The sequence below is a fragment of the Dasypus novemcinctus genome, chromosome 12, assembly GCF_030445035.2.
Source record: "Dasypus novemcinctus isolate mDasNov1 chromosome 12, mDasNov1.1.hap2, whole genome shotgun sequence".
In the NCBI taxonomy this organism is placed as follows: Eukaryota; Metazoa; Chordata; class Mammalia; order Cingulata; family Dasypodidae; genus Dasypus; species Dasypus novemcinctus.
This window is the reverse complement of record NC_080684.1, coordinates 45,687,169-45,795,700: the sequence shown is the minus strand read 5'-3', so window position 1 is coordinate 45,795,700 and position 108,532 is coordinate 45,687,169. Positions and strand designations below refer to the sequence as shown.

Below are 108,532 nucleotides of genomic sequence, written 5' to 3'. Positions count from 1 at the left end.
TTTTTTTTTTAAGATTTATTTTATTTATTTATTTCTCCCCACCTCCTTGTTGTTTGTGCTCACTGTCTGTTCATCTTTCTTTTAGGAAGCACCAGAAACTGAACCTGGGACCTCACTGATGGCTTGAGTCACCTCTGCTCCCTGCTTTGTTGTCTCTCATTGTTTTCCTCCTTGTGTCTCTTGTTGCATCAGCTCACTGTCTTGCTTGTCTTCTTTAGGAGGCACTGGGTACTGAACCCAGGACCTCCCATGTGATAGGTGGTACCTCAAGTGCTTGAGCCACATTCACTTCCCTTGTAATCTTCTTTTTATCTCCTACTCCCAAATTTTACTCTACTGAAATTCTTACAAATTATCCAATCTTGTAACCATTTTCATTCATTTATTTATTTCCTTCAGCTACTCTGTTAACTATTTCCTTCCTCCTTGAAATCTCCTTTCTTGGTACCTGATCTTCTATTATCCTCAAGATGCTTTTATTTTTTTGACCACTCCTTTGTCTTTTTTACCATACTCCCACTTTTGCTCTCAACAACATATCTTCCCCAAGGCTGTGTTCTTAATCATCTTGTTTTCTCTCTCTACACTCTTTCCCTCAGTAATATCCATTTCTATAGTTTCAATTCTCAATTCTATGAAGATGACTTCCGGTTCTCTACCTCTGGTTTTAATATTCTTTACTCCCAATTTGTATTCCTACCCACTTATATGTCTCACCAGTACTTCAAATCTAATATGTTGAAACCAGAAGTCATGATACTTCCCTTTTGATGTGGCTGTTTTTGCCAATGCATTGAACCACTCCACTCAGTGCCCTCATGGTCATCTTTCTCTCCTTCATATTCAATGACTTAGTTACATTTAGCATAGTGTTGTCTATCACATTTATACTTCCTGGTTCATTCCTTCCTTCCTCTACCTTAGATTATACCTTCAAAACTTCTTTCCTGGACTTAAGTAACTTCATGCAAGGCAATAAACATATCTAGTACTTGCAATGGTTATTGCTAGGTAGAGAGATTTTGGGTGATTTTTTGTTTTATTCCTTGTACCATTTTGATTTTTTAAATATTCTCTACAATAGCTATGCAGTACTTTCATAATCAGAAAATAACTTAAAAAAAAAAGCAAACAACAGACTATATTAAAAGGCAAACAGTTTCATTAATTCTTTGAGTATTTACTGAATACTAGGTATATCATGAATCCCAGATTTTCCAGTCTTGTTTGTTACTTTGATGTTGCTTGTTTTTCTTTAACTTTTCATATGCCATTAGTATGTTTTCGTTTTGTATTAAATTTGTGTGATTGTCTTACTCATCTGCTAGCCAGTTCTTGAAGGCTTACCCTGATTCTGTTTATGTATAGTAATTTCTTATTAAATATATGTGAAATGTATTGAATTGAACCAAAAATAATACAATATTGAGCTACAAAAAGAAAAACCCCACACCTCTTAGCAGTCACTTCTCAATCCCCCTATCCTTCCCCAGCCTTATATAACCACTGATCTAATTCCATCTTTATAAATTGATTTATATTTACCCTTTATATAAATGGGATCACATAATATATAGCACTTTGTGTCTGGTTTCTTTCACTTAGCATAATGGTTTTTTGGTCTGATATTAGCATCTTGTAATACTACCATATATTTGTTCAGTTTCGAAGAAAGATGGTCTTATATATGCAATTTTATCCATATTCATATATCACATGCTATTTTACTAGGCTATACAGTCCTATGTTTTGAGCTGATAACCACTGAGTCTTGAGTTAAATTCTCATGTAATTTATCTAAGTGTTCTTTAAGCATGCTGCATAATCATGCAAAGCTCATTCACGATGGGCTTCTTGGCATAGAGAAGAAAACAGGTCAGATAATGCTTTTTTAGTTTGAAGCCAGTCATTTCTCTTAGAGGAAGTGAGTATGAAGCTAGAAGACTGAGACACAATAGAGCATTGAAACATCATTCAATATCAGAAAGCTTTTTTTTAATCCAAAGTATTTGCATGGTTCCTTAGACTTCATTATAATATACCTCTGCTTTGTTTGTCAGTTGATTGTTAATTGTTATCAATATTTAAATAGACTGTATCCTTTTATACTAAGTGGAAGCACTAAGAAAAAGTTTTCTTAAATCAGATGCCTTTAAAATCTCAATTTCTACTCACCTATCACAGATTTCAAGTATCTTTCTCTGCATAGTCTGTTTTTAGTTTCATGCTGGGGGATGAAAACACTTGGGATTCCTAGATGCATTAAGGAGGTACTTCTGTTTTAAAACTTCTAGTCTCAAATCTCTGGAGAGTTCCCATGACCAAAGGCTCACTGATCACTTCTCCATCAAAAATGCTACTAAAAAAAAAAAAAAGGTAAAAATGCTATTCCTGTGTGTCTGTGTGTGCGTGTGGGTTAGATTCTTGCTTTAAGTTTAAATTATAGTTAAAAATACCACACTATGGGAAATGGTTGTGGCTCAAGCTGTTGGGCTCCCATTTACCATACAGGAGGTCCAGGGTTCAATTCCCAAGGCCTGGTGAAGGCAAGCTGGCCTGTGCAGTGAGCTGGCCCACATGGAGTGCCAGCCCACATGGAAATGCCACCATGCGCAGGAATGCCACCCCGCACAGGAGTCCCAGCCGACAAGGAGAGATGGCTCAGCAAGATAATGCAACAAGAGACAGAGGAGAGACAGTAAGAGACGTAGCAGAAAAGGGAGCTGAGGTGGTACCATAGAATGATTGCCTCTCTACCACTCCAGAAGTTACAGGATCGGTTCCCAGAGCCACCTAGTGAGAATACAAGCAGACACAGAAGAATAGACAGCGAATGGACACAGAGAGCAGACCGGGGCGGGGGGAGAAAGAAAGAAAAAAAAATGTATATATATCACAGTAGTATCCAAGGAAGAATTTGATGCTACTTTGAAGGTGGGGAGCCAAATGACCATATACATAATGAAAAAACACTTACTTGTAGAGCTTACTTTTTAAGCATTTATATAGTGTTTATTCTGTTCTAGGCACCTAAGTGTTTTAGAAAAACTATTAACTCTCATAATGACCTAAATGAAGTATGAATTGTTATGCTCATTTTGTAGGTAGGAAACTGAGGCACAGAGCCTTTAAGAAACTTGCCCCAAATCATTCAGCTACTAAGTGGGAGAGCTGCAATTTGTACCCAGGCAGTCTGGCTCTATAGTCTCTGCTCATAAACACCATCCTAAACTGCCTTTCAAGCTAATTGAATTGACCATCCCTGGGCCTAAAACAACTGTTCTCCTAGTGAAAGTCTAGGAGAGTGACTTTAGGGATTAGTGCCAGGTAAATAATGTTCTATTCCTTTTTAAAGTGTTATCAAGAAACATCTATTAAGTGTTTCATTGCACAGGATAGTGTACCTAATGCTTCTTGAGTTTGGTTGGATTTAGAAGATAAGGGAATAAGTGCCTATCATGGGTATATTTGTTTTAACTATTCACATAAAGCTTACCAAAAGATAAGGGAATGTGAATACTTAGCATTCATAATTTTATTGCCTTTGATCGTCAGACCAGCTCTTTGCAAGAGACAAGGCAAATATTAGTTTCATTTTACAGGTGATAAAACTGAGGCTCAGAAAGTTTATGACTTTCCTTGTCTCACAGATAGTGAGCAATAGAATTAGAGCACTAATCTAATTCTGGTTCCAAATCCAGTGCTTCTTCCCCTTTATCCAATCCCTTCCCTTCAGTCTGAACTTCACTGTTACCTTGGCAACAGTGTAGAACACTGAGTGCCTGGAAACCTTGACACTGCCTTCTGTGTGCCAAAAAGTTGAAAAGTTTAACTGAGGTCACCTCAACCACCAATTCTTTCGTTGCTTCTGTGTACAGTTGGTTAAGCTGCTTTCTCACCAAAATTTTATTCATGATGGTCCTAGTCTAGTCATTCTGTTTTTCTTAGTCTCAGTTACCTGAGAGGAGGTGGGGATGAAAAAGGAAGCCCCAGAGGTGAGGCCTTTTTGCCTGCTTGGGCCTCACATTTCACCTCTGATACTGCCGTTTGACTCATCAGCTCTTGTGAGGTATAGTTATTCATCAAAGGTGAAGGGCCCTTGACTTTCTAGTTGTTTGAGGCCACAAACCCTATTAAGAGTAGTTTTAGATAGGAAAGAGATTTTATTTCAGCGTAAATATCCATGCACCTGTGGCTCATTTTTCATCCATTTATGAAGTTATCAAGAGTCCAATAATTCGTAGATGTGTGATTTCCTAAGAAAACTTTTAAGTGCTAGGTTATTTAATATTTTTGCCAGCAGGTGGCTCTTCTCTTCTCACTCATCAAATAGCATCTAAGAAACACTTCTATTTTTTGCTATTGACATCCTCAGAATCATCTTATGCTTCAGTTTAGCCAGACCCAAACATTTCTCCTCAGTTTCCTTTTATAGTAGTTTATGCTACAATATCTATTTATACCCTCTTTCCACAAAGTATTTGAGATGGCGGCTTACAAACTACAGTATAAATAGTAAATATAAGGAATAGGAGGATATAAATTGCAATAAAGAATATCAAATGTGATTCAAGGCCACAGGTATCTGGAGAAAAAAGAAAATGTATTATTTGGCTTTTACTACCAGGTCTTTAGGTGAATATGGAGGGGAGAGAATGACTTTTCCAGCATTGAAATAAAAATGAAAAATTTTACCTAGGGTTATTGGAGGTAAGTGTCTGTTGTGCCTGTCTCCTGTCCCTTACCCAATTTATAATAAATTAGGCCAGGCTTGTAGAAACTATGGAGTATTTTTATTGTTCTGCAGTCTCAGGGCTAGGCAGGCAGCAGTTATCCACTTATAAACTCAAATTTCCAAGATGTCAGCCTCACTCACTCATTAATCCTGCTCAATCAGGCCCCGACTGTCTGCATTAGACATTAGATAGGCTCGGGTGTGCCCAAATCAATTTATAACAACATCCCTTTTCTCAGATCACTTTTAAATGGTTACAGAAAGAAGATCTATGTTTATAAACATGAAAAAAATAATGAGCTATACCAGACATTGTTATAAACAAATGCCAAAACTGTGACTGGTCTTATTAGGGTTCTAAGATTGTTCTGCCTATTTGGAAATAAATCCATGTCGTTCAAGATCTAGGAAATCTGTTTCTTTCACTGGAAGTCGTATGAAAAACTCCAGCTTCCTGTATCAATAAAGTTGGGAAGGGATAGCGTGGTTCCCAGTACCTGGGGTAGGTGGATGTGGGAGTTGCCGAAAGGGAAGGGTAGGAAGAATCCCTTAAGGGTGGCCCCATAGCCAGGATTCTTGGCGGAAATTACCCCGACGTCCGCGTCCAGCCCGAGCGGCTGGAACAGCGTTTTGCCCCGCCCTCTGCTGTCCGTGCCGGGAGGACTGGGAGGCGGAGCGTGGATTCCCGGGAAATCCAGCCCCGAAGTTGTAGGTTCTGCGCCCCGCATCCTGGTGCGGGACTGAGCGCTTTGTGGCGCGCGCGGGTTCCAGTGCGGGGGCGCGGAGGCGGGGCGGGGCTCAGGCGCCCACCGCCGCCGCTCTCGTCCCGGCGCGGTGCAGGGCCAGCCTGGCGCCGCCCGGGTACCCAGCGCGCACGAACAGCCGCCTCGACGCGTTCTTGCGGAGGCACCTGCCGCCCGAGGTCTACGACGCCATCCGCGCCTATGAACCGTGCGTGGTGGTGTCCGACTCAGAAAACTACACCTTCAAGTTCGTGGTCCTCAGCGACCGGCTCATCTACTTGACCGAGAACCCGCCCAAGTCCATCCGGCGGGTTGTGGCGCTGCGGGACGTGGTGGCCATTGACCTGGTGAGGAGGGCGGGCGGGTAGGGGCACGGAAAAGCAGCGCGAACCCGTTTCTCGTGCATCCCAAACCCAGCCCTCCTGCGCGCGGGAAGGAGAAGGAATAAACTTCCCCATTCCGCCCTCGACTCCCCTACTCTACTCTCCTTAACTAAGTTCGGTACAAGAGACCACATAAAGAAGCTGTGGATTGCTGTATGCACTCCAAATAAAGATGCCTTTCCCATTGTTATCGTGTCTACTCGCCCCCCCTCCCCACACTCCACAGAGCTAAGGGTTTGAAAACATAGCCTCCCATAATAAAAAATATTCTTTAAAGTCATTCTTTGGTTCATTAAGCACCTAGTGTATGTCAGGCACTGCGCTAGACCCTGAGAATGGAAAAAGGAATTAAGGCTTCTTACAAGCAGGAGAGACAGGAAGCCAACACCGTTACAAACAAATGCCATCTAATAAGTGCTATTATGCCTTATTTATTTTTTTGTCCTCTCTCTTTGAGCACATTAGTGCTCAGTACGAAGAGGTAAATGAATAAATGTGTTAATGAGATATACAGCCTGGGCTCAGGGAATGATGGGGAAATTTCCTGGAAGGAGTGTCATCAGAGCTGAGACTTGAAGGTTGTACAATCTGGCACCAGCCACACCTGTTCAGTTTTTGTTTGTTCCTAGTTACTTTCCTCCAGGAATAGATTTACCTTATAAACTAGCAACAGATTGGAAGCACAGCCTCCTCTCTCCAATTACTATTTTTCCCCTTTGGCGCCCATTGTCTGAGCTGCTCTCCAGGTGTGTTTTTCCTCTTTCCATTGGGGACAGGTGTCTAGCCTAGTTTTTCTTTCCCTTGCCTGAGTCTGTTTCCCCCAAGGGAGAGGATGGCTCCACTCTTGGAGCTGTTTTACCCAGAGAATGATAGCTTGTTTTGAACATATCCATAAGAAAAAGGACTAAAATTAAGTGAAAAAAGTAAATGACGCTTCTACTCAAACATCTGTGGCTAATATCAATGTGAAAATTCATCTTGCTTTTTTTTGTGTAAAAATTCAAAGAAAAACTTTGCCTTTTCCCTCATGACCACTATTTCCATTCTCTTGAACTAAAATTTAAAACTTACTAATAAAATTTCCTTCAGTGAATATTTTTAAAAACATTAAATGTTCAGCTTTTTCTAGTGTCTCCAATGTAAACATTCATTGTTTTGATAAAAAGTAATGATTTTAGGATGTTGTTGCTGTCCTCCTAAAGAGACAGTATATGAAGTTAAGTTGTTTATATCTTTTTTTTTTTAAAAGATTTATTTATTTATTTAATTCCCCCCCCCTCCCCGGGTTGTCTGTTCTCTGTGTCTATTTCCTGCGTCTTGTTTCTTTGTCCGCTTCTGTTGTGGTCAGCGGCAGGGGAAGTGTGGGCGGCGCCATTCCTCGGCAGGCTGCTCTTTCTTTTCACGCTGGGCGGCTTTCCTCACGGGCGCACTCCTTGTGCGTGGGGCTCCCCTACGCGGGGACACCCCTGTGTAGCACGGCACTCCTTGCGCGCATCAGCACTGCGCATGGCCAGCTCCACACATGTCAAGGAGGCCCGGGGTTTGAACCGCGGACCTCCCATGTGGTAGACGGACGCCCTAACCACTGGGCCAAGTCCATTTTCCTGTTTATATCTTTTTACCACATTAGAGTCTGAAAAGTACTGTAGAGCTCCCTTAGGCCATCCCCCAAGCCAAGAATCCAGCAAGGAGGCATAACAATTTATTTGGTCATGTTTTATGTAAACAATTTGCCATTCAGGCATATAGAAGAATGTGCTGAAAAAATAAAAGGCTTCAGAATTTGTTGATAGCATTAAATGTCCATCTTGTACATTATAGTTTAACATATGGAAGTTGTGTAGGCAGAATAATAGGCCCCCTAACAATATCCATATCATAAATTCCTGGAAGCTCTGAATATATTACATGGCAAAGGGGAATTAACGTTGCAGATGGAGCTGAGTGCTCATCAGCTGACCTTAAAATAGGAGATTATCCTTATTCTGGGTTATCTGGATGGGCTCAGTGTAATCAGAGGGTCATTAAAAGTGGAAGGAGGAGGCAGAAGAAGAGTCAGTGGTAGAGTGATGCCATGTGAGAGAGAGTTGATTGGCCACTGAAGGGAAAGAGGGCCAGGAGCCAAGAAATACAGGCAGCCTCTAGAAGCTGAAAAGGTAAGGAAATGGTTTCTCTCCTAGCACCTCCAGATGGAACACAGGCCTGCTCACACCCTGACCATTCAGTGAGAACCATTTCAAACCTTTGATTTCTAAGGAGGATAAATCTTTGTTTTAAGCCACCGGGTTTGTGGCATTTCATTAAAACAGCAATAGGAAACATATATAGAAGAGTTCTCTAATATGGTGTTTTAAAATAGGTGATCTTTTTAAAAATTATTGTTTTATGGAGAAATAAATATAATCAAACCAAGCACAAATAAGACCTTGTGCATGGGAAGTAGGCACTCAAGCACTGAGCTACATCTGCTCCCCAGTGAGAGTTGGTTTCTTTGTTTTGTTTTTAGGAGGTACCAGAGATTGAACCTGGAACCTCATTCATGGGAAGCAGGTGCTTAACCACTTGAGCTATATCCACTACTGCTAAGTTTTTATCAACTAGTTTTAGGGCTACTATAGTTTCACAGTGAGTGTGAAAAATGGGTGTCACTGAATTGTTTCACGTATTACCAGTTAATAACCACAGATGCAGTTGATTAGCCATCCCTCTGTGAACACGAGGTCCGTACTCAATATCACAATGTGTACAATTTTCTTGTTTTCTCTTTGACACTATGCATAATTGTCCTTTTATCCCTGCTAGCTCAGTCACTTCAATTATTTCAGTATCAGGCAGTTGTTTTTTTATTTTTGTTTTGTTTTAGATACCGGGGATTGAACCCAGGACCTCACATGTGGGAAGCTGGCACTCAACCATGGAGCCTTGCTGGCTTCCCTGAGCTGGTTCCCTCTTTTGTTTTGCTAGCTGTTTTGCTTTTTTTTTTTTGTCTTTCGGAGGCATTGGTAACCAAACCTGGGACCTGGCAGGTGCTCTACCACATGAGCCACATCTGCTCCCAGTTTTGTTTTTTTAGAACCAGTTCCTCCTTCCTTGAAAGAAAAACTGTTTAATCTCCTTTTCTACTAGGATACTGTCCTCTTTCTAAGACCTTCTCTTTAGAAATCCTTTTCCATCTCATTTTGCTATACAAGTTTGTTGTCTTGTTATTTAACCTTCAGTTGGCTCAGGTTTCAGATGTTATTGCTCCTGCTTGTTTGCTGTATTTCAGTAAAGCTTTTCAGCAAACCATTCCTTTATGCCTCTGGCTCCACCCTCCCTATTCATTGTTGGCATTATTCCTTTATTTCGGTTCATGCCACATGTCACACTTCAGGAAAAAATCTGCAAATACACAGATCAAATTCCATCCTCCCTCCTAAGGAAAAAAAATGAAAGCAACAGCAACAAAAAGTTAGACCAGAAGTCTGTTTGTGTTCTGGAGAGAGTACAATAAGATTTCCTTTCCAGCAAATGAAGAGCCTTAAAATGTTGCTTGGAGATCTCACGTCTTTGATATGGTTCGCCTCAAAGAACAAGTTTCCAGTGATGCATGGGCAGAGCCTTTATGAAAGGCTATTTTTCTTTATAAAAGTTACTTTTGAAAGAATTCTCTGGATTTCTGCTCTCATGTGTACATCAAAACGCTATTCTTTAAGCCCTTCTAAGATCAGACATATATATACACACACACACACACACACATACTTTTTAAGATTTATTCCACACCACCCCCATAGTTTTGTGCTCTCTATCTGTCCTCTGTGTGCATTCGTTGTGTGTTCTGTGTCTGCTTCTCTGTAGGCAGCAATGGAAACTGATCCTGGGACCTTCCAGAGCAGGAGAGAGACACTCAATCTCTTGTGCCACCTCAGCTCTCTGGTCTTCTGTGTCTCTTATTGTTTCTCCTTTGTGTCTCTTTTTGTTCCATCATCTTGGTGTGCCATCTCTCCGCATAGGCCAGCTTACTTTCACCAGGAGGCCCTGGGAATCGAACCCTGGATCTCCTATATGCGAGATGGGAGCCCAATTGCTTGAACCACATCCACTTTCCCAGACATATTTTTTAAAATGTAAGAATCAAATACCCAGCACAGTTTAAGAATTTCCTATTATTCATTCTCCATCACCTACAGATGAAAAAATATAACTCTCCATTCCAGCTGCCCCTGCTTCTAGCTCCCTTGTCTCTTTCTCCTTGTCCTTTCATCCCTAGCACCCCCACCTACTTCCTACCCTCAGTGACCATCTGTTCTTCAGCCGCCTCAGCCTCTGTGTGGCTTCTTGAACAGGCAATGAATGTACCTTTTACAGAATGGCCTGTTTACTTGTGGTGAGCATTTCCTCCAACTTCAAGGTTGTTCAGATCGTCACATCACCTTTACAATCAGCGTTTTCATCCTTAGTGATCTTATACAGCATTCATTTTTTCACTTATACATATTTACTGAATACTTAATCTTTTTTAAACAAACCAACTTTGGGAAACGGACTTTGGCCCAGTGGTTAGGGCATCCATCTACCACATGGGAGGTCCGCGGTTCAAGCCCCGGGCCTCCTTGACCCGTGTGGAGCTGGCCCATGCACAGTGCTGATGCGCGCAAGGAGTGCCGTGCCACACAGGGGTGTCCCCCGCGTAGGGGAGCCCCACGCGCAAGGAGTGCACCCATAAGGAGAGCCGCCCAGCGCGAAGGAGGGAGCAGCCTGCCGAGGAATGGCGCCGCCCACACTTCCCGTGCCGCTGACGACAACAGAAGCGGACAAAGAAACAAGACGCAGCAAAAAGACACAGAAAACAGACAACCGGGGGAGGGGAGGGGAATTAAATAAATAAAAATAAATCTTTAAAAACAAAACAAAACAAAACAAAAAAAAAAACAAACCAACTTTATTGATACATATTAATAAAGCATGTAGTTCATCCAAAGCGTACAACCAATGGTATTTGGTATAATCACATAGTTGTGCATTCATCACTTCAATCATTAGAGCATTTTCATTATTTCAATAATAATAATAGACAAAAAATTAAACAAGAAAATTCTTTACCTCTTAACACTTCCCCTGCTGTACATAGCTGCTATTTCTGGCTATTCTTACACATTTTAAATTTTATTTATTTATTTATTTAAAAGATTTATTTTTTAATTTATCTATTCCCCTCCCTCATTGTTTTGCACTCACTGTCTGCTTTCTGTGTCCATTCACTGTGTGCTCTCTGTTTCTGCTTGTCTTCTTTAGGAGGCACTGGGAACCGAACCTGGGACCTCCCTTGTGGGAGAGAGGCATCCAATCGCTTGAACTACCTCAGGTCCCTCCTTTTTTGTGTCTCTCATTGTCTTTCCTCTTTGTGTCTCCTTGTTGCATCATCTTGTTGCGTCAGCTCGCTGCACCTGCCTATCATGCCAACTTGTTGTCTTCCTTGTCTTCTCCAGGAGGCACTGAGAACCAAACCCAGAACCTCCCATGTGGTAGGTGGGAGCTCAATCACTTGAGCCACATCCTCCTACCACATTTACTTATTTTTAAGCAGTTTCATTGAGATATATTTACATACCATATGATCTATCCAAATGTATAATAAATGGCTTTTATTATAATCACAGTGTTGTGCATTTATCACCACAAAAGATTTTAGAACAGTTTCATTACTACAAAAGAAAAACCCCACACACCTCTTAGCAGTCACCTCTCAATCGTCTGTCCTTCCCCAGCCTTACATAACCACTAATCTAATTCCATCTTTATAAATTGATTTATATTTACATTTTATATAAATAGGATCATACACTATGTAGTACTTTGTGTCTGGTTTCTTTCACTTAGTATAATGGGTTTTTTGGTCTGATGTTAACATCTTGTAGTATAAACATTTGTTCAGTTTCAAAGAAAGACAATTTACCCATATTCATATATCACACGCGGTTTTACTATGCTATACAGTCCCATGTTATATTGTTTAGCTTTTCTTTTAGTAACATACATGACTTTAGACTTCCCTTTAAACCACTTTCATAATCGTATGATAGCACTGTTAGTTACAAACATTATATTGGGCTTTCACCTTTTCCATTCATTTCCAAAGATTAACGCACATCTTTTTTACCAATCCTGTATAAGCTAACCTTGAGCTTTCCATTCTCTAAACTCATTCTATTTTCTGGTGACCCGTATTCAAGTTCTTAACTCTGTGAGATACAATATATTTAGTTCCTAGTAACACAATCATACAGTATTTGTCCTTTTGTGTCTGGCTTGCTTCACTCAACATAATGTCCTCCAGGTTCATCCATGTTGTCATATGCTTTACAACTTCATTTTTCTTACAGCTGCATAATATTCCATTGTGTGAATACACCACAGTTTGTTTATCCATTCGTCAGTTGATGGGCACCGGGGTTTGTCTCCAACTTTTGGCAATCGTGAATAATGCTGCTATGAACATCAGTGTGCAGATGTCTGTTAGTGTCACTGTTCTCAGTTCTTCTGGATAGATACCCATTAGTGAACACTTACTTTTTGTTAGGTAAAGTCCATTAAGAATAATACCATACCTCTTCTAAAGAAGGAAACAGACATGTAAGCATGTCTGATGTTCCAAACAGTAGCATGGCCAGTAGAGGTATTCTTAGTCAGAGGAGGAGCCTTTGACGGGAGGAGGGAAAGGTAAAGAGAGAGATTAGGGAGGGGCTAGTGTAAGAGGACAGGCTCTGGAGTCCCACTGCTTGGCTTCAAATCCTGGTTCTGCCACCACCTTGAAAAAATTACTTAATCTCTCTATGTGCCAGTTTCTCCACAAGTAAAATGAAAAAAAGAAAAAACCAAACTACTTCTTAGGGTTTTGTGAAGACTGAATGAGATAATACAGGTGATGAATTTAGCACATTGTATAGCTCGGAGCAGGCAGTCAATGATAGTTATTACTTTCCAGAAGCAAATAGATACTGAAGGATGAATAATATTTTTCCAGGTGTGAACTTATGTTCATTATAGCATTTAACTCACTGCCTTATAATAAGCAGGGCCCATTTCTGTCTCCGCCCAATATCTTGGTCATATTTGTAACCAGGTGGGGCTCAACATGTGTTCATTAAATGGGTAAATGCCTAATGAATGAAAATGCTCATATTTGGTTGTTTTACAGTTTGGGGCTTTTTTAGAAAGTTAAATTATTTTTCCACATTTTATCAACAGATTTGTGTTGGCTAAGACATGGAGAGTTGGGAAGTCTTATACATTGTTGCTTGGAGTATGAATTGCTACAGCCATTTTGGAAAGCCATTTGGTAGTATCTAATAAAGCTGTGTACTGTACCTGTACCTTTTAGCATTTATCAATTCCAGTTCAAGTATGTGCCCCAAATGTGCAGAAGGAGACATATTCAAGAATACTTATAACAGCAATATTTGTAATAGAAAAAAACCTAAATGCCCATCAACAGTAGAATGGCTGTGGAGCAGTGAAATGAATGAATTATCTGTTTGTAACAATATAGATATATTGCAATAACAAAATGCTAAGTGGATAAAATATTGCAGAAGGCTCTCAGTCTGATGCCACTGATATAAAAATATGCAAAAATGCTTTATGGTTTAGGGATATGTACATATTTAATAGCTGTCTAAAAGTATTAACAGGAAACGGAAAACACCAAAGAGAATGGTTACCTCTGGGCAGACAAGGTGAGTTCAGAAAGAGAAGCATCAGGGACTTTCTTTTAAAAATCTGGAGCAAATAGGGAAAAATATTTGCTGGATAGAGGTACAGAAGTGTTCATTATATTCTCTACTATTTTTTCATTTAAAAAGAAAAAGTAATGTTCTCTGTTTGCCCTTGAGAAATTTCCATTTTGAATTCACTTAAAAATTAGGTCTTGGAATGACTAGCCATCATGTTTTGATTATCAATGATAATGGAGATTAGAGTGAACATAATTAAAATCCCCGGAGGACAGGTGGAATTTGATAAATTCTGTTTCTTTAGCCACCCACTTCCATGAGATTTACCTAAAATAGATTGATTAGGTTCATTCCCTCATTCTCCCTAAAATCTCAGATCAAGCTTTTAAGATACTGATGAGCAAAGAAATGGCCAAACAGGATAGGGGAGATCAAAAGGAAAGAAAGGGCAAAGAGAAATTAATAAATACTAAAGGAATGAGCAATATTTAGAGCTGAATATGGCATTTACAGTTAAAGAATGGAAGCAGGGTAGAGTTGCTGAGGAAATCACATGAAGTTCCTATTTAACCCTTCAGTGAGTTGTCCTCATGATTAAAATGCAGACATCTTCACTAGTGCCCAAGGTTCTCCATGACACAGTCCCTGCTCACATTGTTTCATCCAGCCCCCTCTGCATTTCAGACACATGAAAGAACATTCACAGATATCTGGCCATGCCAGGCTCTGTCCTTCCTCTGGGTCTTGGCAGAGGCTGTTCCCTGTTTCCTCTCCTCTTCCTATTCCTTAACGACACTGGCCCTTCCAGACACACCCACCCCCATCTCCATTCTCCCAAGGTGTCATGTGCTTGCAGCACTGTTAGCACTAGTTATACTTAATCTCTCTTCTGTAAGTCTGGGAGTTTATCCCTTTTCCCTCTAGCTTGTGGACCTGAGAATTTGGACTGTTTCTCTAGCTTGCAGCACAGTACCCAACACATAATAGGCACTTCATAAAACAAATTAACTAATTATAACAATCATGGGACACTTACTATGTGTCAGGCACTGTTTTAAGCACTTTATATATATTCTTTCAATCTTTTTTTTTTAAAGATTTATTTATTTATTTAATTCTCCCCTCTCCCCCGGTTGTCTGTTCTCTGTGTCTATTTGCTGTGTCTTGTTTCTTTGTCCGCTTCTGTTGTCCTCAGCGGCATGGGAAGTGTGGGCAGCGCCATTCCTGGGCAGGCTGTACTTTCTTTTGCGCTGGACGGCTCTCCTTACGGGGTGCACTCCTTGTGCGTGGGGCTCCCCTACGCGGGGGACACCCCTGCATGGCAGGGCACTCCTTGCGCGCATCAGCACTGTGCATGGGCCAGCTTCACACGGGTCAAGGAGGCCCAGGGTTTGAACCGCGGACCTCCCATGTGTCAGATGGACGCCCTAACCACTGGGCCAAGTCCGTTTCCCTATTCTTTCAATCTTAACCTGAACACAATTTCTTTTGTTCTTAATAGAAGTTTGGTCAAGCTACTATTGCTGTGTATGCTTATAACAAAGCACATAGTCACATAGGTGGCACTCAGTCAGTATATGATGGAGAGATGGAATAATGAAACTCAAAATGCCCATTTTTGCTTTTTATACAAGTTAGGTGGTTTCAGCGCCTATTTGACATTATATGCCCTCTTGAGAGCACCTAGTTTGTATGGGTGTGTCTACCCAGTCTTTTTCCTACCCTGAAGCTCATCTTTTTTTTTTTTTTAATTTGCTTTTCATTCTCACTTCACCAACTTATTTTTTTCTCTTCCTGAAATGCCTTATTCCAGAAGTCAGCAAGCTCTTTCTTTAAAGGGCCACATAACAAATACCTCAGGTTTTATGGCGCTCATAAGATCTCTGTCCTATCTATTTTTTTTTTAAAGAAACTACCATTTTAAAAAAAAAATCTTAGCTTGGACAAAAACAGGTGATGGAGCATGCTGTAGGGACAGTTTTAGTTTGCTGACTGACGGCTCCTTACTCTGTTTTTCAAATCCTACACATTTTCCAGGTTAAGCCCAAGTCATTCTCCAAACAGCTCTTTCTTGACTGATCCCCTGAGGGCAAGCACTTTGAACTATTTTATTCATTGCTAAATCTCTAGTTCCTAGAACTTTGCCTGGCACAGTTGAAATGTTCAATAATATTTGTTGAGCATTCAACATAATCTCTCCTTGTCTCTTAAAGTATCTGAAATATACATTTTAGCATTTAATAATACATTTTTATACTGTTTTACTGACTACCTATGTTGACTTGGTCAAGTTATTGAAACACCTCTGTGCCTCAATTTCCTCATCTGTAAAATGGAAATAATCTCACTTCCATCTAGAGTTGTTGGGAGGATTAGATTAATGAATAAACATAGCATACTTCAAATAGTCCTTGGCACATCGTGAGAGATACATATATGTTGGTTATTAATCTTTATTCCCATGTATTAAGTCAATCAAGGCTCGCCTTGGGTCTGTAAAATCCGAATTATTATCATACCCTCTTTTCAAATTAGGGCACTTGCGTAGTTGGAAGATGCTGGATTCCACTACGTTCTTGGCTATGTTGGATAAAAAGAATTTAAGAACATGCCAGTTTAATTAGGCCAGTAAAAAGTTTATTGAGAAACAAGAAAAGTACGTACCTGAGACATGGATGCCGGCTACTTCCAGGCAAAGAGAGCACCTGGGGTGGGGTGGGGGGCTACCTTTATTAAAGCTGTCCTCTCCTCTGCTTTCCTAATGTTGGGGAGCCACCCCAGCTGTTTGCTGTTCTGATTTGTTGCTTTTTGATCCCTGCCTGTTAGCTCTCAGGGGACCAATGAGGAGCCTTGCGTTTGGTGTTATCTGGGACCAACAAGGGGTCCTGTTTGGAGTTATCTGGGCTTGACCCCTGGGACTTCCAAATGGGACCTCGTGGCCAGGGTCTCAGCAGGGTCTTGTTCTTGGTAGCGGCCTTCCCTTAAGGGGTTTCCGGGTGGGGTCTCATGGCCATTTTCTCTGCCGGGTTCCTGCTGTGACACTTCTTCCCTCTTTCCCTACACTACCCTGCCTCACTTGGCTTTAGGAGATTTGGTAAGCTGGGGGAAAATTTTTGTTGAGTACCATATGGCAAATGAATTTGGTCTCCAAAAAGAGGTTTGGCCTTTATCCTGACCCCTGGCCAATAATCTCTAAACCTTTGGTATTTCTCATGATAAGAGTGGCTTTGTTATTCATGGTGGACCTCAGACCACACCTGTAAATCTTAAGGTGGGGGGCTGGCTACACAGAAAGACCAACCATGTGATGAGGGGCTTAGAACTTTCAGCCATTTCATATCTGCCCAACTGGGAGGCCAGAGGGCTAGAGATCGTGTTCCCCACATGGGCATTGAATCCACCAGCCATGCCTAAGTAATGAAACACCAATGAAAGCTCTGGATGCTGAAGCTTGAGGGAGCTTTCCTGATTGAGGATTCTTATCTATGTGCTGGGAGGGTGACACTTTCTGACTCTATGTGGAGAGAATACAAAAGCTTTGTGTTTGAGGCTTTCCCAGACCTGGTCCTTACTGTTCTTTTGGCTTCTGATTTGTATCATTTTTTTGTTATAATAAACTATAATCTAAGTGCTTTTCTGTATTCAATGAGTCATTCTAGTGAATTATTGGACCTGAAGGAGTGGTGGGAATCCCTGGATACATAGCCAGTTGGTCAAAAGTGAGGGCGGCCCTGGGAACCTTTGATCTTGCAACTGGTGTCTGAAGGGCAATCTTGTAGAGGATGAAAGTCAGGTGAGAGTCAGAATGTAGTTGCTGACTGAAGTCATTTGCAAGCACTGATTATGTTTTAAAAGACATTATTTGCTCTTCCTGAAAATTCTACCTAGTAGATATCTCAACTTTAAAATGTTCAAAACAGAATTTCTGATTTCTACCCCCTAACATATTCCTCTCTTAGGTTTCCCTTTTTCAGGAAATGGCATTATCTCCCATCATCCTTGATAGTATTTCTCGTACTACATCGAACTCATTAGTATATCCTCTTGACTCGTCCTCTAAAATATATCCAACTATGACCATTTTTTGTTGCTCCCTGTCTAATCCCTTTTCTAGACTATTGACATTGCCCTCAAGGGACTCCCTTCCCAGTAACAGCCAGAGTGATCTTTTAAAACATAAATCAAATTATATCACTCCTTTGATTCAAAATCTCCAGTAGCTTCCAAACTCCTCCTCCTCCCTTTTTTTTTTGTAGGATATGCATACTTAAACATTGTCCTGAATAGTCATAACACTAAAATCAAGTTTTCTACAACAAAATGTAATAGTCGTGGGGGTACAAAGTGCCAGACAGACAGTGGTCAATGTGTGAAAAAATAGTGTGGAAAAGGGGCTGGAAACAAAACGTTCATTTCTATCAGAGTTTCATTCCTCAGGGTCTTGTTTCAAAGGGTCCTTGCCCCTGCTTTTAGAAGTCTCTGTATGGTTCAAGAAAGGTATATCTTCGTTGTCTTCATTTGAATTTGGCTAGGTTAGGGTCCTGAGATCTAAATTCAGATTGGGGGAATTTGCTGCGATGGAATGTGGTTTGTAGGGTAGTATGTAGGGAAAGTAATTTAAAAGCTCAGCCAGTTGAAAATAATCCCATCCAGAATTTCCCACAGGCGTGTCCACATTGTTCACTGTAAGGTGTCTCCTGGCTGCCCAACATTAGAGTTCTGGCTCTCTGTGCTGATGCAGCAGCCAAAGAGGCAGTGGCTAATGCCCGTTTTTAGGAAGCTATCAAATTTGTTTGCTCCTCTTTTTTTAAGATTCTTTTCTGCTTTACATCAGGGTTTCTTAACCTCAGCTTTATTGACATTTTGGCTTTATGTGTCTTTGGTGGGCAGGGGAATGAAGGTGTCCTGTCATTGTAGAATGCTGAACAAAATCCTTGAGCTTTGTTCACTGGATGCCAGTAGCATACCACCCCGAGTTATGCCAACTAAAATTGTCTCTAGACATTGCTAAATGTCTCCTGGGGGAAGGGTGGGCAAAATCAACCCCAGTTGAGTCTCACTGCTCTAGATGCAGTTGAAAGCTGAGGTCATAGCTATCCATGCAGGATAGAAAGTAGAAGCTTCTGAAATCTGGCGATGACATAATACCTCATTTCATGAAGGTGAGAGGTACTTCCCTAAACTATAAAATCACCTGAGAGATAAAACAGCATTTGTTTCGAAAAAGAAGGTGCTTGAGTTATTTAGAAAATTAGTGTAAGCCAACTACTTTTTTTACATGAAAATTATGATCGTTTTTCACATTTTTTTGGCATTTGTTAGGTGGAAGGAAGACATTTTTGGAAATATATAAAGTGAATCATTTGAACCAAAAAATGCAACCACCCCTGAACTGTGAAGTGGCAGGAGATTAGCAGCTTCTTAAGGGATTATCTGCAGTTTAATTTGTGGAATGTAAGGTATGTTTATACTTCAATGGAAACTTTTCTAGGAACTTCCGAAAAGCAACATGACAACACATATAACTAAGGATTCAGTGAAAAGGGAGATGCAGTATCCTATCCTCTCACTCCCCAGAGTGTATATTAAGGGGAGGTCCCTAAGGTATGGGGACACATTTGTCTTCAATATGCTTCGTACATAGCACTCAATGCATTTTTATAGTTCAGATGAACTATTTTCCCAAATTTTAATATATGTCTTTGAAGATAGATATACCTTGTTCATATCGGAGTCATCTGTAGAGTCTTTTGGCTTCTTTTACCATCTTGATCTTGTTTGTTCACTCCCTACTTCTAGAAAAAACCCTATTTTCCCCAAAAATACAAAACTAAGTCATATTTTATGGGGAAATAGTTCTGTAGATACCTAGGATTCTGTCATACCAATGACACTGCATGTTTATGTGTGGGCATGGCACATTAATTTAGTATCAGGTAAGGGGAGCGAGACAGGAGTATCCAGCTGACAGCAGAGAAAGAAGAGATACACTAAAACCTTTGAGTTTAGCAGCTGTGACTCCATCTTTTGACCAGAGTCTGTCCCTTTGATATCCCCTGTGGCTCTGACAGTGTTGTTCTCAGTCATACAGGAATATGTGTTGTTGATTTGTTACAGTGTAGAACATGAACACTACCTTCCTTATCACATTCTCAGAGTTAAGCTCAAAGCCGATATTGGAGACTTCTGAGAAGTTGGTTCCCTCGTCAACTTGGGATGCCCAGATCACTGTGGAAGGGGGGGAACCATTGGGGAGCATTATACTGTAAGATCTCTGAATGGGCATTATAGTCCACATTCACTTTGGGATGCAGAAAGGACCAATTTTATATTCCAAGATAGCATTCCCCTTGCCCTTAGAGATGATGATGTAATGTTTGTAGGTGCCAGCATCTGTGACTGTTTCAGCTTCAGAGAGGCATTGCCAACTATCACTTCATGAGTAAACACTGCTCTCTGGCCCCTGAACATTTCATCCTGGTCTGACAGGTTATCTTTGCCTTCTTTGAACTCATGGACCAAGCCCTAACACTTTCAGTATTAGTCAGCCAAAGGGGTACTGATGCCAAGTGCCACAAAACTGTTGGCTTTTATAAGGGGTATTTATTTGGGGTAAAAGCTTGCAGTTACAGGGCCCTGAAGAGTCCAACTCAGGGTTGCTTTCTCACCAAAGTCAATTGCCACATACTAAAGCAAGATGGTCTCTGATCTCTGCCTGGTCTCTCCTTCCTGGGCTTCTTCTCCCTCTTGGTATAAGGCTTGTGTTTTTCTGGGCTTTCTGTATTGGCTGCAGACTATCAGGTGAAAGGCTCATCTCTCCCGGATCCCAGGATCAAAGGCAGAGCTCTCTCTCTTCCTGTATCTTCTTGAGTGAGTGTCCATTTATATCAGCCCACCAAAGGGGTGGGGACTCAACCTGAGTCATTCCCTACAGATGTGGTCAAATCAAAAGCCCTAAATTGATTTCATCAAGTAAACTTAAATCCTTTGAATTTAATACAATCAAAGGGTATCAGACCTTTTGATTAGTTTGCAAACATAATCTTTCTCTTTTTGGAATTCATAAATAATCTCAAACTGCCACACCTTCCTTCAACCACTGTATCACGATATCAGAAAGTTTGATGTCAGGCTCAAAAGTGCAGCTCAGTATTCCTTCTCTCTGATGTTTCCAGTTGAAGTGAGAATAGTCACTGCAATGGAGTGTCTCCTTGAAATACCAAAGCCATGATGAGTGCAGTGACTCCAGCCAGAGTAATTATGATGCTAATGATGGGTTTTGAGGTTGGGAAAATGTCCAAATCAAGGCATCATCATCATCAAGACCATGTTTTCTTCCTGAAGACCAGCTGCTGGCAACCCTTGGCTCTTCTGTCACATGGCAAGGCATCTGTTGGCATCTGCTGATCTCTCCTTTCTCTTTCTGGTTTCATTGATTTCAGCTTCTTGCTTCTGTAACTTCCTCTCACAAACTCCTTCTTGTCTACAAGAGTCTCCATGATTTGATCCCTCTATCTCTCTGACTCATCTCCTACCACTCATTCCTGAGCTTTTTATGCTCTTCTATATCTCAGGGCATGTATACTTGCCACATCTATTTGGAACACTCTTCCTCCAGATCCTCATGGGGTTGGTTCCTTCTTATCAGTCATATTTCAGACCAAATGACACCTCCTCAGGGATGCCTTCTCTGACCACCCAGCTAAAGTACTATCCCATCATACTCATCATATTTGTTTTTTTTCAAAGCACTTATCATTATCTGCATTCTTTGAAATTAAGTCATTTACTGATTTGTTATTCCCATTAGTAAATTTGTAAGCTCCACTAGAGCAGGACCTTGTCCATCTTGTTCATCTTCGTGTCACTATGCATACACTTCTGGCACATTGTAGATGTGCCAAATAACTATTTGTCTATTGGATGAATGAATGCATGCTCAGACCCATCACACAGTTTTAACTCTGTGTTGAAGTCTCCCAGACTGACAACTCCTCACATTCGCCAGGTTACAAAGCCAGTTAGTGGCAGAGCCAGAATAAACCCCCCAGGTCTCCTGATGTTCGTGTTTGGCTCTCTTCATAATTCTTTTGTGCTTGTATGAGACGGTTACTGTATTGCTTAGCTGCATTATACATTTTGAGAGGTAGTAAGGGTTATGTAAGATGAAAGAATACTATGAATGCTTCTTCTCTTTACTACCTTTTCCCTCTCTTTTGACTCCTTTGTGGCATTTCAAAGCTCTCATTGTGGGAGGGAGAGAGGATAAACTCAAACCAGTGAGTCTGGTTTCTTAATAGTTTGTTTTCTACTTGCATTATTACATTCATGTCTTGATAAACTCTATAAGGGTAGGCATTTTGTCAGTTTGATTCACTACTATATCCCCAGTGACTGTAATGATAGCATGGTCAGAATTGCCTAGGTTAAGCTACAGTAATAAACAACCCTAAAATTTCATGGTGTAAAACAATATAAAGTTTCTTTTTCATTCAAGCTACCTGGTCCATCATGGATTAGCAAGAGGCTCTGCTCATCGTAGGCACAAGATGAGTGATACTTAGTCACACATCTTTGTATTAGAAGCTCCACTGCAGTATGTGCTTGCTTAATCACCATGGCAGGGCAAAATTAACCTGGGAGATTATGTATTGGTTTTTAAGTTCCACAAGTGTCACATGTCACTTCTCACATTTCATGGGCCAGAGTCTGACACATAGCTATGCCTAACTTAAAAGGGGGTGTGAAAGTACAGTCATACCTGTGTGTATCTCCAGAGAGAACAGGAATATCTGTAAACAGACCTAATGTGAATCTCAGGTTGCTGACATTTATTGAATACTTACTAAGTGCAACTCAGCCACTGTTCTAAGGGCTTAGCTTGGACCTTCTTTTTCCTCATAACAACCACAGATAATAATATTACCTCCCTCTTACAGATAAGGAACCTCAGTTACAGAGTTTAAGCAGTTTTCCCAAGGACATCCACTAGTAAGTGACAGAACCAGACTTTGAACCTAGATAGTGTGGCTTCAGAGTCTGTGCTCTTAAATTCTAGGCTATGGCTGCCTCAGTACATAGTAGTCCTTTAAAAAAAAGTTTTGATTGACTGAATCCTAGAAAACTTCAAGCTCTTTGAAAACAGAAACCCCATCTTACATTCTGTCTGTTTCAGTTTTGGGCTTTGCAGTAGGAGCTCAAAAATATCTGTGTTGAGTTCAGAAATTTACTGAGGCAATGTCTGCACAATTCTGTGATGAAAGTGAGAGCCACTCAGTGTACACTTTGGATCGATTGTACAAGGCATGGGACTATATAACATAGTGAACCATGTGGTGGAAGATGGACTGTGGTTAACAGAACAAATAGAAGAGTGTTCTGTCATGAACTATAACAAATGTGCAATACTAATACATGGCCATTTACTGATTTGTTAATAATGGGAGTTAATAATAGGGGGTGTATGGAAAAAATATACCAAATTAAGCTATGGACCATATTTAGTAGTAACAGTCTGATGATGTTCTTTCATAATCTATAACCAAATGTTCCACAACAATGTAAGGTGTTGGTGGAGGGGTGATGAATGGGAATTTCTACACACTATGCATGATTGTTTTGTAAGCTCACAACTTCTCTAATAAAAATATATATTACAAAATATATAACCATTTTGAATTGAACTGAATATATTAGAAACTGGATGATCAGCTGCTGAAAACTTAGAGCTCATTGTCTCTGAAATTAAAAGTTGATAGAAGAAATCTGAACAAGACTATGAAATCAAGGGATAAGGAAAATATGGGTTTGTTCACACAATTGTGGAATACAAAAAATAGGGGTACTTGCATTTTGAAAGTAGTATTTTACTATGAGTAAGAGAAATTAGTATCAGTTGCAAATATAAATATGGTAAAAATGATGTGGATACATTTATGAATGATTTTTTTTAAAGATTTATTTTTTATTTCTCTCCCCTTATGAATGATGTATTAATCCTAGAAATTTAGTCAAAGAAGTTAGGGATACTTACAGATCACAGTCTTACTCATTTGATATGATAAAAAGAAAGTACTCTCTTCTCACCAAAATGACCCTTGTGGCTACTGTCTGAGACAAACATTAGGCCTAGAGAACCATGAATATGTGTCTGTATTGCATTACTTAGATTCTTATAACTAAAGGTCATTAATAATAACAAACATCTTTTGGCCATGTACTACCTGCCAATCTTGTGCCAAATGCTTTAAATGGATTACCTCATTTAATCTATTTACTCTATAGGAAGGTGATATTAACCCCTCTATGATGAGGAAACTAAGGCAGAGAAGGGGTGAATTCTTGTAAAAGGTCACAGGTTCAGAAAGCATCTGAACTGAGATGCCAGCTCAGGTCTTTTGACCTCAGAGCTGGCATTCTTTAACCACTGTGTATATAGTAACACCTGGCCTTCTGCAAAATTTAAAGTAGTTCTTTAAAAGTCTTTAAATCTTGTAAAACCTAGAACATAGTTACCTCAGTATGCAAATTACATGGTTCCTAGGGGTTGGCTATCAAAAGGAGATGTGGATGAAGTTATAAACAAAGCACCTTTTTCATTTTTCCCACACCACCTCTTTGTTGTCAAGATTTTGTCCTTTCAAGCTGAGACTGCTGTCATTGCTGTTGTTAATTAGGTTCATGGACAGGATTAGCTGAAAAGACCCATATGGGCTATAGCATCCTTTTCACAGTGCCAAGATTTGAAGCTTTTTTCTTTTAGTCTTTCTTAGCTGTGGTTCTTGACCCTGAGGTGGTGATTTTTCAAGCCTGAGTATGAAATAGCCTATGGAGTCTCCAGTATTATGATGGGGCACTGTTCAATTCACAAAAGAGGTAATTCCTTTTGGAACATGTGAGTGGATCATTCATGGCAACAATAATCATAGATTCCGAAAGAGTTCATCTACTCAGACTTTCTTGGGAATGGGTTTGCTAAAGATCAGATATGAGTATAATGGGAAAAAAAGGACAAAAAAGCACTAATTTTAAAAGGAATAAAAATGATAGGTAAATTTGGATTTTTGAATTTTATTTGCTTCCTTCTCTTTAATGGAGATTAGAGAGTAGAGCTTGCTGTGCAGGAGGAAATTAGGCCCTGAAAAGACCATGGAAATTGAAAGACACAGAGGATTAATTTTGCCTTAAAATTTAGCTCTTGAGAAGCCCAACTTCTACTGTCTTATGCCCCATTAAGTACAGTGATATCCATACTGCAGCCCAGTAAATGGCATGTGCCTTCAATTTTTTTCCTTTTCCTTTTCTCAATAACTTATATTTTTCTTCTCTCTATATTGTACATGTCTATCAAATATTTCATAGTTTTTGGATGACCATTTCAATCTCTTGTTAATAGGTCTACTAAGATTTTCTATTTCTCTTGATTAGTTTTGATGGTTTGTGTCTTTCTAGAAATTTGCCTATTTCATCTGGATAATTAAATTTGTTGGCATATAATTGTTCATAGTATTCTTTTATAGTCCTTTTTAATTTGGATATGGTCATAGTAGTGTCTCCACTTTCATTTCTGATTTTAAGAATTTGAGTCCTCTCTTTCTCTTGGTCAGTGTCACTAAAGGTTTGTCAATTTTGTTGATCTTTTCAAAGAACCAACTTTTGGTTTTGTTGATTTTCCCTATTGTTTTTCTATTCTCTATTCCTACCCCACACTCTCCCAATTTTCCAATCTTTACTACAGCCTTCCTTAGTTTGCCTTGGGATGAGTTTCCTCTTCTTTTTCAAGTTTCTTAAGGTGAAAGGTTAGGTTATTGTTTTGAGATCTGTATTCTTTTTTAATATAGGCACGTGTAGCTATAAATTTCCTGCTAATACTGCTTTCATGGAATCCCATTAATTTTGTTATACTGTTTTTATTCATTTCAAAGTATTTGCTCATTTCTCTTGTAATTTCTTCTTTGACCCATTGGTTTTTTAGGACCACGTTCCATATATACATTTGAATTTTCCAAATGTTCTTTTTTATTGTTTTGTAATTTCATTCAATTGTGGTAGGAGAACATAGCTGGTATGAATTCAGTCTTTTTAAGTTTACTGAGACTTGATTTATGACTAACATATGATCTGTTCTGGAGAATGTTTCATATGTGCATTACAAGAATATATATTCTGTTATTATTGGGTGAATTGTTTCATATTGTCTCTTAGCTGTAGTTGGTTTATAGTGTTCTTCAAGTCTTCTCTTTACTTATGAATCTTCTAATTGTTCTATCCATTATTGAAAGTGGAGTATTGAAGTCTCCAACTCTTATTGTATAAATGTCTATACTGTCCTTCAATGGAGTTGTTTGCTTTATGTATTTTTTGGTACTGTTGTTAGGTGCATATATGTTTATAATTTCTTGATGAATAGACACTTTATCCTTATAAAATGTCCTTCTTTGTCTCTAGTAACAATTTTTGTCTTAAAGTTTGTTTTGCCTCATAGTAGTGTATTCACTTCAGCTCTCTTTCGGTTACTGTTTGCAAAGCATATCTTGTTCCGTACTTTTTCTCTCAACCTATTTGTGTCTCTTGTACATAGCATTCAATTAAATCATTTTTTAAAAATCTATTCTTTCAATCTCTGAATTTTAGTTGGAGTGTTTAATCCATTTACAATTAATTATTGATAAAGTAGGGTACATCTGCCTTTTTTTTTTTTATTTAAAGATTTATTTATTTATTTAATTCCCCTCCCTCCCCGGGTTGTCTGCTCTCTGCATCCACTCGCTGCGTCTTGTTTCTTTGTCCACTTCTGTTGTCATCAGTGGCACGGAAAGTGTGGGCAGCGCCATTCCTAGGCGGGCCGCACCCTCCCTCGCGCTTGGCGGCTCTCCCCATGGGGCGCACTCCCCGCCCCACGCTGGGACACCCCTGCGTGGCAGGGCACCCCTGGTGCGCACCAGCACTGCGCATGGGCCAGCTCCACACGGGTCAAGGAGGCCCGGGGTCCGAACCGCGGAGCTCCCATGTGGCAGACGGACGCCCCAACCACTGGGCCAAGTCCGTTTCCCTACATCTGCCATTTTATTTTCTATTTATGTCTTTTTCATTTGTCTAGTCTTCTTGCCTTTTGTGTTAAGTAGATATTTTCTAGTGTATGATTTTAATTTCTTATAATTTTTTACTATATATATTTGAGTTATTTTACTAATGGTTGCCCAGGGGATTATTAACATTTGGATTTATTTAAAAAATCTATTTTAGATTATTACCAACTTAATTTCAATAGTATGAAAAAACTTTGTTCCTGTATAGCTTGAATTCCCCTAAACCTTGTCTTTTACGCTGTTATTGCCACACAAGGTATATCTTTATACACTGTGTGCCCATAAACACAGATTTATAAGTATTGCTTTAAGCAGTTGTATTTTAAATCAGATAGAAGAAAAATGGAAAACAAAAAATACATTTATACTGTCTTTTATTTTTTCCTGTGTAGTTATCTTTACCAGTGTTCTTTATTCCTCCAAGTTAATCTGAATTACTGTCTAGTGTTCTTTTCATTTCATTCTTAAAGATTTCCTTTAGTATTTCTTTTAGGTCTCTAGTTCCAATACTTTCTTAAACGTATATATTCTTTGGAATACAAATATTGAATTGTTCATATGGAACATCTCTAAAGAAATACATGGGTAAGTTACATATTTGTATCAATACACCCCCTCTCGCAAACAGACCTCTGCAGATCCTCTTTGCCTTTTCTGCAAAGAAGTCCATTTGGTTCTTCCTAACCATATAAATATATGTCCTGAAATAAAATCATTAGCACAAATAAGTTTTAATATCATAAAATATAATATAGTTATATTAGGAAAACATTGTTAGAAAGAGACTATAAACCTATTTCATATTTTTCATTTTACAGATGAAGAAATCAAAACCAAAAGAAATTAAGTAACATGACCGAAGTTAAACAACTAGTAACTAGTGGAGACCACACTAGAAATCACATTTCCTGACTGCTAGTCCATCAGTTTCCCCACCATCTCAAATTTCTGTCAAGATGTCAAGTGTGATTATCTATTTTGACAACAATGTACTTAATAATGTAGGGAACGGAACAATGGATTGAGCCATAAGAATTTAATTAGAATAATTTGTACTAGTTAATTAGATTGCTGTTTGCATCATGGCTTTCCTTTAGGATATTTTAGTACCTTCCACTCAGAAATCTGATTTCCAAGTGATTTTAACCCTGATCTTTGTACATTATGTTAAGTTCATTTCTTAGGCTTTTGTTTGAACTCTGAATTTTTCTTTCATGTTCCAATCCTTTTTTTTTTTTTTTTTTTACATCAAAGCCTTTGATAGGAACTCATTGTGTGGACAATATGAGAATACATAAGAAATGAGAGCCACCTGAGCTAGCTGGGTCAGTTCAGTAATTTAGTTCTTGAGGATTGTGTGGCATACTAATCATACTAATCATGTTTGTATAATAGTTTCTGCCCTTAAGCATTTTCTCACAGTGAGAATACAAAAATCCACCTCATTTTAACTCTGTCTTATCTTATAATAGAATCAATTTTAATTTTAGAACCACAGTTATCTTAGTGTCTTGGTCCGTATGTTCTATACTATATGTAACTTTGCATGAGTTAAAGACAAAGGCTGTATTTGCTGTTGCTTATTAGCAGTGGATACTTGGTCAAATCACTTAACTCTTAAGCCATGTATTCCCTTGTGAAATGGGGACCGTTTTACCAACACATAGGGTTGTATGAGGATTCAGTGAAATAATACCTATAAAGCACTTAAAAGAGCATGTAATAAGTGCACAATAAATCTCAGCTCTTACAACATTCTAGTAAGTGATACTTTCTTAACATTTATTTTCCTCCCTTCCCACTTATTCATGCTAAGGAGAACTGGGCCAGAGCGTCAGAATCCTTCTGAGTCCCTTGATGAGAAAGGATAGGAAGGTGGGCTGTCCCTAGTCTGGCTTATAGCCTAGGACAGGGCAAGGCCAAGCAATGTCCCCAGGAGTCAGAGCTAGTGGTCTCGGCAGCTGATGGTCTTATTTCTGGATATGATTGTCCCACCTCCCCATTCTACTTCACAGATTGAGAGAAGGTGTACTGGCTAGTGGCCCTGCACAGTTTCCCTTTTTCTTCACCCAGGTAACACGGTTGCATTCAATTTTTCTCAAGGCTGAAATTTCACATAATAGCAGTGGATACAAGGGCTGGCCTCAAACCACAGGGGTTTTCTCTGAGGCAAAGAAAGTCAGGACAAATATTAGAAAGAGTCCCACCATATGAAGGGTCTTAGAGAATTTTTACAATTTTAATTGGTAAGTGAGAATTTAGGAGTCCATTTGCAAATTACTCCAGCTTCCCGTCTTAGTTTCTGAGAAAGAGAAGACAGTTAAAACTACCATTTATATTAGTGAGGCAGTGCAAGGACAGCACCAGGTTGATAATTTCATGCAATTGTATTTTAGAAGAGTTGATTTATTAAGTATCTGTAATTAGTATGATTTAATTGACATTAAGAATTTTCATGTTAGCAAGGTGAAGAAAAAAAATCTATCGTGCTCTGATTTAGAATCTAAAATTAGGTTCATATAGGTATGATTCAGATATTTATTACCTGTGCTAGAAGGTGTCTGGATAAAAGCATTCTTTCAATTTTGATACTGTCTTAAAAACATAAATTCAATGCTATATGAAACAATGAATATCTTATTTTCAGCCTAAATAGCAGCAGAGTAGTATTTTAAAAATAAAATTTCACTCCCAATACTTTATTTTTTATTTTTTTGGCTCTACCATTTGCATTTCTTTTTTTTTTTTTTTCCCCATTCAACCCCCCCCCCCCACCTCTCCCCCCCCCCAGCAACACTCATTCCCATCATCATGACACATCCATTGGATTTGGTAAGTACATCTTTGGGCACCTCTGCACCTCATAGTCAATGGTCCACATCATGGCCCATACTCTCCTCCATTCCATCCAGTGGGCCCTGTGAGGATTTACAATGTCCGGTGATTGCCTCTGAAGCACCATCCAGGGCAGCTCCATGTCCCAAAGACGCCTCCACCTCTCATCTCTTCCTGCCTTTCCCCATACCCATCAGCCACCATGTCCACTTTTCCCAATCCAATGCCACCTCTTCTATGTGGACATTGGATTGGTTGTATCCATTGCACCTCTATGTCAAGAGGAGGGTCAGATTCCACATGGATGCTGGATGCAATCCTCCCACTTTCAGTTGTAATCACTCTAGGCTCCATGGTGTGGTGGTTGTCCTTCTTCAACTCCATCTTAGCTGAGTGTGGTAAGTCCAATAAATCAGATTGTAGGTGCTGGAGTCTGTTGAGGCTCAGGACCTGGCTATCACATTGTCAGTCCAGAGATTCAAATCCCCTAAATATATCTTAAACCCCAACATTAACTGCACCTCCAGCACATTAGCATGAAAGTCTTATGAAGGAAGATCCCATCTGAGTCCAGATTCATCACACATAAACATCATTTCCAAAGAGGGGCCATCTGACCTGGTAGTTAACCCCGTCTGCCATGACCATAACTCCCATGGGTCTCTTTAGCCCTCAAAGGAACCAATATCTGGGGGTTGTATCTGCTTTATCTGTCTCTCTGACTCTGCTCAGTTGTGCATGAGGGCAATCCTTCTGCCAGCCTCCAGACTCTTTTTTAGAAACTCGTAGCCATATAAACTCATTTCTCCTTTCCATTTCCCCCTTACTTTAGGTCAAACAGCATTTTAAAGTCATGTTATTTTATGTAGACAGGGATATTCTGCTGATCCACATTGAACCTTCCGTATAAGGTCATTTTCCAGTTGCATCATCAGTTGGTAGTTGATAGTGGTCCCTCGGTGCCAGGGAGGCTCATCCCCGGGTGTCATGTCCCACGCTGGGGGGAAGGCATTGCATTTACATGCTGAGTTTGGCTTCGAGACTGGCCACATTTGTGGCTTCGAGACTGGCCACATTTGTCACTCCCAATACTTTAAACAAATTAGTTCTATAAGACCATTATAATATTCTTTCTCTCTGTCCATCTATACATCTATTTCTCTGCCTATTCATGCTTTGGGGTTGTGAACATTTTGGCTTTTGAATTTCATAAAAATGCCTCTGTCATAAATGCAAAAATAAATTCTCTTTTCAAGTAAAAGCATGTCTAAATAAAATGTTGGAGTACATTTACTAGTTAGGGATTGAGTTCAGCTTTCTTTTCTTCCTTCTGGCCCAGACAGGTCTTTTTTGGACTAAGTCATTTTGCTCAGCTCAGGGCGACCTTTGAGTAGTTTTCTAGCCTGAAAACTTTTTTACTCCCTATGGGTGTGCAAATTAACCTTGCTTAGTTCGGTTAATATGAGTTGGTAGATTCATGCGTTTACAAACATGCTGTGGTCTTTACAAAGAGAGTTTGATTTTTAAAAAAATTTTTTAGAGTTTTTATTTTTTTTTTTTATTTTTTTATTTTTTTTTTTTAAAGATTTATTTATTATTTAATTCCTTCCCCCTCCCCCCCCCCCCCGTTTGTCTGTTCTTGGTGTCTGTTTGCTGCGTCTTGTTTCTTTGTCCGCTTCTGTTGTCGTCAGCGGCACGGGAAGTGTGGGCGGCGCCATTCCTGGGCAGGCTGCTCTTTCTTTTCACGCTGGGCGGCTTTTCCTCACGGGCGCACTCCTTGCGCGTGGGGCTCCCTCACGCGGGGGACACCCTTGCGTGGCACGGCACTCCTTGCGCGCATCAGCACTGCGCATGGCCAGCTCCACACGGGTCAAGGAGGCCGGGGTTTGAACCGCCGACCTCCCATATGGTAGACGGACGCCCTAACCACTGGGCCAAAGTCCGTTTTCCCTAGAGTTTTTATTTTTAAAAGCAATTTTAAAAAGGAGATAAAGAAAGAAACCACCTCCCTTAACACTTTGTCCTCATAATTCAGGTCCATGTTGAATGAAATGGTTTTTTTTGGTCAGTGTTTTTTTCTATCTACTGTTTTGTAGCCATAGGCTTTGCATCTGTGATTACAATTGCCTGTTAAATGAACCAATAAGAGAGAACTGAGGAAAGTGAAAAGTGAAAGACCATTTTGGCACTACCTCTATTCAAAGTTCTTTATCATCACCGCTGTCACCATACCCCTTTTACAGGCATAGATGAATCTCCTGGGCTGTGTAACAGCCATCATGTAATCATCTATCATGTCCCTTACAGTGATGGAGGCCTTGCATGGTACACAGAAAAATTTTTTTTTAATGTTACATTGCTATAAATATAAACTTCTTCATGAGACATGTTAGATGTTGTCCTACCTTACTCTTCCTTACTGTCCTTTGGTGACAGATTTTCAGAAAGAAAATTACTAGTTAAAAATTTATACATGTGTGTTTTATGACTATGAGAATCTTAAATATTAAAAACACACAAAAAATCAACCAAATAACTGCCTTTATCATATTATGCAGGTGATTCTTAGAATTAAAAATTTAGTACAGTCCACTTATAATCTCACCATTCAGCGATAACCACAGTTAACCACATACACAAGAAAAGTTGGAGTATAACATTCTCAACTCTTTTCTATGCATGAAGACACATACATACATACAAACATAAACAGAACTATATTCCAGATTACTGTTTTGTAATCTGCTATTTTCACTTTACAGCATATGATGGACATATTTCTATGGCAGTGCATATAGAAAAATTTTAGATGATTGATTTAAATGAATACCACCATAGTGTGGTTTTATCCTTTTTTAAAATTTTATTTTAAAATAATATCAGGGAAGTGGAAGTGGCTCAAGTGGTAGAGTTTCCGCCTACCATATGGGAGGACCTGGGTTCAATCCCTAGGGCCTCCTGGTGAAAAAGAAGAGAAAGCGTGCCCATGCAGCAGGCCAATGCTCGCGTGAGTGCCCGCATGGTGAGCCAGTGCCCCACACAAGTGACTCATGCAGCAAGATGATGATGCATCAGAAGAGAGACAAGGGGAGAGTCAAGGTGAAGCACAGCAGAAACCAGGAACTGAGGTGGTACAATTGACAGGGAACCTCTCTCCACATCAGAGGTCTCCAGGATGAATCCCCATAAATCCTAGAGGAGAGAAAATGGGAAGAAAAGACAACCCAGACAACTAAAACACAGCAGGATGGGAGGAGGGGAAGGGGGAAAATAAATAAATAAATAAATACATCTTAAAATAATATCAAATTTACAGAAAAATTGCAAGAATAGTTACAGACAACTCCCATATAGTCTTTACCTAGATTTATCAACTTTTCCATTTTGACAATTTTGCTTTGTATTTCTCTCTCTAAATATGTGTATGTATATATGTCTGTATTGTACTCATTTTTTTCCTGAAACATTTGCAAATTGGTTGCATTCATTATGCCTCTGTCTCAATATTCTAATGTGTATTTCTTAAGAGCAAGAATTTTTTTGTTAATTTTGCTATTTTGTTAAATAACCATGGTTAATTAACAAATTCAGGAAACTTAACATTGCCACAATACTTTAAAGTCCATATTCCAAAATTGTCAATTGTCCTCAAATGTTTTTTGTTGTTGTTGTTGTTGTTTGTTTGTTTTAGGAGGTACCAGGGATTGAATCCAGGACCTTGTACATGGGAAGCAGGTGCTCAATCACTGAGCTACATCCACTCCCCAATGAGAGTTGTTTTTTCAATTATTTGTTTGTTTGTTTTTAGGAGGTACTGGAGAGTGCCCAGGACCTTGTACATGGGAAGCAGGCACTTAACCGCTGAGCTACATTTGTTCCCCAACCTAAATATTCTTTTTTTTTTTTTTTTTTTAATTTTTTTATTTTTTATTGACTTTGTAATAATATTACATTAAAAATATATATGTGAGGTCCCATTCAACCCCACCCCCCCACCCCCCCTCTCCCCCCCCCCAACAACACTCGTTCCCATCATCATGACACATCCATTGGATTTGGTAAGTACATCTTTGGGCACCTCTGCACCTCATATACATTGGTTCACATCATGGCCCATACTCTCCTCTATTCCATCAAGTGGGCCCTGTGAGGATTTACAATGTCCGGTGATTACCTCTGAAGCACCATCCAGGGCAGCTCCATGTCCCAAAGACGCCTCCACCTCTCATCTCTTCCTGCCTTTCCCCATACCCTTTGTCCATTATGTCCACTTTTCCCAATCCAATGCCACCTCTTCTATGTGGACATTGGATTGGTTGTGTCCATTGCACCTCTATGTCAAGAGGAGGGTCAGATTCCACCTGGATGCTGGATGCAATCCTCCCATTTTCAGTTGTAATCACTCTAGGCTCCATGGTGTGGTGGTTGTCCTTCTTCAACTCCATCTTAGCTGAGTGTGGTAAGTCCAATAAATCAGATTGTAGGTGCTGGAGTCTGTTGAGGCTCAGGATCTGGCTATCACATTGTCAGTCCAGAGATTCAAATCCCCTAAATATATCTTAAACCCCAACATTAACTGCACCTCCAGCACATTAGCATGAAAGTCTTATGAAGGGAGATCCCATCTGAGTCCAGATTCATCACACATAAACACCATTTCCAAAGAGGGGCCATCTGCCCTGGTAGTTAACCCCATCGGCCATGACCATAACTCCCATGGGTCTCTTTAGCCCTCAAAGGAACCAATATCTGGGGGTTGTATCTGCTTTATCTGTCTCTCTGACTCTGCTCAGTTGTGCATGAGGGCAAACCTTCTGCCAGCCTCCAGACTCTTTTTTAGAAACTCGTAGCCATATAAACTCATTTCTTCTTTCCATTTCCCCCTTACTTTAGGTCAAACAGCATTTTAAAGTCATGGTATTTTATGTAGACATGGATATTCTGCTGATCCGCATTGAACCTTCCGTATAAGGTCATTTTCCAGTTGCATCATCAGTTGGTAGTTGATAGTGGTCCCTCGTTGCCAGGGAGGCTCATCCCCGGGTGTCATGTCCCGCGCTGGGGGGAAGGCATTGCATTTACATGCTGAGTTTGGCTTCGAGACTGGCCACATTTGAGTAACATGAAGGCTGACAGAAGGAAATTCCCAGGCACAAAGTTGCTCTAGGCCTTGTTCTTATTTTGGGTTTATCAGCTCACAAGCATAGTCATTAGCATCTGGGGCTCACTGTTGAACCCTCACTCCCTCCCGGTCCCCACCACTGTACCTGGGAGACTGTCGCTACTCCCCTAGGGACCACGACAGAGCACCACTGGCCAGGAACCCAGTACCCCCCCTACTGTGGTTTTTAATTGTTGCCACTATGAGTATATCCAAACATTACCATGCACCCTGGACATATGTTCTGTACAGCTCCCTGTCAGTCATATATCACCTGTCATTGGTATCCCATACCAGTATCCCTCCATTGCCATTGTTGAAACACTCTGTGATCCAGAACTCCCCGAAATTTGAAGCCCAATATAATGTCATCAACCTAAATATTCTTTAAGATGTTTTACCCCTTCAGTATAAGACCTAGTCCAGGATCATGTATTGCTTTTTTTTTTTTTCCAAACAAATCAATTTTATTGATAAATATTAATAAAGCTTCAATCCATCCAAAGTGTGTAATCAGTGGTATATGGTATAATCACAGTTATGTATTCATTACTTCAATCATTATTACATCATTTTCATTATTCCAATAATAATAAAAAACAAAAAAACAGACAAACTCATCATCTCTCATGTACTGCATTGTATTGTCATGTCTTTTTGTCTCTTTTAATCTGAAATTGTTTCTCAGTCTTTATCAGACATTGACAATTTTTAAAAATACAGGCTAGTTATTTAATAGAGTGCTCATCAGTTTATGTTTTTCCTGTGTTCCCTAATGACTGGAGGCAAGTTATACAGTCTGCGCTGGACTATGACATAAGTGATTTGCATCTTTTCAGGGAAGCATATCCAAAGGCCCACACTGTTCATCGGCTACTTATTGGTGGTGTTAATTTTGATCACTTGGTCAAGACATTGTCTGGTTTCTCCCCTGTACGGTTATAGTTTTCCTTTTTGTAACTAATAAACAATCTGTAAGGAGACATTTTGAGATTGTGCAAATATCCTACTCCTCTTCATACCTTCTCTACCCAGATTTAGGATCCACTCATGGATGGTTGCAAAGTTGTGATTTTTTAACTCTCTCCACTTTTTTTTTTAATTGTAACATAGATAAAAAAAAAATATGGAATGCTTTATGAATTTGCATGTCATTCTTGCACAGGGGCTATGCTAATCTTCTTTGCATGGCTCCATTTTTAGCGCACGTGCTGCCAAAGTGAGCACCCACCATAGCGTATTTAAGGAAGGTATATGTTCTTCAGTGACAAAGCTAACCAAATTAAACGATGCCAGAAACTTCAAAAAAGAAGTCTGGTAATAATTCCTGCAAAATAAAGGAATTCTCATAATTTGGCAGAAACTTTGATGTAGTAATGAATCCTAGACACTGATATTGTTTATAGCTTCTGATCTATAGCTTTGACCAAAGGCTAACATTAAACACAGAAACACAAAAACTCACTGGTCCAGATATCAAAGAGTGGTCTCATTGCTGGAGACCAATAAGTGCATTCCATCAGATACAATTTGTGTCAGACGGACAAGAATCATTTGCCTTATTTATCAGTTTTCTGCAATTTAGAGTTGTAAAAGAGCTCAAAGACAAGAGAAGTTGAAGAAGTTGAAGTTGAAAACCATTTTTGCCCACTTCAAAGTCTTTCATGTCTTTCCCTCATAAAGACAAGAAAAAATAACCGTAATAAGTTATATTAAGATAAAATTTTAAAAAACCTTCGATAAATATAACTCCAATTTTATAACCATACATTTGCCAAGAAAAAGTAACAAAATTATAGAAAACAAAAAGGTTAGAAATAACTTAAAAGCATCTAAAGTATCTGTCATGGAGAAAAAAATTCCTTTACTAACCACAACACAGTATTATTAAACTAAAACACATCCTTTGAAGACCTATACTGGGCTATGTTTCCTTAGCCTGGTTTGAATTACTCTATATATTTGAAAGTAATTTTTAGAAATTGAATTTGTGGGGAGCGGATGTGGCTCAAGTGGTTGAGCACTGGTTTCCTACTTATGAGATCCTGGGCTCAATCCCCGGCTCCAGTACCTTAAAAAATTTTTTTTTTAGTTTATGTGGATACTGATAGCTTTTCATTTTCCATCTTCTTATCTTCAATTATTCTCAATTAGATTTTAAAATTTATTATTTGATATTTCCTTCTTTATAAAAAGAAAAATATAAAGCTGAATGATCATAAGAAATATTTTTACCCAAATTCTAAGTACTGGTCAGCTGTTTACAGGGGAATTTCTTCTGATTCTTGAATTAATGGTTTTAAGTATTTGCCTCTGGTGAAACTCAGATTTTACTTTTAATTTTTCAGGAAGATGGTATTTTAGTTTACCAAAGGGGTGCCAATGCAAAGTATCAAAAATGTGTTGGCTTTCATGAAGGGTATTTGTTTGGGATAAAATCTTACAGTTCCAAGGCCATGAAAAGACCAGCTCAAGGCACCATAAGGGGTGCTTTCTCACCCATGTCTGCTGCCATGTATTGAAGCAAGATGGCGGGTGATTTCTGACTCATCTCTGCCTTCACCTCCAGGCTGCACCATCTCCTGGAGCTCAGCTGAGGGCAACCAGGCATAGGGCATAGGGCTTTTCTCTTACCAGACCTCTTCTCTCAGGGTAGGCTGCTTTGCTTTCTACTGGATTTCAGCTGCAAGCTATCAAGCAAATGGCTCATCTCTCCCCTGGGCCTCAGTTGTTTGAGCTTCTCATTTCTGTCACATGGCAGGAGCAAAAAAATGGCAGAGGTCTCTTTTCCTCTGTTTGTCTGAGTCTTTCTCTGTGTTTCCATTTATATCAGACCCAACAAGGGGACAGAGACTCAAGTCATGCCTCAGTAACGTAGTCCAATCAAAACACTAAAGTGATCTTATCAAGTAATCTAATCAAAGACCCCTCAACTGAATTTAATGCAGTCAAAGTGTATCACACTCAGAGGTATAGTTTACAAACCTAATATTTCTCTTTTTAGATTCATAAAATAATTTCAAACTGCCACTAAGATGCTAGTGCTACTTATGTGTCATAAAAAGGGAAGTAGGTTATTAAAGAGAAATCTAAGCCTTTAACTGAGACCTTTTAAAATCAAGAATAAAATGTGGGGGAAGCGGACTTGGCCCAGTGGTTAGGGTGTCCGTCTACCACATGGGAGGTCAGTGGTTCAAACCCCAGACCTCCCTGACCCGTGTGGAACTGGCCCATGCACAGTGCTGATGTGTGCAAGGAGTGCCGTGCCACGCAGGGGTGTCCCCCGCGTAGCAGAGTCCCACGTGCAAGGAGTGAGCCTGTAAGGAGAGCCGCCCAGTGCGAAAGAAAGTGCAGCCTGCCCAGTAATGGTGCCGCACATGGAGAGCTGACACAACAAGAGGATGCAACAAAAAGAAACACAGATTCCCGTGCCACTGACAACAACAGAAGCGGACAAAGAAGACGACGCAGCAAGTAGACACAGAGAACAGACACCCGGGGTGGCGGGGGGTGAGGGGTGGGGAAGGGGAGAGAAATAAATAAATAAATCTTAAAAAAAAAAAAAAAGAAAGAATAAAATATGGAGCACTTTGGAAAGGAGAGTAGGGAGAAAACTGTTCAGAAGCAGGATGTTTCCAATTGTCCAAACCTACATGTTTGTATTCACAGAATTTCTGTAGACCATTCCCTAGAAATGAATATGGTTTTCTGCATTAAAAAGTCCTAGTTTAAGCCCAATTAATTATGTATTTGAGGCCTTTTAAAAAGTTTATACTCAAAATGGAAGTGGGGAAGGATATATTTTAACAAAGAAATACACTTGCTATTTATTTAGAAATTCTATAGTGTAAATAGTTTCTTGGGTTTTGTTGCTGAGCACATTTTTAGTAAGGACTTAAAAACAAATCGAAGAAGAACTGGGAAACCTAACAAGGAGAAAAGGTAAGATGTCCCAGTGGAGAAAATAAAAAGAAAGAATACAGTTTATACTCATTCCAAGCTGTGGGGATTTATTATCCTAGAGTAGGTAAGCAGTGTGCTTGTTTTCAATAAGCTCAATTAGTTTTCTTTCTCTCTCTGTCTCTCTGTCTCTCTGTCTCTCTCTGTCTCTCCCTCTCTTTCTTTCTCAGATTGACGATTACCCAGAATTTCTGAGTGGACCAAATAGAGAAATTAACCAACATATTCGTATCATCTATTCCTCAACTGCCTTGAAAAAAGAGTGTGAAAAATCAAAAGGAGTAAGGAAATTCCTATTTCCATTTCATCATGCCAATGCTAAAAACAAAAATGGTATGTAATATATTTTCTATAAATGACACAAAAAGGTAATGTTCTTTATGAGACAAAAAGAATGTTGTTTATATTGATAATGAATTGATCAATTATGTTTTGGGCACAAAGCCCAGCACATAGTTTGCCATGAATAAGTGAAAGAAGGAAAGATAAAGAGGTGGGAGGCAGAAAGTAAGGGAGGCAGAAAAGAAGGAAGAAAAGGAGGAAGAGAGGGAGGAAGGAAATTAGTACACTAAATATGGGTTTTTAAAAAAAAGAATGAATTAGAATCTGGATTCCATCTGGTCTGTTCTTGTCTGGATTTAATAATTCTGTTAACAACACATATGCAAAGAAAAAGGAAAGACTGTGAATTGCACTTTAGGACTTAACCTTTGATTTTCATCTCTTTAAGCTTTGGGCCTCCCACCATCAAAGGAAACCACAAGCTCTTGCCCTGTTAATTGCAGTTTATTATGGTTATTAACAGCCTTAAATCATTCATCCAAAATATTTGCTGAGACTCTGTATACCCAAGAACTAGGATACATACCTAGATAAAAAGATAAAAAGTCACCTTTCGATATTGTCCTTAGGGAGCTTAGGGTCTGATGCAGCTTTTTCTTTAAGATCCACAGTGAGGTGGGGAGAGAAGGCGAGGATGTCTGCCAAGGCTCCTGACACTTACCCCACCTCAACCAGGGCAGCACTGCTTTTATGTTTCACATTTTGGGCTCTATCTAAGCTTTTCCTTTGGGGAAGTTTTAAAAATCCAAGGGCAACTGGATGAAAATACAATAAGTGTATAAGTTCAGGTATATACAGTTTATTTTCATGATATATATATGTGTGTATTTATGTATATATATGCATGTGTGTGCATATTATTTTTCAAGGAGCACTTTAAAGTATCTCTATAATTGGGAATTGGTGAAAGGAGAGAAAAGAGCATGGACTTTGGATTCAGCTAAGCCCAGGCCTGAATCTTGGTTTTCACATTTCCTGGCTGTGTGACCTTTGTAAGTCACTTAAACTTTGTGAACCTGTTTCCTCATTCCCATTACTAGCTTCACAGGATTCTTGTAATAAGTGAAACAATGTGGACAGTGCTGGACACAGCTCGAAACCAGTCAGCCTTTATGATTGCATTCTTAGCATGATGGAAAAGGGAGAAATGAAGGTACGGGGTGGATCATTCATGGATAGACCCTTCTACTTTTCTTATCCAGCCAGTGTAGCTAGACAGCCTGTACCATCCCATTGAATTCACTCCAAGTCACAGTCAGGGGCTTTTGGAATTATATAGGTAGAGTGTGGGAAGACTGTACAGTTTGTGCTCATGGATGGGCACCCTTCCACACCGACACGTAAGGCATGGTAACTCTAGGCTTTGTTGTAATTAGCAAACTTACTAAATCCCTGGTTGCTCACCAGGTCTCTTGTCACCCTAATTAGGATATCTAACGGGTGTTGGTTGCCTTAAAAGCATATTTATCCTTGTCCACAGCATAATTATTCTTGGTTTCTTTTATTCAGCATGAGTAAGAAGATGAAAACAGACATTAAAGAAGTTAATTACAGGTGAAAGTTTTTGAAATGCAAATGCTTAGAAATTTTGCAGATGATATGAAAGTGTTAAAAAAAAAAAAGAACTTATCATGTGTTCATGTGTATGGCTATTCATGGAATGGACACCCCCACCCGACCTTTTCTTTTAAAGCCAACCCAAAGATACCATCTAATACTTTTGCATGAGGGCTTTTTGAAAAAAATAAAATTGCCACTGTCAGGAGTAATAGTCATAGTATATATTAGAAGATAAAAAATATTCCAGCTCTCCAGCATGGCAGCCATGATGCACCCCATGTTTCCAGTTCTCCAGGCTGTTTTACAGGTTAGATTCTACTGTATACTCAGCCCCTGTGGTCCACCTCACAGATATTAGGAAATATCTGGCCCCGACATGAGAGATGGGATCAAACCTGTCTGACCATCTATTTGACAACAGTCATTTACTAAAAACCCTTATATTTGTAAGGATGATATCATGCCTAGAAAAGCAGCAAACATTAACTGCTGAGCAGTTAATAAATAAAGATAATTATTAGGACTGACTCCAAACCTCTTGGGTGAAAGCCTGGGGAATATTTATGTCATGTAGCAAAGGTGTTCACACTCCAATCAACTGGATCACTTAAACAAAGGACACTCAAAATCGTAAATCATTTTGGTAAAAATCCTTCAAGTTTAAATTATACTTTTAAGAGGATTCCTAATTAGGTCCAATGTTTTTGTAGTGCAGATGTGGTCTTATACAGGCCACAGTTAGCACCTTGAATTGTACTTTTTATGTTTATGTGAAAGAGGAAGGTTATTAAACTCTAAATGAACACTGCTGATAGGAGCAGAGTGACATTGGTGAACTGTATTAGCAGCTGAAGCTCTTGAATGGATTGGGTTATTACACTCTTAGTTTCAGATATATATATATATTTTTTTCTTTTAAATATTTATGTATTTACCTCCCCCACCCCCCCCAGTTGTCTGCTCTCTGTGTGATTCGCTGTGTGTTCTTCTGTGACCGCTTCTATCTTTATCAGCAGCACCGGGAATCTGTTTCTTTTTGTTGTGTCATCTTGTTGTGTCCTCCCTGTGTGCGGCACCATTCCTGGGCAGGCTGCACTTTCTTTTGCACTGGGCGGCTCTCCTTATGGGGTGCACTCCTTGTGCGTGGGGCTCCCTTATGCGGGGGACACCCCTGTGTGGCAGGGCACTCCTTGCATGCACCAGCACTGTGCATGGGCCAGCTCCACACAGGTCAAGGAGGCCCAGGGTTTGAACCACGGACCTCCCATGTGGTAGGTGAATGCCCTAACCACTGGGCCAAGTCCGCTTCCCTCAGGTATATTCTTTAACAGCTACTATCCAATAGAATTTTCTGCAATGATGGAAATATTCTATATCTGAACTAATGCTGTAGCCACCAGCTTCCAATGACTGCTGAGCACTTGAATGTGGCTAGTATTACTGAGGAACTGAATTTTAATTAATTTATTTTAAAGCAGTTTTACTGATTTATTCACATACTATACAGTCCATACAAAATGGAAAATCAATGGCTTTTAGTACAGCCAGTGTTATGCATTCATCACCATAAAAAATTTTAGAACAATTTTATTACTCCAAAACAAAAAACTCCACACCCCTTAGCAGTAACTTTTCAAACCCTCTATTCTTCCCCAGCCCTATGTAACCTATAATCTAATTCCATCTTTATAAATTGATTTATATTTACATTTTATATAATCGGAATCATACAATATATAGTACTTTGTGTCTGGTTTTTAATATATTCAGTATTCCCATATTTGTATTTCACATGAGGTTTCACTATGCTACACGTTACATTTTTAAGCTTTCTTTCTAATATGCATGACCTCAGACTTTCCCTTTCAACTACTGTCATACCCACATAATAGCACTGCTAGGTACAAACATTATGTTTGTGCTTTCATTTTTATATTCATTTCTAAAGATTAACAACCTTTTTACCAATTCTGCACAGCTTAACTCTTAGCTTTCCATTTTGGAACTTCATTCTATTTTATTGTGACCTGTATTCTAGCAATACAATACAATACAATAGCAATATTATACAATATATTTAGTTCATAATAGCACAAACCTACAGTATTTTTCCTTTTGCATCTGGCTTGCTTCACTCAACATAATGTTCTCCAGGTACATCCATGTTGTCATATGCTTCAGGACTTCATTTCTTCCAATAGCTGCATAATATTGTAGTGTATACACCACAAATTGTTTATCCATTCATTGGTTCATGGGTACCTGGTTTGTTTCCATCTTTTGACAATTGTGAATAATGCCACTATGAACATCATTGTGAAGATGTCTGTTCATGTCACTGCTCTCAGTTTTTGAGAATATACCTAGTAGTGGTATTGCCAAGTCATGTGGCAAATCTCTATCTACTTCTTTAGGAACTGCCAAACAGTCCTCCACAGTGTCTGTACCATGCTATATTCCCACCAATAGTGTTCCTATCTCGCCACATTCTAACACTTGTAGTTTTCTGTCTTTTTAATTGTATCCCTTGTAATAGGTGTGAAATGATATCTCATTGTAGCTTTGATTAGCATTTCCCTCATCACTAAGTGATGTTGAACATTTTTTCCTGTCTTTTTTTCACCATTTATATTTCTTCTTTGGACAAATGTCTTTTCAAGTCTTTTGCCCAGTTTTTTTTTTTTTTTCACACTTTTTTTTTTATTGACTTTGTAATAATATTACATTAAAAATATATATGTGAGGTCCCATTCAACCCCATCCCCCCACCCCCCCTCTCCCCCCCCCAACAACACTCGTTCCCATCATCATGACACATCCATTGGATTTTGTAAGTACATCTTTGGGCACCTCTGCACCTCATATACATTGGTTCACATCATAGCCCATACTCTCCTCCATTCCTTTTGCCCAGTTTTTAATTGGGTTGTTTGTCTTTTTATTTTTGAGTTGTAGCATCTCTATATATATCATAGATATTAAATGCTTATTGGGTATGTGATTTCCAAATATTTTCTCCCATTGAATAGGCTGCCTTTTCACCTATTTGACAAAGTCCTGTGAGGTTGAAAGAGTTTAATTTTGAGAAGGTACCATTTATCTATTTTTTTCTTTTATTGCTTATGCTTTGAGTGTAAGATCCAAGAAACCACCACCTACCACAAGATCTTGAAGATTTTTCCCTAAATTTTCTTCTTCTAGTTTTGTGGTCCTGGCTTTTATATTTAGGGCTTTGATCCATTTTGAGTTGATCCTTGTATAGAGAGTGAGATAAAAGCCCTCTTTCATTATTTTGGTTATGGATATCCAGTTCTCCCAGCACCATTTGTTGAAGAGACTGCTTTGTCCCATTAACATGGACTTGGTAGGTTTGTCAAAAACCAGTTGGCCATAGAGGGTCAGGGTTTATTTATGGACTCTCAGTTCTATTCCACTGGTCAATGTGTCTATCTTTATGTCAATACCATCCTTTGACCACTATAGCTTTGTAGTATATTTCATGGTCAGGCAGTGAAAGTCCTTCCTCATTGCTCTTCTTTTTTTAGGAAAGTTTTTGGCTGTTTGGGTGCACTTTCCCTTCCAAATTTCCTTTTCTATTTCTGTAAATAGGCTGTGGAATTTTTATTGTTATTGCATTGAATCTGTAATCAGTTTATGTAGGATTGACATCTTCACGATATTTATTTTTCCAATCCATTAAATTGGATTGTCTTTTCATTTGTTTAGGTCTTCTTTGATTTCTTTTGGCATTGTTTTATAATTTTCTGAATATAGGTTGTGTCCATCTTTGGTTAAATTGATTCTTAGGTATCTGAGTATTTTTGTTGCTATTTTAAATGGATTTTTCCCCCTGATTTCCTCTTCAGATTGTTTGATACTAGTGTAGAGAAACTTTACTGATTTTGCATGTTGATCTTGTATCTGCCTCTTTGGTGAACTCATTTATTAGCTCAAATTGCTATGTCATTTCAGAATTTTCTAAATATAGAATCAAGTTATCTACAAACAGAGTTTTACTTCCTCTTTTCTTTTTGAATGCCTTTTATTTTATTTTCCTGTCTAATTGCTCTAGCTAGAACTTCTGGTACAATATTGAATAACAGTGGTGACAGTGGATAATTTTGTCTTGTTCCCAATCTTGGAGGGAAAGCTTTAAATGTTTCCCCCATTGAGTACGATACTGGCTGTGAGTTTTTCATATATGCCCTTTATCATATTGAGGAATTTTCCTTTTATTCCTATCTTTCAAAGTGTTTTCATCAAGAAAGGATGCTGGATTTTATCAAAAGCCTTTACTGCATCGATTGAGATGATCATGTCTTTTTCCCCCTTCAATTTGTTTTTGATTTTTTTTAAGATTTATTTTTATTTATTTCTCCCCTCCCCCTCACCCCCACCCCAGTTGTCTGTTCTCTGTGTCCATTCACTGTGTGTTCTTCTGTGTTTGCTTCTATTCTTGTCAGTGGCACCGGCAATCTGTGTCTCTCTTTGTTGCATCATCTTGCTGCGTCAGCTCACCGTGTGTGCGGCCACCACTCCTGGGCAGGCTGAACTTTCTTTTGTGCTGGGCGGCTCTCCTTATTACAGGGTGCACGCCTTGCACGTGGGGCTCCCCTACCCGGGGGATACCCCTGCATGGCACAACGCTCCTTGGGCGCATCAGCACTGCATGTGGCCCAGCTCCACACAGGTGAAGGAGGCCCTGGGTTTGAACCGTGGACCTCCTATGTTGTAGGTGGATGCTCTATCCATTGAGCCAAGTCCGCTTTCTCCCTTCAATTTGTTAATGTGGTGTATTATGTTAATTGATTTTCTTATGTTGAACCACCCTTGCATTCAAATCCCACTTGGTCATGGTTTGTAATTCTTTTGATATGCTCTTGGATTCTATTTGCAAGCATGTTGTTGAGAATTTTTGCTTCTATGTTCATTAGAGTATTTGGTCTATAATTTTCTTTTCTTGTAGTATATTTACCTGGCTTTGGTATTAGGGTGATTTTGGCTATATACAATATGTTTGGAAATTTTCCCTGTTCTTCAATTTTTCAGAAGAGTTGGAGCAGGATTAGTATTAGTTCTTCAGTTTTGCCAGAATTTACCTGGGTAGGTGTGTAGATATTTGTGACTGTTATTTCTTCCTGGTATTTGACCCTTCTATTAATATATAATGGCCTTCCATAGCTCTTACAACTTTTTTTGGATTTAAAGTCTGTTTTATCTGATATTAATATAGTCACCCCTGCTCTTTTTTGCTTACTCTTTGTTTGGAGTATCTTTTTTCACCCTGTCACTTTCAGCTGATTTGCATCCCTGGGTCTAAGGTAAGTCTCTTAGAAGTAGTGTATGAATGGCTCATGTTTTTTTATCCATTGTCAGCCTTTATTTTTTTATTGGGGAATTTAATCCAGCACATTCAATGATATTACCATAAAAGCAGTATTTACTTCCACATTTTATTCTTTAGTTTTCATATGACATATTTTATTTCATCTGTCTTTTTACTTTTTGGTTATCCTTTCTGATATTCTTGCCTTCTACACTCTCCTCCAAGCCTCTCTCTCCTGTTTTTCTTTCAGGCTATAAGGCTCCCTTTAATATTTCCCACAAATGTGGATTCTTTTTTAAAAATCTCTCAGTTTCTGTTTACTTGTGAATATTTTAAATTTACCTTCATATTTGAAGGACAGTTTTTTCCAGTTAAAGAATTCTTGTTGGCAATTTTTCTCAGTATCCTAATTATGTCATACCACTGTCTTCTCGCCTCCTTGGGTTCTGCCCTAAGTCTTACTGGGTGTCCCTTGTATGTGATGGTTTGCTTCTCTCTTGCTGTTGTCAGAATTTTGTCTTTATATCTTTGGCTTATGACATTTTGAGTAGTGTATGTCTTAGAGTAGGTCTTTAAGGATTTATTCTGATTGGGGTATGCTGTACTTCTTGAACATGCAAATTTATTTCTTTCATGAGAATTGGGAAGCTTTCAGCCATTATATATAATCTTTCTGCCCATTCTTCCCTTCTCTTCTCCTTCTGGAACTCCCATTATATGTATGTTTTGCACTTCATGTTATCATTCAACTCCCTGAGCCCCTGCTCATTTTTTTCTATTCTCTCCTCTCTCTGTTCTTTTCTCTTCAATTTCAGCTGTTCTATCTTCTGAATCAGCTATTCTTTCTTCTGTCATTTCAAGTCTGCTCTTGTATGCCTCCAATGTGTTTTTGATCTCACCTATCATTAGCTGCAGCTTCTACCTACAGTCTTTCCATCACGATTTTTTTTCCTGTGCCCTCTCTCCTTAGGGTGGTATCTAGCCTTCCCATGGTGTCCTAAAACATAGAACTTTTTTTTTTCAAGCCGTTTCTGCCCGTCCTCTAGCTATTTTCCTGGGAGAGAAGAGAGTCCCATATCTAATGTGCCATCTTCCCAGAAGTCTGATTTTTAATTTTATTTAATTTTAATTTAAGTAGATGGCTACCAAATAGTCTTTAGTGGTATATTTTGAAGCACTGGTATGAAGTGAAATAGAGTAATCCCCAAAGAAAAGATAACATGATAATTTAATGATACAAAAGCTGAACTAAAGATTTTTTAATATACAAAACCTATGTATATTCTAAAAGCAATGAATGATGTGGGATAAACTAAAATAGAAAGGTATACTCCCAAGTGCACTGACTTGTCTCAGGTTTAGTGGATATTTGTTACATGTGAAAGCTTTTCCACAGGAACAGAATTTTTAAAAAATATATTTTACTTAGATCTTTAAATTATTAGAACTTTTAAACTTTTCATTTTGAAGTACTTTCAAACTTACAAGATATTTACAAAAATAAAACAAACCCCATACTCAGAAATATAACCCCCCACCCCACTGCTGATACCAAGATCCACCATTTTTTAACATTTTGTCTCATTTGATGTATCTTTCTATTGATCCATTCATCTATCTGTCTAGCATCCATTTTCTGAACACCTGAGTATAGGTTGTATACATCATACTTCTATAACACTTAAACTGCCATATACATTTCCTAAGAACAAGAATATTCATTTATGTAACCACCTTAAGTGCAGTTAAGAAATTTAAATTTCAAGTTCAAGAAATTTAACACTGATATATAGCTTGTCTGTATTTCCCTTTTTTCTCTTCTCAGTAATATTCCTTTGAGCCTGTTCTCTTCCCTTGCTAAAAGCTATCCAGAATCATGTACTACATTTAATTGTCTTTTTAGTTCCTTTTTTTTTTTTTTTTTGTAGGGCATATATACAGCATAAACTTTCCTATCACATTCATTCCCAGTCATACCACTGAATGGGATTAATCATATTCACAATATTGCAGTACTCTCCCTATCTTTCATTACTAAATTTTCTTATCTCCCCAAACAGAAACCCTATAACCATTATGCATTAAATCCCCATTTCATCCACCCCTGCCTCTGGCAATCTGTAGTCTAATTTCTGTCTCTGTGAGTTTGTAGATATTTTTGGATTTTCTTTGTAGTTACCATAGGGCTTATATTTAACACCCCAAATCTAAAATGATCTCATTTGCTTTGACACCAACTTAAATTCGATAGTTTTCACAAACTATGTTCCTATACCCATGCATTCCCCAACGTTACGTAGTTCTTGTCAAACATTACATATTTCTACATTATGAGTCCAAAACTATTGATTTTTCATTACTTTTTATGCATTTGCCTTTTAGGTCCTATAGGAAGTAAAAATCAAAGTCCAAGCCAAAAATACAATAGTTCAGGCATTTATATTTACCCTGTCATTATGCACCAGAGATCTTTATTTCTTCATGTGGCTTCAATTTATTGTCCATTGTCCTTTCCTTTCAACCTGCAGAACTCCCTTTAGCATTTCTTGTAAGGTCAGTCTATCAGTAATGAGGTCTTAGCATTTGTTTATCTGGGAATGTCTTAATCCCCTTTCATTTTTTAAACAAAGTTTTGCTGGATATAGAATTTTGGGTTGGCAATTTTTTGCTGTTGGCACTTGAAATATGTCATCTGACTGCCTTCCTGACTCTATGGTTTCTGATAAGAAATAGGCACTTAATCTTATTGAAGCTGCCTTGTATGTGACATACTGATTCACTCTTGTGGCTTTCAGAATTCTCTATCCTTGGCATTTAACAGTTTAATTATAACATGGCACTGTGTGGGTCTATTTGGGTTTATCCTGTTTGGAGTTTGTTTAGCTCTTAGATGTGTACAGTTTTGTCTTTCATGAAATTTGATAAGTTTTCAGCCATTATTTCTTTGTGTATTCTCTTTGCCCCTTTCTTTCTTCTCCTTGTGGGACTCCCACAATGGGCATATGATCTCTCACAAGATCCTCAAGCTCTGTTCAATTCCTTTCTCCAGGCAGCCACTTACTTGACTGCTCTCCGATGAGTGTTCTGTGGGATAACTCAGTGAGCTGTCTTCTACACACAGGGCAAATTTTGGGATGAGTCCTTCAGATCACCACCAGACATACTGGGCCAGACACACATGCTCCCAGTATGGGCTCAAGGGTTACTCTGCTTCCTCCAGAGCCATGACCAAGATTCTGCAGGGTACACAGGCTGGCTTCACACTGAGCCTGTGAGAGGTGGGGGAGGGGCCAGTCAGGGTGCTATCAGATCCTATTGCTTTCAAATAGACTTTTTCTTGATTTGGTAGTTGCCCTGGTGCTGCAGTTCTTTAACAGCCTTCTGGAGCTTTGAGAAAGATATTTCTGCCTTCCCTTGCTGGTTCTTCAAAGCTTCTGTGGGAGTATGGATTCCTGAAGCATCTCACTCTGCCATCTTGATTGTGACAGGCAAAAACAGGATTTTGACAAATATAATTGGCCCTTTTGCTGTAGAGAAAGCAGAAGCATTATTTTTGTAATGTCCTTCCGAAATATTCTTCCGTTTATCAGCACCACAGAACATGTCATCAGATATGCACTGGCTAAATGGCTAAAGGACTTCATATCTAAGCTACTAAAGAAGAATATAGAGTGCAGCATGCACAAAAGAGAATACAGTGGTGTATAACTCTGTATTCAGGTTCTCTTGTCATTATTACCTTATACCTACTAGACTCTGGTCACTGACATCCAGGATTTCCCACCAAGTATAGAAAGAGAGATCAAACAATACTTCATTTCTAAGTGGAAGAGTACAGATGATCCTAAGATTCTTCACACCGCTGTTACAAATTAAAATCTAAAGCTAACATAAAAAGAGACAGGGACATTGACACTTAAAGTTGTTTTAAAGGTAAAAACATTTAAAAAATTTTTTTATTTGTATTTTTTTAAAAGATACATAAATCACAAAAAATGTTACACTAAAATAAACGAGGTTCCCATATATCCCACACCCCACCCCACCCCACTCCTCCCACATCAACAACCTCTTTCATCATTGTGGCCCATTCATTGCGTTTGGTGAATACATTTGGAGCACTGCTACACTGCATGGTTATAATTTACATTGTACTTTACACTCTTCCCCCAGTCCATTCAGTGGGTTATGGCAAGATATATAATGTCCTGCATCTGTCCCTTCAGTATCATTCAGGACAACTCCAAGTCCCAAAAATGCCCCGACATCACACCTCTTCTTCCCTCTCCCTGCTCTCAGCAACTTCCCTGTCCACTGTCTCCACATCAGTGATACTATTTCTTCCACTGCTAGAGTCACAATAGTTCTATAGTAGAATACCAGTAAGTCCTCTCTAATCCATATTTTATTCCTCCATCCTGTGGGCCCTGGGAGGGTGATGTCCTCTCCACCTCTAAATTGAGAGGGGGCTTAGATCCCACATGGCTGATGTATGCGATTCTCCTGCTTGCTGTTGTAGACACTCTCAGTTCCCTGGTGTGGTGGTTGACCATCTTCACCTCCCTGTTAGCTGACCTGGGTAAGTCCAACGAACCAGAGAGTAGGAGTTGCAACTCTGCTGAGGCTCAGGGCTTAGCTGGCACATGACCAATCCAGAGATTCAAATCTCCTCCTGTGTACACACCAACCCCAGCGCCAACCACAGGTTCAGTAAAAGTGACAGAAGAGACATGTGTAGAAAGGTCATATCTGAGTCCAACTGTCACAACCTTTTAATGACCTCACATAAAAAAGAGGAAGTTCAGGGTAGGTTAGTAAACTTGGATGAAATCAGATTTAAAGGACAACTTAGACCTATGTACAGGTTGATTCTCTAGGTAATACCAACTTCCTAATAGGTAAGTGTCATTGCTAATGAAAGTGCTAATATGTTCCACTTAATTCCAGCAATAATCGAAAGCATTATTTGTATCATATTTAGTACCATTATTTGTGAAATGCCTACTATAAGAAATGTCTTTGATAATTTGGGTCTTAAACACTTATGTATTAGTAAAAATTCTTAGTTTGCAAATAATGCAAAAGGGAATTTATTGGAAGGATATTGGAGTCTCTTAGGTAACCAAAGGGGGAACAGAAGAGCCAAAGAGTAAAAGACCAGAAACACAGGGACCTCTTCCAGGGCTTAAGCGTCTATGGGGAATCTTCTCCTGGGGTCCTGCTATTGACATTTCTCAGCTCTGAAGGCTTCTAACTCTATCTTTTGGGTCCCAATGTCGAAAGTCCAGGGGAAGACTGATGGGCCCAGCTTGGCTGAGGCGCTCACTTCTAGGCCAATCATCTATGGCTAGGGCAGGGGCAGATACAGTTTTGTGGGTCCTGATACTCATACAATTTGGAGAGCCCTCTTTAAAAAAAAAAAAAAAGAAAATGAAAATGAATGAAAACACCATGTATAAAATACTTGCAGTACTCCAAAGCAATCTGGATAGAAGAAATCACAAATACAAAGTAAAGTGCCTATAATTACTCTCAAGGGGGAATTTAAACAAAGGAAAATTGAAGTGGTAGGAGTCTGTGGTCTTAAATATTGAGGTTAAAATCCCTTTTCTATTTTATGAAAACATTTGACCACATGAACTTTGTTAGAGCCTTTCCTAGGACTGTGGAAGGAATCCATGCAAGTTACGGGTACTGAAGCTTAAGCTGTATTGGCTTCATGGAGGGGGAAAAGTTGTCTTCTTTTTTTTTTTTTTAAGATGGAGACATCTGTGGTAACTGTAGGAAGAGGGCAGGTCCTCAGAGAAGGAAATGCTGGGAAGACAAAACAAGAGGTGGCCAGTACACTTTGACTCCAACAGTCACCTTCTGAAACTGCAGGTTCTCAAAGAACGCTTTGTCCTCAAGTTTTTTTTTTTACCTCAAATTACCAGGTGATCTCCAATTCTGAGGAGCTATGCTAGACTTTAAGAGGGCTGTGTTGACCTCTTTTGCATAGAATAGAGCAACCATAATTGCCTGCACCCTCCATCTTTCTATAGATCCCATCCTGCATCTTCTGTGGCCTTCCAAAATGAGAGTTCTTTCTCCCAAGCATGTTGGTGCCTTGGGCTGTTCTCAGACACACAGAAGAGAGGGACAGAAGAGATACGCTGAGGAATTCTGAAGGAAAGGGGACCAAACTCAGTGAATATAACATATGTTACATTTCATTTTATGTAAATTTTACCTCAAAAGAAAACTTAAAAAGGGAGCGGTGCAGGAAAGGGAAGCACGCAGGCCAAGGAAAGGAAACAGCCAAGACAGCCAGGGAAATCCCTAAAAAGAATTCTTTGTGGGAGCAAGGGCTTTATCTCTTACCCTCCCTTGCTATATGGACTCAATCTGCATCCTTAACTCAGAACTTTTCTTTACCAGGGAAGGTGGTGATTAGACAGGGAACTGAGTTTTGATTGGAGGTTAGAATATGTAGCTAATACTGACCTTCTACAGTAGCTTATGGAAATGAAAATTTGGTTCTTGTTGAACATATTTAATAGATACTATTATTATTTACCACCCAAAATAAACTAATAAAATGCACGACATAATGGGAAGGATAAGCCAGTTTTCTTCATGTAAGTTGTAATTGTTGTTTGGCTTTTTTTTTTAGTTTGAATTAAGCCAATATTTACTGTATACTTACTCTGCCAGGCATATGTGTCATTTTTATATATATTTTCTTATTTTCAGTCAAGAAATATTTATCCTCACTTTTACAGATTAGTATACTGAAACTTGAGTGATAATTTGCAAAGTAATTTACAATGTTCACACAGTTACTGGAAGAGTCTGAACTGGAGTGCATTTCAGTGCCAAAGTCAAATTTCTTTCTATTCCATCATGCTGCCCAGTTTATAATTTTGAACCTGCAAGTTTTCATGAGGATTCATAAAAAGTTATCAAATCAGTACATGTGCTAAGTCTTCTTTATGTACTCAATGAAACTAATTAATGACCAATTGTTTTAGTCTACTAGACTGCCACAATGTAATATACCAGAAATGGATTGGTTTTTACAATGAGGATTTATTAGTTTATATGCTTACAGTTCTGAAGCTGTGAAAATGTCCAAATCAAGGCACCATCAGGTGATGCTCTCTCCCCCATAACCAGCTGCTAGTGATCCTGGGCTCCTCTCTCATAAGGCAAGCACTTAGCAGCGCCTGCTATTCTCTTCTTTTTTGTCTTGGTTTTGTTGCTTTCAGCTTCTGTCTTTCTCTGGTTTTTCTCTCTCTTCTGTGGCTTTTCTCTCTGCTTCTGTGTCCTTCTCTCTCTTGTGGCTTTTTTTCTGTGTCTTTCTCTGTATTTACCTTGTTTCTAAAGGACTCTGGTAAGAGAATTAAGACTCACCCTGGGTCATACCTCACTGAAGCAGTCTAATTAAAAGGTCCCACTTACAACAGGTTCACACCTACAGGAATGGATTAGATCTAAGGTATGATTTTCTGGGATCCATAAAAAACCTCAAGCTACCACACCAATTAACTTTTTTTTTCTTTTTTCTCTTTTTTTTAGTCAAGGAAGAGAATAATGGCCATATCTTTTGGAGACATAAAGAATCTAGAAATCTAAATGAATCCTCTCTCAGGTGAGACTTATTTAGGTTATGTTTTTAGCTTAATAACCAACTTACTTTACATTTCATTTTGATTTTCTTACTGCTTCATCTCTACTAATAGCTTTGGATTGAGTTGTTTATTATATATATATTATATTTGGATTGAGTTGTATATTATTATATAGATAATAATGAAGAAGGCATTTTGATTTCCGTGAGAGAACTTTCTCCTAATTCAAACGCAGTTAAATATTAAAGTATGATTTTTCTCACTCAATATATAAGAAGTCACAATTTAATAAATAACTGATTAAAATTAAATAAAAATTATTGAGTTCTGATTCTTTGTAGGGCATTATGTCAGGCCCTATAATAGATAAAAAGATGAGCAAGGCATAGTTTCCCAAGTTCCAAGATGTTGGGTCCAATATATGATATTTATATAAATAAGAATAATACAAAGTACACATGCCAAATGTCATAAAGGCGTATGAGCAAGTTGTCAATGAGATTTAAAGAGGTGAAAGGTCATATTCAGTTGTGTGTGGGGATAAAAACTCTGATGACAGTTGGTAAAGGAATAGTAGACTTTGCACATGGGTTGAGGATATTGCATTAAAAGATAAAATATAGGTAGGAAAAATGGAATAATGATTATGAACAGTAAGCAGTCCATTGTGATCTGAAAAGAGAACATGAATACAGATACAAGGTTGGAATTAAATTGGACCCATACTTCAGAGAGTTTAAAGTTCACTTGAACACTTTACATTGCAGCTCACAGGATATGAGAAGTTACTGAAAGCTGGAGAATGATACAATAAAACCATTATTACGGAAAAATAATCTGACTGTTGTGCTTAGAGTGGATTGAAGTGGGGAGAGATCAAAGATTGGTGGAAAGTAATAAGTTGTAGTGGGTTGTAGTGGTTGTAGTGGGAAGGGTGTAGAAAGGATGATAGAAAAGGCATTTTAGGGTGACCCAGTGGTTAGGGCGTCCGTCTACTACATGGGAGGTCCTCGGTTCAAACCCCGGGCCTCCTTGACCAGTGTGGAGCTGGCCCACACGCAGTTCTCATGTGCACAAGGAGTGCCCTGCCACGCAGGGGTGTCCCCCGTATAGGGGTGCCCCACGTGCAAGGAGTGCACCCTATAAGGAGAGCTGCCCAGCATAAAAGAAAGTGCAGCCTCCCCAGGAATGGTGCCACTGACGCAACAAAAAGAAACACAGATTCCCGTGCTGCTGACAACAACAGAAGCGGACAAAGAAAGAAGACGCAGCAAATAGACACAGAGAACAGACAACTGAGTTGGGGGGGGGAGGGGAGAGAAATTAAAAAAAATAAATCTTTAAAAAAAAAAAGAAAAGAAAAGGCATTTTAGAGGCAAAATATTACAAAACTTGAAATTAATTGAAAATAGAGGTGATGGAACAAGAAACCACTGTGGTTTCAAGCAGGGGTACTGGTGATACCCTTCAAAGAAATAAGAATGTCAGGAAGATCAAGCTTAAGTGCTCCTTTAGACCAGTTCAGCTTGAGGTCCCAGTGGGCCTCATCTGGTGGAAAAGTTCATCTGGCAATTGAAATTTCAGTCTGGAAGTTAGGAGAGGAGTTTAGGAGTAAATTTAAAAAGGAATCTCCCAAGTTGCATAACTTGAAACGTGACTCTATCTTTAAGTATCTAGATAGTAAAGGAGGGGAGCATAGGAGTCTTAAGAGCTGGATTCATGGGATATATGGGCATGGGGAAAATTAATGTGGGGTAAAGCCCTGAAAAGCAAGTCATGACCTGGGGGAAGTATTCCAGTTAGGAAAGCATTGCAAAGTACTGTAAAGGAAGAGTGAAATCCTAGTCAGGGACTATTCACAAATGACAGGCACTGCTCAATAACTTAGGTAACTGGATTACCTTTTCTCATTGCCTGGGAGGTTTGAACAAAATAACCTACAATCTCTCTTCAAAACCTTAATTTCATTATAGTTTTCTTTCTCAACAACAACAACAAAAATCTTCGTTTTGGAAGATTTTTTTTTCCCTACAGGGAATGCATCACCAATTTGCTTTACATAATTTTAACTTCACAACCAACTATTCTGGGCAAGAAAATTGGTGGAAAATTGGCTACAGCAAAGGTAATTTTCTTAAAGGTGTTAAAATAGAGTTTATGGAGTTAGCTTAAAAAATGGTCTCTGTGTTTCTGCCAGGGTTCTGGAGGCTTTGGAAGTTCTGATAGTATTTACTTGCTGTAACAGGATTGACTAGTAAATGCTTTATTAACATTGTAAACCACAGCTTAAAATGCCCAGAGGGACCCTTTATTTTATTTTATTTTAAAGATTTATTTATTTATTTATCTCTCTTCCCCCACCCCGCCCCAGTTGTCTGTTCTCTGTGTCTATTTGCTGTGTGTTCTTCTTTGTCCGCTTCTGTTGTTGTCAGCGGCATGGGAATCTGTTTCTTTTTGTTGCGTCATCTTGCTGTGTCAGCTCTCCATGTGTGTGGTGCCATTCCTGGGCAGGCTATACTTGCTTTCGCACTGGGCGGCTCTCCTTATGGGGCGCACTCCTTGTGTTTGGGGCTCCCCTATGCGGGGACACCCCTGCGTGGCAGGGCACTCCTTGTGCGCATCAGCACCGCATGTGGGCCAGCTCCACACGGGTCAAGGAGGCCCTGGGTTTGAACTGCGGACCTCCCATGTGGTAGACGGATGCCCTAACCACTGGGCCAAGTCTGCTTCCCCAGAGGGACCCTTTATAATGCTGGAATTGGAGGAAGGACCAACTTCCCCTGTAGAAGTGTAGCTTGGAGGTCCTCCTACCAGGGTTTCATGATGAGGTGCTGCTGGCATTTTGTGTGGGACCTTTAATTGATGTGTGGAACGATTTGGTAGGTATGAGATCCTTCCTGGAGCCAATGATGATTCAGAGCTTTCATTAAAGAGGGCTTTAGGGGCAGCAGAAGGGAGAGGGGGTATGTCAAGAGGACTCATTCACTTAAACTGTATGTTAACTTGGGGTGACTTGAAGCTCTTCCGCCTGGCATGCACCAATGCACTATAGCACACGTTGATTTGTGGTGGCTTGGGAAGGGCTATTGGAGTTCATAGGGAGGTTCACTAAGGCCTCCCTTCCTCTTGGCCTCCACCTTGGGAACCTGCTATTTCAGGCCAATTCAACTTCAGATTCAGACTATAATAATGAAAGATAATCCTGAAACTCCAAAGCTCCCCAATTCAAAAATTCACGTGTGCCTGCTACTCTGCCCTTTACGAAAAAACAAACTGTGGCAGTTTGAGATTATTTATAAACCCTAAAAAAGATAAGGATTATGTTTTTAAACTGGTCTGATCCTCTGGGCATGAGACCCTTTGATTGTATTAGATTCAGCTGAGATGTCTTTGATTAAGTTATGTTAAGATTAGGGTGTAACTCAGGCTAAGTCCCCACTTCCTTGGTGGGCTGATGTAAATGGGCACTCAGTCAAGAAGACATAGAAGAAGATAACTAGGAAGAGAGAGAGAACTCTAAAGACCCAGCAGAGGAGAGAACTTTGATTTTGCAGCCCCGGGAAGAGAGATGAGCCATTCACTTGATAGTTTGCACTTGAGCCCAGAAAGAAACAAGCCCTATGCCAGCCTGTAGCTGAGAGAGAGGAAGGCTGAACCCTCATGGAGAACACCCATCGTCTTGCTTCAACGTGCCAAGTGACTTGGGTGAGGAAGTACCTCTTATGGTACCTTGAGTTGGACTCTTTAGGGCCTTGTAACTGTAAGCTTTTCCCTCAAATAAGTACCCTTTATAAAAGCCAACAGATTTCTGGTACTTTGCATCAACACCCCTTTGTCTGACTGATAAAAAACCCACAGAGTTTTAGAAATCTTTCTAACAAAAGTTAAGAATGCAAAACATTGTTAATTAGAGAAGTCAGTTGAATAGGAAAGCGCGTTTCTTGAGCACTCTCACTGTCTGAGGGTACACCGGCTACAGGGGCCTGAATTTGCTTGTCAGTAAAGCCAGAATCAGGGGCACGCTGACTGGGCCATGTGAGGAACAAGTCCAGATCCACTGGAGCATAGGAATAAAGCTGACCTGGAAGAATTCTTAAAATCCGTGGTTTTCAAGCCTGGCCGTGCATCACAATCTTTCAGGGGCACGTGGAAAGCACAGATTCTCTAACTCCTTTGCCAGCACCCTAGCACAAAACACCATCATCTGGACTATTGCCACATCCTAACTAACATCCTAACTTTAGTCTCTTCCTGCTCCCACCTGAATCATTACCTACCTTAAAGCCAAAGTGATCATTTCAAAATGTCCCTTTCTTGCTTAAAACCTTTCAAGTATACAGAACATAAAACTTTTTACCAGGTCTAAACATCCCAGCAAGATCTGGCCTTTGCTTACCTGTCCAACTTCATCCCAACTTCGCCCTATGCTCACCATACTCTAGTGGCACTGGCTAGAGCATTTCAAGCCCTTTCCTGCTCAGAGCCTTTGCACTTCCTTTCCCCTTTTAACATTACTTTTCACATGGCTAACTTTTTCTCATCCTTTAGGCCTCAGTTTAATTTCCCTGTCACAGAGAGCTCTTGTTTGATCCCCTGTCAAAAGCATAACACCATCCAACAGATCCACACAGATTTTCTTTACCAGGGCACTCTATTTTGTAGCACTTTCATAAGCTATGATTACATGTTTATTATATATTGTCTGCTTTCCCTCCAGAATATAAGCTCCATGAAGGCAGGGACCTAGAGATTCTCGTATATTTATATGTTTCTGTTGCTCAACCCAGTGCATAGCAGGTGCTTAATATTTGTTGACTGAATAATCATTTTCTTTACAACCTAGTCTGGCTTGCTATGTATAGGTTGGGGAATTGTAATTTGATCTAAATCCATGTAGTAATAAACCACATTCAGAAGGAGTTTATATGCGTTCCGCTATGTTTCTAAGTGCTATGATTTATGAGCTTCTGGGAAGAAGGCTGTGCCTTGTTGAGGCAGGGCACTCAGTGAAATTCCTAACATGGCCTTTGTAACTGCAAGGATTGAGAGAAAACAGGCAGTTCCAGTGAAAGCTTTCCACATGCTCCCAAAATTCTTCATTTCACATTTAGGCACATAATATCCCAGGTTTTTCCAGAACACTCTGAAAGCCTCATTGTTTTCTTCAAATCTAGAAAAATGAGAGAAGTTTCATTAATGCTTGCAGTAGTTGTTTTAGGTTATTATAGACGTTAGAGCCCTGTTAGAAGTGGCAGAAATCCAGCTTAGGTTAAAAGGGGAATTTAATGGAATTTTTAGGGCAGTTCATGCCATTCAAAATTAATTCAACAGATACTTATCTTTCTGTCTATCTATCTATCTAAGACCTGGATTCTGTATTCAATTTTAGACGTAGATTAATGAGGAAAATCAGCAAAGGCTAGAAACCAAACCATAGGAATGTAAGAATGGTAAGAATGAAGCTGGCATTTAGGCACAGCTGGAACTGGAAGCTTGAGGCCCATGGAATTCTGTCTCCTTCTCTGATGGTTGTGTCAGCATTATGCTCTCTCAATGAATACCCTATTGGGGCAGTAAACAAAGTTACCAACTGTTTTAAATTCACATTATAGCTCTTACAACCAAACAAAGGCTGATTCATACATGTCCATGTATCAGATTTAAAATCCTGGGGAAGGTGTCTTGACTCCCCAGCTTGAATCAATGACTCTCCCTGAAAAAAATCCATCTTAGCCAACAGGTCATGGTCTTTAAAACCTTGCAGCTTCCGTTTTCTCCATGAGTGAAGGAGGGGGATAGTTTCCAAATAAAGTGGAGAGGGAGGGAGCTTGGTCCACTATCTCATAGTTTTCTAGCACTATCATCTCTATAATTAAACATTTGAATCACAAGTCTAAACAAAAGGCAGGCTAGGATAGAAAACACTAATTAAAGGATTAAAGGATGTCATCATGTACAGTGCTTTGAAACACCTCCTAGGTGTAAAGTTTTGGGCCTAATTATGAGAAGGTGCAGGTCATAAGGATGCAGCTATCTTGGGACATCAGACTTACATAAGTATGATTACTTTTTCAGCTAATCATAAACAACAGGCTCTTTAACATTTAAGGGATAGAAAACAAACTAATGATCCCAGACAATGAGATTCAGTATTTAAGTTTCTCTACCTTTGGTAGCTCTTAGTGGATGTTCTATGTTCACATGTATTTTACAGGAGAAGACCAAGTAAGTATTTTACCAAAATGTGCTTTTAGGAAAAGTGTATCATGACCTACTTAAGAGCACTCTAAAGCCGAAAAGAAAAAGACTGCCTATTGCTTGAGCATGTTAAAAAACATAGAGAAAAGACTGAGATCAATAGAATATTTTCACAATACTGGCACAGAATATGATTTACATAAATTTAACTGAGTTGACCTTGAATAAAGCAAGAGAAAAAGAAACACTGACGATACTTAAGTCCTTAGCACAGGTCTGTTAGGCCCAGACCCACCAGGGTAGGTTTTCATCTGGATTTACATCTGTCTGTACACTCTACTTAAATTTAGCTAATGAAAATTTACAAGGAGATTTTCTAACCATAGTGCATGGCAGGTGTAGGGAGTCACTTAAGAAAAACCAGTCTGTTTGAGAAACAGAATTAGAGCTCACCTGCTTGTTATTCTTTTAAAAATTAGAGGGGAGCAGATGTAGGTCAAGTGGTTGGGTGCCTGATTCCCATGTATAAGGTCCCGTGTTCATTCTCCAGTACGTCTAAAAACAAGCAAACAAACAAAAAAACCAGCTCTCATTGGGGAGTGGATGTAGCTCAAGTGGCTGAGTACCTGTTTCCATTGTACGAGGTCCTGGGTTCATTCCTCGGTACCACCTAAAAAAAATTAGAATGTGTTATATTTAATTGTATATCATTAAGAAATTAGAAGGAAAAAAAAACACCCATCAGGGAGGTAAAGCTTATGTTTTTCTCTATAAGAAGCATTTCTTCACAGAAAATAGAAAAAGAGAGCTGTGTTATTTTTATCTGCACAATAGTTAAACATGTAGGCTCTGGAGCCAAACTGCCTGACTTCAAATCCTTGTCTTGGGCTAGCTATTTAATCTTCCCAGGCTTCAATCTCCTCATGGATAAGGTGGGGCCCATAATAGTACTTTTCCCGTAGCGGTGCTATATAAGCGCTAAGTGAGATCCACAAAACATGCTTAACCTGTGTGTGGCATTTAGTGGGTCCTTAGTAAAAGCTAGTGTTTTTGTTAGTGCTGATGGTTAATCACTTTAAAGAGGATTGGAGTATGTACTATTCATTTCTGGGCTAAACATATGCATTTACCTGAAATTTCCATATTCTGAAAATTGTCTATTTTTAGAAACTTTGATAACACTGTTGTATAATATAATAACCTTTGAATAGGGTAAAATAAGATATAATAACTGAGCATATTCAGGGATTGGGGGGTCACACACAGTAATTTGTCCCATTGTGTGCTTACAATCTAGTCACATGCCACCCCACAGGGCAAGAAAAGTTCAGGGGCCTACACTGCTCCTTCTAGGCCGCACTCTGGGAGCGCAATGCCAGAGCGCACAGCCTTAGACCAGAGGGGTTGACAAGGGGTGGCTGTTTAGGGGGAATGGAATTTGGATGAGGGAGCTTGGGGTGGACACTCAGCACAGTTCATAGCACTGTACAGATAATGAATTTTATATCTGCTGCAAATTAAGTTAATAACTAATAAAAACAAAGTGGCTTTCAGCTTTCAAGAAGGTCCCAGTCTTATAGCAGGAACAAGATACCTTAATATAAACTGATAAACCAGCAATTCAAGGCTATATAGGGTAATATTAATAGCTAGCACCTACTGTTTCCTGTGTTTCAAATATATTGTATATATTATTTAATCCTCACAGAAACCCTATGAGATTGGCGCTATATTGGTCCTGTTTTAAAATTGGGAAATGAAGGCTTAGGTCAATCAAGGTCATATAGCCACTCAGTAGCACAGCCAGGAGTAGAGACAAGATCTAATCATATTCTGTAACCTCTTAGCCTCTACAAGATGCAGAGTAGAGAGATAATGGTGAGCCAGGAAGAATGGGGAGGTAAAGGGATGGGACACTATGACTGATTTTGAAAAAAGTGCGGATGATATTGGAAAAGTTAAAAGAATCTTAGCCAAAGGTAAACCTAAGAAGAAAGCACCATTTTAAAAAATCCTTCATATCTCCATTTTAATAATTTTTTCCTTTATAGGATCCATTAGAAATGCACAATGAAAGATGCACAGTTGCACACAATGCACAATGAAAGAACTACGAAGTTTTAAAACTAGAATGAAAAAGTCCTTTTGATGGAAATATTGGGGCCCCTTGAAGGAGAAGTACAAAACTTTAAATATAATAAATGCTTCTTTACATGACATTGAGGAGAGTTTTATTTTGGATAACAGAAATGTCAGTTAAAGACTTGCTATGCCATGTCTTCCCCTGGTCTCCTCTCTAAGCCAACAACTGAGATTAAATCATTAAATCACTTAAGTGAAACCACCATTTGTTTTAAGTGAAAACATCCACCATTCACGTTGTCTTATACTGCTGCAATCCGGCCACCTGTTTCTGTTCATTTATTACTCTTAAATTGTGAAGGGTAAAACATAGAATATCATGTTTAATATTAAATTCTGCCCAACAGGTACTACCAAGAGAGCAGCACAACGTCGAAGGACTCAACTTGTCCTCCTTCAGACATCAAGACGCTGTCCCTTCACAGCCAAGGTGCCTTTCGACCCTTACCTGTCCCCTCCGGGAGGCGCTGTCAGTTCACACCAGCCAGTGGCAAGGCAGGCAGCAGTGTGCCTTCCTGCACAACAAACACAAAAGAACCGCAGGGACTTCCAAAACACAAAGACTCTCTAAGTGAAACTCCTTTCAAGGGTAATGGAAATGGAAATGTATTTTACCTAGGAAGTTCCTCTCGAGCCTCTCCTTTACAGAGCAACCCAAATGTAGAGAAAAAGGAGTCTGAACTTCATTTGTACATTATTTCCACCAGTTCTTCGATATTTCTGCACTTAAAAAGTTCATGGAACAATTATATTATAGTAAGTGTAATCTGAAATTAACCTTGCCTTGAGTACTGCTTTTTAGTGCAAACATGCCTTCTCTGCTCCACCTCCCCGTTTTGGAAATTTAGCTATGGAATTTAGTAATATTGTGAAACACAAAATGCACCAGACAACTAAGGAGATGACTTTATTCAAGCTACTGCAGTGGGGAGAGTGGTCATTAATGAAAAAGGTCTCAAAGAAAAGGAAGGGACATGGGGTTGTATAAAGGCAGGTAAACAAGGGAGTAATCAGTGAGTCTCATCAGATTCCAGAGGAAGGATGGAAATGGGTCTTCTCTTGGAATATTCAAGAGCAGAATGCTGCTTTGCAGCTAGCTGGGGAGAGTTTTTTCTGGAAACCCACTGCTGAGATAAAGTTCAACACTGTCAATATGTTTCTGTATTTCCTAGCTGCACTATTGACAGTAAGTAAATGGGAGTTACAGTCATAGTATCAAATAATTTTATTTAGAGAATACCTAGTCTAAATCCTTTATTTTATCAGAAAAGAGAGGCACAACTATTTTGTTTCTTAAGTTTATATAATAAACTTAGAGCAGAGTCAGGACTCCCATTTAGGGATCTTTCTACTACACCAAGATGAGTTTTTTTTTTTAAGATTTATTTTTTATTTATTTCTCTCCCCTCTCCCTGCCCCCCCAATTGTCTGCTTTCTGTGTCCATTCTTCTGTGACCGCTTCTATTCTTATCAGCGGCACTGGAATCTGTGTTTCTTTTTGTTGTGTCAGCTCTCCGTCCGCGCAGCCCCACTCCTGGGCAGGCTGCACTTTCTTTCGTGCTGGGCAGCTCTCCTTATGGGGCACACTCCTTGCGCATGGGGCTCCCCTGCACGGGGAACACCCCTGCATGGCACGGCACTCCTTGCACGTATCAGCGCTGTGCATGGGCCAGCTCCACACACATCAGCACTACGCATGGGCCAGCTCCACACGGGTCAAGGAAACCCCGACCTCCCATATGGTAGGTGGATGCCCTATCCAGTGGGCCAAGTCCGCTTCCCCAAGATCAGTTTTAAAAACAAGTAATTTATTAAAAGAAAATTATGATTCTTTTCCATTATCTTCAAAAATATATATTTTTTTATTATTGAACTTCCAATATATTGAAAATATGAAAGGTTGTTTTACTCAGATGAAGCTAGAAGCAGAAAGTTTTATATATGACTAAAAATTGTGAAAGATTAATAAAATATAACTTCAAATATTTAAAATTCTTCTCTAAATTTATTAACAGATTTCTCCAAATAAGAATGTAAATGAGTAATAGTTATTTAAAAGAAGGCCTCATATATTCTAATAGAAAAGCCAAGTCTTTAATTGACATTTTAAAATTAATGTTAATATTTCAAAGTAACAAATGGCTTTTATAAGACTGAAAACGTTTTTTATTTTTAGAATTTTTATTTATATGTATGTATTTGTTTGCTTATTTAGTTTCTTAGAGAAGTTGTGGCTTTACAGAAAAATCATGCATAAAATACAGGATTCCCATATACCACCCTATAATTAACACATTACATTGATGTGATACAATTGTTAAAATTGATAAAAGCATATTTTTATAATTGTTCTATTAACTATAGTCTATGGTTTAACTTATGTTTGTGTAGTGCAGTTCCATGGATTTAAATTTTAACCATATTCAAATATATATATATAATTCAGTGCCGTTAATTACATTCACAATGTTGTGCTACCATCACCACCATCCATTACTAAAACTTTGTATTTGTCCCAAATAAAAACTCTGTAAGTGTTAAGCTTTAACTACCTCTTTCAGCCCATCCCCTTGTAACCTATATTCCAGATTCTGCCTCTATGAATTTCCTTATTCTAATTATTTCATATCAGTGAGATCATACAGTATTTGTCTTTTGTGTCTGGTTTATATCACTCAACATGATGTCTTCAAGGTTCATCCATATTGTTGTATGTATCAGAACTTCCTTTTTACGGCTGAAAAATATTCCATTGTGATTATCTACCATATTTTTTAAAATTCATTCATTGGTTGATGGACATTTAGGTGACTTCCATCTTAGGTCATTGTGAATAATGCCACTATGAACAGAGTGTGCATTTATCTGTCCAAGTCCCTGCTTTCAATTCTTTTGTGTATATACCTAGAAGTGGGATTGCTAAATCATATGGTAATTCTATACCTAATTTCACGTGAGGTTTCACTATACTATACAGTCCTGTTTTACATTTTTTTTAAAACTTTCCTTTTAGTGATATAAATGAACTTAGGCTTTCCCTTTCAACCTGTCATCCCTATTTAATATCACTGCTAGTTACAAACACAATTACCATGCTGTTTTGATTATTCTGGCTTTAAAATAAGTTTTAAGATCATGAAATAAGAATCCTCCAAATTTGTTCTTCTTTTTCAAGATGGTTTTGGCTATTAGGGGGTCCCATGTCCTTACATATAAATGTGATGATTGGCTTTTACATTTCTGCAAAGAAGGCTGTTGGAATATTGATTGGGATTGCATTGAACCTGTAAATTCCCTTCAGTAGAATTGACATCTTAACAATATTTAGTCTTCCAATCTAGGAACACGGAATGTTCTTCAATTAATGTAGGTCATCTTTGACTTCTTTTGATGCACTGTTGGATTAAGTTTGCCAGTAATTTGTTGAAGATTTTTGCATCTATATTCATAAGGGATATTGGTCTGGGATTTTCTCTTCTTTTTTAAAAAGATTTATTTATTTATTTCACTCCCCTCCCTCCATTTTCTGCTCTCTGTGTCCATTTGCTGTGCATTTTTCTGTGTCTGCTTGCATTCTCATTAGGTGGCTTTGGGAACCAATCCTGGGACCTTCCGGAGTGGGAGGGAGGCGATCATTCTCCTGCGCCACCTCAGCCTCCTGGTTTGCTGCTCCTCCCATTATTTCTTCTCTGTGTCTCTTCCTGCTGTGTAATCTTGCTGCACCAGCTCTCTGTGTGAGCCAGCACTCTTGCGTGGGGAAGCACTCCATGTAGGCCAGCACTCTACATGGGCCAGCTTGCCACATGGGCAAGCTTGCCTTCACCAGGAGGCCTTGGGGATCAAACCCTGGACCTCCTACATGGTAGTCAGAGCCCAGTTGACTGAGCCACATCTGCTTCCCTGTTTTCTCTTCTTGTGGTATCTTTATCTCGCTTTGGTATGAAGGTGATGTTGGTCTCATAGAATGAGTTAGGGATTGTCCCTCTTCTTCAGTTTCTTGGAAGACTTTGAGCAGGATAGGTATTAAATATTCTTGGGATATTTGATAAAATTAACCAGTTAAGCCAGCGAATCCTGGGCTTTCCTTTGTTGTGAGGATTTTGATTACTGATTCAAAATCTTTACTAGTTATTATTTGTTGAGATCTTCTATTTCATCTTCTTTTTAAAAAATATATATATATTTTAAAGATACTTAGATTACACATGTTACATAAAAGGTATAGGGGATTCCCATATGTCCCACTCCCTACCCCTCCCACATTTTCCCACATTAATAGCATCCTTCATTTGTGTGGTACATTTGTTACAATTGATGAACACATTTTGGAGTACTGTCACTAAGCATGGATTATAGTTTACATTATAGTGTACACTATCTCCCAACTCAATTTTGTAAGTTATGACAAGATGTATAATGGCCTGTATCTGTCATTGCAACATCATTCAGGACAATTCCAATGTCCCAAAAAATGCCCCCAAATTACACTTATTTTTCCCCTCTCCCTCCCCTCAGAACCTCCAGTGGCAACTGCCTCCACATCAATGATAAAAGTTCTTTCATTGCTAGAATAACAATAGGTCTATAGTAGAATAACAGTAAGTCTACTCTAGTCCGTCATTCATTCACAAATCTTGAGGATTCTGGGATGGTGATGCCCACTCCACCTTTTAATTGAGAGAAGGCTTAGATCCCATGGGGCAGATGAACGTGATCTTGCTTGCAGTTGTAGACTCTCTCTGTTCCTTGGGATGGTCTTTGTCCACCATCATCTCCTTGTTAGTTGTGCCGGGGGTCCAATGAACTGAAGAGTAGGTATTGCAACTCTGTTGATATTCAGAGCCTGACTGGCACATGGAAAGCCCAAAGATTTAAGTCTTTTGGACAAAAACCTGTCAACTCTAATACTAACTATAGGTTCAAATAGAAGGGGCAGAAGAGCCATGTGCAGGGAAACCACAACTGAGTCCCACTCCATCACACTGGGAACATAAATTCCAAAGTAGGGCCCACTGTTAGGGTGCCAAACTCCTCAACTGTCAGCCATGTCTATAGTGTCTAGATATCTCCAGAGCCCTCAGGAGTCCCACTATTTGAGGCAATATTTACTTTGGCAGTCAATGAGATCCTGCTGAGACGTGCATAAGCGTACCCTCTGGAATGACCTCCCGACTCACTTTCAAGTCTTTCCCCTTTCCCCTTTTTGGCCAAGGTCTTTTTCCAGTTGCATATTTCTTCTTAAGTATACATGGCAGTTTGAAGCTTTTGTGGACCCCTGAAAATCCTATTCTTAAAGCTAATTCATTCCTGTGCATGTAAAGCTATTGTAGGTGGGACTTATTGCATGTGAGATCTTTTGATTAAATTACTTCAGTCAAGGGCCTTTGATTAGATTGCATGACCCAAGATGGGTTCTAATCCTTTTACTGGAGTCCTTTGTAAACAGAAGAATAAAAGGCCAGACACAGGAAAAAAACTGCAGAGACAGAGAAACCTCCAGAAGTTGAAATTAATGAACAGGAGAAAGAAAAGCCACAGACAGAGTTGCCCAAAACTGAAAGCAGTGAGGCCTGGAGGAGAGGGGAAAGATGAGTGGATGCCATCATATGCCTGATTTCCCACAGCTGCAGCCTGGAGAGAAAGCATCTCTTGATCATGCTGTGACTTAGACCCTTTCATAACATCAGAATTGTAAGCTTTTAACCTAATAAATCCCCATTGTTAAAAGCCAACCCATGTTATAGTATCTGCATTTTGGCAGCCTAGCAAACCCCAATACTACAGGTAGTTTGGGTGTTTCTGTGAATTTTTATCCATTTAATAATTAGTTGGTATACAGTTGTTCATAGTATTCTCTTATAATCTTTTTATTTTTGTGGGGTCAGTAGTAAAATCCTCCTTTTCATTTCTGATTTTAGTTATTTATAACCTCTCTTTTTTGTCAGTGTAGATAAAGTATTGATCTTTTTAAGGAAAAATTTTTTAGTTTTGTTGTTTCTCTTTATTGTACATTTTAATTTTTTATTTCATTTATCTCTGCTCTAATATTGTTATTTCCTTCTTTCTCCTTGCTTTGGGTTTAGTTTGTTCTTTTTCTCCCTAGATCTTCAAGTTTTGAGGTAAGGTCTCCAATTTGAGACCTTTCTTCTTTTTTAATGTAAGTATTTAGAATTATAAATTTCACTCTCATCACTTCCTTTGCTGCATCCCATAAGTTTTAGTATGTTGTGTTTTCATTTTCATTTGCCTCAAGATCATTCCTAATTTCCCTTGTGATTTCTTCTTTTACTCATTGGTTGTTTAAGAGTGTATTGTTTAATTTTCATATATTTGTGAATTTTTCCATTTCTCTCTCTGTTATTGATTTCTAGCTTTATTCCATTGTGTTTGGAGAAGATACATTATATAATTACAGTATTTTTGAATTTATTGTGATTTGTTTTGTGACCTAACATCTATCCTGGAGAATCATACGTGCTTTCAAGAAGAATGTATATTCTCTTGTTGGGTGAAGTGTTCTATAGATATTTGTTAGGTCTAGCTGGTTTACAGTATCATTCAAGTTTTCTATTTCCTTAATGATCTTATGTCTAGATGTGCTATCCATTATTAAAAGTGGTGTCCTGGAATTTCCTATGATTAATGTAGAACCATCTATTTCTCCATCATATCTGTCAGGGTTTGCTTCATATATATTGGTGCTCTGCTGTTTGGTGCATGTGTATTTATAGTTGCTATGTTTTCTTGTTGAATTGACCCCTTTATCATGACCTTCTTTGTCATTTGTAAAACTTTTTGACCCAAAGTCTATTTTATCTGATATTAGTACAGCTATCCCAGTTCTCTTTTGGTTACTACTTCATGGTATACTTTTTCCATCCTTTTCACTTTCAACCACTTACCTTTTATGTTTTTAAATTTAAGATGAGTCTCTTGTAAGTAGCATATAATTGGATCATGCTCTTTAATCCATTATCCCAAGCTCTCTTTTTCAGTTAGGAGTTTAATCTATTTGCTTTTAAAGTAACTTATGATGATGTAGGACTTTCTTTTGCCATTTTGCTATTTTGTGTTTGCAAGTCTTATACATTTTTTGACCCTTAAATTTTCTGTTAGTGACCATATCCATATATATATATTTGTATTGCATGATTTTGAGTCCCTTCTCATCTCATTCTGAATACATTTTTAAAATTATTTATTTTTTAACTGTCTTTTTTTTAATAAATACATTTTTCTTGTTGTTTTTTTTTTTTTTGCCATTACCATAGGGTCAAAATTTAACATCCTAAATCTATAGCAATCATATCTGATTTAATACCAACTTATTTTCAATAGAATTGACATATACTGTTCCTCTACCCCTCCTTTTCCCCAATTTTTTTTTTTGTTAACAAATATCTTTATACATTGTAGGTTCAAACCATAATTTATCATATTTTTTAAAAAATTATTTTTTATTTTTTTTTAAAGATACTTAGATTACATCCTTCATTAGTGTGATACATTTGTTACAATAGATAAACACATATTGGAAATTGCCCCTAAGGATGGATTATAGTTTACATTATAGTTTATACTCTGTCCCACACAATTTTGTAAGTTATGACAAGATACCTAATGGCCTGTATTTGTCATTGCAACATCATTCAGGACAATTCTAATGTCCCCAAAAATGCCCCCAAATTACACTTATTTTTCCCCTCTCCCTCCCCTCAGAACTTCCAGTAGCCACTGTCTCCACATCAATGATAAAAGTTCTTTCATTGCTAGAGTAACAATAGGTCTATAGTAAAATAACAGTAAGTCTATCTAGTCCATCGTTCATTCAACAATCCTGAGGATTCTGGGATAGTGATGCCCACTCCACTTCTAATTGAGAGGGGACTTAGAGCCTGTGGGGCTGTTGAATGTGACTATCTTACTTGCAGTTGTAGACTCTCTCTGTTCCTTGGGATGGTCTTTGTCCACCATCATCTCCTTGTTAGTTGTGCTGGGTGAGTCCAATGAACTGAAGAGTAGGTATTGCAACTCTGTTGATATTCAGAGCCTGACTGGCACATGGAAAGCCCAAAGATTTAAGTCTTTTGGACAAAAACCTGTCAACTCTAATACTAACTATAGGTTCAAATAGAAGGGGCAGAAGAGCCATGTGCAGGGAAACCACAACTGAGTCCAACTCCATCATACTGGGGAACATAAATTCCAAAGTAGGACCCACTGTCAGGGTGCCAAACTCCTCAACTGTCAGTCCTGTCTATAGTGTCTAGATATCTCCAGAGCCCTCAGGAGTCCCGCTATTTGAGGCGATATTTACTTTGGCAGTCAATGAGATCCTGCTGAGACGTGCATAAGCGTACCCTCTGGAATGACCTCCCGACTCACTTTCAAGTCTCTGAGCCATATAAATTCATTTGTCTTTACCCTTTCCCCCTTTTGCTAGAGGTCTTTTTCCAGTTGCATTGCTAGTTGGTGCTTTGTAGTAATTCCTTGGTGCCAGGGAGTCTTATCCCTTGGAATCATGTCCCATGCCAGGGAGAAAGCAATGCACTTACTTGCTGAGTTTGGCTTAGGGAGAGGCCATATTTTAGCGATAAGGAGGTTCTCAGGAGATTTATCTTTTTTTTTTTTTTTGTATTTGCATTTTAGCATCTGTAAGAAGTAAATGGATTTACATAACAAACTTTAGTATTGGCATTTATATTACCTATATAGTTAACTTTACCTCAGGTCTTTAATTTTTTATGCTGCTTTGAATCACTAAAGAACTCCCTATAGCATTGTTGTAGGGCATATCCAGCTAGTGTGGATCCTGGTTCTTGTTTTGGAGGGAGCAGAAAAATCCCTATGTACATCTGAGAACATGTATATCTAGCCCAGTCTGTCTAGTAGTGATCTGAGAAACTCACCATCCTAGAATCACTCTGTGTGTAGAAGGTGGCTCATGGAATTCCAGAATGCTGTGGGAGAGTAGTCAAGTGATCCCAGGGAAAAGGGAATGCTGGGTATAGGATAGATAGTGCAGTGTCTGAGACTATAAGGAAATAATTTCCTGTGGAAGAGGGAACATTCATATCCATGTAAATGAGGGAATTCCTAGGGCCAAATGCACAAGCCCAAGACAAGATGCATGTGCAGAAAGAACCAGGGAGGACCCTACATCTTGGCCAGGAGCTATTCTATAAATTCATTGTATGGGTAAGCACTGAAAGAGAGCACTCACACAGGTCAATATGCAAAGACTGGGAAAGTGTTTTCTTTTTTATCTTCTTTTATTTTTTCCTAGCTTCTGGCAAGAAAAGCTGTCATGACACTAGCTGGATACAAGCTTAAGATGCCTAACAGATACCTCAGAGTCTAAACTCCAGTGATAACATATTAAAAGATCAAAATGTCCAGGTTTCAAGAGGTGGCATTGGATTGGGAAAAGTGGACATGGTGGACGATGGGTATGGGGAAAGGCAGGAAGAGATGAGAGGTGGAGGCGTCTTTGGGACATGGAGCTGCCCTGGATGGTGCTTCAGAGGTAATCACCGGACATTGTAAATCCTCACAGGGCCCACTGGATGGAATGGAGGAGAGTATGGGCCATGATGTGGACCATTGACTGTGAGGTGCAGAGGTACCCAAAGATGTACTTACCAAATCCAATGGATGTGTCATGATGATGGGAACGAGTGTTGTTGGGGGGGGGAAAGGGGGGGTGGGGGGTGGGGCTGAATGGGACCTCACATATATATTTTTAATGTAATATTATTACAAAGTCAATAAAAAAAAAATTGGGATTACAAACTTTCAGGAAGTGCACACTATTACTGTAAACTCTGAAAGATAAAACAGAATAAATAAACAACAAATAAATGCATTGAAAAAAAAAACAAAAAACCAAAATGTCCAGGTTTCAACAAAAGGTCACAAAACATACAAAGAACAGGACGTGATAGCCCAGGTAAAGGAGATTAATGCATTACCATCCATCATTTAGGAGGACCCAACCTGGGACATACCAAAGACTTTTAAAAAGTGATCCTAAATATGCTTAATGAGCTAAAAGAAAATATGAATAAAGAACTAAAGGAAATCAGGAAAACAACAGAAGAACATGAAGAGACTCAACAGACAGATGGAAATTATGAAGAAATGAAAAATACCCTACAGAGGCTAATAGCAGATTGGAGCTGGCAGAAGAAAGTATCAGAGAACTTAAAGATAAGTCAATAGAAATCATCCTGTCTGTGGAGCAGAAAAAAAAAGTGAACAGAGCCTGAGGAACCTATGGGACACCATCAAATGTACCAATATACACATGGGTATCCCAGAGGGAGAAGAAAGACAGAATGGAGCAGAGAGAATGTTCAAGGAAGTAATGGCTGAAAACTTAACAAATAGAACAAAAGACAGAAATATACATATCCAAGATGCTCAACAAACTCTAAACAGGATAAATACAAATAGGCCCACACTATACCATGTGTAGCAGTTTGATATAATTAATGAATTCCAAAAAGAAATATTGGATTATGCTTGTAATCCGATCTGTACCTGGGCATGATTGAGTTATGATTAGGGCATTGAGTCCCCACCCCTTGGGGACTCACAGATAAAAGGCATGGCGAAGAACAGAGTTGAGGGCTTTTAATGTTGCATGTTTGATTTCGGAGTTTGAAGCTGAAGACTTAAACTGGAGCCCTGGGAAGTAAGCACGCAGAGGAAAGAGAAGCCAGCCCCAGGAAGGAAAGAACTTTGAAGCCAGAGTAAAGCAAGCCCCAGGAACATAGGAACCCAGGAAGCCTAAACCCTCACAGACGTCAGCAGCCATCTTGCTCCAAACAGACTTTGATGAGGGAAGTAACATAAGCTTTATGGCCTGGTATCTGTAAGCTCCTACCCCAAATAAATACCCTTTATAAAAACCAACCAATTTCTGGTATTTTGCATCAGCACCCCTTTGGCTGACTAATACACCATTTTATAATCAAACTGTCAAATTCCAAAGATTAAGAGATAATCCTGAAGGCCACAAAAGAGAAGTAATATATCACATACAAGGAACCATACATAAGAATAAGTGCCCGTTTCTCATCAGAAACCATGGAGGCAAGAAGGCAGTGGGATAATGTATCTAAAATGCTGAAAGCAAAAATTGTCAACCAAGAATTATATATCCAGCAAGACTGTCTTTCAAAAATGAGGGAGCAATAAGGAGCAGATGTTGCTCAAGTGATTGAGCACCTGCTTCCCATGTACAAGGTCCCAGGTTTGATCCCTGGTCCCGCCTTTAAAAAAAAAGAGAAGAGGGAGAGATGAGACATTTCCACATAAATAAAAGCTGAGGGACTTTTGACACCACCCGTTTAGCCTGCCAAGAAATGCTAAAGGGAGTTCTGCAGGTTGAAAGGAAAGGACAGCAGACAATTGACTGAAGCCACAGGAAGAAATAAAGATCTAAGGTAAAGATAATGACATGGGTAAATATAAATACCAGTACTATTGTATTTTTTATTTGTAACTCTACTTTTTACTTCCTAAAGGATCTAGAAGACAAATGCATAAGTTTAATGATAAATCAATGGTTTGGGACTCATAATGTATAATTATACAATTTGTGACAAGACCTTCATAAAAGTGGCAGGGGGGACATAGAGCTAAAGAACATAGTTTATGTGTACTACTGATGTTAAGCTGGTACCAAAGCAAATGAGATCATTGTCGATTTAGGATGTTATAGATAAGGCCCATGATAACCACCAAGAAAACAGAGAATAAGCAAACTCATAGAGACAGAAAGTAAAGTACACGTTACCAGGGGTGGGAGAAGGGGCAATAGGGAGTGTACAAGTCAGGGTTCTTTAGAGAAACAGAATCAACAGGAGATATGTCAATAGCATCGATTTTATAAGTCTCTCACGTGACCGTGGGATGCACAAGTCCAGGTTCCGCAGGCAGGCTGCAAACCAGGGCTCTGATGAAAGTCCAACTAAGGTTCTTCATGAGCTTCCGGGAGATGTTGACTGTCCAAAGACAAGCTGGGAAATTTCTCTCTGAATGCTGAAGTCACTTCCCCTTTTAAGGCATTCAATTGATTAGATAAAGTGTCACTCATTGCTGATGGTGTTCTCCCTGACTGGTGTAGATGTAATCAGCTATCTATGCAGTAAAGTCACTGGTAACTAAAGTCAATAAAGGTCCTTGTGTTACACTTAGCCCAGTGCTTGCTTGACCAAACAACTGGGCACAATTACCTGGCTGAGTTGATATATTAGCCTAACCATCACAGGGAGTTAATGCAAAATGAATGTAGTGTTTCTGTTTGGGGTAAAAGGAAAGTTCTAGTAATGGATGGTGGTCTGTGTACTGTAGCACTGTAAGTGCGATTAATCCTATTAAATGGGATGCTTGGGAGGGGTTGGGATGGTAATATTTGTTGTATGTATGTTTCCAGAATTTAAAAAGAGAAACTAAAAATATAAGTAATGATAATTACTCACAATACATGATAGTGGATATGATCTAAGAATGGAGGACAAAAGGCTCAAAGGAACCTTACTGGGATATTATTAAAAAATTGGAATATAGAATGTAAGCTTCCTATCAATGTTAAATTGAACTTGATAACTGTACTTAAGGTGATTACATAAGTGATTATCATTATTTGTAGGAAATATACATGGAAGTATTATGTGTTCAAGGAGCATGAAGGTAGGTAGATAGGTAGGCAGATAGATAGATAGATAATAGATAGATAGATAGATAGATAGATAGATAGATAGATAGATAGATAGGGTAAAGATGGCAAAATGTTAAAATTGGTAGATTTGGGTATCTGGTGGGAGGTGTGTTGTAGTTCTTTATATGGGATTTGTATTATTTTTGCAGCTATCCTGTAAGTTTGAAATTATTTCAAAATTTTAAAAAATCTTTAACGTTCCATTCCTTGAAAGACTGAAAATAAAATCAGTAAATATTTCATATATAAATGATGATTCAAGTAAACATTCTAGGAAGAATAAGAAATTAATTCAACATAAGTATTTTGAAAGTTATGATTTTTTGGTGACATTGAATTTCATGATGAGTACTGGTGATATCTCCATAGATTTTAGGAAATTGAAAGTACAAAACGTCTCTCCAAGACTTATCTTGGGTTAACTGATCCCTTGTGCTTTGAAATCCAGAGTGATTTTTCATGTTAAGGTAGGAAATACTGCCGAGAAAAGGAATTGGGCATCTGTAACTCTCTATATATTCTCAGGTAAAATTAATTTAAACCATCCAATGAGAAATTAGTATCCATCCTGATTTTAAGGATTTCTAAAGGATGAGTCTCCTTCAATAACAAATTTTATCTGTAATTTTCACCCAAAATAATTACATCTGGATTGTTTAACATCTCAGATTCTACAAATATAAAATGTATCAAGTCTTTACCCTTTATATGTTGCTAGGAAGCTAAAGAACTAAGGAATACCCCAAATAAAATATTAGATTTAAGGCAAGCATATACATCTAGACGGGGGGGGGGGGGGGGGCAGCTTAAAAAAAAAAATAGAACACTGAGGAAAGTAGCAGGAAAAAGCACATACTCCCTATATTAGTCAGCCAAAGCAGTGCTGATACAAAGTACCAGAACTCTATTGGCTTTTTAAGGGGTATTTATTTGGGATAGAAGCTTACAGAAAGTTATTTCCCTCACCAAAGTCTGTTGCTACATGTTGGAGCAAGATGGCTGCAGGTCCCTGCGAGGGTTCAGCCCTCCTCTTCCTACTAAAGCTCCGTGGTCCCAGCTCCTTCCGTTCTTAGCTGTAGGTTAACAGCATAAGGCTTGTCTCTCTCCCAGGGGCCCATTTCTTTCTAGGCTTTCTCAGTTCTTCAGGGCTCTGGTCTCCTCAGGCGAATGGCTTGGCTCTCTCCCTGGGGCTCCAGCATCTAAAACTTCAACTCTATCCTCTGCTGTGTCATTTTCTTTGTGAGAACTTGCTCACCAAAGAGGCAAGGACTCAATGTCCTACTGACATGGCCAAATAAAAGCCTTAATCATGATTTAATCAAGTAAAAGTGAAACCTCTGAATTTAATATAATCTAATATGCCTAGAGGAACGGACCAGTTTACAAACACAATCCATTATCTGTTTTTGGAGCCCATAAACAATACTAAACTGCCACACTCCCCGTACCATCCCGCCCCACTTGATAGAAAAGATTAAGACAGAGGGAAGGGGATGTGGCTCAAGTGATAGAGCTTCTGCCTACCATATGGGAGGACCTGGGTTTGCTCCCTGGGGCCTCCTAGTGAAAAGAAGAGAAAGCATGTCTGCGTGGTAAGCCAGTACCCACGCAAGTGCCCGTGTGGTGAGCCAGTGCCCTGCGCAAGTGAGTCATGCAGCAAGATGATGAAGCATTGAAAGAGATGGGGAGAGTCAAGGTGAAGCGCAGCAAAAACCAGGAATTGAGGTGGCACAATGACAAGGAACCCCTCTCCCCATCAGAGGTCTACAGGATCAAATCCCGGTGAATCCTAGAGGAGAGAAAATGAGAAGAGACGACAACACGGACAGCAAAAACAGCAGGGCGGGAGGAGGGGAAGAGGGAAAATAAATAAATAAATCTTAAAAAAAAAAAAAAGATTAAGACAGAGGTAAGTAAGCCTGTTTGGAGTTGTAAATCAGCAGTATTTCAGAAATTTCTCTGACCTATTTGCTTTAACATAAATTTTTTAAAAAACCGATAACATAAATAAAAGATTATTTAGAGAAGTTGCTAAACAATACATGTCTATTTGTTTGGAGGACCCAGAATAGAGGGGAAATGGCAACTCTAAAGATTTAAGGAAAAAATAACCCAAATGTCTATTAATAGGGAAACAGTTAACAAAATTATAATATATATGTGATATGAAATACTAATCATTAAAAAGATTGAGACACATCTGTATGTACAGACATGGAAAGTTACCCACCATATATTAAATGTGAAAAGCAAGTTGCAGATTAATATATGTAATTATTTAATATTAAGTATATATTATAAATAAAAATGGTAAAATTAATGTGCTTTGATATGATTGGAAGGATTTAAACCAAACTGGTCATAGAAAAGCACTTTGAATAGTAGAATATAAGAGGGAAAGAGAAAAACAGAACTTTCATTTTTCACTTATTTCTGTACTGTTTGATTTTGATAAATGATTTTATAATGAACACACGTTATATTTAAGATTATAAAAACTATATGAGGAAAAATTCCCCATGGGGTTATCAGACACTGGAATGAGTTACAGAAGCAAGTCATGACTACAGAAGGGGTTAAAAGGCAGGTATATAAAATTGACTAACAGTAAGCAGAATTGATTTTCAGCTTTTTCATTACGATAGAGATTTTTTTTACACAAAAATTCTAACTATTGCTACTTTTTCCCTTCTTTCAGAAAGCTACTCTTTTACAAGATCCTCTATATGCTAGTGACCTTGATCCTTCAATTGGAAGTCAACAGCCATATAGGTAAGGGGTAACAATATATACTCTTCCCATTGCCTTTCCGCACTCTGTTGCTGGCTATCACATTTTTACAGCTACCTCAACTCGGCCATGAATTTACCCACTGGACATCACCTCTTGATGTGTCCCAGGAAGCTAAAATGCAGCATATTCAAACAGTACTCAGCTTTTTCCTTCTTGGTCCCGACCTTCCTAAGACCTGGGTATCATCCTTAACGCCTCTCTTTCCTTCACCATCCCCCACATCCAGCCAATCAGCCCATGATCTATGGTGCTTCTTTGGGATACTGATTTAGTCTGCCAGGCTACTGTGACAGATATACAATCGGTTGGTTTAAACAACAAGCTCATGGTTGCAGAGGCTAGACAGCCAAAATCAAGGCGTCAGCAATGCGATACTTTCTCCTCGAAGCTGGTAGCCTTCTGTGCTGACTTGCTGCAATCCTTGGGGTTCCGTTGCCTCCTGTCACATGGGGATGTCTCTCTCCCTGTGTCTGCTCTTCTAGTTTCCCAACTTCAGGCTTCTGCTTTCTGTCCATGGCTTTCTCTGAATAATTTTGTCCGAATTTCTTCTGCTTATAGAGGAGTCCAGTAATACGGATTAAGGCCTACCTTGATTCAGTTAGACTACACCTTAAATAATAATAACATTTTCCCAAAGTCCTAATTACACTTGAATTTGTATCCACAGGAACACAGATTAAAATAATGTCTTTTGTTGAAGTACATAATTCAATCTATTGCAGAAACCATCCACTCCTTTCCACTGCCTCTCATTTAGGCCCAGTTATCTCTATGATATGATATCTATGGACTCCTATGATATTTTGCTACTTGGCCTTTCTGCCTTCATTCTTGCCCTCTCTAGTCTATTCTCCATTGCACTCAGAGAAATCTTTCCAAAGCACAAATGTGGTCATGTAACTACCTCCTTTGAATGACTCCCTGTTGCCTTTAGGAGAAGTCTAAACTCGCTATCAGTTTACAAGGACTTCATGACCTGTCTCTTTATTTTTCCATCCTCAACAACTGTCTGCTCCCTCACTTCCTGCGTTTGGGTTCCTGTTGCAAATGAACTTGTTGCAGTTTTGAGAAAACTCCCTTTTCCTTTCTGAGCTCTAAAATATGTGGCCCCTCTTCTGGAACCCTACTCTCTATTGTTCTTCCCCTTCCTGGGTAACTTCAGCTTATCAAATCTTAGTTTCTAAAAATCTCTTCTTGAGCCCTCAAAACTAAGTTAGGATAGATAGATAGAATTCACAAAATTCTATGCTTATGTATCTGTATTATGATTATTTGTTTATCTGATTATATGCTGCCTTATTATGAAGTAGCGTTCTTGAGGGCAGGGACTTGTACCATGTCTCCTGGCACGTATGAGGCTGCCAATTAGCCTTCACAGAATGAATGAATAAGTGGGCTAGACTAGAGGCTGGAACCAAATGATAAAGGGCCTTACATACGAGGCAAAGGAGTTTGGATTTTATCCAAATTTCGTAGTACTGTTGTGCTCATACCACAGACTGCCTTATGAGTAGTTACTATGACATAACTATTTCTTCCTGTAGGTTGTGAGCCCCTAAAAGGCAAGAAGTGCGTCTTATTAATCATTTTGTCTTCCTTAATTAAAATAGCACTTTTCACACAGTAAGCATGTTAGTTGATATTTTGATATCAAGGAAGTTATCAGTAACTTTTGAGCAGTTGACATATTATGGAGGTATATTGGGATTTATGTAAAGTGTAGTAAATGAGCTAAGAGTAAGTTAATTTTAAAAGATGCGTATTTCTTTTAATGCATGTTAAGATTCCTTGCAGGAAAAACTGATTCTAGTTCTGGGACTGGAAATATACAAAATGAGTCTGAGATAGCTTGTTGTGCCAGAAAGCAAAGCCTAAAGGACAAAGGAGCCCAAAAGGTGGGGCTCCCAGTGGCCAAAGATGGGGCAACTTGAACATCAGAAAAAATGATTGAGGTGATTGAAATACGTTGAATATATAAAAATTTAGAAGTGTACAATGATATGAGAGAACAAGAAAGCCCCCTACCACATAAAGAAATAAAAACTCATTGAACTCCATTAAAAGTAGATAAGACTCCTGGGGATGAGCCTCCCTAGCACCGAGAGAATACTACCAATCACTAACTGGAGAAGCAACTAGAAAAAGACCTCAAATAAAAGGGTCAACTCAGGGAAGCAGACTTGGCCCAGTGGTTAGGGCATCCATCTACCACATGGGAGGTCCATGGCTCAAACCCCGGGCCTCCTTGACCCATGTGGCCCATGCGCACTGCTGATGCATGCAAGGAGTGCGGTGTCACGCGGGGGTGTCCCCGTGTAGGGAAGCCTCATGCGCAAGGAGTGCGCCCTATCAGGAGAGCTGCCCAGCGCCAAAGAAAGTGCAGCCTGCCCAGGAATGGCGCCACACACACGGAGAGCTGACCCAACAAGATGACGCAACAAAAAGAGACACAGATTCCCATGCGGCTGACAACAACAGAAGCGGACAAAGAAGAACACACAGCAAATAGACACAGAGAACAGACAACTGGGGGCGGGGGGAAGGGGAGGGAAATTTTATAAAAAAGGGTCAACTCAGACCAACAGAATATCTCAGCCTACATGTTGGATTAAGTGTTAAAAACTGGTCTTTGACTTTGAATAAAAGGAGAAATGGCAATGACAAATTAGTTGATATGACTAAGAGTCTTCCAGAAAGAGTTAGGAGGTCATTAGAGGGGTCATGCTTATGCACACCTCAGCAGGACCCCAGAAAAAGCCAAAGTAGATACAAACCTAGGTAGTGGTTCTCCTGAAGGCTACAGAGATCCACAGGGTATACAGTCATGGAAGATAGGATTTGGAGCTCTGTGCCATGTCAGAGGGCCCTACTTTGGAATTTGTGTTCCTGAGTGTGATGGAGCTGGACTCAGATGTGACTTTTCTACACATGCCTCTTCTGTCACTTTTATTGAACCCAAGTCAGCTAACAGGGAGGTGAAGATGGTCAACCACCACACCAGGGAATCAAGAATGCCTATAACTGTAAGCAGAGGAATTGCATCCATCATCCATGTGGAATCTAAGCCCCCTCTTGATCTAGAGGTGGAGAGGACATCACCATCCCAGGGTCCACAGAATGGAGGAATAAAATATGGACTAGAGTGGATTTACTGATATTCTACTATAAAACTATTGTGACGAGTAATAGAAGAAATTTTAGCATCAAGGTAGAGTAAGTGGCCACAGTAGTTGCTGAGGGCCGAAAGAGGGTAGAAGAGATGTGATGTGGGGCATTTTTGGGATTTTGAGTTGTCCTTAATGATGTTGCAGGGTCAGATGCTGGACTTTATATATCCTGCCTTAACCCACTGAATGTACTGGGAGAGAGTGCGAACTACAGGGTAAACTATTATCTGTGTAGTGCAGCAGTGCCCCAAAACGTGTTTGCCGAGTATGATGAGTATGCCACAATGATGAGGGAGGTTGTTGGTGTGGGAGGAGTGGGGTCAGGGGGATGGGGGGTATACAGGAACATCTTATATTTTTTAATGTAACTTTTTTTGTGTGATGTGTATATCTTCAAAAAAATACAATTTACAAAAATGATGTGGTGAGGAGTGGGTTATATGGGAACCTCTTATGGTTTTTATTTAATGTTTTTTAATGTAACATTCCTTGTGATCTATTAACTTTAATTTAAAAAAAATAAAAAAAAGTCGTAAGACAAAAAAAAAAAAAAAAGAAAGTAGAAATTGAAATTAAAAAACCAAAACAATGGGAAGCGAACTTGGCCCAATGGATAGGGTGTCCGTCTACCACATGGGAGGTCTGTGGTTCAAACCCCGGGCCTCCTTGACCTGTGTGGAGCTGACCTATGCACGGTGCTGATGCACGCAAGGAATGCTGCGCCACACAGAGGTGTCCCCCGCGTAGGGGAGCCCCACGCACAAGGAGTGCGCCCTGTAAGGAGAGCCGCCCAGTGTGAAAGAAAGTGCAGCCTGCCCAAGAATGGCACCGCACACACGGAGAGCTGACACAGCAAGATGATGCAACAAAAAGAAACACAGATTCCTGGTGCCACTGATAAGGATAGAAGCGGTCACAGAAGAGCAAACAGCGAATGGACACAAAAGAGCAGACAGTGGGGGGCAGGGAGGGGAGGGGAGAGAAATAAATAAAAAATAAATCTTTAAAAAAAAAACAAAGCAAAAAAAAGGTAGATAAGGCATCAATTTCTCACTCTGCAGATCAGCAAATAAAATAAATATCTCTCCTGTCTTTCCCTATGAACTGCATTTCAGGGTAACCAAGGAGCCCTAGCTGATGAGGGAAACTCCTTTTTACAAATGTTTTAGTTCTTTCTCTGTACTCATTCCATATATAAAGGATTCCAGTAAAAGGATTAAGACCCATCCTGAATGAAGTGGGATTACACCTCAATTGATGAAGCCTCGTCAAAAGGTCATTCTTATAATGGGTCCACATCCAATGGATTAACTTCAAGAACACATTTTTCTGGGGTTCATACAACTCTAAACCACTACAACAGAAGTTCAGTGAAAAGTGTAGAAGGTTTAACAGAATTAGAAAAGTACCATTTTGCAACCTCTAATGATATAATAGATTCATGAAACAATTCTAATTGGATGAAACCATTAGATAGAAAAGTAAAGAGGAACTTCAATCTAGAGGAATCATGTTGTAAATAACAAAACCCACTGATCAGAATTAGCATCACCAATGTGGGACCACCACACTGTGTTTGCCTCTTTTTTTGATATAACAGAAATACACAGCAACACCTATGAAGTATCTTTTTTTTAAAAAAAGATTTATTTATTTATTTATTTATTTCTCTCCCCTTCTCTCCCCCACCCCAATTGTCTGTTCTCTGTGTCTATTTGCTGCGTGTTCTTTGTCTGCTTCTGTTGTTGTCAGCGGCACGGGAATCTGTGTTTATTTTTGTTGCATCATCTTGGTGCGTCAGCTCTCCGTGTGTGTGGTGCCATTCCTGGGCAGGCTGCACTTTCTTTCGCACTGGGCGGCTTTCCTTACAGGACGCACTCCTTGCGCGTGGGGCTCCCCTATCCGGGGGACACCCCTGTGTGGCAGGGTACTCCTTGCATGCATCAGCACTGCGCATGAGCCAGCTCCACACAGGTCAAGGAGGCCCGGGGTTTGAACCGCAGACCTCCAATGTGGTAGACAGACGCCCTAACCACTGGGTCAAGTCCACTCTTTGTTAAAACAATTAAACCTGAATCTCACTTAAAAGTGTGTGTGTATGCATATGTGTATACGTAAAGGAATAGATAAAACAAGATAGACAAAATGTTGAAAATTATTAAAGCTAGGTGATGAGTATATGGGGATTCCTTATGTTTTCTCCATTGCTATGTATGTTTGAAATTTTTCATACTAAAAGTTTTTTTTAGGTGAAACTTGTGTTTGTTATTGTTTGTAAGTAAAAACAAGTACATCGAAGTTAATGAACCATTATTTAACTTAAATTTCAAAACTAAACCTCACTTGTTCGAAGCTCACTAGGGGACAATGGTGTTTTAACATTTTTGTAAGTGAAATCAAGTACATAGAAGTGAATGAAGCCTTATTTCACTTCATTTTTAAAACTGAACATTGTTTTCAGAGCTCACTAGGTGAAACTAGTATTTTAACAGTGCTTTTACATCTATATAAGTACATAGAAGTGAATGAAACATGCTATTTCACTTAGAGGTTTTTTGCAGCTTTTTTTTTTTGAGTTTATTTTGTACATTTAATAATTTAAAATATCAACAATAATTTAAAAAGAAAAAAGATGCAGTTGAATAAAAATATACATTTCTCAATTAAATGTACTGGACACAAATTTTTTTAAAACATAGTGTTACACAATATATTTCATTCATAGTAATGCAATCATATAGTATTTGTCCTTTTGTGTCTGGCTTGCTTCTCTTCAACATAAATGTCATACTAAAAGATTTTAAGAGGCTTACAGATAATAAGTAGTTTATTTAAATCCTAATTTCAATAAAGCAAATATAAAAAGACAAGAGATACATTTGAATATGGACTGCGTGTTAGAGAATACCAGAGAATTATTGGTAAATTCCTTGGGTATGTTGATGATTTTGTAAGAAAATGTACATTTTACTTACAGCTGCATTTTGAAGTACGTAGGGGTTAAATGACATAATCTGTAGGATTTCTTATAAAAAGATGGTTATATAGATAGCTTAGAATTTCTACATATTTTCAAATGTTTACTCTAAAAAAGTACATTTTAATTTTGGTACTTTATTTAAAGTAATTTTAAAGCTAGTTGTATAATAAAACAGATCCTAACTTTGTATAGGTATAGCTTGAAATTTATCCCCGCTGGCAAGAAGGAGAGTTCTGCTACTTTCCTGACTCAGGAAAAACATATTTATTGCAAAGTTAGTTCATGAGTGCAACATATTTGAAATGCAGTGAATTAAAATGTACTATGAGGAATGCAAAGAAATAGTCTCTACATGCCAGGTATCTTCAGTTTAAAAGGAGTAAATATGCTTTGGGTTTTCAAATATGACAGTTCTCTAACATAACCATTGTGAACAAAATACAGAGCACTTCTGAGATAATGTATGTGGAACCTTTTCCAGTTGCAAAGCTTCATACAAATAAATGTAAGGGATTATTTATAGCAAATGACTAAATAAATGAAAAATACAGGAAAAGTACAGCTTATCATTAGTTTAAGAATTCTTGCAATTATTTTTGTGAACTTATGTCTTCTAGCTGATGAAAATATAGAAAATATAGAAAACCAGAGTATTTTGACACTAGACTTATTTAAATTAGGCAAAGGAAGTTTATCATCCACATAAAAACAAATGTTCTCTAAATGTTCAGAGAAACTGTGATTCTAAATAATTTATCTGTAGAAATATAAAATGCCCACTCTAATTTGCTTTTATGATATACATGAGACCTCAATTTATATATGAATTGTGTTTTTTTTAAGATTTTATTTATTTATTTCACTCCCCATCCCTCCATCCCCCCTGTTCTCTGCTTTCTGTGTTCATTTGCTGTGTATTTGTCTGTGTATGCTTGAATTCTCATTAAGTGGCTCTGGGAACTGATCCTGGGGACTTCCAGAGTGGGAGAAAGGAGATCATTCTCTTGTGCCACCTCAGCTCTGTGATTTACTGTGTCTGTTACTGTCTCTCCTCTGTATTTCTTTTTGTTGCATCATCTTGCTGCGCCAGCTCTCCGTGTGGGCCAGCTCTCCACACAGGCCAGCTTGCCTTCACCAGGAGGCCCTGGGCATCAAACCCTGGACCTCCTATATGGTAGATGGGAGCCCAATTGTTTGAGCCACATCTGCTTCCCTACAAATTGATTTTTGGTATGAAGAGATTAGTGTGGTTTTTTTCCCTATGAATTTTTTTGTCTTTTATTTAAAAATTAGTTTGTTATCAAAATCTATTATCATAGGTGGCAAAGGATTCAAAACAGTTTGTTTCTGTTATAGATGTAGCAAATTGCTGATTTCTAATAGGAAAATCTAGAAAATCAGTCTCAAAATAATTCTACTGATGCTCTACTTTTATTTGTGCTTTTGCCTTTTTTTTTTTTTAAAAGATTTATTTTTTTATTTATTTAATTCCCCTCCCCTCCCCTGGTTGTCTGTTTTCTGTGTCTCTTTGCTGCGTCTTGTTTCTTTGTCCGCTTCTGTTGTCGTCAGCGGCACGGGAAGTGTGGGCCGCGCCATTCCTCGGCAGGCTGCTCCCTCCTTCACGCTGGGCGGCTCTCCTTATGGGTGCACTCCTTGCGCGTGGGGCTCCCCTACGCGGGGGCACCCCTGTGTGGGGTGGCACTCCTTGCGCGCATCAGCACTGCACATGAGCCAGCTCCACACGGGTCAAGGAGGCCCGGGGCTTGAACCGCGGACCTCCCATGTGGTAGACGGACGCCCTAACCACTGGGCCAAAGTCCGTTTCCCGCTTTTGCCTTTCTAACAATGGGGTGGAACAGGGTTAGTGTGAATAAGAAGTGTGAAACAAGTACTAGGTTTGAGGGGGCACATTAGTTGTTGGTGGAATTAGGAAAAGTTGGAAGAAGGTATTACTCATTTCAGCTAAGCCAGCTTTTCCTTTAGTGTGGAATGCATATGGATTAGCAATGGGAGATGGTAGTACTCTGACATGGCATGGAATAACTTTAAATTTCACAGTAAGAAGGCAATTCTGTTTCATCGGATTTCATCAGGAACCTCTTTGCTCAATGTCAGTGTAGCTTTCTAACTCCTGCTCATATGCTTTTCCTCAAAGATAGGCCTCAGGCTCAGAGTTAGAATCTGTGTTGCATTCATACTATTTTCATAGTTATCTGATAGTTATGACAAGTGACAGTGGTTTTCCATGTAAAGGAATGCTGCAAAGTTTCCTTTATAAATAAACTTCTTTAAGCAAATCAAAATAAAACAAAAACAATGAGTTGATTTTAAAAAACCACTAAGCAAATAATATCATAGACGGTACATAGCTTATGATAAATGGTATATGAACAGTTCAAGTTTAGCAAACCTGACCTAGGCTATGAAACAGGGAGAAAAGTTTACAAGGGACAGTAAAGGCATTCCTAGCATGGGTATGGCTTGAGTAAAGGGGCTTACTCAAAAAGTATGCTTGAAGAGTAAGAAATAGTTCAATTTGTTAGGTATATACCCAGAAGAACTGAAAACAGGGACATGAGCAGATGTTTTTACAACAACGTTCATAGCAATATTATTCACACTAGCCAAAAGGTAGAAGCAACCCAGTGTCCACTGCAGCTGAAGGTAAAGCAAAATGTGGTATATCCATACAAGGGAATATTTTCAGTCATATAAAGGAATGAAGTTCTAATACATGCTACAACGTGGATGAATCTTGAAGGCATATTGAATGAAATAAGTCAGACACAAAAGGACATTATATGATTCACTTACATGAAATAAGAAATACTCAGAATGGTCAAATATATAGAGACAGAAAATAGATTAAATGTAACCAGGGGCTTGGGGAGAAAGGGGGAATGAGGAGTTATTGCTTAATGGGTACAGAATTTTTGTTCGTGTGATTAAAAAGTTTTGGTAAGGAATGGTGGTAATAAGACAACATTTTGTGAATGTAATTAATATTACTGAATTGTACACATGAAAATGGTTAAAATATGAAATTCTGTGTTGTATATATGTTACAATAAAAATAAAAATAAATAGCTCAATTTGGGGGGAGCAAGTTATTCTGGTGAGTAATACAGCATGAAGTACAAAACTATATCAAATTCCATTAGTAATAAAGTTTTACAAACCTGCCAATAAGCTGATATTCCTAAACTGCTGCTTATCACTTTTCAAATGGAAAATGCTCTTGTGTTTCTGTAGATCTGAGGAGAAAATTAAACACTTCAGTCAACTTAAATCTGAACTTTTTCTTAAAGACAATACTTTGAGGAAGATACTTTGTTTAATTACAGAACTTAAAATAGCAGCACAGAAAAACTTCATCCTGAAAAGGCTTTTCTGGAAAGTAGGTGTTTTGTTTTTATTTTTAATCTTTAAAACCTAATTCATCTATCAAATGTGGCATACTCAAGCCTAAATTAAAATATAAGTAAACATCACATATTCTGTTGTTTTTTAAATGTTGATTAAATTTAATGTGACCATATCGTAACACTTTGTGATGTAATCAGTAGTACATGTTTGGGGAGGAATGGGAGGAGAGGGGAGAGACAACAAAAAGAAAGCAGCTCACATGGCTAGGTGGTAAAATTAAAGAAAAGGGATAAAGGGCAAGGGTCTGGCATGTGAGATGTGTTATTACAGGAAGAGAGATGGGAAAGTAAGTTTCAAGAAGTTTTGCTGAAGGCTCCCCTACAGCAAAAACAGAATTTTAAAAAATTACTTTTGAGTGCAGGACGCTCTTCCTAGGTTACAGACGCTTCATTTTCAGTTTCGGGGGAAGATGTTGAGGAGCCCATGTGAGGACTGGTGTGGTGCTAATGGGCCCAGGTGAGCGGATGTGCCTGCCCAGGGTCCAGCTCACCACCGCATATGACAGTTGTAGCTATATGTTTTATCCGAATTTTGGCCAACAGTCTCAAACAGAGCTGCTACCATTTTACTGAGAACCTGTGAAATGCACACCTGGCCAAATACAAAGACAGTTCTGGTAATTTCTTAGATTTAGGTGCGTCTGTGAGGTGACTAACCATCCTCATTTGCTAGGCTAAGGTGATCAGCTGTCTCAGTTTGCCTAGAATTGAGGGATTACCCAGGTTGAGGGACTTACAATTTGAAAGCTGAGACAGTCCTGAGGAAACCAGGATCATTTGTCATCCTACTTAGAGCGCATATTGGCTGCAGAGAATAGTATGTCCCACAACATTGAAACTCCGGTAAGGATGATATAGCATGGCATAGTCCTAAAATTCTTGGTATTGGATAGACCCTGTTAGGAATGCAACTTCCAAGTTTTGACTCTAGACTTTAGAGGGTTATATGAAATACAAGGATAGACATCAAAGTACCCAACCAAGTTGATTATGAAGATGGCATAGTGGAATTTTCATGTGGAAAAGCTAAAGAAATTGGGATTATCTCCCATCCAAATAAATCCCTCCAGTCTATCCCCACGTAATCCCTAAACATGGTACTAGTTTAAACTATAGCCTGCTTGTGTGGGCTTGCTTACTCAAAAACCTCTTGTGGCTCTCCCTACTAAATTAAGTACCAACACTCTGACTTTGGCATTTAAGTCTCTTCACTAATATCCTTTATAACAGATTCTGAATTTGTTATTTTAGTAGGGTGAGGTTATCAGGAAGGGGCCAACATCTGGGAGAATGAATCCAGCTATAAATGTCCCTGAAGGAATAGAGCCCAAGGGTGAGACTGACCCCTACATTTAGAATGTGCAAAATGAAGTTTCAGGGCATTTCAAGCATGAGGTGGATTACACTCAGATGTCTCTACAAACATTTGGCACAAGGACGACCTGCTTATTTAGGGTTTGATAAGAGGATAGTAAATTAAAATTAATTTTGTTGGGGTATGATTTATATATAATAAAATGCACCCAATTTAAGTGTGATGAGTTTTTTAAAATGCATATACCTGTGTACCCATCACCCCAATCAAGATTAGAACATTTCTATTTCCGCAAGCTACCTTGTGCCCTTTGGTACAAATCAGTCCTCTTCCACTTGTGGCTTCAGGCAACTGTTGTTGTGCTTGCTGTCACTAGAGTTTAGTTTGCCTGTCTAAGAGTCTATTTACATGTATAGCATGTATTCTTTTATGTCTGGCTTCTTTTGGCATAGTATTTTTCAGATTCCTTCATATTGTTTCAGGTAGGTGGATGATATTTTGAGAGTGAAAATTCCTGAACCAATGAGCACGTGGGAGATAATAACAGTAGATATTTATTAAGCACGTATGATGTGCTAAGCACTGTTTAAGTGCTTCACAAGAACTAATTTTTAAAAATCCTAACGTCAGTCCCGTGAAAGAATATTATTATCCCCATTTTCAAGATGAAGAAACAGAAGCATAGAGTGTGTAAGTTAATTTGCTAAATGTCACACAGCTAAGCAATGGCAGAACTGGGATTTGAACTCAAACTGGCTGGCTCCAGAGTTAGGGTATAAAACCACCACGTATGCCAACTTATCAGGGCACTGTTGAGCCCTGGCACCTCTGACTGCCTGGTGCCCAAGCATGTACATTCTGCTTCTCTTTTTCACCCATCACTACCAAACATCCTCAATCCTTTCTCTTGCCATGTCACCTAAATATGGGCACATGTATACTTGTCTAAACACAGAGTCTAAATTTTCCCTAGTAAACAAAAGTCCTACAGGAAAAAAATGAACAAAAGTGGAATAGAAAAGGGAAGCAATTATACTACATTTCTCATTAGTACCAACTTGCTTTATTTCATGGGCCAGTGCTTAATTTCATGTTGGTTTATCTCATGAGACTGGATAGGAACATTAAAAAGTCAGTGTTTATTTTGGCAGAAATGGTATTGTTCTGTGTCATATCAGTGCTGTATATTTGGTTTTTTACTAAGCAACATTTCATAAACAAGAACTTCTCTATTCATTATTTCATTTCATCTTCAAAAAGGAAAATTAATTTGTAAAGGCGGGAATTAATATATAATTCCAAGGTGCTTAAATGACTTTCTTGAGATTATACACCTACTTCTAGATGATCTCCAATATTAATGGCTGAACCAGGCTAGAAAACATCCTCCCCAGTTTCAGCCCCTAGGCATTAGCACTTGCTCTGTTCACCAGCACAGCTTTCTGCTGATTTCAGTTAGGGCTATGTGATATTAATGAGAGATATAATTCACAGCCTATATAATCAAAAGAGTAAAACCTTTCTTGATATTTGATATTTTATTATGTAAAGAAAGAGAATTTTAACAACCTATACCTTACTTATCATCATCTTTCCTGCTTGCTTTCACAGACCAGTGACCTTTTCTACTTCCTAGTGAACAAACTTCATGAGTACTTGCCAGAGTCTAGGGATAAGAATGCACTTCAAAATAAAAGCAAAAGGGCTGATGAGCTGGTGTAAGTACTAACTGGATAATTATAAATTTTCTCCCTCTCTGGGATGTTAAAGATAAATGGCTGTCCCAAAGAGGGAAAAATGGGTAACTGGTAGAACAGATATAAGAGAGATAGTTTTCAGTGTATTCCCTTTTGCACCTTTAAAATTTTGAGCCATGTATTAACTATTTGAAAAAATTAAAATTATTTAAAAATTTTAAAACTATAGTGCTGTGATTATTGTAAAAACTTCTGGGAAAACATATGTAGAAAAAGAATGTGAAAATGACTCCTAATACCAAAATCCAGCTATTCATTCATATTCATTTAACAAATATTTTTGAGTGCTTACTATGTACCAATCATAGAGTAGGCAGTCAATCAATGTTGGCAATTTGAAGTACAGAATTTTCTGCCTATACTTTTTTCTACATGGATATCTGAATACGATTCCATCGAGAAATACTGATTTCATGGAGGTGTGAATTTCCTAAGAAAACGTGCCATTCCCATGCTTTTTTTTCTAGAGCATGCATTGAGATTATACAGACTCTGAGAATGATGTTCAGAGAAACAGAAACCGAGTTATCGCGGCTGAACACATTGGCAGCTACAAGGTAAGGTCTTGGAGAAAACTTTGGGATCTGTAGTTGCAGCCGTTTTACTACTCTTTTAAGTGTCTTTCAAAGCTCAGAACTCTCTTAACTTCTCTGTTCAACACTTCTGTAATTATATTACATTCTTTCATTTCTCTACGATCTTCTGTAATGAACAGATTAATTGAAAAATACAGAGTTCTCTCTATCCCTCTGGATGTTAAGAGTAAAAGATTTTCTTCGCCTAATTTTCCTCCCCCGTGGACATTTTATTTAGCACTCAGAATTTTCTTCGCATTCATCACTGTTGAACAGCATCTTCTGCTGTTCCTGCTCATCTTCCTGCTCATCCTACTTTAACCCAAATCATAATCAGTTTTAGGCAAAAAGATTTCAGTTTTCTCTTAAAATGAAGTTTTAACTATTTGATGTTACTGCTACAGCAAAGAGATTTTGTTGAAGGATGTGCTGAATAGTTTTCACCCTGTTAGTACAAATTAGTACAAAAATATTAGACATTTTTAGTTTTAAAATTTATTTTCATCAGATAACAACAGTATGACTATATATCTTTAAGTTCGCACTACAAATCCCAAAGCCATCTGCTATCTGGTGGCATTCTCCATCACAGGCTTCAACCACAGGGTGTAGGATGTGGAGTGTTGAGTTGTCTGTGGCACAGCGTACATAGCCACGATCACGACTTCTGCCACCACAATGTTCTTTTTGCTAGCAGAACTGCCAAGCGACTTGACTATGGGCATAACAACTGATCACAAAAATAAAACAAATAAATGTATTTTACATTTGATTATCATACAAATATAGGTACATCTATTTTTAACACAATATTAACAGTACCTAATTTTTAAAAAATGTGTAAATTAATAAAATTACTAATGGAGTTGAATGTGTAAGGGAAGAGAATTACAGACAAATAAACGCTTAAGCCAAAAAGCAAGAATGAATTTAGAACAATTTGTAATAAAAAAAAGCAGCATAATGAAAAAGGGAGAAATAATACCCTTTCAATGGCAGGATATGCTATTATACTTTAAGGGGATTGGGGCTAGTTTTCAATCAAGGACTATTAATGTTTTGTGACAATAATGCTTTTTGTATAAATTGAAAGTGGTCCTTATTATCTAGACAATGAGTTGGCAGAAACCTTGGGCTTATCAAGAAGATGAATTTCCTAAGATTTTTTTTTTTGAGGTACCAGGCCAGGTATTAAGCCCAGGACCTTGTATGTATGTGTGAAGCTAGCACTCAACCACTGAGTCACACTGGCTCCCCTGAGTTGGATTTTTCACTTGTTTGCTTGTTGTTTTGCCTTTTTTTTTTTTCTGAGGAGGTACCAGGGATTGAACCTGGGACTTTCCATGTGGGAAGCAGGTGCTCAACTGCTTGAGCCCTATCTGTTCCCAAGACATTTTTTAAAAAAACTCCTGCCTCTTTAAATTTAGAGACATTATCGAACAATTTTTTTTTTTTAAGGTGGTACCCAGGGATTGAACCTGGGACCTCATACATGTGAAGCAGGTCCTGGGTTACACTGAGCAACACCCACTCCTCAGACAATTTTTAAAAGGCAAATAATTCAAATAGAAACATCTTTTTTTTATATATAAAGGTAAAACATGGTATTTTGGAAAAACATGTTTTAGGAAAACAAATAAGCTAGCTGGATTTTATTATAAAAAGGTTTAAAATCTTAATTAAGCTGGCAATTTCAGAAACTCTAAATAATAGAACTAAATTTGAAAATACCTATCTTTTAAATGGAACGGTGCTAAACATCATTGCTGTAATAAGTTTAGTTCTTAGCCTAATTTTATCTTTTGTTCTAGTCTGGTGAACTTGGAAAAAGACCAAATGACCCTCTGTATATTAAATGCCAAGGGGTCTCCACTAGAACTTTCAAGAGCAATAATATTTATATCCTCACAACAGAAAAATTACATCGCAAGGCAGGAGTTTCAATAACTTCATTTAATATATACTTATGTGACCTTGGAGCGTGTGACCTTAGAGCATTTATTAGAGTATTGGGTGAACTACTGAAATAAAGATCCCAAATTATATGGCCCAGAGAAGATAGAAATTTGTATCTTTCTCACATAACTCTCTAGTGTAGGTAGTCAAGCTTTCCTCCCACAAGGTCAGCCAGGGACCTAGGTACCTTCTCTTCTATAATGTTATCTTAGCCTGCATAGTTGAAGCTAGCTGACCTCAATGCCTTCACTACACCCTGTGATAAGGTAAAAGAGAACCAAAGGGCAAGCAAATTTTTTTTAAAAAATTATTTCTTTTTCTTCCCCTTTCCCCTCCCTCCCCACTGTTTTTTGCTATCTGTGTCCATTTGCTGTGTGATCTTCTGTATCTATTTCTCTTTTTGTCATCTTGTCTTTCTCCTCTAGGATTCACTGGGATTCGATCCTGGGGACCTCTGATATGGAGAGAGGTTCCCTGTCAATTGTGCCACCTCAGTTCCTGGTCTCTGCTGAGCTTCACCTTGACTCTCCCCTTCGTCTCTCTTGTGTTGTGTCATCATCTTGCTGCATGACTCACTTGTGTGGGCACTGGCTCACCATGTGAGCCCTCATGCAGGCACTTGGCTCATAGTGCAGGCACTGGCTTGCCACACAGGCACTCACATGGGCACTCAGCTCACTACGCAGGCACTCCTGTGGGCACTCAGTTCATTGCATGGGCACTTGGCTTGCCACATGGGTACTTGGCTTGCCACTTGGCTCACCATGTGGGCACTCGGCTTGCCATGTGGACACTTGGCTCATGTGCAGGCACTCAGGTGGACACTCAGCTTGCCACACAGGTACTTGGCTCACCATGCAGGCCCTGGCTCGCCATGCAGGCATGCTTTCCATTCTTCTTTTTCACCAGGAGCCCCCAGGGATCGAACCCAGGTCCTCCCATGTGGTAGGTGGAGGCCTTATCACTTGAGCCACATCTGCTTCCCCCAAATTTCTTTTTAAACCAAGACGTATAACATTCCTGTTCATATTTTCTTGGTGAGAACTTTAGCACATGGCCATACCTAGCTGCAAGGGAGGCTGGAAATGTGGTCTGTAGTTGGATGGCTATATGCCTAGCTAAACTTTAGGGGTAGGAAGCATCTATTATTAAAAGGAAGAATGGAAGAATGTTTAGTGGGGGACAATAGAATTCTTTGCCACAGAAAGTATGTGCTTGTAATCTTGAATAGTATCTGCATGGCCTTTTTATATGTTTTTGTGGACTAAGGATTATATTCATGGGCAGGTTTCCAGCTAAAATCTTAATTTTTTTTCCCACCCTCATAAATTGTTTATCTAAATTCCCTGTATAAAAAAATGGAGGAAGGATGATGGGCATGACTCAAAAATACTCAAACCAGGGGGGAAGAAGAACTTTGATTTATTCTATTTTATTTAATGTTGGCTTTGCAGACCATACAGGCTCTGTTGCAACTACTCAGCTCTACCGTTATAGCATAAAATTAGGCATATACAACACATAAAAGAATTGGCCCAACTGTGCTCCAATAAAACTCCTTTTATAAAACAGCCTGTGGGCTAGACAGATCCTGTAGACCATAGTCTGTGCCTGCTTTACAGCAAACAAGAAAAATGTAGGAAAATGGTAATTCCTCTGCATACTTCTTTGTGCATTTGGTAGTATTACCATTTCTCTGATCTCTAAAATGAGGATTCAGGATTACTTCTGATATTTCTGTCTTCTCCTAAAATGTAATTATTGCTAAATGTTTTAACCCTTTCCCTCCACCTTGTGGTCCTTACCTGTCTCTAGTCAAGTTGAAATCACTCTTCTTTTTTTCTTCTCTGAGAACAGAAAATGTTTATTCAGCAAAGGCCAGCCTCATAGAGATAGGAGGGACATGTCCTCAAATCTGTCTTCCCAAATTAGAGACTATTTCAGTGCTTAAAAGCACTCAAACAAAGGCAGTCAGGCTTAGGATAATGAGCAAGGTAGTTTGAGATGATGAGGTTAGAAATAGTCTAATCTCTGAGTATGCACAAATTAATTACATGCTTAGTTCCCTTGAAGTTTAAGGTTTAGGTGATTGCACATGTCAGGCAGACCAACTCTGATTAGACCTGGCTAGGTCTAGCAAAATAGCTTGGGAATTGGGGGTGATTAGTTCTAGGCTGACTCATGTTACGTCATCAATAAGCCTTGAAGGGTTATGTAATTTGAAAATCCGACTTCAGGGTTGCAAAATAAGATAAGGGGATACAAGCAAATCCAGTTATGAGTTGTCTTGTTACTGTCTGGTTACAGGATAAAGATTATGCAGTTACCAAACATAGCATCAGCATCAAAAAAACAAGGCATCTGGGTTATACTCTTCTTATTCATTTCTATTTAAAGTATTGCATTAAATGATCTGTTTTACCTTGGGTTTGACCACATCAGCCCTACTTTCTCAAGTCTCTTCCCTGATATGACTAATTCTTTTCATGACCTTCATTACATATATTATGTTGCCATAATAGAGTCTGGTTGTAACCCTAGGTTTTCAGTAAGTTTTGATATGGAAAGGGTCACATCACGTTACCCATAGCTATAACTAGCACAGTAAATGTCTAATAGAACTATGTTAGTTTCTATTGCAGTGTAATTAATTACCACAAATGAGAGGTTTAAAACAATATACATATGTTATCTCACAGTTTTTGTGAGTCAGGAATCTGGTACAGGATAGCTGGTTCCTCTGCTTAGGGTTTTATAAGGCTTCATTGAGGTGTTGGCCAGGTCTATGGTCTCGTCTGAGGCATGAGTTTCTCTTCTAAACTTATTCGGGTTGTTGTTGGCAGGATTAATTTCCTTGCAGCTGTAGCACTCATGGCAGCTTGGCCTCTTTAAGGAAATAAGGAGAACATTTTGAGCCTTTCTAAAAGGGCTCACCTGATTAGGTCAGGCTCACCCAGGATAATCTCCCTTTGCTTGAATTAGAGGTCAACGGATTAGGTTCCTTAATTATATCTGCAAATTCTTTTGCTGTTGCCATATAACATTATAATCATGGGAGTTATTAGCTCATTATATTCACAGATACCACCATGGTTTAAGGAGTGGGGATTAATGGGTGTGAACACCTTGGGGTGGGAATCTTGGGGGCCACTTTAGAATTCTGCCTGCTACAATAACACAGATTTGACTTATGAGACTCTGAGGCTTGCCTGTCAAATTCTGGTTTTAAAAGAGATTGTAATGTAAATTTCATACCTTGGAAATAATAATGTTCTAAACAATGAAGGTATCAAACTCCTGGGATCATTTTTTTTTTTCAAGATTTATTTTTTATTTATTTCTCTCCTCTCCGCCCCCCCCCCCCAGTTGTCTGATGTGTCCATTCACTGTGTGTTCTTCTGTGTCCGCTTGTATTCTTGTCAGCGGTACCTGGAATCTGTGTCTCATCTTGCTGTGTCAGCTCTCTGTGTGTGCAGCGCCATTCCTGGGCAGGCTGCACTTTCTTTCGCTCTGGGCGGCTCTCCTTATGGGGCACACTCCTTGCATGTGGGGCTCCCCTACGTGGGGGACACCCGTGTGGTACAGCACTCCTTGCACGCATCAGCACTGCACGTGAGCCAGCTCATCACACAGGTGAGGAGGCCCTGGGTTTAAACCTTGGACCTCCCATGTGGTAGATGGACGCCCTATCCACTGGGCCAAATCCACTTTCTTCCTGGGATCATTTTTTTTAAGGCTATGATATCAATCCCAGTTTAAGTCTCTATTTTCAGGAAGAAACTACCATTTCGATGAAAATGTTTTTCATCTCTTACTGGTCAGTAGATTTTAAATTAAGTTGGTGGAAAGGGTAGATTTCAAATTAAATTTCATTTGAGCAAATAAAAAAGCAGCTATTCATCTCGTCATTTTTCTCTTTATCATGTTCATAAGTGGAGACTTTATTAGTTCAACCCACTTAGCCATATTCTTCTTGAAACGTGCCATAATCCTTTCAGATTTTAGGATTGTTATGGTTGAATTCATAGGAAATCACAGCAGGTGACTCAGAATTTGATCATCTTTTCCTTAGCCTTGGATATATGATACTTTCACAGGAAGTTGTTGCTGAAAATAAAGGACTATAATTAAATATAACATTGAATGGAATGTTAATTCAAACAATATCAGAAAGCTTCTAAATGGAGGGCTCTATTGATTTTGGAAGAGTTTTATAAAAGTAAGATTGACCATTTAAAAATAGCTTGAATAAAAACATTAGAATATGTTGGTTTATTTTCAGTGCTTTGGAGATACATTCAAAGAGAATTGGTTTGGGGAAGATGCCCTATAATTTTAAGTTAACCTGCATGCTGTAAATGTAATTTATGTTTAAATAGGGGAAAATTCTTTGAAAATGTTAAAAAAAAATTAGCAAATATCTTGTAGGATACGTCCAGTTTCTTTGAGGAATGTACTAACATGATTCTTATCTAAATACGAGAACTGTGCTTGCTTTTTGAATTGGAATAAGGAGGGGGATTGTCTTTTTATTAGAATTTTGATTAATCATGACCTTCTAATCATTGTAATGATTTAAATTATTATAAAAAGATGAGGACACCTCAAATAATATTATAAACAAGGATTTTTAGTCTCCATTATTTTATTATGAAAGGAATGCTTATGATTATAGAAAATTTTTGTACAGTCCTATTGGTAAATTCTATTACAATTCCAACCCTTCAAAGTTACTCAGATACTGTCTTCAATTAGGCAAATCCTTTTAAACTGTACATAAGTTGTACTTCACATATGAAAATGATGTTACTAACCTAGCTACTCGATATGCACATTTTGAATTGATTTTTTCAGCCTTTCCCCCTAAACAATAGAGTATAAAATTCAAACTTGTGGTAACATTTAAGTGCATTACTAATATAGATTATTAGACAGTGCCCTGCATTTGGAAGCAAAAGACCTGAAGTTTAATATTAGTTATGCTAATTAGTAGCTAGTGATGTTCAGTGGAACATTAAACCCCTGAAGTGCTCTGCTCTGTTAAAAAGGGAACTGGAGTCAAATAAGTTTCTGGTCAAATGAGCATTTTTAAGAAATGCTGCTTATTATATCTCCTTCCCAGAGATACACAGTGCATATCAGCATATTAAAGTCTTTGAAGTCCTCTAATAAAGACACTTGATAAACTTAGTTTAACCAGGTGTTTCCTGTAACTTCTTTGACCACAGAATCCATTTGACCATAATGTTGCCTGGAATTACTAAACCATAAAAAGCCCTTTGGAAAATACTGCTATAATTGAAATCAACGCAATTCCCCTTAAATCTAAACTTTTTAAGCCTTCCAAGCTCCAATTATTTCTTCTGGAACTATACTTCTAGAACTGTCCTTTTTCTGAACCAAAAAATTATATTTTAATTTAAATGACTTATCACTAGACATTCATCTGCATGTCCAAGAGTCCAAAAGTTAAGAATAGTCTGCAATAGAAGCATAAATATTCAGTGTCTGTAAACTTGATTTCACTGTGTTTCTTTTCAAAACTTTACTCATTAATTGCCTTTTATTTACTTTTTCAGGGGAACACTATTTAATCTTTTGATAATTTTAATTAGTGAGCCTCAGATTCCAAAATCTCATCCTGTGTTTGATATCCAGTTGGCTGATTCAACTTTAGTTGAGATGTCATTTGATGCTGAGGTGAGATGAGAATTTTGGGGGTAGACTAAAAATAATATATAGGGGCCCTGGCTTCTTGTCTTTTAATATGGACTATGGCATTGTAGAATATAAATTATAATCAAATAAAAAATGTTTTGTCATTGACCTAAGAACCTAATTGTTCTGTCAATATTCATATATCCATTTGATATGTTTTAGGACACATATATTAAAAATAATTAGTAATCTGTAAATGAGATAAAACTGTTTATCTGCATACAGAATATTTATATTTATAAATATATAATACCACAATAGGAGTCCCATGGGTTAAAAAGCCACTGTCCTTAGGGATTTGGCGGTTAACTCTTATGCCTTAGTTTACTTTGGAAGCCCAACCTGCTAAGCAGTGCAAGCTCTTTGTGAGAGTTTACTTGTTTTTCTGAGGTTGTGCTAAAACATTAGATATTAAGATGCTGAGAAAGCACTTTTCTGAGAGAATAAATCAGCTTCTTATTAGTTCATTTTGAGCCAGGCCAACACAGAATTTTAAAAACAAGGATGGGACATGATTGATAGTTCTTGAATGTACCATCAGAGTTATGTTTTACAAAAGCTCTTTCACTTACTCATTGAATAAATAGCTAATGAATATCTGTTATGAGCTAAAGAGTATGGTGGCAGTGTGGTACCATTGGTTAGCAAAACAAGTGCCATCTCTGCCCTAGTTTATAGTCTGGTGGGAGAGACAGACATTAATCAACTACACCCATGAATATATTATTACAGACTCTAAGAAGCTCCTATAACATTACTTTCAGCAGTGGAGTGAGTGGATTAGGGATTAAGGAGTGGAATGGAAGCAAGACTCAGGCAGACAGAGCTATTAAGCAGCAATTACAGTAGTCCAGGTGACAGGTACTAGAGGCCAAATGGAAGCCTTCCGTGACTGCCCAGATGAGACTAGGTCTCCTTTTTAGAGCTCTCCTAACCTCCTGTACTTTCCTTTCATAGCTCTTGTCTTAATTTATACTATGTGTTTATTTAATAAAATAGATTGGTGTCTGTTCCCAAACTATACTGTATATTCCATGCGGGCAGGGGCCATGTCTGTGTTGTTCTCCACCATGTGCCCAAATCTAGCACAGTGTTTGATGCATCTTTCTTAAATAAAGAAAAGAAGAAATGAGAGTTGTAAAGAGAGATTCTAGAAATTTTTAGGGACTTGATAGTTTGATGTGAAGATACAAAAGAGTGACGATTAGGAGATGACTTTTAAATTCTGGCCTGTGAGTCAGATAAGAATTACAGCAAGAGTAGACAAAAAGGGAAGTAATATATTTGGTTTGGGATTTGTTAAATTTAATTAGCCTATGGCAATTCCACATGAAAATGTCTAGTGGGCAGAATAGAAGGTCTGGGTTTCATATTTTTAGACTTGTTGATCTGTTGAACCTGGGGTATTAGTGCTGCCCTGAGCAGATGATAAAAATTTTCATTCGAAGGCCTAAGACCATGGGAGATTTCAAACTAGAGCTCTTCCTTGTGAAAAAATTCTGTTAGGAGAATGTGTTGGCCTGCAGCATGCCCACAGACCCAGTTCACATACCCCAAGTGCCTATGGGCCACGAGACAGCTTCATTAACTGTTTGTAGAGTATTTTAAAGCAATAAAATGTCTTTAAGCCCTATATTTACCCTTAACCAGAAGGAGTATAATGTTCAAGTTGGTCATTAGGCCTAATTTCCCCCAGAGAATGCTAGGTGGGTAGAAAGGGAGCATTTTCTCCCACCTTAGTTCTAATTGCTTTATTTCAATTCTACATTCTTTAAAGGAAATGAGGTTGTTTATCTGATTGCATTAGCAAATCAGGTAGCAATTTTTTTTTTTTTAATTTTTTTATTTTTTATTGACTTTGTAATAATATTACATTAAAAAATATATATGTGAGGTCCCATTCAACCCCACCCCCCCACCCCCCCTCTCCCCCCCCCCACCAACACTCGTTCCCATCATCATGACACATCCATTGGATTTGGTAAGTACATCTTTGGGCACCTCTGCACCTCATATACATTGGTTCACATCATGGCCCATACTCTCCTCTATTCCATCATGTAGGCCCTGTGAGGATTTACAATGTCCGGTGATTACCTCTGAAGCACCATCCAGGGCAGCTCCATGTCCCGAAGACGCCTCCACCTCTCATCTCTTCCTGCCTTTCCCCATACCCTTTGTCCATTATGTCCACTTTTCCCAATCCAATGCCACCTCTTCTATGTGGACACTGGATTGGTTGTGTCCATTGCACCTTTATGTCAAGAGGAGGCTCAGATTCCACCTGGATGCTGGATGCAATCCTCCCATTTTCAGTTGTAATCACTCTAGGCTCCATGGTGTGGTGGTTGTCCTTCTTCACCTCCATCTTAGCTGAGTGTGGTAAGTCCAATAAATCAGATTGTAGGTGCTGGAGTCTGTTGAGGCTCAGGATCTGGCTATCACATTGTCAGTCCAGAGATTCAAATCCCCTAAATATATCTTAAACCCCAACATTAACTGCACCTCCAGCACATTAGCATGAAAGTCTTATGAAGGGAGATCCCATCTGAGTCCAGATTCATCACACATAAACATCAGGTAGCAATTTTTTATGTTAGTCTTTGGGCCATTATATCTTCTTTCCTTAACCTACTTTCTTGGCCACTATTAAAGTATAGTCTTTTTACAAGAGCCACTTTCTTGAGAATGACTGAACCAAACAGAACAGGAAGAGTGTCCACACAAATCATATTTTTAGTTAATTAAAAATGCTTTTATAAGGGCCTAAAGGGAACCAAGAAAAATTACCATTTCTGGCTCTATGATATTGCAAATTTAAAGATTATTCTTTAAAATTCTAGCTGCAGAAGCTTATCCTGGAATATACAGATACAGCTACATCACTTTTATATGAGATACTTCTTGTCTTTCAGCAGGTATACTATATATTTGTTATTATATATATGATATGGTTATATGTTATATGAATAGTAATATACCAAAATGTTTGAATTAGAGATGGCCCCCAAAATTAGTTAAGTTAAATACTACATTTAGCTCATAAGCACTTATCTAGCTATTTTCCAAAATACTGATTTTGAAGATTTGATTAATCAGAGTGAAAATGTATTTAAGAATGAGTACTCTATTGGATATAGCTTGAACTTCATGAATATTGTTTATTTCCTTTAATTTTTTAGGGAAATCTTGGATTGGGCTCAACAAAGTTTGCTATTAATTGGATGATGTCCTTTCTACAAAGTCACCCTCCCATAGTAAGTACCTAACAGTAAAAACAAAATCACCACTTATGGCTAAACAGAAGCTCTTTGCTTAGTTCATAAAACACAGATTTTTTTCTCTATTAAGTAGTCAAGTTTATAAAACAAAGTGAAATGTCAGTCTGACAATTATGTTAATTAAAATAAAACATTCTTACATTTGGGGCCTGAATGTTTAAGGAACTGAAATGATACCTTAAATATGATGTATATATCATTAAAAACCCTAAAGTATGTATAGAAAACAATATGAAATTATTGGCTGTATAATTAAGAAAAAGATTAAAACTTATGTTAAACAGATCTGCACTGGCAGAAGTATGCATACAGCTCTTGGGATAATCTGCGGACTTCTGTCCCAGCTGTCACCATTCCAGTCCACATTAGCACTGTCTTTCCCCTCAACACAGCCATGGTTTAAATGATCTACCCCTATATTCCCACACCAAACCACTGCCAGAAAGATCTTTTCAACATAAACATCTGATTCTATAAGCCCTTGCTTTAACTCTCTCGGCTCTTCCCCTTGGATCAGGACTAGGCTCCTTACTGTGGTCTGCGAGGCCTGTGTGCTATGGCCCTACACCCTCACCCACGCTTTTACACTCCCTGCCCTCCGTACCAGCCCCTCAAGGATCTGAATCTCCGCCCCTTCCCCACCCCCCATCATAGGCCTTTACCATTCTCTCCATCTGAAATGCTTTTCCCTCCCTTTACCACCTGATTAAGCACTACTCACCCTTCAGGACTCAGTGCCCCTTCAGGGGTTGGTGGGTGAGGGTGGGTGGTGTAGTTCTCTGACACCCCAACTATGTCAGATTCCCCCTTTATAGGCACATGTGGCGCATTGCACGGTGTGCTCTTCCTCTCCTTCACAGGTCTTATACTGTGGCAGTTTTACATTTGTTGGTCCTATTATTTGGTCCTTGTCTGTGGTAGCCATTAGTGTCCTCCCACGTTCTGGCTCTCTCTCCTTCCAGGCACATGGTAAGATTGTACTCCATACTCCCAATCCCTTGAAATTAGGTGCATTTTGATTCTTGCTTTGGCCAATGAAATGAGAAGTGGCCTGTGTCATTCTGGGCAGAAGCTGTAAGAGCCAGTAGACACTTCCCTGCGCTCTCTTTCCCTTCTGACATGGTGATGGGCTACATGGCACATGGTGGCTCTCCACCAGCCAGAGTCCATGACTGACCGCAACGAACACAGCCCCCTGCTAACCCATAAGGGACTTACAGTATGAGCAAGAAATATAACTGTTGTTTTAAGCAAATCATTGATATTTCAGGAGGTATGTTATTACAGCATAACCTAACCTATCATGACTGATAGAATGTCTCCCTAACATACTGCAAGTGCCATGAGGGCAGGAGCCAGGTCTTTTGTGCTTGGCACATAATAGATGTTCAAATAAAATATCTCTTGAATTAATGTTAATAAAGGCTTTATCCCTTAATCTTTCCTCATCTAGCCAAACTTAATTTTCTTTTATTCATTCATGCATTCAAACAATCAGCATACCTTTAATCAGAAATACTCCAAAAGGTAGTAATCCAAACTAAATTTTAATTGCTAATGGAGGACTTGACAGTGAGGTAATGTTTTTCCATATTTGAACATTCCTCTCTTAACTGTCAGATTCTGTTTTGAGCTGTTTTTCCAAAGTGATGATGAGTCTGTCCTAACAAATATAGATTCTCTTGCTAGTTCCCTATGACATGTGTGGACCAGATGGTGTACCTGTCAGCACAACCAATTTCCTAATACAGTGATTGAATCCATGAACTTGCCTCCTTTAGCAGAGCCTAATCAGTCTCAGGCCCACTTCAAAGAGTGTCATGAAGTTGTAGTCACAGCAACAGAAGCTCATACATCCAAGATGCAAGATCCCTACTCTCTCTGTACGATGGTTGCAGGCCCTATCATCCGAACTGATGTGTGGAAATCTGGGGTCCTAAGGACCTTAAGCAACAGAGAAGCTTGTTTTGTTTTGTTTTTTATCAGCTTCTTGTGTTGGTTCACTAAAGGTATCGAGTTGAGTATAAGGCCAGTCTGTGACCATGAAGTGTCTCAGGATGAAGGGTGGCAGGAGGCAGATACAGAATCTCCAGGATCACTAACACTGTTGAAAGCTTCAGCATTAACTAAGTTCTAAAGGATTTGGGTAGAAACAGATCATTTGAGCTAATCTTGCAAATGAGGAAACAGTAGAGATCATTTGATGCACTTGCATGTCAGTGAGCACTAGCTGATTATCTCACTGGGTTTCAGCAAGGAGCTAAGACTTAAATTCCCAAATGAGCTAATTAGCATTGCTTTGTTCCACTGCTCCAGAATCTCTAAACTTAATCTGTGTTGGCCAGACACACAGTTTAGTCAATATATGTAAATAATTTGGACTGGGAAAATTTGCTTCAAAACCTTATGCCCCCATCAATGAAAGGCCAATAGCAACATATTTCCATGGAAAAGGCAACATATTTATTGATTAATGGGTGTGCAGAACCTGTTGCTTGGAACTTGAAAGGGCACCAGCATTCCTTTCTGGTTTTTTACATGAGCCAGGACATAGAATGGACCTACATTTATGGGTGGTAGTTTGAAAATGCCACAATGAAATCCATTGTTCTTGGATTTTATTTGGTTCTGCTGTGAATGACAGCTTATTTTCCATGAGAAGCAGGCACCCAATAACATCACATTATTGCTGCTTTTTCTGTTCAATTTCTACCCGAGAAAAGATACTGGAAGTGCTCTTGATGAAAACCCCAGCTAAAAGTGACATCACTTGCTTATGCCAGGCCTGGTTTACTTTGCCTTCACATGTAATGCTTCTCAAGGTGTGGTTCAGAGAACAAATTCATCAGAATTGTTTATGATAAATACCTGGAGGTAGGGGCAGGATTCTGAAATTTTAGTGAATTTCCTGGGTGATTCTCATACATACAAAAATTTCTGAACCACTGCTACTGAGAGTCAGAGGAACCCTCTTTGGAAGTCAAAGGAAGCTCATCTCTGTGGGCTATTTGTTCTTACAGATAGAAAAAAGAAGAAAAACTGTCTTCCCCACTGGAGGAGGCAAAGACCTCTCCAAGCTCCTCCCTTTACCCCCACTTCTGCTCCAATGTTATTCCATTTTGGAGCCAAGTTTCCAAGAAAGTCAGTGCTAGTTCAGACCCTTTTGTAGGCAGGCATTTGGTAAACCCAACTGGTCCACATTCTGGTCTCGCAGAGTACTATTCCAATAAGAAACAGTGCAAGGGCATTGCTGCAAGGGTGGTGAGGGCTACGGCCTAGATTTATATTGAGGCCCCAGCTCTTATGGGTGGCGTACAGCCCGCATGTAACTGCACTCTCCTTGTCTAGATTACTTTCGTGGCCAGTATTGTGAAGCAAGTGGTGAAGGGGCTTTCAGCTTCATTTCAGCTGCTAAGTCCCTGCCAAGCAGTTCTGTTGTACCAGCAATGTTATATCCTCAAGAGCTGCCTGCAATACAGCAAGACTCTCGCTGAATATATTAGGAATGATTACAGAGAAGAATTCAGGTAAGAAAAAGGTCTGGTCTAATTCAGGAAAACTATCCATTTCTGATTTTCATGCAAAACTACAGCATGGGCTGACATTTAGAAGCTTAAGTAATAATGGCACATTCTGTTTCTGTTTTTATTAATGTTTTACCTTGATCTAAGGTGAGGTAGGATTTCTGGAAGTTTTAAGAACATGGCCTTTTGGGTATCTTCCTAAGCCAGAAAAGACTAGTGAAATAAAAAGCTGCCTTTGAAGAACTAGTTCTTACTATTTTTTATTGCAGCCAGCATCTCACAGATGTAGTAATGCCTTTAACCTGCTGTGAGTAATTAAGAGTAACAATCCCAACTGAGTGGGATGATAAATTATGGATTGGGAATTCAGCTGAGTCATTGGAAAGACAGTTCATAAAGAATGATTAATGAACATGGTTACCAGTTTTTTGTTTTATTTACCCCTCTCTTTCTCTTAGTAAAAGAACAGTAATAAAGAGCAGTAGCAAGCATTGGTTTCCTCAACCAGCCTGTTCTCCTGCATTTCTGGGGTTTCTGTTTTTATTTATAGGTTGGAAAAGGCAAGTGCACTTAGTGGTACAGCCCTGCATCAGCACCTATTAAGTAAAAAACAAAACAAACAAACAAACAAAAAAACCTGGGTTGTGTCTGACTTTAAGAGGAAAAGGGTGCTGGGAAGCGGACCTGGCCCAGTGGTTAGGGCGTCCGTCTACCACATGGGAGGTCCGTGGTTCAAATCCCGGGCCTCCTTGACCCGTGAGCAGGTGGCCCATGCGCAGTGCTGATGCATGCAGGGAGCGCTGTGCCACACAGAGGTGTCCCTGCGTGGGTGAGCCCCATACGCAGGGAATGCGCCCAGTAGGGAGAGCCGCCTAGCACAAAAGAGGGTTCAGCCTGCCCAGGAGTGGCACCGCACACACGGAGAGCTGACACACAGGATGATGGGACAAAGGGAAACACAGATTCCTGTGCCGCTGACAACAGAAGTGGACAAAGAAGAACATGCAGCAAAAAATGGATGCAGAGAACAGACAACAGTGGGTTGGGGGCGGGGGGGAGAGAAATAATAAATAAGTAAATAAATAAATCTTTTTTAAAAAGCTAGTTTAAAAAAAAAAAGAGGAAAAGGGTACAGCAGGTATAACTTTTTAGTTTGGATGGAGACATGATGTGGAGGCATAGATCATGGCCTTATATTATGGCCTTAGGTTGGCCTTTTGAAAAATTTAAGCCTAATTTGTAGATCCTTTTTTTCCCTCCTCCTTGTGGTTTTATATCATAGGTTCCATTCTGGCTTCCATAAAAGGGTTTTTGATTGGCCAACTCTATGTTGGTCCACACAACCCAATTTTCTCTCGTTTTTTAATTGAGGTAAAATTCACCCTCCAACCATTTTAAAGTATAATAATTCAGTGGCTTTTAGTACATTTGAAATGTTGTGCAACCATCACCACTACCCAATTCCAGGACATTTTCATCACCCCAAAAAGAAACTCTAGCTATTAAGCATGCATCCCTCTCCCACCCCAGTCCCTGGCAACCACTAATCAATCCCCCTTTTGTTTCTATGGATTTGTCTCTTCTGGACATTTAATATAAATGGGATCATAGAATATGTACTCTTTTGTCTGGTTTCTTTCTCTTAGCATAATGTTTTTCAAGCTCATTCATGTTGTAGCAAGTGTTACACAACCCAGTTTTTTAAAAAGATGTATTTATTTTTTATTTATTTCTCTCCCCTCCCCCCCAGTTGTCTGCTCTCTGTGTCCATTTGCTGTGTGTTCTCCTTTGTCTGCTTGTATTCTTATCAGCGGCACCAGGAATCTGTGTCTGTTTTTGTTGCATCATCTTGCTGCGTCAGCTCTCCATGCGTGCGGCGTCACTCCTGGGCAGGCTGTGCTTTTTTCACATGGGGTGGCTCTCCTTACGGGGCGTGCTCCTTGTGTGTGGGGCTACCCTACATGGCGGACACCCCTGCGTGGCACAGCACTTCTTGCGCACATCAGTACTGTGTGTGGGCCAGCTCATCACACGGGTCAGGGGGCCCTGGGTTTGAACCCTGGACCTCCCACGTGGTAGGTGGATGCTCTATCCATTGAACCAAATTCGCTTCCCAATAACCCAGTTTTTAACAATTAGTTTTAAGCATTTAAAAATCAGAAGATCTGGCAAGAATGGTGTCTCACTCCTACGTGACACTGGTTGGCTGTCATTCAGTTGTAGCTACTCCCATAGGTGGAACATGTACTATTTAGTTTGCCACTGTCTCCACCTCTCACTATCGCATATTCTTCCTAACCTCACTAGTTCATGAACCTGTGGCCATTTAGGTTGGTGATCCTTGTTTTAGACTAGTGATTTTAATTTACTGTGGACAGTATCACCTGAGTAATTATTTTAAGAAATATCAATAGTTGACTCTCATATGTAGAAATTGTTTCATTTTCTCTGGGGTGGAGCCTGGGCATTGATATATTTTTTAAAAGCTCTCCAGGTGATTCCACTTGTGCAGCCAGGGTTGAGAATTAACTCTTTTAAGCATTCCAAGGGAATGGCTAAAGGACTTCACATCTCTGTCTCCTCCTCTAGCCTTTCCTATAATTTTACCAAAATCATGGGGATGAATCCTAACCATTCCCACACAAGTGACTGCCACCATTTGACCCTTTCATTTTGATTTCCTACTGTGCATTGCTTCCTTATTTATGCTTTGGTGACTCATACATTAATAATGAAAATCACTTCCTTTTCTGAAGTAAAGTACTTCAGTGAGCTGAAAGGCACACACAGTAAAGATCTTCTAGGTCACAAATAGGGGAGGCTGAAGGGCTGAAAGTCCTGGCTGAGTCTTGTGGCTTAGGTTCCCACAGCCAACAACCCTACAGCAGTGAGCGTAAACATTTTGATGTGACCAATGTGAAAATTGTTTTTAAAACTATCTTGCTTCTTTTTATGATTTGCAGGTACTTCATTCATATGCCAACCTTGGAGAAGAGGCTCCCATTGTGTTACCCTATTACCCAGCCTACCACTCAGCTTATTTATGAAGTTCTGAACTTGGTTGAACAGAAACAAAGTATAAAATGTTAACAAGAATATAACTTGTTATAGGAATCAACTTTAATATTTATGAGAAATTCATACTTTATTTTATAACTAGTTATTCCCGCACCCTATAAACATATTTTATTTGAATTTTTCATCAAAACTTCTTTAAGAGAATTCTTCAGAGTCACTTATTTGCCACGAAAAAACTGTTTAAATACATTTTGACAAACATAAAGTGGTGCTAAAAACTAGGGTTTTCTCTAGGAGGAAAAAAGTCACTATCTAAAGACATTAAAAACAAAACAAAACAACTATACAGGGAACAGAAGCCTCTGGAGAATGAATGCAGGAAATGTAATCTGATGAATTTTGTTGATATGGTGAGTAGTGTGAAGTCATTGAAACCACCAAAGATAAATTGTTGTGGGGGATATAAATTTCAGTGATCATTAGAGAAATACTGAACAA

At 38.9% G+C, this 108,532-nt stretch overlaps 1 protein-coding gene, 1 non-coding gene and 1 pseudogene across 2 annotated transcripts; 1 reads left to right on the top strand and 2 right to left on the bottom strand.

Moving 5' to 3' along the window:
- Window positions 1-2,608: 2,608 nt before the first annotated feature.
- Window positions 2,609-108,207, top strand: C12H12orf56 (chromosome 12 C12orf56 homolog). The gene is made up of 14 exons (XM_071218733.1): window positions 2,609-2,698; window positions 5,448-5,825; window positions 38,791-38,953; window positions 53,406-53,478; window positions 62,146-62,554; window positions 77,224-77,297; window positions 86,718-86,862; window positions 89,817-89,923; window positions 90,430-90,519; window positions 98,073-98,193; window positions 101,055-101,129; window positions 101,394-101,468; window positions 104,841-105,019; window positions 107,980-108,207. Exons 1-14 carry the CDS (start codon window positions 2,609-2,611, stop codon window positions 108,104-108,106), a joined length of 2,106 nt encoding a protein of 701 aa, XP_071074834.1. The 3' UTR covers window positions 108,107-108,207.
- Window positions 19,498-20,856, bottom strand: LOC139440198 (V-set domain-containing T-cell activation inhibitor 1 pseudogene; annotated as a pseudogene).
- Window positions 35,781-35,887, bottom strand: LOC111765718 (U6 spliceosomal RNA). Its single transcript, XR_002797986.1, has one exon. It is a non-coding gene; the product is annotated as a U6 spliceosomal RNA (small nuclear RNA).
- Window positions 108,208-108,532: the final 325 nt, after the last annotated feature.

Excerpts from the sequence above, each read along its gene's own strand:
- C12H12orf56 (XM_071218733.1), top strand. The coding sequence starts at position 2,609 with ATGCGCAGGAATGCCACCCCGCACAGGAGTCCCAGCCGACAAGGAGAG. Across the intron at positions 53,479-62,145 it reads CTAAATGAATCCTCTCTCAG|GTACTACCAAGAGAGCAGCA; the intron begins GTGAGACTTATT and ends TCTGCCCAACAG. Across the intron at positions 62,555-77,223 it reads CATGGAACAATTATATTATA|AAAGCTACTCTTTTACAAGA; the intron begins GTAAGTGTAATC and ends CCCTTCTTTCAG.